This window comes from Halichoerus grypus, chromosome 7 (assembly GCF_964656455.1).
Source record: "Halichoerus grypus chromosome 7, mHalGry1.hap1.1, whole genome shotgun sequence".
Taxonomy (NCBI): domain Eukaryota; kingdom Metazoa; phylum Chordata; class Mammalia; order Carnivora; family Phocidae; genus Halichoerus; species Halichoerus grypus.
The window spans coordinates 113,234,271-113,357,997 of NC_135718.1; the positions used below are offsets into that span (position 1 = coordinate 113,234,271).

The 123,727-nt window shown below is 39.7% G+C and overlaps 1 protein-coding gene and 1 pseudogene across 1 annotated transcript; both read right to left on the reverse strand.

The window, feature by feature from the left end:
* Positions 1-34,862: 34,862 nt before the first annotated feature.
* LOC144382658 (phosphatidylinositol 4,5-bisphosphate 5-phosphatase A pseudogene) lies at positions 34,863-35,963 on the reverse strand (annotated as a pseudogene).
* A 15,707-nt stretch (positions 35,964-51,670) lies between these two features.
* RGSL1 (regulator of G protein signaling like 1) lies at positions 51,671-121,545 on the reverse strand. Its single transcript, XM_036078641.2, has 17 exons — positions 121,416-121,545; positions 119,576-119,680; positions 118,449-118,610; positions 116,398-117,377; positions 108,809-108,871; positions 108,169-108,391; positions 105,288-105,395; positions 80,742-80,847; positions 69,000-69,193; positions 67,589-67,706; positions 67,054-67,162; positions 64,723-64,852; positions 61,004-61,178; positions 57,532-57,670; positions 57,176-57,300; positions 53,855-53,964; positions 51,671-52,084 (listed from the first exon to the last, which is right to left on the reverse strand). The coding sequence occupies exons 1-17, from the start codon at positions 121,543-121,545 to the stop codon at positions 51,966-51,968; spliced, it is 3,096 nt and encodes a 1,031-aa protein (XP_035934534.2). The 3' UTR covers positions 51,671-51,965.
* Between the last annotated feature and the right edge of the window lie 2,182 nt (positions 121,546-123,727).

The window sequence follows — 123,727 nt, forward strand, 5'->3', positions numbered from 1 at the left end:
TAAACTCCAATAGCCTGTTCTGGAGTTAAGCAGACCCCTGACAAACAGAGGGGAATTATTCCTGACCATAAAGTCCTAACATAGAGAATGTCTGTTTCCAAGCAGGACTAAATGATGGAGGGTCAGCCCTCTGCATGAACTGAGGAAACCTCCAAAATTCCAGAAGTGGACTTTACAGAATTTCTGAGGGATGAACCTATTTAAGCTTGAGCAGTTGGGCAATGGAGACAACTCTGGTCCATGGCACTCAATGATGAATGGTTTTTAGATGAATCAGCTTCCAACACACCGTCTAGAGAAGGCTGGCACACTGTGGCCTTGAGGACTAATGATGGTCTTAACTTGACCGAATCAGGTTCTGGAGAACACAGTATGATGAACAAATAGCCATAAATTGGTGAGTGAATAATCTGTTAAGGGAAGTGAGTCAGGTATATCTTTTCTCAGACTCATGGACAGTAGCTAATGGAATAGGAATTTTGGACATGAACATGGTGGGAAAATTACTGTAAAATACCAAATAAGAACATAATGAGGTAAGGACATAGGGCAGAAAATAGCACTGACTGATATCTCCTTATTTATCACAGATGTCTCTACACCTCAGGAGAACTCTGAAGTAATGAAATTTAATAACCAGGTGGACAAACTCAGTAGGTAAAGAGGTGGAAATGTGTCAAATTTTAACTAACCCAATAATTTATGGTTAGTGAGGAAACCAATTCAAAGCATAACTGTATATAAGCAAGAAAGACAATGGGCTTACAACCTGAACACACAGCTATGCCAAATAACAGAATCATTCTATGGGCACATCAAATAGGTCATGCTGGCACACATTGCACTAGAATATGGTTAGAGGAAAAAGACATGGATGTACCATTAAATACCTCCAATTTCAAATTAAATATGAGAATTGCTAAAAGTTTAAAGCATGGAGGTCATTAATAAATACTTCAGATAAATCAAAGCAGACAGACCATTTAAAATTATACAAATGATTATATAGGACACCTGCCTATATTAGAGAATAAACTATATGCATGCATCATTGTAGACACATGGTGAGGAGGATTACCCTATTCTTTCAGAAAATTAATAAAAAATCTACAATCTGAGCATTAGAAATATGGATGCTTGCTCTGGTATCCCAGCCATCATAAAACCAGATCAGAGCACCACTTTATAAGAACGTGAATATAAGACTGGGCAAAGAAATAAGGCACAATGTGGAACTTCCACTTACCCTATAATCCTACTGCCTCTGGGTCAATTGAAAAGTATAATGATTTGTTCAAGCAAAAGCTTAGTTTGCTTCCTAACAATCTAGATGTGAAAGCTTGGACTAAAACAAAATGGGAGGTGACAAGATCTCTAAAGCATAGATACAGAAAGGATGGAAAAACTCCTATTGAATGTAAATACACACACACACACACACACACACACACACACACACACACAATTCCCTAGAACTTTATGCCTACAAAATAAAAGCCACTATGCATCTTCAACTCTAACAATATTATGAAGCGGATCAGTGCAGCATTCTGCTTGCTGGCCATACTATTTTACCTATTGCTTACTATTGGATATCATACTTACTATATGTATGGGTTTCTCTTCTAACAGTTTCAGCAATAGTAGTTATGCTATCATTCCAAAGTGGAAGGCACCTTCCGGTCCAGATACAACTCCACTGTCTGTGATATCCTCTACTTCCTTCGCAGATCACCATCCTGGGTCACCATATTTTAACTGAGGACTCGACAGCATCACTAGCAACATCTATACTACCAAGCCCAACCTCTCCATCTCACCTGTCAGTATCAGCACTATCTGCTCACTGAGAAACCTTTAATCAATGGAAAAACCAAAGACTCAGGGAATCTGATGAAGCAGTGGAAGTCTCCAAAGAATCTCTTAAATGATATCCCCTACTAGAGACTGACTTGAAGGATGAAGACTGGCCTAAATTACTAATTGGCCCTTGTTATAACCCAGCTTATATACCAAGACAATCAGATATTGACTCTTCTACGTTCCTTATCATATCTTACTGAATTGAGTAAGCAGACAAATGGCAGACGGAAAATAACCTCAATTTCATTTCTGAGATACTTTCTGTGCCAGTATTTTGTAAAAGAATAAGCAAAATGAGCAATTGTATCTTTAAATATTAATAGGCCAGAAATTGATCAGTTACTACACTCAATTAACTCAATCCATATTCATATATTAGAAAACAATCAATCAATCCATGGATACCATGTTCAGTCTTTACAAGAATAGGGACAACCTGTCAGGTGTATAGCAACATGTAGAAAACTTAGCATATAACACATATCATTATCCTTCATGGTGTACATCAGGCTTCTCTCTCACACCACAAGTTTCTACCCTCAAGAACATGGGAACTGAGGTTAGTAAAGCCTATCCTGGTCATATTGGAACGTACAATAGTAGGCTATGCTTTGATATTTAGTATGCAGAACTTTTTTTTTTTTTTTTTTAAAGATTTTATTTATTTATTTATTTAAGACAGAGAGAATGAGAGAGAGAGAGAGCACATGAGAGGGGGGAGGGTCAGAGGGTGAAGCAGGCTCCCTGCCGAGCAGGGAGCCCGATGCGGGACTCGATCCAGGGACTCCAGGATCATGACCTGAGCCGAAGGCAGTCGCTTAACCAACTGAGCCACCCAGGCGCCCTAGTATGCAGAACTTTTAAGCCAGATATAAATCCTGAAATTATGTTCAGTTTTATCCATATGCCCAATTTATAACCTATGCCAGAAACAAATTCACTAAAGGAAGGAAATTCTTGCAGTTCCGTGTTGGACTTGCAGGAGGTTTACCTGGAGGAACAATGGCAGTCACTTTTTTATTAACATACTTAATGGTGGAAAGCTGAATTCTTTTCTATTAAGATCAGGAATAAGACAAGGAGGTCCACTCTCTGTATTTTTACTCACATAGTGCTGGAAGTCCTGCTGCACCAATCAGACATGAAAAAGAAATAAAGGGCATACACACTGGTAAGGGAGAAGTAAAACTGTCACTATTTGCAAATGACATGATTCTATACATATAGAAAACCCTAAGGACTCCAACAAAAAATTACTAGAATAAATGAATTCTGTAAAGTTGCAAGATAAAAAAATAACATACAGAACCCTGTTATATTTCTATGCACCAATAGCAAAGTAGAAGAAATAGAAATTAAGAAAACAACTTCATTTACAATTATACCAAAAAAGGATAAAATACCTAGGAGTAAATATAACCAAGAAGGTAAAAGACCTATAGTCTAACACCATAAAACACTGACCAAAAAAACTGAAGACACAAATGGAAAGATATACCATGTTCACAGATTGGAAGAATATTGTTAAAATGTTTGTATTACCCAAAGCAAAATCTATAGATTCAATAGAGACCTATCAAAATACCAATTGCATTTTTTATAAATAATCCTAAAATTTGTATGGAACCACAAAATACCCAAATAACCAAAGCAATCTTGAGAAATAAAACTGAAGATATCACAATCCCAGATTTCAAGATACACTACAAAGCTACAGTAATCAAAACAGTGTGGTACTGGCACAAAAATAGACACATCTATGGAACAGAGGAGACCTGAGAAACCCATGCTTGTATGATTAATTACTCTATGAGAAAGAAGGCAAGAATATACAATGGGTAAATATAGTTTCTTTAATAAATGGTGTTGGGAACACTGGACAGCTACATGGAAAAAAATGAAACTGTTTTCTTACACTATACATAAAAATAAACTCAAAATGGATTAAAGACCTAACTGTGAGACGTGAAATCATAAAACTCCTAAAAGAAAACATAAGTAGTAATCTCTTGGACATCAGCCTTAGCACCATTTTTCTAGATATCTCCTCAGGCAATGGAAACAAAGCAAAAATAAACTATTGGGACTATAAAAAAATAAAATCTCTGCATAGCAAAGGAAAACATCAACAAAACTAAAGTCAACTTACTGAATGGAAGAAGATATTTGCAATGATATATCCAATAGGGGATTAAAAGCCAAAATAAATGAAGAACTTATGCAACTCAGTACCAAAAAAAAATTAATTAAAAAATCCTAAGACGACATACAGACGGCCAACAGACACATGAAAAGATGCTCAACATCACTAATCATTTAGAAAATGCAAATCAGGTGCACCTGGCTGCCTCAGCCCGTACAGCATGTGATTCTTGATCTGAGGGTCATGAGTTCAAGCCTCATGTTGGGCATAGAGCCAATTAAAAAAAAGAAAATGCAAATCAAAACCACAATGAGGTATCACCTTACACCTGTCAGAATGTCTAGTATCCAAAAGACGAGAAACAACAAGAATTAGGATATGGAAAAAAGGGAACACTTGTGCACTGTTGGTAGGATGTAAACTGGTGCAACCACTATGGAAAACAGTATGGAGTTTCCTAAAAAAATTGAAAATAGAAATACCAAATGGTCCAGTAATTTCACTACTGGGTATTTACCCTAAGAAAATAAAAACAATAATTTGAAAAGATATATGCACCCCTATGTTTATTGCAGCATTATTGATAATAACCAAGATATGGAAGTAACCTAAGGATCTGTTGATAGATGAATGTATAAAAAAGTTGGTATATGTACATAATGATGGAATACTACTCAGCTATAAACACTGAGATCTTGCCATTTGTGACAACATAGATGCACCTAGAGGGTATGATGCTAAGGGAAATAGAAAAAGTAATATACCATTTGATTTCACTTTTTATGTGGAATCAAAAAACAAAACAAATGAACAAACAAAACAGAAATAGAACCATAAATAGAGAATAAACTGGGGATGGGCAAAATAGGTGAAGGAGATTAATAGGTACAAACTTCCAGTTATTAAATAAGGCATAGAGATGGAAAGTACAGCATAGGGAATATAGTCAATAATATTGTAATAACATTGTATGACTGTGGTTAGCATAATGTATAGAACTGTTGAATCACTATGTTGTACACCTGAAACTAATAAAACATTGTACGTCAACTATAATAAAGACAGACATAAAATATGTTCCTCTAACTATAGATTGCCAGTTGTTACAATAAAGATATGTTGATGTGTGGAATACTCTTAGAACAGCTATAATCTTGGGGTAATACTGGTTGCCTGAGATAACAGCCCAACAAGAAGTAAAGTAGATACCACATACCCTAATGGCTATGATTCCTTGGGCAACTGAAAATTAAAATATTGGCACTTAAAGGCAAAAAAACCACGTGATATTGGGGTGCATACTTTTACAATATCAACAGGGAGAGTAGAGCCTACAGGCCACAGAAAGCTCCCTTATGGTAAAAGGAAAACATGTTCCTAAGTACATGTTGTTGGAATGGAACCATAGTACCTTTCTTACTGCTAGACTGTGGATATACCTATGGTGTAAGTACCTACGAATATGGCCTTGAAGCTTCCTCAACCAGTTATGTATAATATGGAAAACTGGACCAGGATAGTATGTTCTAAGCCAACCCTCACCCTAACCTATTGCAGTTCAAGGGAAAAATAAGGAACACAACATAATGGGATGTGTAAAACTCTAACAGGTAATGAATCCTACAATAGAAAGAAAAAGAGATTATTCCAGATCAGAAGATGAAGCAACTATTAAAATAACTGTAGAAATATTTCACATTAGACCTCCTCAAATCAATCTGATAAATGTAAATATATTAGGAAACTTAGGGTAAGTAAAGGCACATTTAGAAGAGGAGACTAATAAAGTCAAAATAACTTTGCAGGAATTGAAATGGGAACAAAGACATGCATCCCTAAAATGATGACAGGCTTGAATTCTGATGTTATGACAACTAAATACGTATTTAATAGTGCTATGCAAGCTTGTAACCCTGGAGCTTTATAAAAATGGTCTCCACTTGGGTACATATTTGTCAAGGAAGTTCAACCAAGTGGTTTAAGAAGGTTAAGTTTTTGTTCTTTGGTGTTTCAATACGGTACCATGCTAAAGAGTTCTTTATTATATTTATATTGATAGTATTAGGAATATGGTTGCTTAAACTGGTCATTAAACTATGGTGTAAAAGAATGTGCATCAAAGGAAAAATACTCCCCAAATATGATTAAGATTATGTAATATAGAATCACAGGGTGGATTAATATTTTTGTGAGCTTAGATTTGGAAATCACAGGGTGCAGTGTTGTATATATGATTTCCTATACACTTGTTTATGACAAAGACAAAAAATGCTTTTAGAAGCAAAGTTGTTTCAATATAAGGATAAAGTATGTTGTGTCAGGATGTCATCTCAACTGTTCTCACTGATAAGAACTCAATAATAGCTCAACTGTTGAGGGGGCCCAGTGTTTATAAAAACATATAAAGAGGGCGCCTGGGTGGCTCAGATGGTTAGGCGTCTGCCTTCGGCTCAGGTCATGATCTCGGGGTCCTGGGATCGAGTCCCGCATTGGGTTCCCTGCTCAGTGCAGAGCCTGCTTCTCCCTCTTCCTCTGCCACTCCCTCTGCTTGTGCTCTTCTGTCTATCTCTCTGTCAAATAAATAAAATCTTAAAAAAAAAAAAACATATAAAGAAGCAATTATGGCAAGGGGGCATTAAGACTATAAACACTAAGAGTTTGTGAGGATGATCTGAGAGTGCTTGGTCAGGGCAAGGTGACACTTTGCTGAACTGACAGCTCTTAAAGACCTTGGGGCAATTAGCTCCTGCTTGGTAAAAGCCACTCTTTCACAAGCAGTGGAGAAAGTTCTACAGAGGCCTCACAAAGATGATCACCTCACCTGTTAACACTAGAGTGGTCGTTCGCTAGCAGTCTGGTCTAGCAACACAGGAATCTTACTTTTGTACTGGCAGGTGGACTTCAGCTCTTGGTTGGCTTAGCTGTCTCTCCCAGATACCAACTCTGATAAAGATACACCTCAACTAAATTTCGACTTTACTACTTTCATCTCTCCTTGCCTAGAACCATAGTGTGATTCATCTAACATTGGTTTGGAGTATATTTCTTTATTGGCTATTTTTATTTTTACTTTTGAGAGCGCGCGCGCGAGAGAAGGAGAGCCCAAGCAGGTGGAGGGGCAGAGAGAGAAGCAGATTCCCCGCTGAGCAGGGAACCCGACGTAGGACTCAACCCCAGGACCCTGGGATCATGACCCGAGCTGAAGGCAGACGCCCAACCGACTGAGGCACCCCGATGCCCTCTTTATTGGCTTATTAAAAGACATTATTCTGTACACTATTGGCATCTGAAATTTGCAGGGAATCAGTGTTAAATACATTGTTGGCAAAGACAAAATCAGTCTTTGAGCATTATTTGCTTCCCTAAACAAAACAGCCTTCAGGGGGGATATGTGCATTTGTGTAGGTTCGGTCTTGAAATTAGGCAGGTGCCTGGTACCTGCCGTACCTACTTCTGTGCCACAGCCTCAACCAACATTGCCCTGTTCCTGGTCCCTGGCTACCCTAACCTGCCTCACCTGCCTCGCCTGCCATGCGCAGTCTACACCCTGTCAGCTGCCCAGAGCCAGCTGGGGCCCTCCAGGACTGTGGAGCTCAGATAGGTCCCCAACTACCTGCATTCCTTCAAGGGTGGAGAAAATCCATCTCCTGAAAATCACTGAGGTGGCCACTGAATGGGCAACAGTCAGTCCCCATGCGTACTTAACTCTTCACTGGGTCCCAGCCTTCTGCAGCAATCAAGGCTCCCAGCAGTCTAGCATTGGAAAGTATGTCAGCCAGCCTACCTAATCCAGCCCCAGCAAGGTGGTCCATATTCCTCTGCTCTGCTTTCAGGGGGAATACATACATTTGTATGGGTTAGGCTGGTATCCCCAATAGCCTTACCCTATGACCTGGCTTCCCTGTACGTTGCCCTGTTCCATATCCCTGTCTACCCTGACTTGTGCCTTCCATGCACGTACAGCCCACACCTTGTCAGTAGGCCTTTGGTTGCAGGAGCCCAGTAGGCCTGTGGAACTGAGACCATTCACAACTACCTACTTGCCCGCCACAGTAGAAAGAAGCCAACCCCCCCCCCCCCAATTTGAGGTAGCAGGTTTAAATTAGTGACTGTCAATCTCCATTTTGGACTGGTTTCCTGATAGGATCCAGGCTTCTCCAGAAATCAAGTTTCCTCAGAGTCTCTTATTGGGGGATACCTTGGCCAGCTGTCCAGTCCCCACCTGGCAAAGCAGTCCTCCTCCAACTCTGCTTTAGTGTGAATACACAGAGTTGTGCAGGTGAAAGCTTAGAAGTAGGAGGATGCCATGTATCCCCAATAGCATGCTCTGCGACCTGACCTCACCCAATGGTGCCCTGTTCAGGTCCCTAACTACCCCAGCCTGCATGCTGTGCGCATGTACAGTCATCCCCATGTCACCTGGTTCTGGGATTCAAGGGAAACTCCAGGCCTGTGGGGCTTTGGCTGAACTCCAAGCTCCTAAATGACCTCAGGGTGACCTCATAATCTTTCTGAGGCAGTAGCTTTAAGCTGGTGGCAATTAGTCCCCTTTTGTTCTGGCTGCCTGATGAGGTCCAGAACTTCTCCGGCAATCACGGCTTCAAGGTGTCTGTTATTGGCCCAGCCCTCCTGGCCTAATCCTGTCAAGGCTGTTGAGCCTCCTCCAGCTTTAACTTCAGAGGGAATATGTGTATTTGTGTAGGTTAGGCTTTGCAATTAGGCAGCTACCGTGGACTCCCAGCAGCCAGTTCCTGTTGCCCAGCCTCTCTAAACACTTGCCCTATTCCAGGTCTCTGCCTAGCCTGACCTGCATGGCCTGCTCTCGCGCAATATGCACCTGGTTAGCCAGGGCCTCTAGGCCTGTGGAACTTGGGCTTGTCCACAAATAACAGCATAGAGGTCAGGCTCAAAACAACTTCAGATCGAGGGCAGGCACTGGCAGTCTTTTTTTTTTTTTTTTTAAAGATTTTATTTATTTATTTGAGAGAGAGAGAATGAGAGACAGAGAGCACGAGCGGGAAGAGGGTCAGAGGGAGAAGCAGACCCCCCGCTGAGCAGGGAGCCCGATGCGGGACTCGATCCCGGGACTCCAGGATCATGACCTGAGCTGAAGGCAGTCACTTAACCAACTGAGCCACCCAGGCGCCCGGCACTGGCAGTCTTACAGATTTTCCTAGAGTTTCTATGTCTCTGGTGATCTTTTTGAGGCTCATAGAACAACAGGCATGAAGATTATCTATATATGAGCTATTGGGGTGACCTCCCTGAAGTTTTTATCAAGACATTCATATTCAGTTTGCAGGACTTCAGGAAAAAGGGCTGTTTTAGTTCTCAATGATTCCAAGTTGAAAGGATGGAGAAAACTGAAAATGTTATTTTTGAGAGTATAGCCTGACACAGGAGGAAAATAGAATTCAGAATCTAATCTGATTTACAGATGAAAAACAAAACCTCAAAGATGATTAACAGAAATAGAATCTAATATCCACAAAGGTATGTTACTGAAATATAAATTTTCTCTCTGAAGTGATCACAGTTTTAGAGTTAGCCAAATTAACTTTAGTTTGTAAAATAAATTTAGTTTTAATAAACCAGACCTGATCATTTACATAAGTACAAAATAACAATTGATGATATAGGCTCTTTTATATCTGCTTTGCTGGAACTTTTCATAGGAATCTGCAGATTGAACTTTTAACAACCTCTCAAGGGTAAAAAGCCAAATACTTGCCATCAGACTTGACTGTAATACACACAGATTTAGGTTACTTCCTCTCTTCTCAAGGTGCTTAAAATATCCAGAGGTTCTTACACCTGCTTGGAAGTCATCTTACTTACTTACCTAGTAAGAACCCTGTAAACAAAGTATCAGGCTGTTTTTCTAAGGAGCTTTATTGGCTCCCTAAAGTCAACCTTGGTTCCTTAAAACTGCCTGTTTATATCTGAGTCTGCATTTTTTTCCTCAAATATGATATTCTAGTCAAAGCCTTGGGGATTTAGACAATGCTTCCAATTATATCCTGTTATAAGGAGATCATATTCTTTTTTTTTTTTGGATCATATTCTTTTTAAACTTCTACAAATCAATATATGGCCCTACAAAGTGGTTCCTGCCCCACACCTGGCAGGCAGTCCTAGCCTGGACAGGTACCAGTCCAAAGTGACTCTTGCCCTGGGGTCAGAGGGGTGGTGGGAGGTAACCACACACACCAGCACACACAGTTTGTGTGGCCAGATCTCTTGGCTGGCTGCACAGGGAGCAAGCCCTCCCCTTTGGTGTAGCTGCAGCTGAGCCAGGCAGGCAAATTGCAAGACAGCTACGCTGACTGCTAGCCCCATCCACCAATAAGCTTAGAGTGGCCACAGCCAGGCCTCTGAATGGAACAGGGAGCAAACCCTGTCCTGTGTGCCCACGGAAGGCAGAGTGGGTTATTATAGCTGGCTGGACTGAAGGCAACTGAGGCTCATCCACAACAAGAAAACATACCCACCCCAGACAGGGGACACCCTGGAGTGCCTGGAGCTGGTGAGCTGGGGGGGGGGGGGGGGGTTGTGCTATAGGGCACCACAGGAGTTCTACACAAGACCACTATTTTCAAGACTAGAAGACATAGCAGATCTATCTAATACATAGAAACAAACAGAGAACTAGACAAATGAGACAGAGGAATATGTCCAAAATGAATGAACAAGGCAAAAATCACAGAAAAAGAACTACATGAAATGGAGATAAGCAAATGTCTGATAAAGAACTTGAAGTAATTGTCACAAAAATACTTGACTTGAGAAACAAGTGGATCACTCAGTAAGAACTTCAACAAAGAGATAGAAAAAAAAATTTAAAAGGACCAGTCAGGGCTGAAGAATTCAATTAACAGAAATGAAAAATCTATTAGAGAGAATCAATAGCAGATTAGGGGATGCAGAAGAACAGATCAGTGATCTGAAAGCCAGGGTAGTGGAAAGCAAACAAGCTGAAACAGCAAAAAGAAAACAATAATAAAAATGAGAATAGGTTAAGGGAACTTGGTGACATCATCAAGCATAATAACATTCACATTATAGGGATACTAGAAGTAGAAGAGAGAGAAGGGGACAGAAAACTTATTTAAAGAAGTAATGGCTGAAAACATTTCTAATCTGGGGAATGAAACAGACACCCATGTCCAGAAATCATAGAGAGTTTCTAACAAAATGAACCCAAGGAGGACCACACCAAGACACATAATAATTAAAATGGCAAAATGTAACGATAAAGAATTTTAAAGCATCAAGAGAAAAGAAAACAGTTACACACAATGGAAACCCCAGAAGGCTATTAGCTGACTTTTCAGCAGAGACTTTGCAGGCCAGAAAAAAGTGGCATGATATATTCAAAGTGCTAAAAAAAACAAAATACAACCAAGAGTACACTACCCAGAAAGATTATCCTTCAGAATGAAAGGAGAGAGAAAGTTTCCCAAACAAACAGAAGTTAAAAGTGTTCATCACTCCTAACCCAGCCTTTCAAGAAATATTAAAGGGAATTCTCAAATGGAAAGAAAAGGCCATAACTAGAAGGAAAAATTACAGTTAAAAGCATACATAGAGTAAAGATAGATTAATCACTTATAAAGTCAGTGTGGACTCATTTAAATTTACTCCCATCTTAGCCAGTATTGGCCAGACATAAATTTCCTTTTCAAAGATTCTTTTTCCATAAACCTTTATTTTAAAGATTTATTTGAGAGAGAAAGACAGACAATGGTGTAGGGCTCCATACCAGAACCCATGAGATCATGACCTGAGTGGAAACCAAGAGTTGGATGCTCAACAGACTGAGCCACCCAGGCGCCCCTCCGTAAACCTTTTACAACTTTCTTTTTTACACTCAGATTTTGTCTTATGCTGTCCCTCTTTTCCAGCCTTTGAACAAAATTACTCTTTTTCCTTTAACAAAAATGCATTTCCATTTCTCATACCTTCCTTTAACCAAAAGCATACATCCTGCTATTTTTTTTCATATGGAGATGTTTCCTTTATTTCTAGTAGCTTTAAGCACATATATTAATTAGAATTCTTAAACCTTAGAAATTAATGTCTAGTTAGATTTAAGTAGTAAGCAATTGTGAACTGTTACACCTGTTTTTTTTAGATTGACAAATTTGTGAATACATTTTATTCTGGACATATGTGTGTCCATTTGTTTAAATAAACACAAAACATGTATACTCACAAACCCAAATTTTATCGTTAGTTTAATTGGGAAGACAAAAGTAGATAAACCTATATTCAGTCATTAATGTTTCATTATTTTATCTTATTTGGAAATATAGATATTCAATGAATTTAAATTAACTCATCACCCAACTTAGCAAAATTGTAAAGTTTCAGGTTACCAAAAATTTTTGGAAGCTATTTTTAAGTATGCATACCATAAAATATAATTGTTGTTGCTAAAAGTTAATTTATAAATATTTTACTTACATCTATCTAAATCCTTTGCTCCCAAAAATTATGTTTAGATTACCCACTTCATGAGACATTAAAGTCAATTATTATTCTAAGATGTTTGCTCACAAATTTTATAACAGGGATAACATGAACTTACTTAATAAACCTGGACAGAAGTATATTTAATGCTGATAACTCTAAAGACATGTCTACTTTTTTTTCCAGTCGGCTCCACACCCAAAAGCAGGGCTTGAACTCAAGAGCCTGAGATCAAGACATGAGCTGAGCTCAAGAGTCAGAGCTTAACTGACTGAGCCACCCAGGCACCCCAACACATCCATTTTTTTTAAAAGACTTGTCTATTTTAATTAAACCAACCAACTTAAGTAGTTTTAATACCAAATATTTTCCCAGATCATATAACCTGAAATTCATTTGTAGTGTTTTATTTTTGAGAATTTTATGTGCTTAAATTTAAGCCAATTCAAGTTTCTTTACAAATTAATTTTGGCAATACCATCCACAGGTAGAAAAATACTATATAATGTACATACATACATATATGGAGATGACTTTTAAGATTTGTATTTGTCCCTGGAAGTAATCTTAAACTGTGCTAGCGTTTGGGCACAAGGGCCCTTTTAGCTGTCTGTATTTTAAAAAGGCCTCTTCCCTTTTTTTCTCCTTCAGTCTCACATGATTGTGGCCTGTGTTTACATTTCAAAGACATAAGATTTGTAACTTTAAGGAACAGAGAAAGAATGTAATTTTTCTTTTCCTAAGAGTTTCAGGGTAATTGTAATATATCTTTTTGAAGTACAGGACAATTTTGTTCTAATATCCTGGCCTTTATCTACAAGCACTTTGACAGAAATAGGCAAGCTTTGGAGGTTAGTAAGATAGGTAGGCTTTGACTTGTTTCTAGACTTGCATTTCTGGTTTTGTAGAGATATGCAAGATGAAGTTGTTTTTAATTCCCCCAAAAGAAATGGATTACAGCCTAAGTATTAAGGGACTGACCTACCTTTTCAATCAAACTTACTACTTTATGTCAGAAAGATTTTTAACTAAAATAGGTATCTGTATAAAGCATTTTAATAAAAGCCTTGTTTCTGAGTACATAATTCAACATTCGCTTCTATTAGTCCCTATACATTCCTTCTGCTGATCTTTAGTAGGAGGGCCCAGAAGAAATTTTGGTCACCTGTTTTATCTGTGAAGCGAATGTTGTGAATGGCCACTAATTTTTCTAATTCCTCTCTAACTTGGTAGGACCTTCTGAAAGTGAAGGTAAAAGGGTTTTATAATTTAAGAGATCTGCTGCTGTTCAGGGGACCTGAATTTCATTTTGGTGGGGTATCTAGGGTACATCTGCAAAGGACATTGCATAGGAATGCCTGAAGCTGGAAGAACCTGATTACAGAGCCCTGGAAAGTAGGAGCAAATCCAGCCTTACTACCAGTCTCTGGAACTTGTGTTAAATTCATTTACTAGCGTTCAGCATTTATACGAGTAACCTGTATATTTTGAATCTAGAGATTAGTCCAGAGTGCACTCTGTAGATCATGCAGGGAAAGGGAAGTTAAAACAGGAAGGTGGCACCAGATTGTGAGAAAGGAAATTTACACTAGATGTGGACATTACTTTTTGTGTTAAGTCTAATTTCTGTTCTTTCATCTTATCAAGGGAGTCCCTAAGGCTAGCTGTTAATACTAATAAGACAATTTTGAGAGCTCTGTAAGGATTTTTTTTTTCTTTTAAAGGATCCACTGGCTAGCCATTGGCAAGTAGGATCTTGTTAATCCTCAATAGCTACTCAAACCAATAAGCCTCTCTATGGAATGACCTGGAGGCAATTTTCCAGGCTTAGCTCATAGATGCAAGAGGCATCCCTGGAGAGGGCAAGATGATGTAGCCCAATGATCCAAAAGTTTACTCCCAAAAATAGTTTAAGAAAGCAAAAGCCTTTGCTGCACAGGCAGTAAGGGTGGTATAGAAAACATGGTAGCTCTGGTCCCAGGAAAATTTGAGACACCTCTAATCAAAGGCCTGCTAACTTGTGACACTGAGCACATGCTACTGAAATGAGACTTTTCCAGCACCAACAAGCAACAAAGATTAAGATGATAAAGTCCCTTAAGGGCTAGGACTTCCTGTGACAAACTCTTCTGAGAGCTGGTATGGCTGGCAAAGAGAGTACTGCTTGCAAATATGTGTCTTGAAAGCCCAGGCAATTTCACTGGCCACTAAGGTACATCCAAGTAAGTATACACTCCAGATGGTGGAGACCAGAGAGAATATTGTCACTGGTCAGAAATCCAGGCTCTTAGTACATAGAACACAGTGAAATGAAAAACCTCATCCAGTTTTTACATATAGGACCCACAGGAAAATTTGTCTAAACAGACGCCAGCCAGTTTTATGAGAATCATGAACTCTCTACTTTGTGAACCTGGCTCAAACAGCGGGCTGATAGATCCTATGCCTGCCTTTCTCTATGGCAATTCTTTTTTATGACAAATGACACAAATAGAAAAACTGTGACCATCTCTGGGAGAAAAGGGATCAATCAAACCAAGAGTATGCTACCAAATTTACCAGAATTGCTAAGCTCAAGAAACTAGTTCCACAAATATTTTCTACCACTGATCTAAATTTAGAAACAGGACTCTCCCCAAGGGCTGCTGTGATAAGAATTCCTTCTGCTGGCTTTTGTCAGATGTCCCAGGATCTCTCAGCTGCAGCAATGTCCAGCCAGAAGTTTATCCTGCTAACTATGCCAACTGTTGGGGAGGAAAAAGTTTCCTCTATTATTCAAAATTCTTGGCTGGCCTAAGAATTAAATGGACAGGAGCCCTATTAACAGGAGAAAAAACCGAAAACTTAACTGTGTACATAGGCCCAATATTAAAATTGAGACCCAAAGAAATGACCAAGGCAGGTAGCTTTCATACTTTTTAGACAAAGAAACAAACTTGTGAGGAATTGACAGTAAAAAGAAAAACTAATGTTTGAGGGCTTCAATTAGTAAGGAATTCTAAGTGGAATTTGGGCTGGGGGTAGTAAATTAGTAAAAGTAACAATATTTATTTAAATAGCCTTCTCTTCTCTGAATTCTCTATCTCTGGTGATAAGGATGTCTTTCTACCTCCTGTACAGAAAGGGTATCTTTCATATGAGAGATCTATTTCCTGCTTTCTCAAGACAAAGGGGGGGTCTGGGTATTCTTACATTGGCTATTTATTAAATAACTTCTAATTCAAAATAATCAATATGCTGAAGTGCCACATTTTGGGGCAGACTACCCTTGACCCCCACATGCACATTTGTGTAGGTTAGGCCTTGGAATGAGGCAGATGCCATGGACCCCTGAGAGACTGCTCTCAAGACCAGAATACTCCAGACACCTCCCAGTTCCAGGTCTTTGGCTTCTCAGACCTGTGCAGCACGCATGTGCACAGTATGCACTTTAACAGCCATCCTTTGGCAGCTGGGGCCCTCCAGTGTGGAGCTTGGGCCAGTCTACAACCACCTGCCTAGCCTCCAGGGCAGAAAAAGCCTACCTTCAAAATCTTTCTGAGGCATTAACATTAAACAGTCTACATCTGACTAGCTGCCTGATGAGGACCCAAGTTTTTCCAGCAATCACAGTACCCAGGTGTCTCTTACTGAGGGATACCCCTGATAGACTGCTCAGCTTCACCCTGGAAAGGCATCTAGTTTCCTCCAACCATAACTTCAGGGCAAATATGCACATTAACGATCGTTAGGGCTTGGACTTAGGCAGATGTTTTGAACCACAAAAGCTCGCACAGTAACGGGGCATCTTCCAGTACTTGGTCTGTCCCAGGTCTCTGGCTGTCCTGACCTGCATGGCTTACACTTATGTTATATGCCCGCCCCCCACCCCCAACCCGCTCCAACATCTAGCCACAGGCATCCAGGGCCCTCCAGGCATGTGGAGCTCAGGCTCATCTCCAACCACCTGCATAGCTTCCTGGGTAGAAGGATCCCTTACCCAAAAATCTTTCTGAGGAGGCAGCTTTAGACAGGCAAGTCACTCCACACTTGGACTGGCTGCCGGATGAGGTTCCAGGTTTCTCTAGCAATCTAAGGTAACAGGTGTCTCCTATTAGAGGATATCTGGCCATCTGCCAGACACCACCCTGGCAAGGCAGTACATCTTACTTCTCATCTGCCTTCATGGGAAATATGAACATCTGTTTAAGTTAGGGCTTGGAAACAGGCAGATGCCTCATACCCTAAACAGCCCCATCATATGACCAGGCTTCTGCTGACATTTTTCCTGTAGCAGATCCTGTCGAACCCAACATGTACAGTCTGCAAATGTGCAGTATGCACCCACATGCCAGCCTTGGGCAGCCGGGCATTGCAGGCCTCTGCAGCTCCAACTGGTCCTCATCCACCTGCATACCCACAGGGTACAGGGTGCAGAATCCCAAAAAATCTTTCTAAGGCATTAGCTTTAAGGTACGAAGAGCTCCATTTGGACCGGCAACCTAATGGGGACCTGGGCTTACCAATAACCAAGGCTCCCAGGTGTCTTTAATAAAGGTTTCCCAGTCAGGTCACCTGGCTCAGTCTTGGCAGTCCGGATTAATAGTTTTATCTGCAAGGAAAGTATGCAAAATTGTGTAGGTTAGGATTTGCAATTAGGCAGATGCCATGAACTTCCAAAAGCCCAATCATGTGAACTGGATCCTCCAACACTGCCCAGGTCCTGGTCCTTGGCTTCCCTGACCTGAGCATTCCATGTATGCTCAGTATGCCTTCTGTCATCTAGCCTTGGTTAGCCAGAACCATCCAGTCCTGTGGAGCTTTGGTCAGTGCCCCACCAGCTGGCATTCAGTGTGGTGAGAGCCCACCCCCCAAAAGTATTTCTGAGGCTCCATCCTAAACTGGCAATTGTCAGTCCCCCTTTGGGCTGGTTACCTGATGGGATCCTGAGCTTCTCCAACAATCAAGGCTCCCAAGTATATCTTTTCAGAGGGCACCCCAGAAATCCCACCTGATTCCTCCAGCTCTGCCTTCAGTGCCAATATGCACATTCGTGTAGCTTAATGCTTGGAATTAGATGCCAGGAACTCCCTGTAACCCACTCCTATGGCCCAGTGTCCCCAGACACTTGCCCTGTTTTAGATCCCTGGCAAGCCTGACCTGCATGTCCCACATATATGCAGTATGCATCCTGTCAGCTGCCCATGGGCAACCCAGGCCCTCCAGACCTGTGGAGCGCGGGCCCCTCTACAACTACTGCATAGCCTCAATGTTGGAGGGAGCCCATATCATGAAAATCACTGAGGTGGCTGCTAAAATGAGGGGTGGTCAGTTCCCATGTGGACTTAATGTCTGCTGGGATCCCAGGTTTTTGCACCAACAAGGCTCCTAGGTATCTCTTATTGGAGAGAATCCTATAGCACCCCACTTGGTTCTATTCTGGCAAGGCAGGCTAGATTCTTCATCTTGGTCTTCAGTGGGAATATGTACATTTGTATAGGTTCGGGTTTAGAATTAGGCAGATGCCAGGTACCCCAACAGCATGCTCTTGTGACCTGCTCTCTCCCAAATCTTGCCCTATTTCAGGTTCTTGGCTGCCATCATCTACATGGTCCACACATGCACAGTATATGCCCTGAAAATAACCTTTGGGTAGTCAGGGCCCTCCAGGCCTGTGGAACTAAAATTCATTTCCTAACATTGCATTTCAAAGATTGGTGGAGGCCTCCCTTCCTGAAAATTGCTCTGAGGTGGCTGCTAAAATGGGCAATAGTTCAGTCCCCATTTAGCCTTACTGTCTGAGGTCCCAGACTTCTATAGCAATCAAGCCTCTCAGAGGTGTCTTATTGGAGGATACCCCACCCAGCTAGCCTTATCCAGCCATGCCAAGGTAATCCAGATTACTCTAGCCTTGCCTTCACTGCACTTGTGTGGGTTCGGGCTGGTAATTAGGCAGATGCCATGTAACCCAAGAGTCTGAACTCATGAGCTGCCCTCCCTGGATGCTTACCCTATCCCAAATACCTGGCTACCCTGACTTGGAGATGCACACATGCACAGTTGTACCCTGTAAGCCAGCCTTGAGCAGACCGGACTCTCCAAGCTTGTGAAACTCTGGCCAGTCCCAACCACCTATAGAGCTTCCAGTGTGGAGGGATCCCACCTTTCGAAAACCACTTTAATTAGAAAGCTGCAGGGCGCCTGGGTGGCTCAGTTGGTTGAGCGACTGCCTTTGGCTCAGGTCATGGTCCCAGGGTCCTGGAATCAAGTCCTGCATCGGGCTCCCCGTGCCCTGTGGGGAGCCTGCTTCTCCCTCCCCTGCTTGTGCGTGCACTGTCAAATAAATAAATAAAATCTTAAAAAAAAAAATTAGAAAGCTGCAGTGGGTGACAGTTCCCACATAGACTTGCTGCTTGTTGGATTCAGGGATTCTCTAGGAACCAGGACTCCCAGGTGCCTCCCAGAGGAAGATACCCTATCCTGCCAGCATGGCTGCTCCATGGCAAGGCAGTTGGAAAACTGCCCTGAAGGCAGGGGGAGTATTCCAGAATGGGTAGGTTGTCATTGCACATTAGGCCCATGCCTTGTAACCCCAAAAATGCCTCCTCTGGTGACCCAGCTTCTCCTGACACTGCCCAGTTCAGGTAGCTGGCTACCTTGACCTGTGAACTTCATACCCTGTCAGTGAACTTTGGGCTGTAAAGGGCTCTCCAGGCCTAGGGAACTCTGGCTGGAATGCAACCACCTGAATGGCCTCAGGATGGAAGGAGCCTTGAAAATCTGTCTGAGATGGTAGCTTTAACCTGGGGATGGTCTGTCCCCATGTGGACTTGCTGCCTGATGTGGTCCAGGCTTCTCTAGGAAGCAGGACTCCCAGCTGGCTCCCAGTGGAGGATAACTTTCCTGCAGGCATGGCCCTTCCCCAGCAAGGCAGTTGGAAAACCTCCAGCTCTGCCTTCAGGGGAACTATGAAACAATGGGTGGGTAGGCCTTGTACCCCCAAAGCACCCCTCCTATGACCCAACCTTGCCAGTTTTTGCCCAGTTCCAGGTCCCTGGCTATTTTAGTTTGTGGGGCTCGTACCAGGGCACTTCATACCTTGTCACCTGGCCTTGGGATGCAGGAAGCACTCCAGGCCTGTGGAGCTTTGGCCATGACTCAACCCCCTGAATGGCTTCAGTGTGGTTTAGATTGTGTGACAGTCTGTCCCTATTTGGACTGGCTGCCTGATGAGGTCCCAGGCTTCTCCAGCAATCAAGACTCCCAGCCATCCCAACCAGCCATGCCCTGGCAAGGCAGTCCAGATTTTTCCAGCTGTAACTTCAGGACAACTATGTACATTTGTGTCAGTTGAGCTTTGGGATAAGGTGGAATCCAGGTACCTCCCCCCCCATTCAGCTCAGGTGACCCTGACACTTGCCCAGTTACCGGTCCCTGTCTGGAGGGTTTGCACATGTGCAATAAACCCAGAATGTCCCCTCTGTGCAACCAGGGCTCTCCAGGCCTGTGGAGCTAGGAGCCATCCCTCACCACCTGCATTGCTCAAGGGTGAAGGGGGCCTACCACTTCAAAATCACTCCGAGGCGATTGCTAAAATGGGTGCCAGACCCCATATACACTTAATGTCTGCTGCTATCCTGGGCTTTTGCACGAACCAGTCCTCCTAGGTGTCTCTCATGGAAGGATACCCCAGCCAGCACCCCTGCCCCCCATCCAACCCTGGCACAACATTCAAGATTCCTCCAGCTCTGCCTTCAGGGGAATTACTTGCATTTGTGGAAGTTAAGGCTTGGAATTAGGCAGAATCCAGCTACCCCTATGAAACCGAGTAAAGGAAACCCTATTAAAAATTGAATGGGGGAAGCCCTGAAAAGGGAGCCGTCATACTCCTACCACTCCTCGCAGCCTGCATATCCGGCAAGGGGAAGGAAGAGAATTCTTACCTTGATAAGGGAGGACACTTTTCATATAGGAATTTACCTCCTGCTTTTAAGGAAGGAAGAGCTCTCCTTGTCCCAGCAACAGTGCACTGACCACCTCTTACAGCCAATGAGAAACCACCACAACCTCGCACTTTTCTCCAATGAACTTTTGTTCAAAAACCCTCCCCACTGGGCGCCTGGGTGGCTCAGTCGTTAAGTGTCTGCCTTCCGCTCGGGTCATGATCCCAGGGTCCTGGGATCGAGCCCCACATCGGGGTCCCTGCTCGGCGGGAGGCCTGCTTCTCCCTCTGCCCTTCCTTGTGCGTGCTGTTTCAAAAAATAAATAAAATCTTAAAAAAAAAAATAAAAACCCTCCCCACTTTCCTCCTAAAAACCTAATAAAAGCAGACCTTCCCTTTCTTCCAGCTTGCCTATGATTTGCCATAGTTTGTTTGTCCCAAATCACAATTCCTCTGCTATTCCCCACCCCCAAAACTCGCTTTACTAGTAAAAATAACTGGCAATTTTATTTTGAGGTTGACACCCCCAACAGCCCTCTCCCATAACCCTGCTGTGTTGGATATTGCCCTGTTCCAGGTGCTGGGCTACTCTGGCCTGTTGGCCCGTGCACGTGCCGTCCCCACCCTGCCACCCGTCTTAGACTGCAGAGGGCACTCCAGGCCTGTGGAGTTCTGGCCTGATCAAAACCACCTGAATGGCCTCAGGGTGCAGGAGCCCAACACCTCCCACCCCTCCCCACCTCCCACCCCCCATCTCCCCCACCCCCAGCCAATTTTCCTGAGGCAACAGCTTTATCTATCAACAGTCTGCCCCAGTTGGACTGTCTGCATGAGGGGGTCCGGGGATTCCCCAGCAATCAAGGCTGCATGCTGTCCCCTGACCTTGAACTACACGGGGTGGGGGGTGGGGGGCACTCCAGGCCTACAGAGTGGAGGCTAACCCCCAAATGCTTGAATGGCCTCAGGGTAAAGGGAACCCACCCCGAAATTCTTTCGGAGGCAGCAGCTGTAGTCTGGCCACAGTCAGTTCCCAGCTGGACTGGCTGCCCACGTGCTCTGGTGTGTCCTACAGGAGGCTAGGCGGCCAGGCCTCCGGGTCCCGCCCTAGCAGGGCATTCAGCATTCCTCCAGCTCTGCTTCCAGGGAGAATATACGCATTCTTGTAGGTTCAGCGGTGGAATTAGGCAGATGCCAGGTCCCCGCAGTAAGCCCTACCCGTGACTCGGTCTCACTGACATTGCCCTGTTCCAGGTCCCTAGCCACCATAACCTGCTCACCCTGCAGTGCGTTCTGCACGTCAGTCCTCTGTTTGCTTTCAGGGTCCTCCAGGCTTGTGGAGCTCATGCCAGTGAACAAAAACTTGCGAGACTTCAAGGGGGGAAAGAGCCCCACACCTTCCCTGCTCTGGAAATATGAGGTTAAACTGGTAACTCAGTTCCTGTTTGAACGGGCTGCTGCTCAATGGGTTCTCAGGCTCCTCCAGCCACCAAGGCTCCCAGGTGTCTCTTATTGGGAACAGTACCCCAGCCATTCTGTCCTTAGGGCCCTCCAGGGCTGTGGGACTAGGACCCATCCTCAACCACCTGCATAGTCTTAAGTGTGGAGGAGGCCGACCCCTGCCCCCAAATTGCTCTGAGGTAGGTGCTAAAATGGGTGACAGTCCCCAGTATGCTTACCATCTGCTATTGTCCCAGGCTTTAGCAGCCATGAAGGCCTCCAGTTGTTGCTTATTGGCCATCCCACCTGACCCAGCCCTGTCAAGGCAGTCCAGATCACTCCAGCTCTCCCCTCCAGAGAAATATGCACATCTGTGGAGGTTAACTCTTGGAATGTGGGAGATGCCAGTTTCTCCAATAACCCCTCCTGGGACCTGGCCTAGACCTGGCCCTGTTCTAGGTCCCTGGCTAGCCTGACCCGCACAGCCCACATGTGCAGAGTACCCACCCTGTCAGGCTGCCTTGGTGCCGGGGTCTTCCAGGTCTGTGGAGCTCATGCTGGTATAAAACCCCCTGCTAACTTCCAGCGTGGGGAGACCCCACAACTGAACATTTTTCAGAGACTCTTGCTTAGGCTGGCAATTGTCTGTCTGCATTTGAACCAGCTAGCTAATGGGGTCTGGGGCTTCTCCCCTGACCAAAGCTCCTAAGTATCTCTTATTGAATGGTACTCAGGCCAATCTGCCCAAGCCCACCCTGCCAAGGTAGTCCAGATTCCTCCCGCTCTGCCCTCAGGGGAAAATGAGCCTTTATTCAGGTTAAGCCTTGATATTAGACAGATGCCAGGTACCCACATCATCCCCCTCCTGTGACAGGGCCTTTACACGTGCTTTCCCAGTTCCAAGTACTGGCTACCCTGACGTGGGAGGCCCACACGTGTGCAGGACCCACCTAAGCCAGCTTTAGGCAGCCGGGCCCTCTGAAATGGGTGAGTCAAACTCCATGTAGACTTACTACCAGCTTGGGTGCTGGGCTTCTGCAGCAATCTAAGCTCCCAGGGGTCTGCTACTGAAGCTATCCCAGCCAGCCCACTGATCCAAACCTGGCAAGGCAGTCCAGATTACTGAAGGTCTACCGCTAGTGGGAAATGTGGATTTGGGTAGGTAAAGTCTTGGAATCAGTCAGATGCCAGGTACCTTCAAAAGCCCCTGCGGGTGTCCAGGACTTGCCCAACTTTGCCCTGTTCCATGTCTCTGGCCGTCCTGACTTGTGTGGCCTGCACATGTCCTACACCCCCTGAAACCAGCCTCGAGCAGACCCAGCCCTCCAAGCTTATGGGAGTCTGGCCAGGCCCTAAACACCTGCATAGCCTTCAGCCTGGAGGGAGCCCATCTCCCAAAAATTGCTCTGAGCTGAAAGCTGCTGATGGGTGAAAATCTAGTCCCTATATGGATTTGCTGCCTGAGGGGTCCTGGGCTTCTCTAGGGACCAGGACTTCTAGGTGCCTCCAAATGGAGGATAAGCTGTCTTGCCAGCAGGTCCCCTCCCTGGAGAAGCAGTTGAAAAATATCCAGTTCTACCTTCGGAGGAAAAAATTCCACAATGCATAGGTAGGCCCTGTGCATTAGGTCAATGCCTTGTAGCCTCGATACCCCCTCCTGGGACCTGGTCGTACCTGATATTGCCCTGTTCCACGATCCTGGCAATCCTCGGGACCTGCAATGCACATTCTGCACCCTGTCTGCCAGCTTTTGGCTGGTGGAGTCCTTCAGGCCTGTGAAGCTCAAACCAGTTGCCTATCACCTGCTAGGCAAAATCTTTCTGAGGCTCCAGGTTAAACTGGGAACTGTCAGCCCCCATTTGAACTCGCTGTCTGATGGGGTCCCAACCCCTGAGCAATTAAGGATTCCAGGTGTATCGTATAAGGGGGCATCCCACCTGGTCCTAGTAAGGCAGTCCAGATTTCTCCAGCTCTGCTCGATGGGGAATATACGCATTTGGGTAGGTTAAGCCTTAGAATTAGGCAGATGCCTGGTACTTCCAATAGCCTGCTCTTGTGACCTGGCCTCACACGACACTCATCTTTTCTCAGGTCCACGGCTATGTTAACCTGTATGGCGTTTGCCAGGAGTATGTGCCCCATTAGCTATCCTTTTGGCAGCTGAGGCCACCAGGCCTTTGGAGGTAGGACTCATCCCCAGCCACCTGCACAACCTCAAGGGTGTAGGGACCCAACCCCCTGAAAATCGCTCTGAAACAACCAATGGGAGCCGTTCAGAGCCCAAAGAGACTTACCGTCAGCTGGGGTCCGGGACTTTTACAGCAATCAAGGTTCCTAGGTGTCCTTATTGGAGGATACCCCAGCCAGCTCGCTGATCTAACTCTGGCAAGGCCCTCGCTCCATATTACTCCAGGTCTGCCTTCAGTGGGAATGTTTATTTGCGTAGGTGAAGGTTTGGGATTAGGCAGATGTCGGGTACCTCCAAAAGCCTCCTCAGGTAACTGGGCCTTGCCCAGCATGTCCTGTTCTGTGTTCTGGCTTTACCTGTGTAGCCTGCACATGCGCAGTATGCACTCGGAAGCTGGACTTGGGCAGACCCCGCCCTTTAAACTAGTCGACCTCCCACCAGGCCCCAATCACCTGCGTAGCCTCCAGCATGGGGGGGGGGGGGGGGGAGCCAATCTTCTGAAAAATCACTCTGAGCCGAAAGCTGCGCCTTCCCTGGCAAAGCAGACGGAAAACCCTCAGCTTTGCCTTGTGGGGAAAACTCCACAATGGGTAGGTAGGCCTTGCAGATGTAGGTTGTTGACCTGTACTGCTAATAGCCCCGTCCTGTGACCTGCCCTCCCTCAACATTGCTTTGTTCCAGGCCTCTAGCTATCCTGACCTGCGCAGTGGGCACATGCAGTCCAGGCCTTGTCAGCCGGACTAGGGCTGCGGGGGACACCCCGGCCTGTGAAATTCTGATCAGAACCCAGTCACCTGAGTTGCCTCCAGCTGTAGGGAACCCACCACATGAAAATCTTTGTTGGGAGGGTGGGGGGCGGGGCAGCTTTAAATTGGTGACAGGTTGTCCTCATTTGGATTGGCTGCCCGTTGGGGGTCCTGGGCTTCTCCAGCAATGGAGCCTCCCAGGTGTCTCTTATCCAAGAATACAATGGACAGCCCTCCCCGCCCCCGAGGGCCAGGCAGTCCACATTCCTCCAGCTCTGCCTATGTTGTCTATTGGTTTGGTAGGATTTCAAGTCCACTTGTTTATGACAAAGACAAACTGTTTTTAGAGGTGAAGTTGTTTCGGTGTAACAATGAAGTAAGTTGTTTCAGGACCTCGTCATCTCATCTGTTCTCGCCCATCAGAACTCAGCAGCTGGCGGGACCTGGCTGCGGGCTTACCGGTGAGAACATACAGCGGAACCGGCAAGGAGACGTTAGAATACTTAAAACAGAGCTGTGCGGGCTACTGCAGAATGCTTGCTCTGAGCGATCAAAAACTTTGCTGATTTAGAATAGCTCTCAAAGACCTCAGGACAGTTAGCTTCTGCCCCAGTAAAGGCAAGTCTCTTTTAAGCAGGGGCACAGCCAGGTAGTGTCCCTGTGAACATCATCTTGCCAAACAACGTCCGTGCCCTTGTTGCCTAGCAACACAGGACTTTTTTTTTTGCGCTGGCTGCTGGATGTTAGCTCCTACTTGGCTAAGCCTCTCTTGATTTCAACTCCTCTAAAGTGTTTAAAAAGAGAAATCCAGGGTGCCTGGGCGGCACCCTCAGTTAAGTGTCCGAGCCTTGTTTCAGCGCAGGCGGTGATCTCAGGGTGGTGAGATCGATCCCGGGCGGGGGAGCTTTGCACTCAGCATGGAGTCCGCTTGAGATTCTCTTCTGCTCCTTCTGCCCCTCCTGCTTCTGCACACGCTTTCTCTCTCTCTCTCAAATTATAAATAAATAAATAAATAAATAAATAAATTTTAAAGAGATCCAAAATGGAGTCCTTTGCTCTAACTCACGATCCTGAGATCAAGAGTTGCACACTCTTTTTTTTTTACTTTTGTATTATGTTAATCACCATACATTACATCATTAGTTTCTGATGTAGTGTTCCATGATTCATTGTTTGTGCATAACACCCAGTGCTCCATGCAGAATGTGCCCTCTTTAATACCCATCACCAGGCTAACCCATCCCCCCACCCCTCTCCCCTCTAGAACCCTCAGTTTGTTTTTCAGAGTCCATCATCTTTCATGGTTCATCTCCCCCTCCGATTCCCCCCCTTCATTCTTCCCCTCCTGCTATCTTCTTCTTCTTTTTTTTTTCCTTAACATATATTGCATTATTTGTTTCAGAGGTACAGATCTGTGATTCAACAGTCTTGCACAATTCACAGCACTCACCATAGCACATACCCTCCCCAATGTCTATCACCCAGCCACCCCATCCCTCCCACCCCACCCCCCCACTCCAGCAACCCTCATTTTGTTTCCTGAGATTAAGAATTCCTCATATCAGTGAGGTCATATGATACATGTCTTTCTCTGATTGACTTATTTCGCTCAGCATAACACCCTCCAGTTCCATCCACATCATTGCAAATGAAAAGTTGCACACTCTTCTAACCAAGATTGCCAGGCACCCAGCAATGTGACCTTTTATTTCTTTTTTATTTTTTAAAAGATTATTTTTATTTATTTGACAGAGCACGGACAAGCAGGGGGAGTGGCAGGCAGAGGTAGAGGGAGAAGCAGGGTCCCCGCTGAGCAGGGAGCCCAATGCGGGGCGTGACCCCAGGACCCTGGGATCATGACCTGAGCCGAAGGCAGATGCTTAACCTGAGCTATGCAGGAGCCCCACAATGGGACCTTTTAAAAGTCAGTCTGAAATTTCCTCATCAGCTTCCCTGAGGTTATCTGCATGATAACAAACCCTGCTGGTTCCTCTCCCCTTAAAAGAAGATGCCCAGGCCTGAAATAATCCTTTCTTTTCTTTTGCTAATAACTTCCTTGCCCCACCCTCCTTCCTATAAAAACTGTCAATTCTGTACAACTCCTCAGAGCATCTCTCTACTTGCTATATGTGATGCTGCTGGATTCATAAATTGCTTAATAAAATCAATTAGATATTCTAATTTACTCAGCTATATTTTAAAAAAATTTTTTTATTTTTAACAAAAGTGCACCTCAACTAAATCTGGACTTTATTTCATCTCCCCTTGCCTGGAACAATAGTGTGACTCATCTATCATTGGTTTGGACTATGGTATTTCTTAACTGGCTTACTAAAACACATTATTCTGTGTGCAGTAGGCTTGTAAAATTTCACAGTGAACCTACTGATGTAGGGAAGATGTTAGGATTCGAAGCCAATGGCCAAGAAAGTATTCTTGAGAGGTCTTTGGTGCAAAAAGGTGATTTTATTAAAGCACAGGGGACAGAACCCATGGGCAGAAAGAGCTCACTGGGGTCATGAGGGGTGGTTGATTATATATTTTCAAGCTGGGAGGAAGTTAGAGATAGCGTGTCTCTAAGGAATTTTGGAAGCAAGGTTTCCAGGACCTTGAGGGGGCTAGCTATTGTTGGGAAAAGGTCATTTATTACCGTCTAATAAAACCTTAGTTATAAGACCCTTCAGATGTATATCGGTGGGTCATATGCTTGGGGATGATTGCCAACATGTATCTTGGGGGGTTTAGAGATAAAGGAAGTTTCCACAGGAATTTTTATATGTTAAAGTAGACTCACAGGATCTTGGAGGTTGGGCTAAGATTGCCTTTTGCTGTTAGCAAAATATCAACATCAAATCAGTTGAGTCCCTAGAGGAATGTCACTCTTCCTGTTTCAAGGACTTGTCAGTGGGCTGTAAGTAGTAAGGAAATTTAATAATTTTTCTTCTGCCTTTGCTTCCCACATCACCTATGTTGAGTAAATTTTTGGCAAAGACAAACTCAGTATCTGAGCTTTAATTCACCTCCTCAAACAAAACAAATGGTATAGTCTGCAATAGCCTGCAACCTGAACCAAAGTAATAATAATTAACATTGATCATTGCTATGAAATATATGTCATATTCCATGTAAATTAAAAACAGGTGATAAATTGTAATAAATTTATAATTAACCAAAATCTGATAAAGCCCATTAATGGCTTGACAAATTTTAAACTTAATATATTGTTTACTATCTATGGCATCCTACTGAGATTATAACCAGGCTTTGAATAGATAAAATTGATAGAGCTACTATAATTTGGATGTTAATGGTGGCCACAACAATGGTCTTATTCTGCTTTACCATATTATAAATGATTTGGAATCCTATTAGGCATCTCTACGATAAAACATACATTGAACACAGTTGTTAAAGGCAGCAAAACAATAGCAAATATACACTTCACTTACTGACCTTACCAAAACTATTCAAGAGGTAGTTTAGGTGTAGAATGGGTTATTTATTAAGGTCTGAGGATCCATAGAGACCTACTGAAGACTTTAGGAAAAACTTAAAACCTCCAGATATTGGCCTGATCACCCAACCCAGTCAGTTATATCATGTATTAAAAAGAGCAACTAAGAAAGATAATCCAGTGCTCTTATTAGAAGCATTAGTTAACACAGATGCCAACAGGCAGAAAGGAAAAGTGCTAGCACAAAAAGTTATCTCCAGGGTAGGAAGAAATCCAGAGCCTTTTGCCTCTAAGGCACCAATCTACATCCTGAGAATAATAACTATTTCAACGCTTTTGACCCTGGTAATAATGAAGGATAGCTGGAAAAAAGGCAGGCAGGGAAAAGGGCCCCTGCCATCCCCCCCCACTCCCTCCCCTTCCTAAGAGGAAACAACTCTTAAACAGAAAAAGACCCCATCCTGTTATTCTAGGCTTTACTCAGTGCCCCAGCTTTAAGTCTTCCTACTGGGAAGACTTACAACTTGTCAGAAAGGAAGAGAATGGCCTTGTGTGTCCTCACTCAAGGCCTGGGGGCCAGCTCAACAGCCAATGAAATATTTAAACAAAGAGCTTGATCTGGTGGCCTGCACTGGCTGCCATGCCTTAGGGCCACCTCAGGGATCAAGAGGCTAGGAAACAACACCCTGGAAGGAGTACTCCACCCTCTCCCACTTTCCCACATGAACAACTAACTGCCTGATAGGTAGATGAGCTTGTGGACAAAAACTTGATGGGGTGACGGGTGCAAGGAGGTTTAATCAGATTAAAACAGCCCACACTAAAGAGCCCATAAAAACCCTTAGATTTAAATGCCAAATTGGCAACCCTTTCTGGTCACCTCCCTCTTCAGGAGCATGGTCCTATCGTTCAATAAATTTACTATTGCTCAATGAACTTTGCTTTGCTGCCCACCACTCTTCCTCTGATCTACCTCTTCATTCTTCAAAGAGGCGTGACCAAGAGCTGTGGGCACCGAAGAAAAAGAAGTCCTGCAACAGTATTATTTAGAAGCTAAAAGCCCATGATAATAGACAAAACTACAACAAATGATTAATATGGAACCAATCAGAGTCACTGAAGAGAATGCTAATACCAGACAAGAAATGACAAAAATTAGAATGGAATTCCAACAACCTGATTTGGCCATAGAAGGTCCAAAGAGGACAAAACCTGATCCCCCCCAGAGTAGAGATCATGCACTTCAAACCCATTACCACTAATGCAAAAATGAATCAATACCCTAGAGCATCTGGAGAAAATAATACTAACTTGCAAAGATCTTTGTTTAGGTAGCAGCAAACTGGAGGTTAAGATGACCAACACCTAATATATTATCCCTTAAAACATCTCCATGGAAAACTACAGTGGAAGCTACTAATATATTTAATTTCATTATTATATTTCATTATTTTGAAATTAGGACTATTAACTCTGACTTGTGATAGAGGACATACATCCTCACTGATACATGTGGAAGCAACAGAACAAATTAAAAGGTCAGCTTAAAACCTGTATCCTACAATATAGAACAGCATTATTTACAGTATTTGCATGAGCCAGAAAAACAGAACTGATTGACCTGATAAGAACAGCTGAGGAATTAAGATAACGGCTATAGCTTTAAACCTCATGTATATAGACAAAACAGGCTTACACCTATTGAAAATAAACCAAATCGAAACAGACCTAAGTCTATAAGGCCTTTTTGGCTCCCTCAATCATTTAGATCACCACCCTTGAACACAAATTATAAAAATGGAAACTCAAGAACGCAAGAAAGTATGTACAGTGGCAGAGAAATGGAAACAGCCAAGCTTTTATGGTAGATAGACCTATAGAAAATAAACCCGCATATACCCATTACCCCATTTACTATAAATACTAACTGCTTTATAAAACCTAATCCCAGGGTGCCTGGGTGGCTCAGTCGTTAAGCGTCTGCCTTCAGCTCAGGTCGTGATCCCAGGGTCCTGGGATTGAGCCCCTCATCGGGCTCCCTGCTCCATGGGAGGCCTGCTTCTCCCTCTCCCACTCCCCCTGCTTGTGTTCCCTCTCTCGCTGTGTCTCTGTCAAATAAATAAATAAAATCTTAAAAATAAATAAATAAAAAATAAAACCTAATCCCATTAATAGACAAGACACTGATAGTCGAAGGAAAGCAGACCCCATGAGCCACCCCCCCCCCCCCGAGACTCTGTGGTCACTGTCTCTTGGCCCAAGCCAGATATATTACACAGGCCATATCAATAGAAACCTGTTTTGCAAGCAGAAATACTCCATATACCACTATGTTGTTAGATACAGGGTCCCAAGTAACAATGATACAGGGATATCCTACTCATTTAGAAAATTTTAAAGATTTTATTTATTTGAGAGAGAGAGAGGGTTAGCACCTGCACCAGGGGAGGAGCAAAGGGGGAAGGAGAGGGGCAAAGAGGGAGGGAGATGGAGAGAGAAGCCCTATGCAGGACTCAGTCCCAGGACCCTGAAATCATGACCTGATCTGAAACCAAGAATCAGCCACTCAACTGACTGAGCTACCCAGGTGTCCCCATTTAGAAAACTTTAACCAAAAACTGGACTAATTCAATGATTAGGAGGAAAATTAACACCAGGGACACATGGGTATATAGATTATAAATCCCAATCTAGAAAACATTCTTGGAATGGAGGTAATAGTACAAAATTTGAGGGAAACATTCAGGAACTCCTAAAGAAACAAATTATTATGCCTACTGTTTCACATTATAATAATCCAATCCAGCCTATTAAAAAGCTGGATGAGTGTTATAGATTTACAGTAGATTATAGGAATTTAAACAAACAACCTCCCCAAATTGGTGGGGGGAACCCAGATGTAAGTGCTATCATAAACAATATCACCACTGGATCTAGAACTGATTACATGGGGATAGACTTATCTGACATGCTCTTTGCTATTCCAGTTGCTAAGGAGAGCCAACCCATGACTGCATTCACGTGATATCAAGTATACTAGGTTATAAACAAGATACCTTAACAACCCCAGTAATAGCTCATAACCTTCTAACACAAGACATCCAGGTCTTACAGCATTTCTTGTATTGATGACATCCTTATTTATGGAGATAACTTGGAACAACAGACTAGAGTCACAATATAGTTAATAGAATACCTTACACTCAGAGATGGACAAATGACTCAAATAATGTCCAAGGACCCCACACTACAGTAAGATTTCTAGGTATAATTTGGTCCTCTGAAGGCAGAAAAATAACTGACCCAGTTATAAAGAAGATAGCATACAAACTCCTATCACAAAAGCAGCAGGTCACAAACTGATAGACTGTTTCAATATTGGGAAGAGCACATACCACATAAGAAGATCATATTAAAACACATTTATAAAATAGGAAAAGTAGGGAATTCAGATGGACAGAGACTCAAGAGGCAGCCTTAACTTATTTCAGAAATGCTGTCAGAAATTTTAGTACATTGGTACCAGCTAATGAGGACTCTAAATATAAATGAAAGTACCTATATTCACAGAGGATTGCAAATGGTGTCTGAGGATAAAAACACTGCAGGACCCCAAATTTTACCTGATAGAATTTTGAGCTAAGTACCCATGCTCCAAGAACAGATACCAATCATTTGAAAGTCTCCCCCGGGCACTTGATAAGGCCCTACAAAATACAGAGCCACTAACAGAAAATAAGCCAATTACACTTAAATCCAACAGCCTATTCTGGAGTAAGTAAAGGAGACCCCTGACAGAGGGGAACGACTTCTGACCATAAAGTCCTAACATGGAAATTGTATATTTCTGAATGGGATAAATAGAGGGAGTGTTGGCTAAAACTGGTCATTTACTATCCTCCCAATTTACACTGTTTAATCTGTATTCACCTATGAGAAAATCAACAATAGATCCATGGATATCATGTCCAGATTTTAAAAGAACAGGAACACCTTGCAAGGTGTGTAAAAGACATAGAAAACTTAGCATATAACACACATCACTGTCCTTCATGGAATACATGAGGCTTCTATCTTACACCACATGTTTCTACCCCAAGAATATGGGAACCTACGTTAATAAAACCTGTCCTGGTCATATTGGAACTTACAATAATAGGCTACGTTCTGAAATTTAATATGCAGGATTTTCAAGCCAGATATAGATACCCAAATTGTGGTCCATTTTATCCATTTTTGTTTATGCTGAATGCACAACTTACACCAGAACCAGATTCATTACAAGGAAGGAGACCCTTTTAGTTTATTGTTGGACTGGTAGGAGGTTTAATTGGAAGAATAATGGCAACTGCCTTTTCTCAATTTGAAGTAGATCAAATCACATTAAACTTAAAAAATTTTGAAAGCCAAACAATCTGAATTTAACACAATGCAATGGCATTGTTGGGTATACATAGATAAAATTAGCAATGTATTATACAAAGCAAATTTCAAGTGAAAGTAAATAGAACAATGGAAATCTAACACAAAAGTTGGAGAGAATGGTAGAAATAATGACATACTAAAAAAGGACATAAAACATGTTTCTTTATAGATTGTTCCATTTCAGGTTGGTTGATACGCGGAAAACTCTTAGAACAGCTATAATCTCGGGGCAATACTGGTCACCTTAGATAACAGACAGCCCAACCAGAAGTAGATACCACATAGCGTAATGGCTGTGATTCCTTGGGCAACTATGAAATTAGAATATTGGCACTTAAAAGAAAAAAACACGATAATGAGTTTCCACACTTTTGTGGCCCCCCAATACCAACAGGGAAAGTGGAAGACTACAGGCCTCAGAAAGCACCCTTATAATTGAAGGAAAACATGTTCCTAAGGATATGTTGTTGGAATGGAACCAAACTAACTTTAGCACTGCTAGCCTGTGGCTATAAGTACCTGTGACTATGGGCTTGATGACTCCTCCACAAATTCTGTACAACATGGGAAACTGGACCAGGATAATGTGCACTAAGCCAAACTCCACCCTAACCTATCGGAGTCAAAGGAAAAATAAGGAACGTAGGATGTGTAAAACCATAACAGGTAATGAATCCCACTATAGAAAGAACAAGATGTTATTCCAGATAATAGGAGATACAGGAACTATTAAAACACCTGGAGAAATATTTCACCTTGGACCTCTTCAAATTAATCTAATAAGTGTAAATCATACATTAGAAAACTTAGGACAAGTAAAGGCACATTTGGAAGATGAGACCAATAAAGTCAAAATAACTTTGCAGGGATTGAAAAAGAACAAAAACATGCATTCCTTAAAATAGCAGCAGAGTTGAGTCTGATACTGTGGCATTCAAAGATGTGCAAGCTTGTACCCCCAGGAGTTTTATACAAATGATATTTACTTAGAAATAGATGTACAAAGGCCTGACATAGAAAGTGGTGAGCCTGGAAATGCTAACAAGACATCTCATTTAGTCAGGCATGTGCAAGGCTTGTCCTGTATATGGTCACAAATGTAAAGATTCATTTTGTAGAAATCTCAGCTAAAATTGAGCAAAACATGACCTCAGAATGTCCAAAGGAAATGCCTTTTGTGTGTGTGTGTGTGTATGTGTGTGAGAGTGACTTAGGACCTTGTTAAAAACTTAATTTTTGGGGCGCCTGGGTGGCTTATTCGTTAAGCGTCTGCCTTCGGGTTGTGTCATGATCCCAGGGTCCTGGGATCGAGCCCCGCATTGGGGTCCCTGCTTGGTGGGAAGCCTGCTTCTCCCTCTCCCACTCCCTCTGCTTGTGTTCCCTCTTTCGCTGTGTCTCTCTCTGTCAAATAAATAAAATCTTAAAAAAAAAACCAAAAAATAAAAAAACCTTAATTTTCCCTCCAATATATTCCAAGACATGGCTGAGTGACATGCTTTATCATGTGATAAATGGACTTGTGAAAATAAGTAGACAATGCACAAGAATGGTGGTGGTGGTGGTGGTGGGCTGGGATTCATATTTATTCAACATGTGTCCAGTATTTTATTAGGCTGTTACATATTTTTTACATTGACACAATGCTTTCCAGCCTACAGAATACTTGCATTCTTTCACTGAATCATCCTTGACATAATGTCAAGCTGGCTCCCTCCTTTAGTTCTTATAAAATTTTGTTTATTGACTTTAATTAAGTGACCCCACTTAGAAGTATACAGGTATTTATTAGAAAGTTTGAATTAGTCTATGAAGAAGATAGCAATTCCACAGGGGGATCTGGCATCACCATCCTGGCCACTTGAAGATGGTGGCTGGACCCCAGGGTTCTGAAGTCACTGATATATGGAATATATTGTTTCACAGTATTACACTTCATTTTTTTTTTTTTTTATGCTGGAGAATTTAATTTCTAATTGATGACCTCCAGGATTGCAACCCCCTCCCCCCCATCTCAGATGGGGGCGGATAGGGCTTTGCTAATTGTCACAGTTGAGGTGCCAGGACTGAGTTTGGGGGACCCCACTTGGCCACCCCCGGCCAGGACAGAGTGGCAGGTGCGGATGAAGCCGGAGCAGCAGCAAGAGGAACACAGGTGGGTTTGCGGGAGATCGGGGCACAGTGGCGGCCAGCTGGGCCCATCCGCCCACCCACCCTCAGGGCCCCAGACCCCCTTCCTCCGGCCCCTGCCGGCCCTGGCTACCGGGGGCTGGGGCCTCCTGATTAGGTCCGCAGGAACCCCCACCACCAGGGTCGACGGTCTCCAGCGCAGGGCAGGCAGCAAGCCGAGGCTTCGAGGCACAGACGGTGGGAAGGCCCAGGGACCGGGCAGCCCAGAGGGCCCCTCCTCATTACTGCCCTGGCTGCCACCGTCATTGCTGCTGTCGGGGGCCACCCGGGGCAGGCGGCGGCTCTGGGGTGAGGGGCTGTGGCTGGCAGCACGGCGTCACGGGATGAGGGCCGCAGGACAAGGCCAGGGAAGCGGGCCAGGCCGGGGCTGCCGCTACGGTGTCTCTTGGACTTGCCAGGGCTCGGGCTACGGGACTTGGGTGCGAGCCGCTCCAGGGTACTGTCATCCTCATCCTCTGAACTGGCGCTTGAGCTGTCTGTGCTGCTGCTGGCCGGCTCCGAGGTGGGCAGCGAGATCTGGAAGGGCTCAGTGACACCGATGAGGACGCTGTGCGTGTGGCTTTAATAGCCCAGGATGAACTCTCCACGGCCCTCGGGCAGTGACTCCTCACTGACAGTCACCTGGTAGATGCTCCCATCCACATCCTCGTGTGTGGCTCACACATAAGCCACGTAGTCCTTGCAGTGGTGGAAACCCACCTGGGGTGAGAGGATTCAGGATGGTGTCTCCTCTGTTTCACCGTATTACACTTCTCTTCACTTCTGCTCTAGACTGGAAGCCACCCCCCCAAGACCTCCTCTCTGTATGTACATCCTTATCCCCCCATGGCTGATTCAGGCAGCCCTTGTAGGCAGGTCAGTGGCCTTAAAAGCAGCTTCTTTCCCCACCCCAGAATTACAGACTGACTGGCGTTTCTCCTATGCCATTTAGAACAACATGAAAAACTAGTGAGTGGGAAATAGGGCAAAGAGTCCTCCCCCCAAAAAACACTGGTCTTACATACTGCTGTGCCAATATCCGTGGCAGCAAAGAGTCTCCAGAGGGCAGAGTTTATTTGCCATTGTCCTTGAACTGTGTCTTCAGTTTGCTTCTCCAGTTTGGTGACCCAAGGTAAGGAAGAAATCATGGTCCTCCATGGTGAAGTTCTACTAGCCCCGAGGTGTGAATAGCAACCAACCTGCCTCTTTCCCAAGTTAGGTGGTGTCACGCCCATTCAGTGGATGCAACACAGATTCAGATATGTTCAATGATTTGCCCAATGACACAGCCAGGGCCAAGGCAGGTCAAGGCCGGGGTCCTTCCAGATTTCAGTCCAGATTCCAGTCCAGATTCTTGTATGTTCTTGGATGGGAAGTGAATTAAAAGCAAAACAAGACTTGTTGGGTGTTGGGTTTCTTTTTTTTTAAATAAGTAAGGTGAGTCAAAAATAACCAGAACAGAAATAAACTTGAGTTTTAAGATACAAATTAATTTTTAAAAAGAGTAATCAAATTTATTATAAGATGAATTGTATCTTATAAATCTAATTTGTATTATAATTCATATTATTTGATAAATAATACCATGAGAGCATCAGAAATTAAAAAAAAACACCCACACACTCATTATGATAACAAAGTACTTTAATATTCCATATTCCACCTCACTTTATTTACATGCATGGAAGAGTTTTGCATAATTGACATTCTATTGTATTGCTCCATTGTGATGCTGCTTTTTATTTTTTTATTTTTTATTAACATATAATGTATTATTTGTTTCAGGGGTACAGGTCTATGATTCATCAGTCTTACACAATTCACAGCGCTCACCATAGCACATACCCACCCCAATGTCCATCACCCAGCCACCCCATCCCTCCCACCCCCCTCTACTTCAGCAACCCTCAGTTTGTTTCCTGAGATTAAGAGTCTCTTATGGTTTGTCTCCCTCTCTGGTTTTGTCTTGTTTCATTTTTTCCTCTCTTCCCCTATGATCCTCTGCCTTGTTTCTCAATTTCCACATATCAGTGAGATCATATGATAATTGTCTTTCTCTGATTGACTTATTTCGCTTAGCATAATACCCTCTAGTTCCATCCATGTCATTGAAAATGACAAGATTTCATTTTTTGATGGCTGCGTAATATTCCATTGTATATATATGTACCACATCTTCTTTATCCATTCGTCTGTAGATGGACATCTAGGCTCTTTCCATAGTTTGGTTATTGTAGACATTGCTGCTATAAACATTGGGGTGCATGTGCCCCTTCAGATGTGATGCTGCTTTTTAAAAAACTTAATATATACAAGCATAGAGTCCCCCCCCAAAAAATTGGTCTTATATACTGGTGTATATTGATTTATAGTATTTAAAATGACTGAATAATATTCTATCAATTATGTTATCAAAGATTGTTTAAACATCTTTTGACTTATTTTTATTTGCTTCCTTTTATTAATATGAATAACATTCAAAGAAGCTACTCTAAGCACATAACTTCATCCTTTTGCAAATAAAAAATTATAGTTGTTGCTTGAAATATGTGAAATATGTGTCTAAATGTGTGTGTGTATGTTTAATTTTAGTTCATTGAAGGAAAGTTAATTTAACTTAATTTTTTTGAAGATTTTATTTGTCAGAGAGAGAGAATAATCAGGGTGAGCGGCAGGCAGAGGGAGAAGCAGGCTCTCCACTGAGCAAGGAGCCCAATGCACGACTCAATCCCAGGACCCAGGGATCATGACCTGAGCTGAAGGCAGATGTTTAATGGACTGAGCCAACTCGGGGTTCCAGGAAAGTTAATTTTAGAAAAGAAGAAAGGAGACAATAGATACCACCTTGTAATCCCAACACTTAGAATAATTACTGTTAAACTTCTGGTATTATAAAGATGCATATTCTTTTGTTTTGTTTTTATTTATTTGACAGAGAGAGAGAGAGACAGCGAGAGAGGGAACACAAGCAGGGGGAGTAGGAGAGGGAGAAGCAGGCTTCCTGCGGAGCAGGGAGCCCGATGTGGGGCTCGATCCCAGGACCCTGGGATCATGACCTGAGCCAAAAGCAGACACTTAAACGACTGAGCCATCCAGACACCCGAAAGATGCATATTCTTTATGTAGTTATCAAGTAATATTTGGGACTCATATATATATATATTATTAATAATAGCTTGAGTCATAGCATAATACTGCTTCTGCATCCACTTCCATTCGTGAATATTTTCTCATTTTATTAAATATTTGTTTGTAGCCTGCACCATGATTTATTTAATTGCATCCTTCTTGTTGGACACTTAGTGTTTTTTTTTTTAATTCTCTATAGTAATGACACTACAATTATTTTGAAATTAGTCTTTGTAAATACCTATTATTAGTTCTTTAGAGTTAAATTTCTAGAATTGGAATAACTGATTTAAGGGTCTTCATATTTTTGTTTTATATTACAATATTGCTTTCCAGAAGAGTTGTACCACATAAACTTCTCCTTTTTCTATATGAGGGTGTCTTTTTTCCCTCAGGCTGGCAAGAGGAAGTTTCTTTATTTTAAAAAAAGAAGAAGAAAAAACCCCCCAAATATCTCTGTCAATTTGGTAGGTAAAAAATAGACTCTCCTGTATAATTTTGGATTTCTGTGACTACTCTGAAACCAAAAATTTATATCCTCCATTTGTGAATAATATTTTCATGTACATGTTCATGTTATTTCTCCATTTAAAAAAATTTGAGCTGCTCACTTTTTGTCATTTTTAAAGAGTTCTTATATAGACTAATGATATTAATTCCTTTATCAAATATGTTCTATGCATTGCTCCATTTAAATTATATTTGAATTTTGTTTATGTAAAATTTTGATGAATAAAAACTTTAGATCTTTATGTATAACAATATATCAGCAGCAGAACACTCCTTATGCTCAAGTTCACATGGAACATTTAGCAATATAGACCACATTTTGGGTCATAAAACACACCTTAACAAATTTAACAGAATAGAAATCATACAATGTGTACTTTCAGGCCACAGTGCGTTTAAACTAGAAATCAGTAACAGAACGGTAACTGGAACATCCCCAAATACTTGGAGATAAAATAACATACTTCTAACAACACACAGGTCAAAGAAGAAAAATCAGAGAATATTTTAAAATATTTTTAACTAAATAAAAATCAAAATACAACTTATCAAAATCTATGAGATACTGCAAAAGCACCACTTAGATAAAAGATTATATCATTGAATGCATATGTTAAAAAATAAGAAAGACCTAAAATTAATAACCTAAGTTTCCACATTAGGAAACTGGAAAAAGAAAAGCAAACTAAATCTAAAGTAGGCATGAAAAAAATAAATAAGAACCAGAGCAGAAATCAATGAAACTGAAAACCAGAGATTAATAGAGAAAATCAATAAAATCAAAAGCTGATTCTTTGAAAAGATCAATAATATCAATAAACCTCTAGCCAGGCTACTAAGAAAAACAGAGAGGACAAAAATCATGAATATCATAAATGAAATAGAGGACATCATTACAGATCCCATGGACATTAAATGGATAATAAAGGAATACTATGAACAGCTCTAGATGACAACCTAGATGAAATGAACCAATTCCTTAAAATACACGATTTGCCAATAATCACCTAAGAGGAAATAGACAATCTAAATAGGCCTATATCTACTAAAGAAATTGGATCAATAATTAGTACACTTCCAAAAGAAAAATCACCAGGCCCAGATGGGTTCATTGGTAAATTCTATCAAATATTAAAGAAAGAAATTATACTAATTCTCTACAGTCTCTTTCAGAGAATAGAAACAGAGGGAATACTAACTCATTCTATGGGGTCGGCATTATCCTAATACCAAAATCAGACAAATGTATTACAAGAAAAAACACATAATCAATATCTCTCTTGAACACAGATGCAAAAATCCTCAACAAAGTAATAGCAAATCTAATCCAGTAATATATACAAAGTGTTATATACCACAACCAAGTTGGATTTATCTCAGGTATACAAGGCTTGTTTAATATTCAAAAATCAGTTAATGTAATCAATTACATCAACTGACTAAAAAAGAAGAAAAAACTACGTGATTATATCAATAGAAGCAGAAAAAGTATTTGCAAAGTCCAATACCAATTCATGATAAAAATCCTCAGTAAACTAGGAATAGAGAACTTTTTCAACTTCATAAAGAACATCCACAAAAATGCTACAGCTAACATCTTACTTAGTAGTGAAAAACTTAAGCTTTCTCACTAGGATTAGAAACAAAGCATGGATGTCCCCTCTCACCAGTCCTTTTCAACATCATACTATAAGTTCTAGCTAATGCAATAAGAGAAGAACAGGAAATAAAAAGTATACATTTTGGGAAGGAAGAAATAAAGCTGTTTTGTTTGCAGATGACATAATTATCTATGTAGAAGACCCAAAGAATCAACAAAAAATCTGCTGGAATTGATAAGTAGTTAAAGCAAAGTTGCAGGGTACAAAGTTAATATACAAGCACCAATCATTTTCCTATATACCAGCAATGAACAAGTGGAATTTGAAATTAAAAGCACAATACCAATTACATTAGCACCCTCCAAAATGAAATTCTTAGATATAAATCTAACAAAATATGTGCAAGATCTATATTAGGAAAACTACAAAAATCTGTTGAATTAAATCAAAGAAAAAAGTAAATGGAGAGATATTCTATGTTTGTGTATAGGAAGACTCAATATTATCAAGATGTCAATTCTCAACTTGATCTATATGTTAAATGTAAAGTCAATAAAAATTCCAGCAAGTTATTTTGTGGATATCAACAAAATTATTCTAAAGTTTATATGGAGAGCAAAAGACCCAGAATTGGCAATATAATATTTAAGGAGAAGAACAAAGTCAGAGGACTTAACTTCAAGACTTATAATAAAGCAACAATAATCAAGACAATGTGGTATTGGCAAAAGAACAGACAAATAGATCAGCAGAACAGACAAATTTATCAATAGATAAAACTGACAAATAGATCAATTTTCAGAATAGAGAGTCCAGAAATAGACCCATATAAAGGACAAAGGAGCAAAGGCAATACAATAGGGCTAAGGTAGTCTTTTCAACAAATGGTGCTGGGACAACTGGAATCCATATGTAAAAAAATCAATGTAAGCCCAGACCTTACACCCTTCACAAAAATTTACTCAGAATATACTACAGATCTAAATTTAAAGTTAAAAATGATAAAATTCCTAGAAGAAAAACACAGGGGAAAACCTAGATGACCTTGGGTATGGCTATGACTTTTTAGATACAAAACCAAAGGTATCAACCATGAAAGAAAAACTGATAAGCTGGTCCTCATTCAAATTAAACACTTCTGCTTTGTGAAAGACAGTATCATGAGAATGAGAAGAGAAGCCACAGACCAGGAACAAATATTTGGAAAAGACATATCTGATGAAGGATGTTCTCTAAAATTGTACAAAGAACTCTTAATTCAAAAATAAGGTAATGAATAATTTAATTAAAAAATAGGCAAAAACTTTAATGGGAACCTCATCAAAGAAGATATACAGATAGACAAAAAGCATATGAATAGATGTTCCATATTATATGTCATAAGGGAAATACAAATTAAAACAAGAACAAGACACTGCTACACACCTACTAGAATGGCCAAAATCTAGATCACTGACAACACTGAATGGTGGTGAGGATGTGGACCAACAGGAATTCTCATTCATTGTGGATGGGAATGCAAACTGGTACAGCCATTTTGGATGACAAAACTAAACATATTCTTACCATATGATCCAGCAGTCATGCCACTTGGTATTTGCCCAAAGGAACTGAAAACATGTCTACCCAAAAACCTGTACATGGATATTTACATCAGCTTTATTCATAATTACTAAAACTTGGAAACAACTAAGATGTCCTTCAGTAGGTGAATGGATAAACAGACTGGGACATCCAGGCAATTAACTATGATTCAATGCTAGAATGAAATGATCTGTCAAGTCATGAAAAGACATGGAGGATCCTTAAATGCATTTTACTAAGTGAAAGAAGCCAATATAAAGAGGCTACATATTGTATGATTTCAATTATATGACATTCTGGAAAAGGCAAAACTATGGAGACAGTAAAAAGATCAGTGGTTGCCAGCAGCTATCAGGGGAGAAGAGATAAATAGGCAGAGCACAGAGGCTTTTTAGGGCAGTAAGAATACTCTGTATGATACAGTAATGATGGCATGTCATTATACATTAGTCCAGACCCTTTAGATGTACAACACCGAGAGTGAACTCTAATGTAAACTCTGGACTTTGGGTAATTATGATGTGTTAACGTAGTTTCATCAGTTGTAACAAATGTACCACTCTGGTGGTGGTGGTGGGGGTGCTGATAATGGGGGAGTTATGCATGTGTGTAGGGTAGGAGTATATGAGAAATCTTTGTACCTTTCCCCAATTTTGCCCTTAACTTAAACCTGCTCTAAAAATAGTCTTGATTAAGAAAATAATTTGATATAAGGATGGATTTTTATTCAACTATTACCAAATTCAGCTGCTGTAGAAAGCAAGACATACCTATAATGCTGATTTTTGTTTTAAGATTATATAAGTCTCAGTGTTATTATGCTAAATGGAAAGATGCTTCATGTTCATGGATTGGATGACTTAATATTAAGATGGCAGTACTCCCCAAGTTGAACTGCAGATCACAAAAAATGTTCTAAAATTGTTTGTATTGATGACTGTACAACACTGTGAATATATTTTAAAAGATGTAAAATGTCATGTAGCTATTTCCTTTGATGATACCAAAAAACTGGATCTAGCCCAGAGAAGGCTGACTAGAATGACCAAGAAGACAAAGCCCTCTGTACTCATTCTCATTGCCTATTTTCTCTCCTTCAGCAGTAAAATGTATGTGGCACCTGTCAGTAGTTCTCAACCCTGGCTCTATGTTAGAATCACTCGGGCTCCATCCCAGACCAATTAAGTCAGAACCTTTGCGCGCCCAGGTTCAATCTTTTAAAAAATCTCCCAGGACTTCAGGTTTCTGATCCAGCATATAAGGAGCTTAGAAGTCATCACCCCATTCTATCAATAAGTAAAAAAACTGAACAAACTAAAAAATCAACAAGCCTTCTTAGATCAAAGGAGGAAGATCACAGGGCAAACTGAAACAGACAGGTGAGTACAGAGAATCTCAACTTACCAGAGCAGAAACCCACCTCAGTGAGAACCAAAAATGGGGGAAGAAATTCAAGCTGTAACTGATAAATTGCTAGAGGTTCTGTAAGGACAAGTTGGGGATATAAAACAAAACAAAACAAAACAAAACAAAACAAAACAAAACAAAATCCAGGAAGACTCAATCACAGGGGCAGGACTCACAGTTTTGTGCATTTTACCTCCAGGAGCTCTACCAGGTTCTCACAGTAAAGATCAGAGAAAAATCCCTTTGGGCTTCCAGGAGAAGGAGGCAAAAAGTAACCATTTCGAACACACCAGAGAATTCTGAGAAAGGCATGCCCACAAGAGAAACTATTTTACCAGATCTAACATATTGGGGTTTTATCAGAGTCTAACCAACCCAGGTGAAAGAAAAATAGCCAACTCCAGCTACTCTAGACTTCCATATGGGAGAAGGCAAATACACAAATCCAGCCCCCTCTGGCCATCCTGGACCACCTAAATGGGTAAAGATTAAAAAAAAAAAAAAAGGAAAAAACTGCTAAGCATTTGCAAAATTGACAGCCCAGCAGCACAGGCTCACTAAAAGCCTACAATCTAATCATAAGACTATGCAAGCATACCTTGGATATATTGTAGATTCAATGCCAAACCATAACAATAATATGAATAAAGTGAGTCAAGTGAATTTTTTTGTTCCCACTGCATATAAAATTTATGTTTGCACTATACTGTAAACTATTAAGTATGCAATAGCATTTTGTCTAAGAAACCAATGTCCATACCTTAATTAAAAAAATACATTATTGCTAAAAATGCTAACCATGATTGAAGCCTTCAGAGATTCATAAGCTTTTTGCTGGTAGAGGGTCTTGCCTCCATGTTGATGACTGCTGACTGATCAGGGTGGTGGCTGCTGAAGGCTGGGGTGGCTGCAACAATTTCTTAAAATATGACAACAGTAAAGTTTGTCACATCGATTGACTGTTTCACAAATGATTTCTCTGTAGCATGCAATACTGTTTGATAGCATTTTACCTACAGGAGAACTTCTTTCAAAATTGGAGTTGATTCTCTCAAAGCCTGCCATTGCTTTTTCAACTAAGTTTACACAATATTCTAAATCCTTGGTTGACATTTCAACAACCTTCACAGCATCTTCACTGGGAGTAGATTCCATCTCAAGAAACCACTTTCTTTGCTCATCCATAAGAAGCAGCTCCTCATCCATTCAAGTTTTACCATGAGATTGAAGCAATTCAGTCACATCTTCTGGCTCCACTTCCAATTCTAGTTCTCTTGCTATTTCTACCACATCTACCATTATTTCCTCTACTGAAGTCTTGAACTTCAAAGTCATCCATGACAGTTGAAATCAACTTCTTCCAAACTCCTGATAATGTTGATATTTGGACCTCTTCCCATTAATCACAAATGTTCTTAATGTTCATTTGTGAATAGTTTCCTGAAGGTTTTCAATTTACTTTGCCCAGATCCATCAGGGGAATCATAGCAGCTATAGCCTTAAGAAATGTAGTTCTTAAATAATAAGACTTGAAAGTCAAAATTACTCCTTAATCTATGGGCTGCAGAATAGATGTTGTGTTAGCAGGCATGAAAACAACATTAATGTCATTGTACATCTCCATCAGGATTCTTGGGTGGCCAGGTGTATTGTCAATGAGCAGTAATCTTTTAAAAGGAATAATTTTTTTTTCTGAGCAATAGGTCTCAGTGGGCTTAAAATATTCAGTAAACTATGTTATAAAAAGATATGTTATCATCCAGGCTTTGTTGTTCCATTTATGGAGCGTAGGCAGAGTAGACTTAGCAAAATTCTTGAAGGCCCTAGAATTTTTGGAGTGGAAATGAGTATTGATTTCAACTTAAATTCACCAGGTACATTAGCCCCTAACAAATGAGCTTTGAAGCTAGGGTTTGACTTCTCTCTAGCTATGAAAGTTCTAGATGGCATCTTTCAATATAAGGCTATTTTATCTACAATCAAAATCTGTTGTTTAGTGTGGCTACCTTCATTGATTATCATAGCTAGTTTTTCTGGATAACTTCCTGCAGCTTCTACATCAGCACTTGCTGCTTCACCTTGCACTGTTATGTTATGGAGATGGCTTCTTTCCTTAAGCCTCATGAACCAAACTCTGCTAGCTTCATACTTTTCTTCTGCAGCTTCCTCACCCTTCTCAGCCTTCATAAAATTGAAGACAGTCAGGGCCGTGCTATGATTAGGCTTTGGCTTAACGGAATGTTGTGGCTGGTTTGATCTTCTATCCAGACTACTGAAACTTTCCCCGTATCAGCAATAAGGCCATTTTACTTTTTTACCATTTGTGTGTTCATTGGGATAGCACTTTTCATTTCCTTTAAGAACTTTTCCTTTGTGTTCACAACTTGGCTAACTCTTTGCTACAAGAGGCCTAGCTTTCAGACTGTCTCAGCTTTTGACATGCCTTGCTCACTAAGCTTAATCATTTCTAGTGGGAAGACATGTGACTCTTCCTCCCACTTGAATATATAGAGGCCATTGTAGAGTTATTAATTGGCCTAATTTCAATATTGTTGTGTCTCAGGGAACAGGGAGACCTGAGGGGAGAGAGGCAGGGGGATAGCCACTTGGTAGAGCTGTTCTATCAAAATACACATGATACTTATGATTAAGTTTGCTGTCATATATGGGCAGTTTGTGGCTCCCCAAAACAATTATAATAATAACAACAACATCAAAGATCACTTGATCACAGAGAACCATAACAAATATAGTAGTAATGAAAGAATTTGAAATACTGTAAGAATTTCAGGAATTCCAAAATATGACAGAGACCCGAAGTGAACAAATGTTGTTAGAAAAATGGTGCCAATAGACTTGCTCAACATAAGGTTGCCACAAACCTCAATTTTTTAAAAAATGCAATGTCTGCAAAGTGCAGTAAAGTGCAATAAAACAAGATGTGTCTGTAGGATGTTCTTTCTTCTTTCACACCATACCACTACATTATAAAAGGCCTGTTTACCACAGTCTTTTTTTTTTTTTTTTTTTTTTACTAAGTACATCATGTGTGGCTTTCAACAAAAAATTACAAGGCATACTAAAAGGCAAACAACTCAGTCTGCAGACAGGGCAAGCATCAGAAACAGACCAAGATATGGCAGGGATGTTGGAATCATCAGACCACAAATTTAAAACCACTATGCTAAGGGATCTAATGCAAAAAGTGGCCAAAAGACAAGAACAGATGGGTAATGTAAGCAGAGAGATGAATATTCTAAGAAAAAATAAAAAATAAATGCTAGAGATAAAAAAAAACTGAACAGAAATGAAGAATGCCTTTGATGGGCACATTAGTAGATCGCACATGGCTGAGAAAAAATCTGAGCTCGAGGTTTTGTCAATTGAAACCTCCAAAACTGAAAGGTAAAAAGAGAAAAAACTGGAAAAAGGGAAGAGAACATCCAATAACTGTGGGACAATTACAAAAGGTATAACATTCATGTAATGGGAAAACCAGAAAAAGAAGAAAGGAAAAATATAAATATTTGAAGCAATAATGATTGAGAATTTCCCCAAATTAATGCTAGAAGCCAAGCCACAGATCCAGGAAGTTTAAAGAACACCAAGAATAACTGCCAAAAAACCCTACACTTAAGCACATCATATCCAAACTACAGAATATCAAAGATAAAGGAAAAAATCTTGAAAGAAGCCAGAGGAATAAAACACTCTAGGAGCAAAGATAAGAGTTACATCTTACTTCTCAGTAACCATGCAAGCAAGAGGCAAAAAGAGACTTCTCTACAGACCTCCATTAGTTCACCTGTAAAATAAATCTTGTGATTTCCATCCCAGCTCTCACATAGTAAATGGTCCATGAAGGGTCTTGGATATTTTAAAGTATCTGTTAGGGGCTCAGGAGGAAAAAAGATTTTTTTTACCTCCTATTAATAGTAGATTCATAGGACATAAAGAAATCCTCCAAGTGACTATGTAGAAATTACACAGAAATTCATGGGTTTGTGGATGTCCTGGCTACTCAATGCTCATGAACCACATGAAGAAAAGCATTCAGATTTTTTTCAGGATTTAACTCTTCAACTATGTCACTCCTGGTCAATCATTTCCTTCATGTTCCAGGAAATTTAGGGAAAAGGTAGAAAGAGGGGGAGCAACCAATGTCCTCTCTGCCAGCTCTGTGCCTGGCCCCATGCAGTGCACTTGGCCTACATTGTTCCAAGTTCGTTTTCAAACAAACCTTGGAGGTAGACATTAACATCTTTATTTTACACTTGTTGGGACTCAACAAGGTTAAGTAATTTGCTGATGATTGCAAAGGTACTAAGCAGTGGAGATGGGATTTAAAACCAGCCTGCCTCATGGAAAAGCATGAGCTCATAGGAATGGCAGCCGGGCCTCCTGGCCTGGACTCTTGTTCAGGGGAGGGCCCATGTGTCAGAGCTTCTGGATGGGCCTGGCTGGTCCATGGTCTTAATCCAGAATGGGAAGTAATATTTCCATGAATTTCTTGAATTGAAAATGACCTTAAGAGCCTCTGGGGAGCAACATATTGTTTTCCTGTGCCCTTTCCTTTAAGAAGAGTTTTGGGAGGCCCACCAATTGCGAATATGGACATCTTTTATTCTGGTTAATGATCTGCAGCTCTGGTTGAAGTATAGGGGTGAGGACTGGCACCCCGAGGTACTACACACAAGCTGCCCCTTCCTCTGCAGCAACACTTTGGACCAGTTGGAGGCTTTCAAAATGAAGGACAGACATCTTTTCACACTTTTGTAAAAAGAGGGAAGATTTTTATGTCATTTCCTGACACATGCAGCTGGAAGGCTTCTGAAGATGGAAGGTGGAAGGTGGAAGGTGGAAGGTGGATCTCTGTCTCTCTTGCTGTTTTCCCCTGCCTCTTTCTGTTACTGTTTAGTTTGAATGGGTTGTATGAACTTCCTCAAAAAAATAGAGAGTTCTTAAAGTATCAAGAGTTATTGGAACATAAAAAAAAATTCATAAGGACAATTTGATATTTCTTCTTTAACGGGCTAGTCACAATTAGATTTGATTACAGATTTGATTTTTCTGGTAAACATCACGGTCTACACTAATTGTGAAGTCAGCATAATTAATTGGAAGGTCAGGGCAGGCATAAAGTGCACATTCTCTTTTTTCCTCTATATTCTCAAACCTAGCACTGTTCATTTACTCATACAATCAGCATGTATTTATGGGGCAACTATTATCTGCATGTCACTATGCTAGGTATTGGAGGCATAAAGAAAAACAGAACATGGTCTCTGTCCTACAAAGGTTTATAGTTTAGTAGGTGAGGGATCTATATAAACAAGGATCTCCAAAGAGGGAGAAAAAGTGTTGCAGAAGCAGAGGAAATGGTGGGAAGAGAGAGGAGACAACCAGGAGGTGTCACTGTTGCGATGTCTCTTATCACCAGGTGGAGTGGGAGAGGGAAGGACGTTTTACACTATGTTGCTGGGGAATGGAATGCATGAGGAAGAGAGGCAAGAGATAAATCTGGAAATCCAGATTGGGGTCAAATTGTCAGTGGTCTTATATAATATGTCATTAAGGAGTTGAGGCTTTTTCAGTCAGGCAAAGAAAGGTTGACAGCCAGCAAGGAAACAAAACCTCAGTGCTACAACTACAAGGACTGAATTCTGCCAACCACCTGAATGAGCAAGGGGATGGATTCACCCCCAGAGCCTCCAGAGAGGAATGCAGTTCTGCACACCTGACATTAACCTGATGAGTCCCAGGTCAGACTTCTGACCTACAGCACCATAAGATAGTAATTTTGTGTTGTTTATTGGTAATTTGTTATGTTAGCTAGAACACTAATACTAGAGGAGGCCAGCATCCTTCCCTGGCCTTTTCCTTTGATGCCAGTGACCCTCATGGGCCTATTGTTTGGACTTCTCTTCCTCCCTTCTAATATTTTCTAAGATAGACCCAGGACCCAAATATAATTACAAGGGGAAAGAAAAAGTTTAAAGCAAAGATTGCATTTGTTGGTCTGTGGGCCAATGTTGCCCACAGCCAAGTTTTGTTTGACTTGCATAGTATTATAAAAACTTTAAATTTCATGTTCTTTTTCTCTTTTCCTTTTTGCCTTTTCTCTCTCTCCTCCTCTCTCTCCCTCCCTTTCTTCTTTTTCTTTCTTTCCTTATATTTGTCTTAAGTTAGGAAGCTCTGGCCACACTGAGGGTGACCATGGGATGAGAACTAGCCAAAGATTCAGAAGTGGTGTGTTCTAGTCCAGACTCTGCCACTTACTACTTGGTGATCTGGGGAAAGCCACTTACCTTCTGTGTGTGTCAGTTTCTTTATCTGTTTAAAAATAAGTAATTTTTAACTTGGTTACTCACAGGGTTGTGAGGATTTCCTAAGAATGGATGTGAGTCATTGTCCAAATGGGAGATCCTAGCATTAAGATCCCATCTGTTTACTGTTGATAAAAACAGCACCTTGTTTACTAGAGTGTTTAATGCCATCTACATACATTTGTCATGGGATTCTTTGACAACCATGAGTCAGAGATTTGCTCAAGGACATGCATCTCCAGAGTGAATTAAGAACTCAGGTCTTTTGACTCCAAGAGTTAGGTGATCTGGTACATGCCCATTGTGGAAAGACCATCTCTGACAGGACCCCCAGGATCAAGGAGGGTAGAGGTGCTTCTGTTCATGCTCTCTGCTCACATCTTATCCACTGAAGTCCCATCCTACCATGTCTGGGCTGACATCCCATTGATCATTCCAGGGCAGATGAGACCAGGGCATTTCATTTCTGACCAGAAAGTTTCTGTCAGTGTTAGGAGGCTTCTGAAAGATGATGTGCCTCTGTTGGGAGCCTGACTTGACTACTTTTTCTCCTTTTTGGTGCCAGGTAATTTTGGTCTGAAGGAAGAGAGAAGAGTGGCCAGTTATTAGAATGGCAATGAGGTAACTGGCATACTCTGCTGGTTTGTTGCTGTCATTCCCTTTAGGAATGGCAGTGGTCCAAACCAAAACCCTTTGACCTCAGGATAGAGCTCCTTGCATTCTTATTCTCACCTTCCTCTCTAAGAACTGTTAACCCCTGAAGCTATGCATTGTCTTTCTGTACAAAGAACTCCAAAGTTCTTTCCTTTCAGGCACCAGCACAGGCAAGTGATACTGGGGCAGCTCTAAATTCCTGTTGGCCTTGTAGAAGGTCTGAGAAGGTGGGACGGCTGGTGAGGAAACCAGGCCTTCCAGTCATGGAGCCTGCTATCTATAACCTTAACTTTCAAGCAGCTCTTTGGCCCAGTTGTGTTTTCCATGACCTCCTGGGGATTTTCTCAGAGCCTTAACTTAGCATTAATTCCACTTTGGTGTTTGTACAGAAGTGAGTTAGGCTGAATCAGATTTTGACAGGCTCAAGTCCTTTTTGCTTTTATTGCCAATATCCTGCCCAGTAGAACAATTCTTCTTCCCATTTTATGCACCTTACCTTGAAGGCTGGAGTATTAGGGAGGCTGGTAATAAAACATCATCTAGGATACTCTTCCCACAGCAATAATGTTCTCCTGGAAGGTGGGTCAGGGGATCCAACTTCCTAAAAGTGCCTGTCTTAGTTGGGATACCCACAGAGAAACACTTCCCTAACTATCTTGACTATAGGACTCTCTGGAAGAAGCAAGCTCAACTTCTTGGTTTCCATATGCTAAGGAGTGTCAGGATGTGGAGCTAGGTCTCTGGGAAGTTTCTCCCCCATCTCCCATTGTACACTTGGACAAAGCAGCTCTGAACTGAGGAAGAGGACTTCTGACTCATGTCTACCCTAGGACAGGACACAGCTGCACGGTGGAGAGCACATGTCTTGATGGGGTAAGGTTGCTAGATGAAGCTAAAGATAAATATAGAGAAGCACCGCTTCAGAACTCAGGGCACAGGCACTCACTGGAGGGCCTCCAGCCCAGGAAGGCCATCCCAGAACAGCTTCCAGGGAAACACCTTCAGGGAAGGAGTTGGGAAATGGAAGGTGAAGCAGTGATGCTCCAGGGACATTAAGGAGACCTGGTTTGAATGCTGCAAAACTTTTGGTCTTAGGAGACATTTTATCTGGATGCAAAGGTCATGATGCCAACCCCATAGACCCAGGGAAGTAACATAAGGAGATTAAGCCAGATGAACACTAGAATCACAGAACTTTAGGGCTGTTTGGACCCTATGGATCATGGGCAATATTCCATAGTGTCCTTCCCCATTAAGCAATGAGGGGACATATGCAAATGGGCAGAAGAGGCAAGCTGGCATTTTATGTCTATAAGCAGTAGAGAGAAGCAGTATCTCCAACCTGGAAATAGAAGTGAACAATTGGTATAGAAAAAAAAAAAAAGCTTGTCAGGAGAGACCATGTGGAAACCAAGGCGACTTTAATACTTGGAAGTGGGATTAACTCCTTGAGGCTGAAGATGGGGGAGAAAAAGGATATAACATGGCTCAAATATGGGAGGCTAGGACAAGAGTGTTTATTACAGGGATAAGACGATCAGTAGCAGGCACTTCCAGGAAGCAGGAGGTATGGGGTAGAGGTCCTGTTCAAGCCAGCAGGTGCTCTCAGAGGGAGGGGAAAATAACAATTGGGACGTTATGATTGTGTCCTCACAAAGATCACACACCACACGCAGAGAAGCCAGCAGAGATACAGAGAAACTTAAGGCACCTGCCTTCAAGGGGCTATAAAAGAATTAGGAAGATACAATTATTCAGATGAGAGCTGTGCACAGAGCCCCAGAAAGACAGTCAGGAGACCTGCTTCTCATCCCATCTCTGCCACTCACATGCTGTGTGGTTTGGAGCAAATCGCTTCACATTCTGGGGACCTCAGTCTCCTTGTGGTCAATAAGGAGATTGGCCAAACTGGATTAGAGTCACCATCTAAGTAGTTAGATCAGTGGGATTCCAACTCCAACTCACAATTTTGGACTGGACTTGTTACTACTTCTCGCTGTTGAGGCCGAAACCACTCAACACCTCTGAGTAAGGTGAATCTTAAGATGGCATGGTCTCCTGGAGAAGAAGGAGAGGGAGTATTAAAATCCCTTATAACACCCAACAAAATAAATGTTTATATGTAAGCAAGGAAGTTCTTGATAATATTCCCTGGAGTATAGGTTGTTAATGATAGACATTATCTAAATCCAGACCTCTGTATTTGAGGTCAGGGTTCTGGGGTGGAAAGAGGAGAAGCAAGATGCTCAAGGTCCCTCAGCTCATACACAGTGACTCTTCAGGCCAGGGACCCAAGTGCCCTGACCCCTTAATTTAGGGCATCCCGTTACCCTCTTCCAATTTCAGACACCAGAAAAGATTTGGGGATTTACTTCCCTGGAGCTCAGCAATAGGAAATGAGCCAAAGGTGGAAGCTCTTTGGTTGCCACTAAGGGACATGTTCTTGCTCTTCTGAGTATCATTTGCCCACCCTGCCTGCTCACCCCCCTTTCCTTTCCCTCTTATTATGCCCCACCTCCACCCCTCCACCCTCACCCCAAATAAGCCCTTTGTACCCCCAGGGACACTTTTCCCCACATACTGCAAAGACTGCTGATTTCTGTCTACTGATATGACATTTTACAAGGCAGAGACAAGGATAATGAGCAACATTCATTGACCATTGGGCCGCTGTAGCCAGGGAGGTAGAGGATTTATTTCCTACTTAAGTGAGGAACCTCTCAGAGGGGCAGGAACTTAGCTCTACAACCAGCCAGAGCTGCTTCTCCCACTGTTCATGCAAGCTAGGGATGGGTTAAGTTTCAAAGGCCTCATTTGTATTCCCCAAAGGGGGTGGGATACTTGTTTGTGAGGAGGCTGGAAGGGGGGCAGGGTTAAGTATCTGTAAAAATGGACATGAGAACTGCATAGGTTTGAGCTAAAACCATGGAATATTCAGTTCTCACAGGACAATTCTCTGGTGTCTTTAAGACTCCTGTCTTATCTCCAAATTTTGTTCTGATGCTGGTACTGTTTTCAGACTCACAGACCTGTTCTCTTTGGTTCTCAGAACGTTCCACTGCAGTGACATCCAGCCTTGCCCTCTCAAGGCATTGCTCTGTGCACCCTCCTCCCTCTCTTTAAAATTTCCTTTTGCTTAAGTATTGATTTCAGTGCAGATATTAAGAAAGGGATTGAGTTCAACTGCTCTGCTAAGAAAACATATGTCTGTATATGTTTTCAAACATATCTATTTGCTTATTTATAAATATATTAATAATATACAACATATGAATAACATATTAAGAATATATTAATAATAAATATGTAAATCTCTCATAATCACAGCATACAGAGATAATCCTATTAATTTATTTCTGAAATTTTCCCATGCTCTCATAAAAATTATATAATGCATAAAGATATATATATAATGACCACATAAAAATCATACCCTACATCCACTTTTTAATTTTCTCACAACACTATAAAACAGATGCTTTTCAAATGGTAGGATTTCTGGAGATAGTTGGAACAGGGGGCTTCTTAAATAGCAGTAAAGCAAGTCACCACCTCCATTTACCCACCACATGGACCATGACCTACATCCTGAGGCTACTGACAGGTACTGCTGGGGAGTGTGGTACATGGGTGGGGTACCCTTTTGCTGGTACTGATATTAACAGATAAAACACACTTTAATGCTTCTCTGAGAGTGAAGTTAATGAGATGCCCACCCCTCCAGGAAATATCCTCTATGAAGTCTTAAGTTGGTCCTTTGGACCCTTGCTTTCCCTTCATGAGTCTCATTTGCTAGAGAATAGGGCTATAGGTCATGGTAGAGCTTACCTCCACTCCAAGGAGAATACTTGTGCACGGGCTTAGGAGAAGTTTGTTTATCCTTGTATGTCTTCCCCCTGTACTGGAAGTAAGAGCGGGTTGCCTTCCAGGAACAAAACCTGTGAGAAGATTGGCTTCTGGTCACATGGAGAAAGCTACCAGCTGAGGAGGCTGGAACACTGAGCATAGGGCAACTGGGTCAAGACCACTCCTCACAGAGAGTGGAGTGTCCAGTAGAGAAGAGGAAAGATTTGGCCTTGGAGTTCTGCCTGTCAGGGGCCCTTCTTCTGAGCCCTCTCTGTGTCTAGGCCTAGCTCCACTGAGGACCTGGTATGGACAGTATGTTGGGATTCCCTTCTGGAACCAGTGACTGGAGTCTGTAAAGAATCTGCTATATCCAGGTCTGAGGAGGAGTCAATCTCTCTGATGCTTGCTTGAGCATCAGACTATGAGCTCCCCACTTAACTTCACCTGGTGCAGCCAGAGCGTCTGACTGGTTTCCTCCCAGGTCCCAATCCCTGGTTTTATCCTGTCCCTTACTGAAGGTCGTGACCCTGTCATCACATTCCCAGCAGCCCTTTCCCTGGAGTAGACCCCTGCTCCTCACATGAACTTGCATTGATATACCCACTGCAACCTGAGAACTGTTGCTCCCTGGAATCGCTCACAACACTCTTCATCTCTTCCTCCCTGGCCCCTAACGCCTTGCTGTCCCTGAGCCTACCCTTGCATTGGACCCCTTGGAGGTTGGTCTTGGCTAAGATTGGATTTATTTTCTATCCTGCCTTTGCTCTGATGGTCTTAACGGGGTGCCCTCTTTCCCTTCTCCAAGGGGCATTCTATTTGATCACAGTTGGTTTCTCTCATTCCACTTGCTATAATGGGTCTCCCTCCCATCATGGAGCTCCCAGTGTGCCACAATGCATTCTTTATGGTGTTTAAGAAAATAAGAGACCTGGTTTCTAATCCTGGTTTTACCACTTCCAAGTGATCCTAGGTGTCTCTTACCCCTTTTGAACCTCAATTCACTCATCTATAAAATAGGGATAATAACACTTTGCCTCACCCACCTCATAGGGCTGTTGAGAGGTTCATCTGGGATAACATATGTAGACACAGTTTGTGCAATATAACACTCTTTATATAGGAGTATATAGGAAAGTAAGTGAAGAACCAGTTGTATAAAGATTAGGGATTCAAAGCCTCCCTGAAGCACTCCTATACTTCCTAAATAGGTATGAGGCAGTGCTGAGCACTGATTCAAGCCAGAAGCAGCATGCATTTCTCAGGGGTTTCTGATCCTCTAGAAAGTTTCAGGACAAATTTCTATTTAATCCTGATTGGTAGAACTAGAATCAAGTCTAGACTTGGTGCTAGATAACAATTGGTGTTCAAAGGATAAACCGGTTATCTTGAACCTTGATTTTTAATTCTTTCAATCCTGTATTAAATAATTTATTATCGTAGAGATTTTATTTTTTTTAAATGGAACTGAGTTATATTTATTTATTTATTTTCTTCCAAATTTTTATTTAAATTCTAATTAGCTAACTTATAGTGTAATATTGGTTTCAGGAGTAGAATTTAGTAATTCATCACTTACATATAATACCCAGTGCTCATCATAACAAGTGCTCTCCTTAATATCAATCACTTATTTAGCCCATCCCCCACCCACTTCCTTCCATCAACCCTCAGTTTGTTCCCTATCATTAAGAGTCTCTTATGGTTTGCCTCCCCTCTCTCCTTCTCTCTTTTTTTCCCCTTCCCAAACATTCATCTGTTTTATTTCCTAAATTCCACATATGAGTGAAATCACATGGTATTTGTCTTTCTCCGACTTATTTTGCTTAGCATAATACACTCTAGCTCCATCCACGTTGTTGCAAATGACATGATTTCATTCTTTTTGATGGCTTAGTAGTGTTCCATTGCATATATATACCACATCTTCTTTATCCATTCATTAATTGATGGACACTTGGGCTCTTTCCTAGTTTGGCTGTTGTTGATCATGCTGCTATAAACATTGGGGTGCATGTATCCCTTTACATCTGTATTTTTGTATCCTTTGGGTAAATACCTAGTAGTTCAATTGCTGGGTTGTAGGGTAGTTCTAGTTATCATAGAGATTTTAAAATAAAGGTTGGAGATTGGTAAGCAACCTTTATCCTTCTCTTCTAATAAAGTAACATTTATGCATGTATGTGTATGTGGGGGGGAGGGCGTCCCCTAAGAGCTGGAATCACATCATAATCTAAATATCCTAATTAGCCCTGTCTTGGAACATTTCAGCCGGTTGTCCTCTGGTCACTGTCATACAGGGCACTGTCATTCACTATGGGGAAGGTGTAAGCTGGTGCTACAGTGCACTATAAGAGTAAATAACCATCTGGGAGAACCTGGGCCAGTGTCTCAATCCAAACCTTGACAGGCTAGGTTAGAAACCAGTGAGCCACAGGTTGCATTTGTCCTGCAGATATTTTGTTTGTTTCATTTTTGCTCTTTGGCCTTCATAATTTCCTCACCATGTTTTAGTTTTGAGTTAGTTGCCACATTTGCCACTTTAACATTGGGAGATATGACATAAAAACCTAAATTTCTGGGGCACCTGGGTGGCTCAGTTGGTTGAGTGATGGACTCTTGGTTTTGGCTCAGGTCATGATCTCATGGGTCATGAGATGGATCCCGGTGTCTGGCTCTGTGCCCAGCGGGGAGTCTGCTTGAAGATTCTCTCCCTCTCCACCTCCCTGCACTCGCTCTCTCTCTCTCAAATAAATAAGTCTTTAACAACAAAAGAAACTCCTAAATTTCTAAGCTCCTCTTGAAAATGGAAGTATCTAGCAACTGTGCCTCTAATGGTAATTATGGGATTTGGACATAACAGAGTAAAACTCTTCTGTCTTACTGTCTGAGTGAAGCTCCTTAAGCACAAGTACAGTTGTGTTAACCTTGACAGAATTTCTTCCCAGGTAGCTATGGTCCATACTCATTCTTACGTGAGGAACCTATGCCTAAGAAAACTAACATCTTAAAAAAAAAAAAGGAAAAAAAGAAAAAGAAAATTAACATCCTTTTTCCAAACAAGCACAGGGGAGGTGGGGGTCTGGCACTCTGATCCTCAGTCTTAATTGGCCTTCCATCCTCTGATTCAGTTTCAGTGTGGGAGTGTGAGGGATGGAGTGTATCAAGTAGGATAAGAATACACCATTGTAGTTCCCAACAGACTGGGAACTGTGAAGCAGAGGGCTAGAAGAAGACAGAAGACTCTCTAGAAAGTCAAATGTGTTTTCCTGCCCTCATGGTCCTTGGGCAAGGGGAAATAGTTACCTTTTCCAGAAGTACATAATGACAGGGAAGAGAGACATGATAGTCCCGTGGAAGATGTTCCGATCTAGGTGGCCCTCTGTAATGGCAGCAAGGATGGCATCCTTCTGGGATTCAGAGATGTTCACCTACCCATAGAGTGGGAGCCTGTTACTGGCAGATGCTCCAGGGAAGGCAGAAAACCTCTCTTGACCCCCAGGACTTATAAGACCACCCCCTCCCCAGAAGGCAGCAGCTTTTCATGCAACTGCTAGATAAAGGACATCTGGTTGACCCAAGACTTAGGAGGTGCTTTCAGAGTTCTTGTGGGAGAAATGCTTCTTGGCAAAAGCCCAGAGAGGAGTGGGAATCCCCTTTACCCTCAGCCTTGGAGGGATTTCAGAATGCAGGTAGAGCTTTAGGATGATGTTAATTTTGGACCTCATTAGGACCACGTCATTCTCGTTGTATGCCCGGTTGGCTTGCAGCACCTGAGCTGAACTCACCAAATCATTAAATCTAAAAAGAAGCAGTAAGTAGGAAATCAGCAAGGAGAAGATAAAAGCAGCAGCTAAATAGGGCAGCCAGCCCAGACCCATTTCTGACCTAAAAATGACAGGGCCAATCCTGGGTCAGGTTGCAACTTAATTCATTCAATCATAATGCCTCCATAGGCAAATACAAATTGAGCACCTACCACATGTCAGGTAATATGCTAAGTACTTCTTCAAGTGTATTTCTTTACCATAAACTCCCTTATGCATCTCATCCTGCCTCCATCCTGACCTCTGTACCAGTTTTGCCTCTGAAGACTTTAAGGGCTAAGGGTTATCTTGCTCTTTCTTTCCTCTCCTGTGCTGATGCTCTCACAATTACAACCACTCTTTGAAGCTGCATATTACTTAATTTTTTTATTACAGTAAAATATATGCAATATAAAATTTACCAGTTTAACCATTTTTAAATGTACAGTCAGTGGCATTAAGTACATTGACTTTGTTGTGCAACCATCAACACAATCCATCTCCAGAACTTTTTTCATCTTCCCCAGCTGAAACTCTATGCCATTAAACAATAACTCTCTATTCTTCCCATATCCCAGCCTCTGGCAATTACCTTCTGTCTCCTAGCAACATATTCTTTTACTAACCATCAGATACCTGTCAGTTATACCTTATCTTGATTTAAGTACACAGTTTATTTCTCTCAGGCCTCTTTAAATCTTAACCATTTAAACTTTTCCTAAGAGTAGAATACCAAGATTTTCCCATTATAAGCTTGTTTTGCATATCCACTTATTTATTCCATCAGTGGACATTTAAAAGGGTTTACTCTGTGCCAGGTGCAGTTCCAGAGCAGGGATTCAGCAGTGAACATGGTAAACAAAGTCTTGCTTTTGTTTTTAGTTGTCTAAATGCACTTCTTGCATCTATCATCCTACTTCTTAACTCTCATTTGTGTTTTGTCTGCCATCCAGATTGGTTTGCAGGATCTTAGAGAATAGAGAGCATGTCTTTTGTATCTCCAATGTCAAATCCAGTGCCCAAGCAATCAGTAAGCATTTGTGAAACTGAGCTAAATGCTTCACTGGGGTGCAGTGGAGACCTCTTAACCAAATTCCCCTAACTAGTGTGCTGAATGACCAGGTGCTCTTCTGAAAACACACTGACTGATGCCTACGACATGCTCACTATATACACACTGGTTGTTCCTTCCGTAATATACTCTCACATGTTCCCAGTGAGTTGAGGCAGATATATACTGAGAATTAGTCATGTTTCTTCTCAAATATTTTTGTCTGTTGTACTTGTTACTGTAATTTGTAATTTATGAAAATTGATAAAATATGAACATAAAAGGAAAAGGTATTTGTTGTTTCTGTGAAAATAAATTTGAATGTATTGGAATGTTCCAGTAAAGGCAAGTTGCTTTTTAAAAAGTTGCTATTGAGTTAGGTATGACACAGCAATTTAAAACTTTGAAAAAACAAATATAAAAATCCAGAAGGATTAAATTGCCTTTAAATTCTCACTCCACTTTAAAAAGAGAAATTTTAGAATTAGCAGATAGCATTTTGGATATAGTTTATGCAAGAAAAATATGTGGATCTCCAGTTAGAGGAATGGCTTTGACTTTACATCAAAAGTTTGTCAGGTGAGTGAAAGTACATCAGTATGATTTAACATAATAATATCTCTTTAAGTATGAATGTTCCTCACAAAATTAAAAATAGATTTACCATATAATCCCACTGCTGGGTATTACCCAAAGAATATGAAAACACTAATTCAAAGAGATACATGCACCCCTATGTTTATTGTAGCATTATTTATAATGGCTAAATTATGGAAGCAGTTCATGTGTCCATTGACAGATTAATGAATAAAGAAAATGTGGTATATTTATACAATAGAATATTAGTCATAAAAAGAATGAAATCTTGCCATTTTCAACCACATGGATGGAGATAGAGGATATAATGCTAAGTGAAATGTCAGTCAGAGAAAGACAAATACCATATGATTTCACTCATATTTGGAATTTAAGAAACAAAACAAAGAAAAAAAAGAGACAAACCAAGAAACAGATTCTTAACTATAGAGAACAAACTGATGGTTACCAGAGGGGAGGTGGGTGGGGGGGATAGGTGAAATAGGTCATAAGAATATACTTATCATGATGAATACTGAATAATGTATAGAATTGTTTAATCAATATATTCTACACATGAAACTAATATAACACTGTATGTCAACTATACTGGAATTAAAATTTTAAAAAGCTAATCAACCAAAGGCAAGCAAAAACAGTAATAATAATGATACACAATGAGTGAAGTAATATAGAGGATTGAATAACCTGTATGTATGTACAGGAGACTTCCAAATTATATCAACTTAAATATCATTTATGCATCTCTATCTTTATTTTTAAATTAGTTTAGAACTTTTAACAGTTCTCAAAAAAAAAAAAAAAAGAAAGAAAGAAAGCCCACCACATTCTAAAACATAGACTCATAAGCCATTCTACTTTAGTACATAAGATACCTAACATAGTACATCATTTCTATGGGGGAAATGTATTCCAAATTTCAAGTCAGTATTTCAGGAACATGCCCTTCCTGATAATGGCAAAGATGTTCCCACTGATGAGGACAGAGAAAGAAGTAGAGACTCATTTCTCTTAGAGTCACTTGTTTCTATCTGCAAATGTTCAAGAAAATTTTAAGTCAATTCTCTCTTTCAGATGTGCTAGACTCGTGTTCCCAACTGTGCTGCACATCAGAATCACACGAGCAGCTTATTAAAGTACCAGTTCCCAGGCTCTACACTGGAACAGTGAAATCCAAATCTCTGGGACCTTGGCGTTGGCAGTATTCACAAGCCCCCAGTGACCCTGATGTGTACCAGTGTTGAGAACCATTGACTAACTCCTATACCCCAGTATGACTGTTTTGCAAGTTCAGGCCCTGGGCTCACAAATCAGAGAGCTTTACACATGAGACACACGTGATTAAGAATATTTCTGAGTAGAGAGGTGCCTGGGTGGTTCAGTCACTTAAGCACCTGACTCTTGATTTTGGCTCAGTCATGATCTCAGGGTCGTGAGACTGAGCCCCGTGTTGGGCTCTATGCTGGGCATGGAGCCTGCTCAGGCTTCTCTCTCTCTCTCTCCTTCTGTCCGCCCCCCCCCCGCCCCGCCCAAAGAAATATTTCTAAGTAGAAACCGCACTAAACAACAGGTAAGAATAATCTGACCCAGACCAGAAAGATGTTTTGCTCTATATATTTCACCAAAGCTGTAATGGTACTAATCAGGGAAAGCCATGATAGGGAGAGTTGGGAAACTTACTTCTCCATTTCAGAAAAAAAATACAAATCATTGATTGCAAAGTTGACAATGATAATTCTGTGGCCAAATATACGGCGCTTCATAAGTGTTATATCACCATTCTCAAGGTCTGCATTCCGGACGTTTGTGGCATATGCGGTTGGGCGTCCTGATACATTTGGTGATGTGGAGAAATCTGAGAGAGAAAGAGGAAGGAATTAAAATCTAGTTTGATGAAGTCACTCTTAAACTTGAAGCCTTTGACTTGGGCATAACTAAAATGAAGAAAGGAAACTGTGGACCCATCTTTGGGCCTATCCAAATCATGATTTCCTACCCTTGGGCTCAACGTTTTACTTTGACTTGAAGGACTGCTGAAAAAGCCATCTGCTCAGATGGTATGACCACACACACACACACACACACGCACACACACACACACACACACACACCCCCACAAATCAACCGAGTACCGAAAGGTGTTTTCCTGGTGCATGTCTCATAGAAATATAATTGCACTGTAGGTATGCTAATCCCTAACATTTCTGCAGAAACTGAATATGCAGATGTGACCTTCAAAATGGAGTCTGTGGTTCTGATGATGCTTAATCTAGGTTTATCAGGGAAGTAATTTAGAAGGAAACTGGGAAAGCAGCACAACAAAAAAGTCAAAACATCAAGAGTAAAGAAGTTTATTGAAACAGAGAGTAGGGCGGTAGAGTAGAAAACAGACAAATGAGTAAAGAAGAAGATAGAAGATTCAAGAAGGTTTGGATTGTGTTTCAGAAAAACAAGACACTTATTTTAGAAAGTTTCTTGACTAGGATATATACAAAGAAATCCATTTATAGGAATTTAGGGCTGCAAAGACAACAGTTTTAGGCTGTATCTGGCAAGTAAACCCTGGTTAATTGCCTGGCTGGGTTTAAGAAAATTGTCTAATCCAGCTCTAGAATTTACTATTCTTCCTATAAAAACCATTATTCTGGATATCTGTTCAGGAATCATTGATGTGCGTATGGTGCTTCCTATTGGTGTAAGTGGGATTCCTTTTGGAGAAGTGTTATATATAAAATGGGAGGGTACTACAACATTGAATAAATAGCTAGCACCTCTTATGTTCCAGACCCTGTGCTAGGTCCTAGGGTTACAGCATCAAATAAAGCAAAGTCTCCTCCTTCTTATCTTACAATCTCTCTTTATCTCTTAGACTTGAGTTCGAAGGGGAAAAAAAAAGTTTGAATAGTAGTGGAAGTTGGTATGATGATCAGGGATTTTAGGAAAAAAAGTGTGCTAAATCCACTCAAGAAATCTGGGAGCAGTGATATACTTGCAAACCAGCTCTGGTAGGGGTGGGGGAGACCTGATTGTGGTATTTGCTGATTTCTATAATAAATACTTCCACCATAGTTGATTTCAGCTATTGATGGTTCACAAAATGTCCTGAATATTTAACAGTGGACTCTCAACTGGGTTAAGATTGTCAGCTTGTTTTATTTTTTTAAAAGCAAGACCCAATTCTATGCTAGCTATAAGAACACTTTAAATGAAGGGCAGAAATAGGTTATAAGTAGAGGAACTGAAAAAGATAATACATGCGTGTTAACACTAATAAAAAGAAAGCTGGAGTGATTATCTTAATCTACAAGGTAGATTTCAGAGAAAAAAATATTACCAACGATAAAGTATTTTTTTGTAATGATAAATGGGTCAATTGATTGAAGGACATAACAATCCCAGAAAAGTCTAAATGATAGTGAAAGAAAACAGACCACTGGCAGGTAGATCTCCCACTGAGCTACAGAAGCACTCTTCTTGGGCTGTCTCATACAAAGCTAAGGATGTGGGAAGTTGAAGTAGGGTGAAATTAGACTTTCTACCATTCTGGGGCATAAGGGTTTGAACTAATTTTATTTAAAAGAAGAAACAAAAGAGCTAGAACTATTCAAAAATCCTAAATGTTTGTGAAGCAGTTCCTAAAACATATATACAAAAACTTTTGCAAATTAGAAAATATCATAATATTAAAATTAAAATTTCAAAAGAAAAATAGACAAAGGACATAAATAATTCAGAAAGGAATACGAATGACCAACAAATAAAGGTACTCAATTACTAAAGAAATATACATAAGAATGGCACATTAGTTTTCATTTACCAGACTGTCAGTTTTTAAGAAGTGCTTAATACCCCAGGTTGGTGACAATGTGGCACTTACTTATACTGTTGGTAAGAGTTTAATTAGTGTAATGTTTTTAAAGCGCTGAATTTTAACTATTTTTTTTAAGATTTTGTTTATTTATTTGACAGAGAGAGAGACAGCTAGAGAGGGAACACAAGCAGGGGGAGTGGGAGAGGGAGAAGCAGGCTTCCTGCCGAGCAGAGAGCCCAATACGGGGCTCGATCCCAGGACCCTGAGATCATGACCTGAGCCAAAGGCAGATGCTTAACAACTGAGCCACCCAGGTGCCCCTGAATTTTAACTATTTTTAACCATTTACCCATTTCTCCCATTTTAGGGAATTAATCTCATAGAAATACACGATTGCAAAATATGTATGTTTTGCAGCATTATTTGTTATACTGATAATTGAAACAACTCAAAAGTCATCAAGAGAGATGAAGGTGATGGGCATTGAGGAGGGCACTTGACATTATGAGCACTGGGTGTTATATGCAACTGATGAATCACTAAACTCTACCTCTGAAACTAATAATACACTATGTTAATTAATTGAATTTAAATTAAAAAAACTCAAAAAAATAAGAGATGAGATTTGTCATTATCAATTCCCCTAGTATTATCTCAGGCACTTTTGTCATTTCATTAATCTTACTTAATTAATCATAATCATTAATCTCCAGTCCAACTGGCCTGATTGCCATTCCTGCAATGTGCCATGCTCTTTCTTATTTTAGGATTCTATGCAGACCTAGAAATTGCTCCCCACCTATTTTGCCTGTCTAACTTGCTCATTCCAGAGGACAAATTTGTCATTTTCTAGAAGTCTTCCCTGATCCTCCTCCTTGACTAACTAGGGTCTCCCTACGATTATCATTGGGATTACTCACCACATAATAATAGCAATAACACTGGCTAACCCTTTTATAGTAATGGGTAAAGATACTTTGTATGTATTAACTCACTCAATCCTCACAACAATCTATGGGATAAGCACCATTATTATTACCACTCTGCAGATGAAAAAACTGAGGCACAGAATCACTTTCACAAGGTCCTTCAGTTAAAAAATGGCATATTCAAACCCAGGATATTTGGCTCCGAAATCTGTGGCTCTTACTTTCTGTCTTGCCCTCAAAATGTAAGTGCCATGAAGACCTATCCTATACTGCATGTTTACTACTGCATCCCCAGCACCTGGCAAAGTTCCTGCCATGTTGTGGATTCTCAAAAAGTGTGTTGAATGAATGAATGAACTAACAAATGAAGTAGTTGAATAAATCTATACTATGGACAACAGTTTAGTGAAATGTAAGATCTTGCTGCACTTTAGACTAATCATTTTTCACCCTTGCTGACTCTGTCAGCAGAAGCCCCTGGACTCACATTCTCTCTAAGCAGGCCTGAGCTTGGCTTTGCACCCAGGACCTAGAGCTCTTGCTAGACCCCAGGTTAACACAGGCATGACGCAAAGCAACAGCTCTGCAGCTTCTTACCTGGGCTAACCCCAGTGTCTGAAATGTCAACAGGGAAGACAGTAAATAGAGAAGTAACTTACTTTCCTTGTTATTTTGTAGTTCTAGGTGAAGATATTCTTCAAATTCCTGGCGCTTCCTGGGATCAGACACAAATCTGCGGTACTTGCAAAAGCTCTTAATAAAGCTAATCATTTTCATCCAGCCTCTTCCCTGGGAAAAGAGAGACGGGTATGCCACATTCATTAGTATAGCTGCTGTTCCCTGGAAGTCTACTATGTGCCAGAAACTTGACATTCATTATATTTAATCCTCACAACACCTCCTTTATGAGGAATAATCTTTAGCTCCAATTTAAAGGTGAGGAAAAACAGAGAATTGCAAACCTTCTCCAAATTAAGTGCCTAGTGGGCAGAAGATTCTGGCTTTACCCAGGCACGGGGCCATTGGCAATGCTCCTTCGACTACAGTCTTTCAGCAGTAAGATTTGAGATGCCATGATTAGGAGAGAGAGGGTGAGTGCTAAAAATAGGAAGAAACAGGGGTCGGAGATAAGCATAACTCACAAGAAGGGAATAATGGCTCAGGCAAATTTGAAATGTTGAAGAAATAAGGAAATGAATAAAATCATTTCTAATCATTAAAAAGAGAAAGTATAATTACATGCACATACACACCACACACACACAAATGCGTTTTATAAGTTCCTTGTCTGTTTCTTAATACCCAGTGACCATTCTGTAATTCATTTACCCCTTGGACAAATCGATATTCGGAGTCAGAAAGAATCTTATTGATCAACTAGTTGTTTCATTCTACAAAGAGGGATCTTCAATGTAAGCATGGCTTTAGAGGGCCAGTAGTGAAATACAAAAATCACTGGATTTGGGATAAGAAACTTGGGAGTCTGGAGTCTAGATTTTCTCTAATTGTGTAATTTGGGCCAATGTACTTAATCTGTGTCTCAGTGTCTCCATGCGTAAGAGAGAAACAATAGCCTTCAGGGTTGCGTGAGGATTAGCGATTATATATGTAAACTCCAATGTAGTGCTCGGTACAAAGTAGGCACAAGTACGTGACAGTTTATTTTTATCTTTTCTTATCTAAGAGCAACTGGAAGACGTGAAATTAAAACGAAGTCGTTCTGGGTGCAATATTCTTCTTAATGTCCTACATCAGCATTCACGGTACCCTGACATAGAGCTGACTCATGCATGGAGGGAAAAAAGAAGAGAAAGCAAGGAGTAGACATTTTCATATGGGCATAGTCCATTTCTGTTTTCAGAAACATCTTAGCATGATTTTTGGAGTCAGAGCTGGGCTCAAATTTTTCTGATACTAACCAACTCTACAACACATCGGGCAAGTGATTATTTAAAAGGAACATGTATTTTTTTTTCTCAAATCATATGAAGAGACTTTCCTGAGTAACATTCCTGTCTGGGGGGAGCATGTGTCTTACTGGACAGGCGTCTGAAGTGCACTGGAATTTACTGATGAAACTTCTTTGTAAAGACGATATTTAATTATTGCCATTTTCTTACAAAACTATATTTTGGAAAATTGTATACTGTCATTTAAAATGCTTTTGTGTAAACTGGAAAAAAATCCTGTCTCTTCCCCCCCTCCTTTTTTTTTTTTTTTTTACTGCTGGCATGGAGAAAGAATGAGCTAAATAACTGATGAGTTTGGAAGAAGAAAATGGACATGTTCTGCTCTCAACCCTCTGCATTCTCTGTTTGCAGGATTCCTGTGCTTAGGCCTGCCCTTTGTCATTCAATAAGGGGTTCACCCAGGAGGCCTAAGTTGTTCCGTTACACCAGCGGCTGCACATGTGACTGAGTTTAATTTGGCTGCAGAGAGGATTATTAAACCCATCTGGCTTTAAGGCCAACCCATGTGCTTCAAACTAGTTTTTTTTTAAAGATTTTATTTATTTATTTGAGAGGGAGAGAATGAGAGAGAGCACATGAGACGGGGGAGGGTCAGAGGGAGAAGCAGACTCCCTGCCGAGCAGGGAGCCCGATGTGGGATTCGATCCAGGGACTCCAGGATCATGACCTGAGCCGAAGGCAGTCGCTTAACCAACTGAGCCACCCAGGCGCCCTTCAAACTAGTTTTTAACGGTAAAAAAACCTGACATTTCGATCTCCATGTATCTGACCGCTGTGTCTATCACACAATTGGTTCTAGTAACAGAGTGAAGGCAAGGATTTTTCCTTAAATTCCCACTGTAACAATTTCGCTGAGCCTCAGGGTCCTCCTTTGTAAAACATGAATTAAGAAACATAACCAAAGAGTAGTTGTTTGGGTGAATAAATAAACTAACAGGGAAACTCTTTGCATGGTTGACAATGCCCAAGCAGTGCTTTCCTTGTCCCCAGTGTCTTGTCTTCACTGTCTTCCTCACTGACCTGGGATTCCTGTAGGTGAGCTGCGGTTTTTGAGGGCTTCTTAGCAGTTTGTACTTCAATATGCCCTTCCTGAGGATAAGGTGGGAACAGCTCTTGGTAATCTTTAAACCTGCCAGAAGGAGACCAAGAACATCAAGAAGGCAAACACCTGGTACATAAAAGGTAACAAGGCAAACCTATCTCAGCTTTTGGAGGAAGGCCAAGTGGGAACTGGGGAATGGTAAGACGCTCACAAATACTCTTCTTACCATTTCAATCCTTTGCTAATGTCAGCCTATCAATACTGTATTGTTCCACTGTTCAGGTAAATGAACTGAAGTGTGTATGTGCATGCACGCACGCACACACACATGCATGCACACACATGTGCACAGGTAGGTAGGTAGAGGATTCAAGATAAATTTGATTTTTCTCTTGTAGGGAAGCTCTGGAAGTGAACTATAAGAATAAATTTGAGACTCCTTGAGTACTATGGCTTTCAGAAGCCAATGAGCAGCTCCAGAAAGAATTATCGCCTTCACTGAGCAATACTTACCACTTTTCTTCCAGAGATTTCATGACAAAGCTCTGTAGCATTAACAGTGTGGTTGTGCTGACATGACGCATTTGAGAGATTTCTTTGATAATAGGGGCATCACACTGCAGTATCTCTTCTAAAAAATGCAAGAGAAAGAAAAAAGTCATCATCTCCTTGTCTACTTTTTCTGAGGTAGCAGGTGTGTTTTTCATCTTGGAGACTCAGTCCCTTATCCTTAATCTGGTTAGACTCTGAGCTCTCCAAAATTTGTTTGAAAATCTCAAAAGCATAATTGTAGAGCAAATACAGTCCTGGTTTACTTCCATTCAAATTTCAAAAATGAGTGCTTAAGGGGAAGGAAATATTTAAAAGACTCATTTCTGCAGCTAGCTTAAAGTGTTTGGTTTAGGAAGAGAGCAGAAGAGTAAAGGATTAAAGTTAAACTGCTGGGGCAGATGGGGAGGGAATCCAAGATTACAAATAAGTATCATGAGGGCAATATGCTCCAGGTGTTCAGAGACTATTGTGTTCATTAATAAGACTTGAAAACTTATCAAGGACAAGATCTGCAAACTCTTCTTTGTCTTATTCCTGAGAATCAACAAGTAAATATTTCTTACAAGTAAACATTTGCCAGTTTTACCTCTTTTTTTACTTTCATAAAATTTATAGCCTTATCTTGGTTATCACAAGTAAATACACACACACACCCACACCCATTTGTTCATTTGTGCCAAAATAAAAGACTTTATCTTCATTGCTTCGCTATAGATTTGTTTACTTCGAGGATGGGATTATGCTCACCTCCCTTTTTTCCCTCTAGAATAAGAGGTCAACACTTTACTTGCAACTTCTGTTTCTGGCCAAGATGAATTTACGTGGGTCAGATTGCCCTCCCTCCACAGGCAAGTAAACAAAATTTATTAAACAAAGATTTTCAGGGAGACAGTTCTTCCCAGGACAACTCTCTCTATAACCCATAATAGGTGAATACTCCAACTTTATATACAGCTAACTCTTGCTTTTGTATCTAAATTACTGTCTAGTTGATTTAAGGGTCAAATAACTTGAGTTTGAATTCAAGATTTCTGTGTTTCATCGTCCTCATTAGTAAAATGGAGGTATTCATTCCTATCTTATAGAGATGAAATAAAATCCTATTTTCAGTGCTGAATAGAGTTAAATGAGAGGATATATTTCACATTTAAGTACAAGTGTCTTGTGCTTGACTTATCATAGTAGTATTTACTTTAGATTTATTATTGTTGCTCTCTCCTTTTATTGTCCCTCTTAATCTTTGTCTCAGTACTGCCCATGTGGCCACTGCTCTGTTCTGCTCTTTCAGGGGGCTCACATGAGGCAGGTTCTCTGCCAAACTCTTCTCCTAAGATACTAAAGGGAGAAGGGAGCAGGGGAAGAGGATGCATACCAGCAGAGGCTTTGCCATGGAAGAAAGTCTTGATTATATTTTCAAAGAGAGACTTGTACATTTTTTCGTTTGTCTCAATACTGATCTTATGTATGGCTACCAGGAATTGCAAGGGGCTTTCAGCCTTCCGTTCTTTGAGGAACTCTCTGAAGAACTCCAAGTGGTGTGTATTTAGGAGGACTTCTGTTAAGTTTCTGGAAAACAAGAAAGCATCATTGGTGAAGAGAAAAGGATGGTGACCCCAGACTTTAGCCATGTGTGAAAAGTGGAGTGAATAAATTGGTTACTATGCCTATTTCCTTGGAGATAAATGTAAACTTTTATATATCTACCCTAAGCGTGGTCCAATCATTTGACAACCCCAAAACAAGAGGAGGAGATAATGTCTTTTTTTTCCCAAGGAAACCCTCTTTTTACATTGTCAATTCAAAGCAACCTCTAACTGGCACTCATTTCAGTGAGGCAGAGCATGAGTGATCAGTTGTTATTGATCAATATTTCTAAATTTCTTTTGCTGACTTATTCTTTCACATTTTCTTAAATATAGGTGCTCCTAATGTTTTATCCTCAATCTTCTTTACTTTTGCTTTATGATTTTTTTTCCCCTGGGTAATGTCTGCATCCTCTGGGGTTTCAGTTTTCACTGATATGAGGAAATGGTTTCATTTCATTTTGATTTTCATTGATAGCCTATCTCTAGTTCTCACGACCTCCATTTCAAAATTTCAACTGTCCATTCAACTTCATCTTTGTCATAGTTATTATTTAAACCTCTATACACACATCCACATGTTGTCCAACTTATTCTTCCTCCTTTATATACTTATTTCATTAAGTATGATGTTAGCTGTAAGTTTTTTTAATAGATGACCTCTATTTGAATAAGATGGTATACTTCCATTTTAATTTTATTGAGAATTTTTATCATGAATGGGTGATGGATTTTGTAAAATGCTTTTCATTCACCAATTGGGATAATCATGTGGAGTTTTCTGCCTTATTTTATTAATATGGCATATTGTATTAATTGACTTTTGGATGTTAGAGCAACTGTGCATTCCTGGGATAAATCCCATTTGGTTATTCTGTATAATATTTTCTATATCTTTCTGGATTTGGTTTGCTAATATTTTGTTGAGGATTTTTATATCTAGATTTGAGAGGGAAATTGGTCTGTAACTTTCATTTCTTATGATATCTTTGTTTGACTTTGGGATCAGGATAATACTTTTTTGACCTCATAGAATAATTTAGCAAGTGTTCCTTTTCCTCTCTTTTCTCAAAGAGTTCATGGACTATTATTGGTATTATTTGTCCTTTAACTATTGCATAGATTTCTCCAATGAAGCCATCTGTATCTAGACTTTCCTCTGTGAGACTATTTTAAGTTACTAATTTAATTTCTTCTTTTGTTACAGATTTATTCACATTTTCTGCTTCTTGAGTCAGTTTCAGAAATTTGGTTATTTCTAGAAACTTACTAATTTCATCTAAGTTGTCTAATTTGTTCCTTGCATTTCTTCAAAAATCTAATTAATTTCTGTAGAGTCAGTGATTATGTTCTCTTTCAGTTCAGATTTTGGTGATCTGTGTCATCTCATTTTTCCCCCTTGACCAGTATAGCTAATGGTTCATCTTTTTTTTTTTTTTTATCTTTACAAAAAACCTACTTGTGCCTTGATTTTTTCTATTTTTTTTTTTTTTTTGGTCTAGATTTTGTTGACTTCCACTATATTTATTATTTACTTCCTTCTACTTTCATTGAGTTTAGTTTGAATATATCATTCCAACTTTGGTCTCCATTATTTCTGATGTGAAGTAAACTTTAATCTTTTTGTAGTTCCCTTGAATATAAGTCAATTTTCTCTTGTAGCATTTAAGATTTTTCTCTTTGTCTTTCAACATTTTGACTATGATGTGTCTAGATGTGGATCCTTTGAGTTTTTCCTACTTGGGGTTCATGAAGCTTTTTGTATGTCTTAATTAGGGCTTTAATAAAATTTGGAAAATATTCAACCTTTATATATTCAAAAAATTTTCTGCCCCTCTCTTTCCTCTCTTTCTGGGATTTCCATTATTTGCATGTTGGTGTGCTTACTGGAGTCTCTCAAGTCTCTGAGGTTCTGTTTATGTTTCTTTATTCTTTTTTTTTCTTCAGACTGGATAATGTTTATTGAGCTATTTTCAAGTTCACTGCTTCTTCTGCCAAATCTGCTGTTGATTCTCTCTAGTGAGTTTTTCATTTCAGTTATTGTACTTCTCAACTCCACATTTTTATTTGGTTCTATTTTACAATTTCTATCTTATTAATATTTTCTATTTGATGAGTCATTGTCCTAAGACTTTCCTTTAATTTTTTAAACATGGTTTCCTTTGTTTCATGAAGCAATTTGCCTAGAAGACTTTGGTAAGTCCGATATCTAAATCACCTCAGAGACAGCTTCTGTTGACTGCTTTTTTCCTTCTGTGTATGAACGATACTTTTCTGTATGTTTTTTCTTGGGAGGTGGGGGGTATGTCTCATAATTTTTTGTTGTTGTTCTTTAAAACTGATGTTTTAGATAAAATAATTTACAGAGTTCTGAATTTTTTTTTGAAAAGTTTGTCCAGTTTTATTACTGCTTTAATGGGGAGACAATTTGTGACGTTCTTACTTCACCATTCCAGAAGTCTGATTCTTCCTCTTCAGTCATTTTAAAATCTGTATCTTCTCTTCCATTTCTACTCCTACTGTTTAATTAAAACTTTTAATATCACTTGTCTAAACAGCTGCAGTGACCTTCTGACTATTATTTCTGTCTTCAGTCTCTGATTCTCAGACTCCTTATATATCATTACTATTTCTGCCAGGGTAATGTTTTTAAAATCCATATAACAGTTATTTCTGGTACTCTTGTTGCAACAAATGCCAAGGAATTCTCATTTCCAGTTAAGCAATACAAATTCCTTAATAATTCATTTAAAATCTTCTTTCTATTATTTGGTCTCAATCTGGCTTTCTAATCTTATGCTTTATGTCCCTTCACCTCATGCATTCTATGCTTTAACACCACTGGACTATTTTTAAGTTTTTAAGTATTTTTATATTTGTGAGTTTATATGTTGGTGTCATTTCTTTAGCTTGGAAGGTTTAGCCCTACCCCCAAAATACTCTCATTTCTTTGCACATGCACATGAATTTGTAAATGTAGTTTGGGGCCTCTTCTGACTCTAACTTTTCCTAGTCCTCACTCAGAATTTCCTTCTCTTTCCTATACTCTTATAGTAATTAGCCAATATTTTATTATAACATTATAAAGTCAGCCTTGTATTTTATTTAGTTCTGTATTAGATTAAAGGCAAGGACTATATTTCATTTTTTGTAACATTAGTGTCTGGGACACAGTATATGATCAATGACTGTTTATTATATTGAATGAGGGCTAGGGACAAAATTTAAGAGAATTGCAACTGTGGTATCCCTGAGCCATTCTCTTTTGGTCTTAACTGAAGATATGAAACTGAACTATATGACTTCTGTGATATTTATACTCAACTAAATTGGAAAATAAGTATTTCTGTAGACATAATGGAGAGTGGTGAGTGGTACAAATTGGAACAGCAAAAGGAATAAATGATTGATGCTCAGAGAATAATTTCAGTTCCCCGAAGGGAAGGGAGGTCTATCTAGTGTATTTAGAAGAGACAGAGGACTTACCACTCTCAATGAATGTTATCAGTAACTGAAAGCATACTTCAGAAAGCTTTCTCTGTGCAAAATATTCTCCCAGTGACTTTGACTACCAAATTTGTATGTGTTACTATATCTTTATCTTCTTTAAGGACTTTTCATATACCTAGTAATTAATAGGTAATTACTGAATAAAAAAATGAATTATTGAATGGATGACATGGCCTACAAGAAAATCATAGTCAAGTTGAGAAGATGCAAAACATACTTAAAAAATAAAGAGCAGTAAAAAGTAGTACATGTTAAGTGTTTGTGTTGTATTTCAGACATTTAGCATTCAGAGAAGAGGAAATCATAGCATACATATAATTGAAAAAGTTTTAATGTAGAGGTGGCACTTATGCTAAGGTAAGTAGAAAGAAAGGTGAGTGGACACCTCTGAAAGAAATGGCCACAGAGTTTTTTCCTGGCAGTAAAACCTTAATGAGATTGACTCTAGGACTGATTATAAGGGGGAGAGACATGAAGTAAGGAACCATTTAGGAGGCTACTACAGTAGTACACAATCCAGAAAAACAAATAGCAGGGATATATGTATAAAGATGTTTATTGTGGTACTGTTTATGGCCATGAAAAATTAAAAATAATGTAACGTCCATTAAAAAGTCCGTAAAAGGGCACCTGGGTGACTCAGTCAGTTAAGTGTCTGACTCTTGATTTCAGCTCAAGTCATGATCTCAGGGTCATGGGATCCACCCCTGTGTCAGGCTCCTTGCTCAGTGGGGAGTCTGCTGGAGATTCTCTCTCTTCCTCTCCCTCTGCCCCTCCCCCCACTCCGTGCTCATCTTTTCTCTCTCTTAAAGAAATAAATAAATCTTTTTTGTTAAAGTCCATAAAAATGTCCATAAAAAAACTTGCTAGGGATGCCTGGGTGGCTCAGTCGGTTAAGCATTTGCTTTTGGCTCAGGTCATGATCCCAGGGTCCTAGGATTGAGTCCCACATCAGGCTTCTTGCTAAGCAGGGAGCCTGCTTCTCCCTCTGCCTGCTACTCCCTCTGCTTGTGCTCTCTCTCTTTCTCTGACAAATAAATAAATAAAATCTTAAAAAAAAAAAAAAACACAAACATGCTACATCTATACCATGAAAGGAGGTAGAACTCTACATACTGATATGAAACGATGTCCATGATAGTTTTTTTAGGTTAAAAAATGTTATTGTATAATATCTATTGCATGGTGTCAATTTTAGAAACAAATAATGGGTTTAAAATACAAAGTGTGTGTGGGGAGGAGTTAAGATGGCAGAGTAGTAGGGGGACCCTAAGCTTTTCTTGTCCCTTGAACACAGCTAGATAGTTATCAAATCATTGTGAACACCCAAGAAATCAATTGGAGGTTTGAGAGAACAAAAACTGCAAGTCTACAAGTAGAAAAGCAGCCTTATTTGGAAGGTAGGAGGTGAAGAGAGTTGACTTGTGGGAGATACAGCTGTGGATACATCGGCAGGGAGGGAGCCTGCTTATGGAGTCTACCACAAAGTATTATAAGGAGCAGAGTGCAAAATCTGAACTTTTAGAAGTCTGCTACTGTGAGGGATGTGCCTGGCTTAAAGGTACTCAGGTGGCAAAGTGGGGCAGAATCTGAGGAGTCACAGCATGGTCTCAGGATCCCCTGGGTTGCAAGAAGAATGGGTGGCACTAACCTGCTGACTGTTCCCAGGCATAGTAGGGGGTAAAGCCTGCTGAGAGCTGTGGGTCTTGGTGCTGGCTTTTGCTCTGTTTTGCCATAAACTTCAAACTACTACACAGTCCTGCTATGCACGGTCATGTTACTGCTTTCCTGGGACTCCCTGGCAAAGGGCAAAAGTGCAGCGAGACCCTCCCCCAGAGGAGCAGCATGGATCTGTGTTGCAGGAGTCCCTAAAATTTGGAGTTTTGAAACTCAGCCATGTGACTGAGATAAAAAAGCTTGGACACAGACAGGGTGAATTCAGGGTTCAGATGGAAACTGGGGATACAAGTGAGGTGACTGATTGCTCTTCTGTGAGGGCTCACTGAAGAGTGGGGGCCATGAACTTTCAACTCCAGGGCTAGAGAGCAGGGTGCTGCCATATTCATCCCATCCATAAGTGCTGAAAGCTTTCAGGGAGCAAAACAGCACCATCTAGTGGAAGCTGGAGCTGCTTACAGCAAACCCCGCCCCCTGTGCCCTGGAGGTGCATTTCCACTGAAACAAGTCAGCCAGAGAATCAGGGCCCAGACCCTTTACCCAGAAGACCAGCACAAACAACTGCTTGCACCAAGTCTACTGATCATAGAGTGCTTTTTCATTTTTCTTATTTTTTTCAATTCCTCTTGTTAATTTTTTATTATTTTTTAAAAAATTTTATTTATACATATTACATATATATTTTTTTCTTTTTTTGGTTTATTTTCAGGGTTTTTTCCCTTTGTTTTTGAAAAATTTTCTTTTTTTTAATTTTGGGATCTACATTCTTTTAACAGGCTGACCAAAACACACCAAGGATCTAGGGGTTTTGTTTGTTTGTTTTTGGGGTTTTTTTTCATTGTTTTTGTTTGTTTGTTTTTATTTTTTCTTTCTTCTTTTCTTTCCTGAACAAAATGACAAGATGGAGAAATTTACCCCAAAAGAAAGATCAGGAAGTAGAACTCACAGCCAGGGATTTAATCAATACACATATAAATAAGATATCTGAACTAGAATTTAAAACAACAATTACAAGGATACTAGCTGGACTTGAAAAAAGCATAGAAGACACTAGAGAATCCCAGAGATAAAAGAACTAAAATCTAGTCAGGCTGAAATTAAAAATACTATAACCAAGATGTAATCCCAAATGGAGGCCATAAAAATGAGGATGGATGAAGCAGAGAAGCAATTCAGTGATACAGAAGATAAAATTATGGAAAATAATGAAGCTGAAAAGAAGAGGGAAAGAAAGGTAATGGACCAACGAAGGTAGACTTAGGGAACTCAGCAACTTGTTAAAACATAATAACATTCATATCATAGGAGTCCCAGAAGATGAAGAGAGAGAAAAAGGGGCAGAAGGTTTATTCAAACAAATTATAGCTGAAAAATTCCCTAATCTGGGGAAGGACACAGACCCCAAAATGCCCATTAAATTCAACAAAAGCCGACCATTGTCAAGGCATATTATAGTCAAATTCACAAAATACACAGACAAGAAAAGAATCCTGAAAGCAGGATGGGGGGAGAAAGGTCCTAAACCTGTAAGGGAGACAGATCAGGTTTGCAGATATCTGTCCACAAGAATGTAGCAGGCCAGAAGAGAGTGGCAGGAAATATTTAACTTGCTGAATGGGAAAAATATGCAGTCAAGAATTTTTTATCCAGAAAGGCTGTCATTCAGAATAGATGGAGAGATAAAGAGTTTCCCAAACAAAAACTAAAGGAGTTTGTGACCACTAAACCAGCCCTGCAAGGAATTTTAAGGGGGACTCTTTAGGGGAGACAAAAAGAGCAAAAGCAATAAAGACTAGTAAGGACCAGAGAATATCACTAGAAACACCAGATCTACAGGTAACACAGTGGCAATAAAGTCATATCTCTCAATAATCACTCTGAATGTAAATGTATTAGCTGCACCAATAAAAAGACATAGGATATCAGAATGGATAAAAACCAAGATCCCTCTTTATGATGCCTACAAGAGACTAATTTTAGGCCTAAAAACACCTGCAGATTGAAAGTGAGGGGATAGAGAGCCAACTATGATGCTAATGGATGACAAAAGAAAGCCAGAATAGCCATACTTATATCAGACAAACTAGATTTTAAAACAAAGACTGTAACAAGAGATGAAGAAGGGCATTATATCATAATTAAGGGATCTATCCATCAAGAAGATCCATCAAGGGCGCCTGGGTGGCTCAGTTGGTTAAGCGACTGCCTTCGGCTCAGGTCATGATCCTGGAGTCCCTGGATCGAGTCCCGCATCGGGCTCCCTGCTTGGCAGGGAGCCTGCTTCTCCCTCTGACCCTCCCCCCTCTCATGTGCTCTCTCTCTCTCTCATTCTCTCTGTCTCAAATAAATAAATAAAATCTTTAATAAAAAAAAAAAAAAAAAGAAGATCCATCAAGAAGATCCCAAATTGGGAGCACACAAATATATAAATCAATTAATAATAAACATAAAGAAACCCATTGATAATAATACAATAATAGTAGGGGACTTTAACACCCCACTTACAACAATAGACAGGTCATCTATGCAGAAAATCAACAAGGAAACAATGGCTTTGAATGACACACTGGATCAGATGGACTTAACAAATATATTCAGAACATTTCATCCTAAAGCAGCAGGATACACATTCTTTTTGAGCGCACATGGAACACTCTCCAGAATAGATCACATACTGGGTCACAAATCAACCCTCAACAAGAACAAAAAGACTGAGATCATACCATGCATATTTTCAGACGACAATGCTGTGAAACTTGAAGTCAACCACAAGAAAAAATTTGGAAAGACCTCAAATACATGGAGGTTAAAGAACATCCTACTAAAGAATGAATGGGTTAACCAAGACATTAAAGGAGAAATAAAAAAAAAATACATGGAAGCAAATGAAAATGAAAACACAACAGTCCAAAACCTTTGGGATGCAGCAAAGGCAGTCCTAAGAGGGAAGTATATTGCAATACGGGCCTATGTCAAGAAGGAAGAAGTCTCAAATGCACATCCTAACCTTACACCTAAAGGAGTTAGAAAAGGGACAACAAATAAAGCCTAAAACCCAGAACAAGGGAAATAATGATTAGAACAGAAATAAACAATATAGAAACAAACAAACAAAAACCTAGTAGAATGGATTAACAAAACTAAGACCTGGCTCTTCAAAAGAATTAGTAAAATTGATAAACTCCTAGCCAGACCTGTAAAAAAAAAAAAAAAAAGAGAGAGAGAGAGAAAGGACCCAAATAGAGATCACAACCAACGCCACAGAAATATAAAAAATTATAAGAGAATACTATGAAAAATTATATGCCAACAAACTGGGCAACTTGGAAGAAATGGACAAATTCTTAGAAATCGACAAACTACCAAAACGGAAACAGGAAGAAATAGAAAATTTGAACAGATCTATAACCAGCAAAGAAATTGAATCAGTAATCAAAAATCTCCTAATAAACAAAAGTCCTGGGACAGATGGATTCCCAGGGGAATTTATTTGTTTGTTTGTTTGTTTATTTTGGGGAATTAATTTAAAGAAGAGTTAATACCTATTCTTCTCAAACTGTCCCAAAAAAACAAAAATGTAAGAAAAACTTCCAAACTCATTCTATGAAGCCAGCATTACCTTGATTCCAGAACCAGACAAGGACCCCACTAAAAAGGAGAATTACAGGCCAATATCCCTGATGAACATGGATGTAAAAATATCACCAAAAATAGCAGCAAATCTAACTCAACAGTATGTTAAAATAATTATTCACCCTGATCAAATGGGATTTATCCCTGGGCTGCAGGGGTGGTTCAATATTCACAAATCAATGAATGTGATACACCACATTAATAAAAGAAAGGATAAGAACCATATGATACTGTCAATAGATTCAGAAAAAGCATTTGACAAAATACAGCATCCATTTAAAGCCCTCAAGAAAGTAGGAATGGGGGAACATAATGCAACATCATAAGGCCATATGTGAAAGAACCATAGCTAATATAATTCTCTATGGGGAAAAACTGAGAGACTTTCGTCTATGGTCAGGAACAAGACAAGGATGTCCACTCTCACCATTACTATTTAACAGTACTGGAAGTCTTAGTCTCAGCAATCAGACAACAAGAAGAAATAAAAGGCATCCAAATTGGTAAGGAAGAAGTAAAACTGTCACTATTTATAGATGACATCATACTCTATGTAGAAAACCCAAAAGACTCCACCAAAAAAATTGCTAGAACTAATACATGAATTCAGCAAAGTTGCAGGATATAAAATCAATGTGCAGAAATCTGTTGCATTTCTGTACATCAGTAATGAAGCAGCAAAAAAAGAAATCAAGGAATTGATACCATTTGCAATTGCACCAAGAACAATAAGATACCTAGGAATAAACCTAACTAAAGAGGTAAAAGACCTATACTCTGAAAACTATAGATCGCTTATGAAAGAAATTGAAGAGGACACAAAGAAATGGAAAAGCATTCCATGCTCATGGATTGGAAGAACAAACATTGTTAAAATGTCTTTACTACCCAAAGCAATCTATACATTTAATGCAATCCTTATCAAAATACCACCAACATTTTTCACAGAGTTAGAACAAGCAATCCTAAAATTTGTATGGAACCACAAAAGACCCCAAATAGCAAAAGCAATTCTGAAAAAGAAAAACAAAACTAGGGGCATCATGATTCCAGATTTCAAGCTATATTATAAAGCTGTAGTCATCAAGACAGTATGGTACTGGCACAAAAACAGACACATAGATCAATGGAACAGAATAGAGAGCCCAGAAATGGACCCTCGACTCTATGGTTAACTAATATTCAACAAAGCAGGAAAGAATATCCAATGGGGAAAAAAGACAGTCTCTTCAATAATGGTGTTGGGAAAACTGGACAGCAACATGCAGAAGAATGAAACTGGACCACTTCCTTATACCATACACAAAGATAAATTTAAAATGGATGAAAGATCTAAATGTGAAACAGGAATCCATCAAAATCCTAGAGAACACAGGCAGTAACCTTTTTGATCTCAGCCATAGCAACTTCTTAGTAGACATGTTGCCAGAAGCAAGGGAAACAAAACCAAAAATGAACTATTGGGACTTTGTCAATATAAAAAACTGGACAGCAAAGGAAACAATCAACAAAACTAAAAGTCAGCCTATGGAATGGGAGAAGATATTTGCAAATGTCATATCTGATAAAGGGTTAGTATCCAAAATCTATAAAGAACTTACCAAACTCAACACCCACCCCCCCAAAAAATAATCTAGTTAAGAAATGGGCAGAAGACATGAATAGACACTTTTCCAAAGAAGACATCCAACGGCTAACAGACAAATGAAAAGATGCTCAACATCACTCATCATCAGGGAAATACAAATCCAAACCATGATGAGATACCACCTCACACCTGTCAGAATGGCTAAAATTAACAACACAAGAAACAACAGGTGTTGGTGAGGATGCAGAGAAAGGGGAACCCTCTTGCACCGTTGGTGGGAATGCAAACTGGTGCAGCCACTCTGGAGAACAGTATGGAGGTTCCTCAAAAACTTAAAAATAGAACTACCCTATGATCCAGCAATTGTAGTACTAGGTATTTACACAAAGGATAGAAAAATACAGATTCAAACCGGTACATGCACCCTGATATTTATAGCAGCATTATCAGCAATAGCTAAACTATGGAGAGAGCCCAAATGTCCATCAACTGATGAATGGATAAAGATGTGGTGCATATATACATATACAGTGGATTATTACTCAGCCATCAAAAAAAAAAAAAAAAGAAGAAGAAATTTTGCCATTTGCAATGACATGGACGGAGCTAGAATGTATTATGCTAAGTGAAATAAGTCAGTCAGAGAAAGTCAAATACCATATGATCTCACTCATATATGGAATTTAAAAAGAAAACATGAACATAGGGGAAGGTGGAAAAGAAAAAAGGAGAAAAGGAAACAAACCATAAGAGACTCTTAATGATAGAGAAAAAACTGAGGGTTGATGGAGGGAGGTGGGTGGGGGATGGGCCAGATGGATGATGGGTATTAAAGAGGGCACTTATGATGAGCACTGGGTGTTGTATGTAAGTGATGAATCACTGAATTCTGCTCCAGAAACCAATATTGCCCTGTATGTTTACTAACTAAAATAAAAAATTTTAAAAATAAATACATAAATAAATAAATAATAAATTACAAAGTGTGTCTTGCATATGTGTATGATATATGGAAAGAAGTAAAAAATCCATATACAAGAAGATAAATTCAGAATTAAACATGTTGAGATTAAAGAGAGCTTGTGTCTGAAAAATATTGCTTTAACTAGATCCTATGTCTTACCTGGGTCTTAATGAGGGCTTCCTTGCACCAGTCTTTCTTAGGAAGGACATTTTCCTATGTGAGGGTGAAAACACCTTTGGTTCTCTGACAATTTCCACTGCAAAATCTAATGAAAAATCACAAATTTAGGTAACACCGTATTATAAAGAACATTTTAGAGAACAAGAAGGGACAAATTAAAAAGGATATTTATCAGACATTGAGTACATGTGGAAAAACCACAGTCCCCACAACTGCCAGCATCTCAGGACATTACTGCTGAAAAGAGACTTGGGGATGATCTTTACCCCTGACTTCAGTCCAGATTGTTTTCTAGGTCTGTTGGCCATTAGGCCAAGAACCCACCTTCCTCAGAAGACTCCTAAGACCAAGTCCATTGTATTTATTTTCATTTTAACACCAAATGTTATCTATCCTTCCCCTAATCAGCCATTTTGACTAGACCATACTCCACAAGACATTCAGTCTGCCTTGACACCTCTGTTATCCCATCCTATGCCCTTTCACTTGCTTTCTGGAACTCCTGCTCTGTAATCAGCAAACTGTCACAGAATCTTGAGCTCTTTGTTAAGTGTTTCCTCTATCTTCTTGCTTTAACTGAAATCATTCTCTTTCCTGAGAACACTGTTTCCACTGCAAGCTTCTTAAAAGGTATTCTATCACACCATACACAATTTAGAGTGGGTGTCTGGTTCCCTATTGCCATATAAAAACCATTATTTCAAAAAGTATATTAAAACATTACTACTGAAGAATAATAGATTCCAAGGATCTCAGTATCTTAGGAAAGCCCTTTGAGGTGAGTATTGTAGAAGAAAATATAGACTATCAACTCATTAAGGGCAAGGATGATATATTACTTATTTCACCCCCACAAATTAGAACATGTCCTAGTTATGTAGTCAATGCTTTAAAATGTTTATTAAATAGAATATATTCCCACAGAAAATTTTTGTATGGTTTGGTAATACTAGCAGTGATAGCATAGAAAAAAGATAGAAAGCAATAGAAGTATATACTGGTTCTAAATAAATGCAATTGAATAGGTGAAAAAAATAAAATCCAGACTATGGAAGACTAGATATAAAAAAAATCCACACAAAAGAAACCTGAAAACCTCCTGATACAAATACTTATAAATGCTGGATAAAAAAATAACACATTTTTAAACTCATATATAAGCTTGTAGAAAATTACAACAAAACAAAATAAAAACAGAAATTAGAAACAAAAGAGGATGTTAGAAACCAGAAAGTTAAGCTGACACCCTAGAGGTATTTGCAGTATTAAAACCACAATAGGTCAGAAGACAAAACCATTGGCCTTTAGAAAATGAACAAAAAAAAAACCCTGGCACTGCTTTTCTTCTCAAGACATTTATCAATTATGACAGGTGCTACTGAAAAATTTAACAAGGCTTTTGACAGAGTCTCAGGGTAGAAGAAGGCAAAATTGCAAACCAGCAAAGGAAAAGGGGCTCTGATAAGTATCCCAGTCTTTCAGTTGTGATCCCAAGAAGTAAGGGAAACCAGAAATAGCTCATCCATCAAAAGGAATAAAAGCCAGCTTTGAACCAACTCAGTCCCTAAATGGATTAAGGTTATTTGGATGCTACTAGTTTAGTGTATGTCAGATGTTAGATAAAATCCTCTCTAGAGGAAAATAACATTACCCAGAGACTCAAGTTATCTCTAGAAAATTTTTTTAGCCAAATATGTTCACAAATAAAGCAGGAATAACAAGGTATTTAAAAAGACCTGACCAAAAACCAAGGGGAAAAAAATTGATAGTTGAAATCAATATAGAAAATCCAAATATGGATTTTAAAATTACTATTATTAATATAGTTCAAGGAATTAAAAGGAGTAAAATATCAACATAGACTAAGTATTATACAAAGAAAAAATTCTGAAAATAAAATTTTAATGACTGAAATTAAGAAAATTAATAATTAGTAAATTGGCTTAGTGACAAATTATACACAACAAAGTGAGAATTACTGAACTAGGAGTTAGATCAAAAGAAAATATGCAGATTGAAACATATGGAGAAAAATATGGAAAATAAAGAAAAAAATCATATAAGACATAAGCAATATAATGTCAAAAATATGTGTAGTAAGATTATCAGAAAGAGGGAAGAAATAAAATGGAGCAGGACACATATTTGAAGAGATAATAACTGAAAATTTTCTAAAACTGACAAATGACATCAAATCAGAAATGCAAGAAGTCCTGAAACCACAAGTAGTATAAATACTTAGATATATCTTAGCAAAATTGCATGAAAGTAAAAACAAAGAGAAAATGGGTGGGGGGTGGACAGTGAATAAAATAAATATTTCCTTCTACTAAACAATGCCAGTGAAGACTTCAGGCTGACTCCTCAAAATGAACTAAGGAAGACAAGAGATAGTAAAATGATATCTTCAAAGTGTTAAAAGAAAATAATTCCAACAAGAATTCTACAGCCAAAGACTGTATTCTTAGCAAATAAAACCAAAATAAAGATAATTTTAAAATTCACACTAAAGGAAATGCCAAAAGGTGTTCTTAGAGGCAATTTAGAGGAGTAGGAAATGATGAAAAAGAAAGAAAAAGTGAATATGTGAGTAAGCCTAACTGAATATTGATTTATAAAACAGTAATATATATGCAATAAAAGTAGTAACTTACATTAAACTTTAATATGTCAAGGATGCATTTTGAAATCTATACGGTAACCAGTAAGAGAAGAAAACATGTAAAAACAACACATTAACAGAAAGAATATATAGAATTATTAACCAAAAAAAAAAAAAAAAATTGTAATCTTAAAGAAAGCCAAAAGGAGAGAAAAGAGAACATAGAACAGAAGGGACAAATAGAAAACAGTAAGGTAACATTTAAAACCTAATACATGAGAAGTTACACTGAATCTGATCAGACTAAATAATTAGAAGGCAATTCTCAAATTGGATTTAACAAAAATGCAAATACCAAAAAAAAGAGAGATTCTGCTTAGAAGAGGCTCACCTTAGATACAAAAGAAAGAGATATTAAAAAATAAAAGTATGGAAAAGGATGTAACAAGCAAACACTAGCCAGACAGAAAGGTGATGAGTATTAGATATAATTAGATATCTAATTAGATTAGATAATATTAGACAAAGTAAACAATAAAGAAGCATTATTAGAAATAATGAATTGCTCTACCAGAAAGCTATAATGATTCCAACTTTGCTTGTATCTAGAGGTGTAGCCTCAAATAATATAAAGGAAAAACTGCAAGTTGTTTTTTTTTAAAAGAATTATTTATTTATTTTAGGGAGAGAGAAAGAGAGAGAGTGAGTGTGGGGAGGGGCAGAGGGAAAGAGAATCCCAAGCAGACTCCTCGCTGAATGTGGAGCCCAGTGGGGCTCAATCTCATGACCTTGAGATCATGACCTGAGCTGAAATGAAGAGTTGGATGCTTAACTGACTGGGCTACCCAGGGGCCCCAAAACTGCAAGTCTTAAAAAAAGAAGGAAAAATCCAGAGTGGAGATTTAAAAATTTCTCTTTCAATAATGGATACAAATGTAAACTAAAACTAGCATCAGAAATATAGAAAATCTGGGGCCTGGGTGGCTCAGTTGGTTAAGCATCTGCCTTTGGCTCAGGTCATGATCCCAGGGTCCTGAGATTGAGCCCTGCATTGGGCTCCCTGCTCAGCAGGGAGCCTGCTTCTCCCTCTCCTTCTGCCCCTCCCCTCCACTCATGATCTCTCCCTCTCAAATAAATAAATAAATAGAATCTTAAAAAAAAAGATATAGAAAATCTGAACATACTTAGTCAAATACATCTACTTGCATATACAGAACACTATCCAACATTATATGCCTTATAGATAATTAATTGTAATAAAAGGGTATCATAAACAACAAAATATTTGAAATTTCAAATGAAATCAACAAATTTGTAGAAAATACAAAATATTAAAATGACACAAGAAGAAATAGAAAGTCTGAAAAGTCCCATATATTTTAAAGAAATTAAGTTTGTAATTAAACCTCTCCCTGAGATTGAGACAAGTGTGCTTGCCAACACCATTTCTATCTAAAAGGGTAATGGAGGACCTAGTAAGACCAATGAGGTAATGAAAAGAAGTCAAAGGTACAAATATTTTAGCACAATAAATAAAACTCTTTATTGGCAGATGGCACAATTGTGTGTATAAAAATCAAACAAATTTATAGACAAATTTTTAGAATTTATAATTCAATAAAGCAGTAGAACACAAGACCAATATGTGAAAATCAACATATTTCTATATGCCAGACACAATTTAAAAATGAAACTTTAAAAATTATACCATTTACAAGTGTATCAGAAAACATCAAAGACCTAAAAACAAATGTAATGGAAGCTATAAAATATTACATGGAAAAACATAAAACATTATTTTTTTAATTTTAAATATTTTATTTATTTATTTGTCAGAGAGAGAGAGAACAAGCAGGGAGAGCAGCAGGCAGAGCAGGCAGAGGGAGAAACAGGCTCCCTGCAAAGAGCCTGATGTGGAACTCGATCCCAGGACCTGGGATCATGACCTGAGCTGAAGGCAGATGCTTAACCCACTGAGCCACCCAGGTATCCCCATAAAACATTATTGAAAGAAATTAAAGAAAACGTAAATAAGTGGAGAAATACACTAAATTCGTGGATTAAAAAGTACAACAGGGAATGACATCACAGAAAATGATAAGTAGGGAGCTCTAGGGACCCATCTTCCATAAAAGCAACTAGAGATGTGGCAAAATGGTCATAATCAGGGTTTTACAGAACTCTGGACCTGGTCAAGAACTTATAAGAACCAGGGGAAGGCTTAGTGAAGAAAGAAGAGGCTGAAGTCTGCTAAGAAAGTGTTGTGGCATTTTAAGCTGTCCACCTACCATTCCCCCATCCCATATCAGTGGTGGCCATATGACAGCAGCCTACATTTCAATGCAGGTTGCTATTGCCAGAGATAGCAATATGGATCTAATTTTCAAATAATGTGTTTGTCTTTTTTGAAATAAAGTTGTCTCTTGGCTCCCTGAAGGACTGGCATAAGGACTAGCCTTTGTTTTTCCCTATTTAGAGTATTTTCAGGGCTGAGAGGCATCTCATGTGACATTTGTTGAAAGCATTTATAGGCACAAGTACGGGCTACAGTAGTCTGGGCCTACAGTTGGGACATCAGACAACACAAAGTTGGGGAAAGGTGAGGTTGTAAAAGTAGATACATGGAAGCTCCCACATCTACTGGGGAGTCAAGAAAGCTATTCACATGCCCAAAACTGGATGTGTGCTCAGAAAAGTCAGGAGAAGATCCAAAACTTTCACCTCTGGCTGAACTTCAGGGTCCAGGCAAATGGAAAATGAAGGCTAAGGCAGAGTTGTAAATAGCTTGATTGAGCATTGAAAGAGTATTCCAACACATAGCCAATCTGCAAAGACCAGTAGAGTAATTTTTCCTTTTGTTTTATTTGTTTCCTTTTCTTTTTTCTTTCTTTCTCACATTTAAGGAAACTCTCAAAACACTGGTTGGCCACAAGCTAGCAGAACATGAACTTCAGTGGTCACACATAACAAAGAATACAGACTTTACAAAAATAGTCGAGAAATTTCACCAAAGAAAAAAACAACACCCACAAAAGCAGCTGTAGCAAACTTGAAGGAGAGGGGAGAATCTGATTTTCATAGTTGCCACATTATAATGTCCAAAATGTCCAGTCTTCAACAGAAAAACTATAAGGCATATAAAAAAAACATGTATGGCCCATTCACAGAAAAAAAGAAATCAATAGAAAGTGTCCATGAGAAGTCCAGTCATTGTACTTACTAGATAAAAACTTTAAATCAACTGTCTTAAATATGCTCAAAGAGCTAAAGGAAGTCAAGAGAATGGTGTCTCACCAAATAGAGTATCAATAAAAAGATAGAAATGGCAAAAAGAAATAAAATAGCAATTCTGTAGCTGAAAAGTACAATTTTGAGCTAAATGAAATAAAAAACATCACATGCCAAAACGTATGGGATGTAGCAAAGCATTGCTCAAAGAGAAATTTATTCTTGTAAATGCAGATATTGAAGAAAAAAGATACCAAATCAGTAAATGAAACTTAACATCTCTAGTAACTAGATCAAGAATAGCAAGCGAAACCCAAAGTTAGCAGAAAAACAGAATAATGAAGATCAGAATGGAAGTAAGCAAAATAGGGAATAGAAAACCAATAAAGAAAGTCAACAAAACCAACAGCTTTTTCTTTGAAAAGATAAAAAAAAACTGATAAATATTTAGTTAGACCGAACAAGAAATAAAAGACTCAAACTACTAAAATCAGAAATGAAAGTAGAGACATTACTACCAACCTTACAGAAATAAAAAGAGAATATTATAAACAACTGTATGCCAATAAATTAGATAATCTAGATAAATGGAAAAATTCTAAGAAATGTACAACTATCAAACAGACTTAAGAAGAAATAAAAAACGTGAACATACTATAACAAGAGACTGAATCAGTAATGACAAACCTCTCAACAAAGCAAAAACAAGGACCACATGGCTTCACTGGTGAATTCTGTAGTATAACATTTAAAGAGTTAAGACTGTAGATCTTAACATTAAAGGCAATGCAAAGAAGCTTATGGTTAAAAACATGAGTATCTCTATGGAGTAAAGCTACTTGGAGTAAAGAAACAATTGGATTTAACTGGATTATAATTAAGAGATTCTGTTTGTTAGAGATACCATTGAAAGAGAGAATATTATCCTTATAAGACATGTGACTGATAGGTGACTCATGTATAAGATATATAAATAACCCATACAAATCAATAAAAAAAAGATAGAAACCAAATAGAAAAGTAGGCAAGAGACTCAAATAAGAATGTGACGGACACACACACACACACACATACACACACCATATCCAACTAAATATTAAACAAATATAAAGCATTCAGTATTATTACCCAATAGGGAAATAGATGTCAAAACAACAAATGAGACATCACCACATATGCACAAGAATAGCTAAGAATAAAAATTTGGTACATCATATATTGGTGAAGTTGTGGAGCAACTGGAATTCTCATACCTTGTTGATAAGACCATAAACATGTACAAACACTTTGCAAAAGTATTGGGAACTATTTACCAAAGTTGAATATATGTATATCTTATGACCCAGAAATTCTAGGTACATATTCAACAGAAATGTGTTCATATGTGCGTCAAATAATATGCACAAAGATGTTCATAAGAGCATTAAAAACTGAAAACTCAAATATTCATCACTTTTGAATGAATTAAAAATGGTATATTCATATATTAGAACACTCTATAGCATGCATTCTCAAAGGACAATATTGTTTCCAATAGATGAAAATTAGTTTTTTAGGGTCAGAAAAGTCTTACTCTTTTATATACCACAGATATATAGTATATCTGTGGCATTAAAATTCATGTCTAAAGAGGCTCCTTGGGGGGGAAATAATGAAAAAAAATTGAAGTGAGGGTTATGCAACTGCTCTGCATTACTAAAAATAAGTCAACAATGGCTGCATTCAACATGATTGAACTCACAAACATAATGCTGAATTAAAGAAGCCAGTCATAGGAGTACATACTGCATGACTTAATTTCTATAAATATTTTAAAAATTATGTAAATTTAAAAAACCAGATAAAACTAAATTACCATTACCTTTGGGAAATAGGAAGGGATTAAAAATTGGGAGGTAACATAAAGGTGACCTTTGTTCAAAAGGGCAGTTGATGATCAAACATATTCTTCCTTTTCCTATTCTTCACAATTATTAGTAATTATTAGGAAAGAGGCAAATAAGGGCTAAGAAGAGAGAAAAGAACAGAGGCTGGGTAATTTGAAGTAGAAATTTTTTAATACCATATTGGGAAAAATTAAAAAAAGCCATGATGCTTTGGCTCTTGATTCCCTTCTGTCAGGGAGAACAGAACTGAGATATTGGAGTGGGAGCATGCTAAATGCATCAGGTCACAAGATCATATTAAGAGATTATTAAGCTATGCACAGAATAAAGTTATATAAACTATGTACATAGGAGCAGAGCCTGGAGAAACAATCAGAGTAGACAGAAGTTCTCCCTGTGACTATACTGATTTAACCATGCTCGTTAATATATCCTAAGCTTCTTCTGGGTCAAGAATACAGCAGTAGATGCTGTAGTATGCAGCTCAGATCCCACCCCATCCCATCTGAGTTGAAGCATTCCTTCTCCTAACCTGCTCTAAATTTTGCCTGGTGATGGTGCACAGTTGAGGCCCTCAGCTGAAAGAGGAGCTGCTCAACCCAGGGAAGTGAGCCTTTCATAGGAGCAGTGAACCTAGCCAACATGTATTGGCAGAAGCTAGGAGACAATGTATGGAAATACTGCTGAGGGTGCTGGCTCAAAGGGGACAGAATATAAACTTGGTTAAGGGAGAGTTGATTAATATGGGATCGTTCTCCTAGGATATAGGATTTAAGAGCCTAGTAGGGATCCTGGGAAGCAGTGCAACACTGCTAGGCTGACTCTTAGAAGTTTGGAGAAAGCAATGGCTCATAATAAGTAGAAATTCTAGTGGCCAAAACAAAGAGGTGAGGAAGACATCAAATGGCTCATAGAACTGAGACTGCTACAGAAGATAAATTACATAAGACTAAAAAACCCACCAGCCAACAATGTGCCACAGAAGGCTCAATCCTTTCACTAAAGCCAAAGAGTGGGGGGCAGGAGGAAGGAGGGGGAAGCATTGATGAGAGCAGCATTAGCCATCCACTGAGGAGCTTCTTGGTGACTTTCTGTGATGACAAAACATCCATTTTGAGTAGCTGCTTAGGCATTTTTCAGTGTGACAATTCTGCTCACACCCAGAGTATGGACATTTAGATAAGGACCCAAGCTTAGGATTTTCACCCCAAGTTCCCACTTTGCTTTTCCTGGGGTATCTTTAAAAATGGCCATTCAGAGTTGGGTCCATGAAAAATTAGTGACAGCTGCTCCAACCTCCTTATAAGTAATAGGTGTTTGCTACCCTGCTTGTGCTCTCTCTCTTGCTCACTGGTGACCTGGGATGTAGGAATGCTTTTCCTTTCTCTCATTGCACCCCATTTTGGGACTTGAAAGTAATAAATTTTGTGACTTTACTTTTTCTGTGTGAGTGTATTGAAACTGTATTTTCAATCAAAATGGCCCTAGGGTTTTCTCTTCCCTACAGTGGGAGCTCAGATGCCAAGGGAATTACCTGCCAACCCTGTGGGGGTGGCTTGTGCTTTCTCACTCAGCAAGTCATAGTCTGCATATTCTTAACGCACCAACTCTGGGTTTTCCAACAACACACTTTTCTCTGTAGGTCAGGGCTAACTATTACTAAATTGAGGTCTCTGATAGTAATGGAAATCAAATCCCAAAATCATAGAGGTGAGGTGGAGGCACTTTACTGCCAGAAGTAAGGAAGATGCTACTATCATAATGAACAATCAATTGGCAATAGAACAACAGGGTGGTAGCTAGGACCACCTGACCCTCAGAAAGCTGTGGGTATGGTTAATAGAACATGGTGTTCCTAGAGGTTAAATAGATAGGCAGCCAAAAAAAATTACTGCTTAATATCTACAACCAAAAGACACCAAGGATAAATAACTGAGAGCACTTGCACCAAGGAAAGTCAACAATCCCTTGCTCAGTTTCTAAACCTGAGTCAATTTTCAGACCTTGAATGCACTGACTGAAGAAAGGTCTCCATGAAGGAAGACCCTACAACATTATGGAAAGCAAATTCTAATGATACTCATAGTCCCTCTTCAATGGGACCTTTGGGCATTTATTCCAGTAACTGGAAGGAAAATATCCAGTCATTTTAAGGACTATTGAACACAGGGTCCTAGTTAACACTATCTGGATCCCCAGAATGTCATTATCGACTCCACTAGAGAAGGCACTTATGAATATTAGGTAATAAATGGAGTCCTGGCCCAGGTACAGCTCACAGTGGGCACAGTGGGTCCACTGGGCCCACAAATCCATTCAGCAGTCATTTCTCCAATCCCTAAATGTATACTGGAATGGAATTACTTGGTAGTTGCAGGATCCCCACATTATTTCCTTGGTCTAAGGAGTAAGAGCTATTATGGTGAGAAAGATCGAGTGGAAGTCTCTTAAACTCTTTTCATGCCTCTACTCAAGATGATAAAAATAATATCACATTCTGGGGATAATGGCAGAGACTAATGCCACCCTTAAAAAACTGAAGAGATGGCTTTATACCCTAAATAATTAAGTTATAAAATCATTACTAAGGGCAGAACAAGATAGGTGTCAGCACAAAAAGGGAGAAAGAGCCACAGATTCCAGGTACGGTAAGGGGGGCTTTCCCCACAGAAGTACTGCCTTACACTGGGTGCTGAAAGCCAAGCTGGGTGAGAAGAGTATCCACATGAAGGGCAACTTGGATTGGAGAATTCAGAATTCAAGAAGGATGAGGAGGGCATTTACACAAAGGGAGGCCCAACATATGAAGTTCAACTGAGGTGAGAAGGGCACCCACATTGGGACACAAAGGAGAAGACCAGCATGAAGTGTGGAAACTTGAATAGAATGAGAAAGATAAGGGCACCTGGGTGGCTCAGTTGGTTGTGTTTGACTCTTGATTTTGGCTCAGGTTCTGATCTTGGGGTCATGGGATCAAGCCAGGTGTCTGCTCCATGCTCAGTGGGAAGCCTGCTTCTCTCCTCTCTCTCTCTCTGCCCCTCCCTGGCTCTCGATGTCTCTCTCCCAAATAAATAAATAAATAAATAAATCTTAAACAAAAAAGAATGAGGAAGATATCTCATTAGGTGTGGCCTAGCATAGGGTATCAGAACTTGAGCAGGTTGAGGACGTCCATGTTAAGGGGTCACCTGGTGCCTGGTGACAGAGTTCAAGCAAGATGAGGAGAGAGTCTACACAGGAAATGGGTGCAGCCTGGTATGGAGCATCAGTTCCTGAGAAAAATAAGGAAGACCTCTCCATGGGAGAGGGATGGCCAGGTGTGGGAAGTCAGAGCCCCAGTGGCAAGAAAGAATGGCTACATGTAGCAGCATCCTGGCAGAGGTCATCAGAACAGAGTGAGGAGTGTTTCCCCAAGAAGAAGCATCCTATAAATGGTGTTGAAATTCAAGCAAGGTGAGGAGGGTACCATGCATGGAAAGGGCCTGGTGTAAGGTGTTGGAGCCCAGGTAAGGGGAGGAGGGCATCAGCAAGAGGAAGGTGGTGGCAGTGTAGACAAGGTGTTAGTTACATAGAAAGAATTAATCAAATAAGTAAATACATTTAGGGCAATAGGAGTCAATTTTCTCATTGTCAGAGAAGAGATGTAAAAATATGGAAAAGTAGAAAACTAGAATGAACTCAATTGTGTTGGATTAAGTTGGAGATATTGGTGGGATCTCATGGTTTTCTTTATATAGATATGGAAAAATATAACTATAAATGTGTCTGTGTATGCATATGCACATACATACAAACATATATGTTCTCTAGTTCTGTCCATTGAGAAGATCTGATTGCAGTGATCTCAATAGCAATGAACTAACCTAATTCCTGGATCTTGACTTCTAAATATCATTCTCTAAGAGAAGGAATCACACTCTTTAGAGAAATGGCTGATTCTAGGGCTAGATTAGGGAGAATGCAAGATGAGCTTGGAACAGATATCTCATACAAGAAAGCAAGACAATGCTCAAGAGACATGTCAAGAGGAGACAGAAGCCAGATTTGAATGGAGTGACACTGACCAAGTAGGAGACAATTTGAACAACAAAATAAGTAATCACAGTAATAGATTAAAACCCATCAAATAATATCAGTAAATACTGAATCTCTGTATCTATTTATCTATCATCTATCTATCTATCATCTATCTATCTATAATCTATCTATCATCTGTCATTTATATATCTAAATGAATAAGTTATAAGTGTGGTAAAGAATGGGATATTTACATAATTTCAAAGTACCCTCTCTCTTCCACACACATAATATTTATTAATTACAAAAGGGAAAAATTAATTTACAGTAGAAAATCCTAGAAGGCACCATATAACTAAGTGATCAAAGAAAATATTACCAGTAATGGAACAAAGCAAAACTGTGCACCACCTACTGCATTGAAAAGGACTGCAATGATAGTTCTGAATAACCTGAATGTATAATCCAAGTTTAAACATGAGAAAACATCAGACAATACATTAAGAGACATCTATAAAAATAACCTTGCAATTTTCAAAAGTGTCAAGGATATAAAAGTCAGAATATTGAGGAACTGTTCCAGATAAAAAAGAGACATTTGGTAAAACTTGAGCATAGCCTGAAAATTAAATGGTAGTAATGTATCAGTGTTAATTTCCTGGCTCTTTTTAAGTTCACAGTCCAGAGGCATAGGCTTACTAAAAGACTGAGACCTAGAACTATAGAATGCTTGCCCTCCCCCCAACACCTCACCACCACATTACTAAAGATCAATTTACAGCAGTTCCTTTTACCTGGTACATCATGTCCTACTATTAGGAAAAAAAAAATATGAGGCACACCAAAAGGAAAAAGCCCCATAATCTAAAGAGAAGAGCAAACATAAGAACCAAACATGGCAGGGATTTGGGGATTATCAGACTAGGAATTTAAAACAACTATGACATTTTTCAAAGTGCTGGAACAAGCAATCCTAAAATTTGTATGGAATCAGAAAAGACCCCCAATCGCCAAGGAAATGTTGAAAAAGAAAAACAAAGCTGGGGGCATCACATTGCCCGATTTCAAGCTATATTACAAAGCTGTGATCACCAAGACAGCATGGTACTGGCACAAAAACAGACATACAGACCAATGGAACAGAATAGAGAACCCAGATATGGACCCTCAACTCTATGGTCAAATAATCTTTGACAAAGCAGGAAAAAACATGCAATGGAAAAAAGACAGTCTCTTCAATAAATGGTGCTGGGAAAATTGGACAGCCACATGCAGAAGAATGAAACTCGACCATTCTCTAACACCATTCACAAAGATAAACTCAAAGTGGATGAAAGACCTCAATGTGAGACAGGAACCCATCAAAATCCTAGAGGAAAACACAGGCAGCAGCCTCTTTGACATCGCCCACAGCAACTTCTTTCAAGATACATCTCCAAAAGCTAGTGAAATAAAAGCAAAAATGAACTTTTGGGACTTCATCAAGATAAAAAGCTTCTGCACAGCAAAGGAAACAGTCAACAAAACAAAGAGGCAACCCACAGAATGGGAGAAGATATTTGCAAATGACACTACAGATAAAGGGCTGGTATCCAAGATCTATAAAGAACTTCTCAAACTCAACACCTAAAAAACAAATAATCAAGTCAAAAAGTGGGCAGAAGATATGAAAAGACACTTCTCTGAAGAAGACATACAAATGGCTAACAGACACATGAAAAAGTGTTCATCATCATTAGCCATCAGGAAAATTCAAATCAAAACCACGTTGAGATACCACCTTACACCAGTTAGAATGGCAAAAATGGACAGGGAAAGAAACAACAAATGTTGGAGAGGTTGTGGAGAAAAGGGAACCCTCTTACACTGTTGGTGGGAATGCAAGTTGGTACAGCCACTTTGGAAAACAGTGTGGAGGTGCCTCCAAAATTTAAAAATAGAGCTACCCTATGACCCAGCAACTGTACTACTGAGTATTTACCCCAAAGACACAGATGTAGTGAAAAGAAGGGCCATATGCACCCCAATGTTCATAGCAGCAATGTCTGCAATAGCCAAACTGTGGAAAGAGCCGAAATGCCCTTCAATAGATGAATGGATAAAGAAGATGTGGTCCATATATACAATGGAATATTACTCAGCTATCAGAAAGGATGAATACCCAACTTTTACATCAACATGGATGGGACTGGAGGGGATTATGCTAAGTGAAATAAATCAAACAGAGAAAGTCAATTATCATATGGTTTCACTTATTTGTGGAACATAAGGAATAACATGGAGGACATTAGGAGAAGGAAGGGAAAAATGGGGGGGGGAATTGGAGGGAGAGATGAACCATGAGAGACTATGGACTCTGAGAAACAAACAGGGTTTTAGAGGGGAGGGGGGAGGGGGGATTGGTTAGCCTGGTGATGGGTATTAAGGAGGGCACGTACTGCATGGAGCACTGGGTGTTATATGAAAACGATGGATCGTGGATCACCACATCAAAAACTAATGATGTATTGTATGGTGACTAACATAACATAATAAATTAAAAAAAATAAAACAAATAAAACAACTATGACTAATATGCTAGGCACTCAATTAGATTAAGTAGGCAACATGCCTGAACAAATGGGCAAAGTTAGCAGAGAGGTGGAAATTCCAAGAAAGAACCAAGAAGAAATGTTAGAGATCAAAACCACTGACAGAAATTAAGAATGCCTATGATGGCCTCATTAATAGATTAGAAATAGCTGAGTAAAGATCTCTGTACTTGAAGATATCGCAATAGAAACCTTTAAAACTTAAAAGCAAAGAACACAAAGAGACTGATAAAAACCAAAACTAAAACCAAACAAAACATCTAAGAACTGTGTAAGAACTACTCAGAAAGTGTAACATATGTATAATGTGGATACTAGAATGAAAATAGATAAACAGAAGAAATATTTGAAACAACGACTGATGATTTCCCCCAAAGTAATGTTGAATACACTCAGAGAACACCAAGCAGAAAAAAAATGCCAAAAAACCCCCAAACAAACAAAAAAACCAACCCCATCTACGCAAATCATTTTAAAACCATAAAAAATCAAAGATAACAAAAAAATCCTGAAAGAAGCTGGGCGGGGCGGGGGGGGAACATCTCACTAGAGAGGAACAGACGTAAGAATTACATCTGACTTCTCACAAGCTATACAAGCAAGAAGAGAATGGAGCAAAATATTTGGTGTTGACAGAAAAAATCCCTCACCAACCTAGAATTCTCTATCTTGCAAAATTATTCTTTAAAAGTGAAGGAGAAATAAATGCTTTCTGAGACAAAAAAAGGGGGGGGGGAATGAGGGAATTTCTTGTCAGTAGACCAGCTTTGTAAAAGATGTTAAAAGAAATTTGCTAGAGAGAAGGAAAATAATATAGGTCAGAAGCTTGGACATACATAAAGAAAAGGAGAGCATCAAAAAGGAATGAGTAAGGACAGTTAAAAACTTATTTTTCTTCTTCTTAGTTGATCTAATGGGTAACAGTTTGTTCAAAATAAAAATAGTAACAATGTATTCAAATAATAATAACAATGTATTCAAATGATAGTGACAATGAATTCAATGATATAATGGATGAGAGAAAGGAATTAAATTATTTTGTCATTATAAAGTATGCAAAATACCTGTGAGTGTTATATACTTATTTGAAAGTGTACTTGGATTAGTTGTGAATGTATATTGCAAACTCCAGGGCAACTACTAAAAAAAGTTTAAAAAAAGAAATAACCAATATGCTAAGAAAGAAGAGAAAATGGAATATAAAATGCTCAAATTATAATCATAAAAGGTAGACAGAATGGAAGGCATAAATAAGAACAAAGAACAAGGGCAACAAATAGAAAACAGTAACAAATATGGTACATATTAAACCAACTATATCAATAATCACTTTAAGTGTTAATGGTCTAAATGTATCAAGTGAAAAACAGATTGTCAGAGTGGATCAAAAAACAAGGCCCAACTCTATGTTATCTATAAGAAACCCACTTAAAATATAAAAACACATATAGATTGTAAGTAAAAGGATAGAAAAAATATGCCATGCTAATATTAATCAAAAGAAAGTAGTAGTAGCTATATTAATTTCAGACAGAGCAGACTTAAAGAAAAGAATGTTATCAGGGATAAAGAAGGCCATTACATAATGATAAAGGAGTCAATTCTCTAAGAAGACATAACAATCCTTAATGTGTAGGCGCCTAACAATAGAGCATCAAACTACATGAGCAAAACTGGTAGAACTGCAAGGAGAAATATATAAATCCACAGTCATATGTAGAGACTTCAACATCCCTCTATCAGAAATAGATCCAGAAGGCAGAAAATCAGTAAGGACATGTTGAACTCAACAACACCATCAATCAACTGGATATAATTAACATCTATAGACCAAATCCAACAGCAGCAGAATACACATTCTGCTCAAGCTCACATGGAACATTCACCAAAATAGATGATTTTCTGGGCCATAAGACACATCTTAACAAATTTAATAGAAATTATACCATATCTACTTTCAGACCATAATGCAATTAAACTAGAAACCAGTAACAGAAAGATAATTGGAAAATCTCAAAATACATGGAGATTAACCAATATACTTTTAATAACACATAGGTCAAAGAAGAAATCTCAAGAAAAATTAAAAAGTATTTTAAACTAAATGAAAATAAAAACAACATCAAAATTTGTGGGAATGCTGGGAAAGCAGTGCTTAGAGGGAACTTTATAGCATTGAATGCATATATTAGAAAAGAAGAAAGATCTAAATCATCTAAGTTTGCAATGTAGGCAACTAGAAAAAGAAGAGCAGATAAAATCCAAAGTTGGTAGAAGAAAAGAAATAATAAGAATCAGAGTAGAAATCAATGAAATTGAAAGCAGGAAATCAATAATCTATGAAATCAAAATCCAACACCCATTCATGATAAAAACTCTCAGTAAACTAAAAATACAGACACATTTCTTCAGTGTAATATAAATATACAAAAAAACCTTACAGCTAACACCATAATTAATGGTGAGAAACAAAGCTTTTTGACTAACATCATGTACAAGGATGTCCTTTTACCACTCCCTTTCAACATTGTGCTGAAAGTTCTAGCAAATGCAATAAGATAAGAAAAGGAAGTAAAAGTTACACAGAGTGGAAAAGAAGAATTAAAACTTTTCTTGTTTGTATATGTATGACTATCTATGTAGAAAATCCAAAAGAATTGACAAGAAATCTTCTGGAGTTAATAAGCAATTATAGTAAGGTTGCAGAATACAAGGTTAATATGCAAGTGTCAATTACTTTCGTGTATACTAGAAAAGAACAAATGGAATTTGAAATTAAAAACACAATGCCATTTATGTTAGCACAACCACAGTGAAATACTTGTTTCATTTAGGCATATATATAACAAAATATGTACAAAACCTATATGAAGAATTACAAACCTCTACTGAACTAATTCGAAGAAGAACAAAATAAATGGGTAGGTTTTCCCTGTTCATGGATAGGAAGACTCAGTATCGTCAAGATGTCAGTTACTCCCAACTTGATTCATGCAGTTACAATCAAAATTCCAGCTACTTATTTGTGGATACAGGCATACCTTAGAGATATTTTGGATGCAGTTCTAGACTGCCACAATAAAGTGTGTATCACAATAAAGTGAATGACGTGATTTTTTTGGTTTCCTAATGCATATAAGAGTTATGTTTACACTATTTTGTAGTCTGTTTGGTTTATTAAGAAACACTTTATTGCTAAAAAATGCTAACCATCATCAAAGTTTTCAGTGCATTGTAACCCTGGTAGAGGGTCTTGCCTTGATGTTAATGGCTGCTGCCTGATGCAGGTGGTGGTTGCTGAAGGTTAGGGTGATTGTGGAAATTTCTTAAAATAAGACAACAATGAAGTTTGCACATCAATTGACTCTTCCTTTCACAAACAATTTCTCTGTAGCATGCGATGCTGTTTGATAGCATTTTGCCCACAGAACTTCTTTCAAAATTGGAGTCAATCCTCTCAAACCCTGCCACTGCTTTATCAACTAAATTTATGTAATATTCTAAATCCTTTGTTGTCATTTCAACAATCTTCATGGCATCTTTGCCAGAAGTAGTTTCCATCTCAAGAAATACTTTCTTTGCTCATTCATAAGAAGAAGCTGTTCATCCACTCAAGTTTTATCGTGAAATTGCAGCAATTCAGTCACATCTTCAGGTGCCCTTTCTAGCTCTAGTTTTCTTGATATTTCTACCACATATGCAGTTATTTCCTCCACTGAAGACTTGAACACTTCAAAGTCATCTATGGAAATTGGAGCCAACTTCTACTAAACTCTTGTTAATGTTGATATTTGGATCTCTTCCCATGAACCATGAATGTTTTTTTTTTCCTTAAGATTTTTAAAATTTATTCACTTAAGAGAGAGTGAGTGAGTGGGAGAGGCAAAGGAGAGGGAGAAGCAGACTCCCTGCTGAGCAGGGAGCCCAGCTCGGGGCTCCATCCCAGGACCTGGAGATCCTGACCTGAGCCAAAGCCAGACGCTTAACCATCTGAGCCACCCAGGTACCCCAAATCATGAATGTTCTTAATGACATCCAGAATGGTGAATCCTTTCCTGAAGGTTGTCAACTTCTTTTGCCTGAATCTACTAGAGGAATCACTATGTATGGCAGCTGTAGCCTTAAGAAATGTATTTCTTAAATAATAAGACTATAAAGTCAAAATTACTCCTTGATCCATGGGCTGTAGAATGAATGTTGTATTAGTAGGCATAAAAATAGCATTAATCTTGTACATCTCCATCTGAACAATTGGGTGACCAGGTGCATTGTCAATGAGCAGTAATATTTTTTTTTTTTAAAGATTTTATTTATTTATTTATCAGAGAGAGAGAGAGAGAGCACAAACAGGGGGGAGCGGCAGGCAGAGGGAGAAGCAGGCTCCCTCCTGAGCAGGGAGCCCGATGCGGGACTTGATCCCAGGACCCTGAGATCATGACCTGAGCCGAAGGCAGAGGCTTAACCAACTGAGCCACCCAGGCGTCCCGAGCAGTAATATTTTGAAAGGAATCTTTTTCTGAGCAGTAGGTCTCAACAGTGGGCTTAAAGTATTCAGTAAACCATGTTATAAACAGATGTGCTATCATCCAGGCTTTGTTGTTCCATTTATGGAGCATAGGCAAGTAGACTTAGCATAATTCTTAAGGGACCTACACTTAAAAGTAAGAAAGGTAAATGAGCATTGGCTTCAACTTAAAGTCACCAGCTGCATTATACCCTAACAAGAGAGTTAGCCTGTTTGTTGAAGCTTTGAAGGCGGGCCTTGACTTCTCTCCAACTATGAAAAATCCTAAATGGCATCTTTTTCCAATATAAGACTATTTTGTCTACACTGAAAATCTGTTGTTTAGTGTAGCCACCTTCATGAATTATCTAAGCTACACCTGGATAACTTGCTGAAGTTTCTACATCAGCACTAGCTGCTTCACCTTGAACTTTTATGTTATGGAGATGGCTTCTTTCCTTAAACCCCATGAACCAACCTCTGCTAGTTTCAAACTTTTCTTTGCAGCTTCTTCACCTCTCTCAGCCTTCATAGAATTGAAGAGACTTAGGACCTTGCTCTGTATTAGGCTTTGGCTTAAGGAAAGGCTATGTCTGGTTTGATCGTCTATCCAGACCATTAAAACTTTCCATATCAGCAATAAAGCTGTTTTACCTTCTTATCATTCATGTATTCACTGGGGTGTTGCTTTCAATTTCCGTCAAGAACTTTTCCTTTGCATTCACAACTTGGGTAGCTGGTGCAAGAGGCCTAGCTTTCATCCTATCTCAGTTTTTGACATGTCTTCCTCATTAAGCTTAATCATTTCCAACTTCTGATTTAAAGTGAGAGATGTGTAACACTTCCTTTCAGTCAAACACCTAGAGACCACTGTAAGGTTATTAATGGCCCAATTTCAATATTGTTGGGTCTCAGGAAAGAGGGAGGCCCAAGGAGAGGGAATGGCCAGTCATTGGAGTAGTCAGAATACACACAAATTTCATCAATTAAGTTTGTTATTTTATATGGGTGAGGTTTGTGGCACCCCAAAAACACATTAGTAACATCAAAGGTCACTGATTACAGATCACCATAAGAAATAAAATAATAAAAATGTTTGAAATATTTTAAGAATTACCAAAATCTGCCACAGATACACAAAGTGAGCAAATGTTAATGGAAAAATGGCACCAATAGTCTTGCTCAACATAGGGTTGCCATAAACTTCCAATATGTAAAAATGCAACATCTGCAAAGCATAATAAAATGAAGTGCAATAAAATGAGTTGCACCTGTGTGTAACTCTAAAGTTTCTGTGCGTAGGCAAAAGACCCAGAATCACCAACACAATATTGAAGGAAAGCAGTTAGAAGACTAACACTGACTTCAGGACTTACTATAAAAAAACAAAAAACAACTTACTGTAAAGCAACAATGATCAAGACAATGTGGTATTGGTGAAAGAAAAGACAAATAGAACAATGGAACAGAATAGAGAGCCCAGAAATAGGCCCACATGAATACAGACAGCTGATATATGACAAAAGAGCAAAGGCAATAGAATGCAGCAAAGATAGTCTTTTCTTTTCTTTTCTTTTTCTTTTTATTTATTTATTTGAGAGAGAGAGCACAGAGGGAGAGGGAGAAGAAGACTCCCCACTGAACAGAGAGCCTGACATGGGGCTGGATCCCAGGACCCTGGGATCATGATGTGAGCTGAAGGCAGATGCTTAACTGACTGAGTCACCAGTGCCCCAAAGATAGTCTCTTCAACAAATGGTGCAGAAACTACTTGACATCCACATGTCAAAAAAAAAAAAAAAAAAAAATCAGTGTGGACAGAGACCTTATACCCTTCACAAAAAATTACTCAAAATGGATCATAGACCCAAAAGTAAAATGCAAAACAATTAGACTCCTAGAAGATAACATAGGAAAAATTTAGATAATTTTGGATTTGGCAATGACTTTTTAGATACAATAGCAAAGGCACAATCCATGAAAAAAAAGAATTGATAAGTTGTACTTCATTCAAAATAAATACTCTGCTCTGTGAAAGACAATTAGAAGACTAGAAGAAGGGAGAAAATAGTTGCAAAAGACATATCTGATAAAGAACTGTTTTCCCCAAAATATACAAAGAACTCTTAAGGCTCAACAATAAGAAAACAAATAAGCTGACTAAAAAGTCAAAACCTTAACAGATACTTCAACAAAGGAGTATACAGATAGAAAATAGCATTTTTAAGAATACTTATTTATTTGAAAGAGAGAAAGTGCACAAGTGGGAGGGGCAATGGGAGAGAGAATCTGAAGCACATTCTGCACTGAGCACAGAGCCCAACCTAGGGTTTGACCCCATGAGCCAGAGATCACAACCTGAGTCGAAACCAAGAGTTGGATGTCTAACCAACGGCACCACGCAGGTGCCCCGAAAATAGCATTTAAAAAGAAGCTTCACATTGTATATCATCAGGAAAAAGCAAATAAAACAACAACGAGATACTACTACACACCTATTAGAATGGCTCAAATCTGCAAAATTGACAACACCAAATGATGTGGATGTAAAGCAACAGAAATTCTCTTTCATTACTGGTGGGAAAGCAAAATTGTACAACCACTTTGGAAGACAATTTGGCACTTTCTTATAAAACTGAATATGCTATTGTCGTGAGATCCAGCAATTGTGTTTCTTGGTATTTACCCAAAGGAGTTAAAAACTTATGACCACACAGAAACCTGCACATGGTTGTTTATAGCAGCTTTATTCATAATTGTCCAAACTTGGAAGCAATCAAGATGTCCTTCAGTAGGTGAATGAATAAACAAACTCTGGTACATTAAACCAATGAAATACTATTTAGTGCAAAAAAGAAATAAGCTATCAAGACAAAATTTGACATGGGGAAGCTTAAATGTCTATTACAAAGTATAGGAAGACAATCTGGAGAGTTTATATATTATATGATTTCAACTTATATGATATTCTGGAAAAGGCAAAACTATGGAGATAGTGAAAAGATCAGTGGTTGCCAGGGGCTGGCAGTATGTGGAGGGATAAATAGGTGGAGCTTATTAGGACTTTTAGGGCACAGAGGATTTTTAGGGCCATGAAAATACTTTGTATGATATGATAATGATGGATACATGTCATTTGTCCGAACTCATAGAAAGTACACTACCAAGAGTAAACCCTAAGGTAAACTATGAATTAGGGTGATTATAATGTGTTAATATAGGTTCATCAGTTGTAACAAATGTAGCACTCTGATGGGGGATGTTGATGATGGGGGAGGTTGTGCAAGTGTTGGAGCAAGGGCTATCTAGGAAATCTCTGTACCTTCCTCTTAATATTTTTGTGAACCTAAAACTACTCTAAACAAAGTCTTTTTAAAAAAGAATACTGGGAGTAAGGAAGACACATGTGGATGAATCTTTGAGAGTAAGCATGAAGAACAAAAATGTTTGTGTTGTATCTTAAAGCTCACTAATAAACAACCACTGTGAAAGAATCACTAAATAACCAAGTAGACAAAATGACTTGGATGGTTGATGTCAGCAAATCTGTGTCATAATCCACCTCAGTGCTGGCATGATGAACTCATGAACAGAGTAGCTAGATGGCAGGGATGGAAATTGTATATGCACCCAATGGCATGGGCCCCATACTCACCAAGGCTGATTTAGTTACCATTGCTGCCAAATGTTCAACTTGTCAGTGACAGGGACAAATGCCGAGGCCACATATTTCAATAACTCTCATAGAAAACCGATCACCCACTTGGTAACAAATTGATGACACTGGATCACTTCTACTCTGGAAAGAGCATCAATTCATCTTGCCTGTAACTGACAAGGATTCCTGCCTGCAAGGCATCAGTGAGCATTGCTATCAGGGGGCTTACAAGATCCCTGAATGAGATCCCATGTAAGGCTTCCTCTGACCAAGGGATACACTTACAGCCCAGGAGGTTGACAATGGACATATGATGATGGGATCCACTAGTTCTATCAACAATGAGGGCTGCTGGTCTGGTAGAACAATGGAGCCATTTCTTGAAGGTGCAACTGTGAAACCAGCTTGATTATGATCTTGGGAAATAGGACATCATCCTCCAGGATAAACTGAAGACCATTATAAGGTATTGTGTCCCCAATAAGTAGAATACAAGGGGCATGGGGACAAGGGATAAAAGTAGGAGTGATCCATTTAACATCAGTATCAATGATTTACTTAGGGAAATTTCTAATCCTTACAACGTTAGGTTCCGTGGGTCTAGACCAGTGCTGTCCAATAGAAATATAACATGAATCACATATATAATTTTAAATTTTCTAGTAGTCACATTAAAAAAGATAAAACAAAAAGGATGAAGTTAATTTTAATAATATGTATTTTGTGTAACCTCTTTGTATCAGATACATTTTAAGTGCTCGATGGCCACATGATACTAGTGCTCCTGTACCGGACAGTGCTGGTCTAGAGATCCTGGTTCCCAGAGGGGGAATGCTTCTACTCGGGACAGAGTAGGCACTCAGTTGCTTTAAGCTCCTTAGGTTAAGAGGCTAGCAGGCAAGAAAAGGAGTTACTGTATTGAGAGGGTAATTGACTCTTAGCATCAGGGTCACCAGTAATACAGCAGGGGCAGTGGAAAATTCATTTGGCACTCTTGGTATTCTGCTGCCCAATTTTGATGATAAATTGTCAAGCGTAGTAACTATAGTCTGAGAAATCATGACGACCAGGGAGCTCAGGCCTCTTAGGGATGACAGTCTACGTCATCCTCCCAGGTAAGTCCCCCAAGACCAGCAGAGACACTAGCTGGAAATAAAGGGACGCTAGGATGGGTAGCAAAGGAGGGTGAAGAGGAGTATTCGTTGTGGTCTCCAGATAAGCTATAGGAGTGTGAGTCAGCCCTTCTAGTCTAAGTTCCCTAGGAAAAGGAACCAACCAGAATCCTGGGGTAGCTATTCCAAGATGGAGTGAAATTTCCATACAAAGAAAGTCAACAGGGTGCTGTGGTGCACAGCTGATGCACAGCTTAAATCCTCCTTTTAGGACCAAAGCATTCATTCCCAGCTGCCTGGGGTGTTGGCTACAGACAGCTCATAGTTGAGGTCCCCTCTGGGCATTGCCTCAGCCAAAGGGTGCTGCCTGACCCTAGGTTATATCCTCCCCCCAGGCAGCAAATCCCTTATGAGTCAATGTGAATGTAAAAAAAAAAAAAAAAAAATCCTTTGTCTCAGTGAGGGACAACTCTGAAAGGCCATCCTAGTTTTAGAGCTTCTTCTGTGGATCTGCTGAGGTCTATTGTAACTGACTTGCAGTTCAGCATCTACCTTTCCAATTCTGCTTTCCTTATTTCTTTAAAGGGGTTATTACTAAGAACACACGCCAACGAACCTCCTTCCACACATCTCCAACTCTAAGAAACTTGGTAGAAGACAAATCTGCATTATAAAACCCCAGGATGATAACTAGGTGAGAAGGTAGGAATTAACAATTTTCATCACCACCCTCATTCATTTATAATTGCCTGTCAGTTTCATGATGCACTTCTGTGGCTGTGTAGGAGAAAAAAAGATGTGGCAATTCTCCCCTGACCATCCCTCATTTCAAAAGAAGCATGGTTCCTCTCTTGGCTTATGCCTCTTGCGGTTGGAGACTCTCTTACCGGATTGTCTCAACTCTCTCTCTGAGTTGTCAACACTTACCTATTTTAGGTGCTTTTTCACAATATATTTTGTAGTCATCACTGATCTTCTGTATGGCCACCTTTGGAAACTTATAGCAGAGTTCCTCAAAGGACATTTTCTCTATGTCTATCAAGTAGGGGAAAAAAGGGATAGAGCCTGGTTGTCAACTCTGGTTCAAAGATTCATACACTTTTATTGAAGATATTACCTTTAAAATGTTATTTAAGTAAGATAATAATGTTTTAATAAAACATTTACACAAGGAATATAAGCTCCTCAGGCCAAATTAGAAGCAAGGAAATAAAGCCTTCCCTCCTCTCCAGAATAGGGGGATTCTGCCCTTCTTGGGGACACCTGACCCATGGAGATTTTCTGCCTGAGGGAGACTAGGGTAACTGAGATATGATTTTGAAAGAGGTACTAATTGTTAACACATATACAAGAAGTAATTTATCCAAATGAATACTGACCCCTTCAAAGTAGCCATCTGTTGTGGGAAAGAATTGCAAATGTATTTCAAACATTCTGCTATTGCTTCAAAGAATCTGATACACTTAGGGATAATATATGGGAAATAACATGCTAGGAACTTTCTCTCTTGCTTGGCTCTGTCTTTGGGAATTACTTTCACAATTGACAGCTCATGTATGTGAATATCATTAATAGTTGCAAATCATTGTCCTTCGAGAGCAAATTATTTTTTCTAGAAATAGCATACATTATTTATAGCTATACATAGTTAATTGAGAGGGAATATCTTTTTGCATCCAAAATAAGATGAGGCAGGAAGGCTGAGACATCAAGGGAAGTTTTAGTCATGTACTGGACAATAGATGCAGATTAGCAGCACCTTGCCTCCTACCAAGGTGAAAACACTCAATCATGTTGTGAGTTCTGGGGTTTAAAGTAAGTCTAATTGCACACAGTTCTTCAGAAACTCTCCCAAGGCAGTCCAGTACTTTCTGAAGATTATACTGTTGGGAGTCTAGAAGGAATGCTGGGGTACAGACCCACAAATGTTAGTCGTCCTTATGTCGGCATTGTCACTGTTATCATTATCATCTCTCAGCCAGGGGAATCTGGCTGTAAGTTGTAAGAGCAGTAGATCATTCCTACAATAGATCCAGGTTTCTAGTCCTGGACCAATCCCTCCCTTGCTAAGCAAACTTGGCCAAGTCTTTCCACTTCTCAGAGACTCATTTTCTCCATATAAAAGCTGAGAGTATTCTAGCTCTGATGCACTGTGAGTTTATGGTGTACCCTGAGTGGAGGCATCAGCCCACCTGGGAGTCAGGGCCCTGGGTTAGGCAAATATACAGGAGGACTTTTATCAGGCCAGACTTGCATTTCAAAAAAAGCAGTGGTGGAGGAAATAATGATGTGTGCTGGGGGAGGGAAGAAGCATCTTCATGGAGAGTGATTCTCACTCTTCCTGGCCATCCCTGACACTCCAAGGCCACCAAAGCAATGCCTATTGCCAAGTATGTGTGCGTAAATGAAATTTACCAGCCATCCTTTCTTCCACTTTTCTCTTGATTTCTGGGACAGGTTCTGGCATGTTCAGGATTTAGAGAGAAGGTGAAACTCTGATATGAAACAGAGGGTTTGTTCATGCTAGATTTAATAACTCATGCCCAAGCATGGCTCTGAGAGGCAAGCATTCAAGGCATCTTGTTTTGTATATGGAGTGCACATCAAAGTTTTAAAAAAGTTGAATTTTTTTAGTATAATCTAACAAGTACTTATTGAGCACCTGTTTGCTGTGTAAATGCATTGCCTCCAATCCCCTCAACAATCCTACCAAGTAGGGGCCATTATCCCCACTCTATAGTTGAGAAAATAAGGCTCAAAGAGATGAAGTAACTCTCCCAGGCTCACTGAGCAAGGAAGCAGTGGAATTGAATTTTCAAAGCTTTGGCTTATTCCTCTTCTGTGTTTTCAAAAGTGCAGGTCATGACTCAATAATATGTTGAAAAATTGTCATTGCCAGCTTTTACAAAATGAAATAGAATAAAATAGTATAGAGAATATTGGAGGAAATCATCTTATATAATAAGGGTAAGTATTGCTTTGTGAAAATGTTTTCCACATATATGCACACATATATATACAAGTATATGTTCCCTGACGTCAAATGTGTTTATTGTGGATTGAAGTTTGAGAAATACTGCAGTACTCTGACTGCCTCAGCATAGATAATTAAAGCACTTTGTTCAATTTGGATATTAATAGCTGACATTATTGGACTTTTCACTATTGCCAAGCATTGTGGTAATAGCTTTCATAGGTGACCTTGGAGCTTCTTCACAACAAACAGCAAACTTATTATGATTAGCCCCATTTTAAAGATGAGAAAACTGGGGCTTACAAAGAGGTTAAATACATTGCCCAAGTTTACAGTCACTAGCAGACCTAGGATATAACCCAGTCCTTTGGGACAGCAGAGCCTTGTGTTCCTACCCACTCCTCTCTACTGCCTGAGTGAGCTGCTTTTGTTATGTTGGGAAAGAGGAGTAGCTATTAAAAATATATTCACAGAAATGCTTTGGATCTTACTCTGGAGGAGGTGTGGTAAGGTGGAATATGCTTATCAGATGTACAAAAATGAATTATTCTGTAGCTAAGGTGATGCTTTGATAGGCATGAGTCTGGCCAAACTTAAGTGGCCAGTCAGTGAGATCCTGGCTCTGCCACTTACTGTGTGACCTTGGGAAGGTCACTTAACCTCTCTGTGCCGCTGTTACTCAGTACTTACCTCATAGGTTATTTTGAAGATCAAATGAGGCAATCTTTGCATTGCACAGTGCTGATGTGCAGTAAATAATCACTAAATGTTAAATATTAATATTTCCCAGTTGCCTATATGTTAGGGTCAAAAAATTATGGTGACTGCCCTTACCTGCTTGGAACACTGGAGACTTTAGTTCTACCTGGAGAGACCCGCCTTGTCTCAAGTCCTCAGTAGCTATCTTTTGCCACTGCATAGAATCCATTTCCTCCATGTTAGCCAAACCCTGGCTTAGCTCCAGGGATTCCTCACACCTCTTATAAAGAAGAATGTTCTCTTCTTTACTTATAGATCCTTTTTTATGCCATTTGCTGCTGATGAACTTGGCCTGAGTCTAAGAGAAAGGGATGGGGGCAAAGAGCATTTGCTGTAGGAACTACACCAGCAGCAAGATTTTTGTAAACAGCCCAGTCCTACTGTGCCTCCTTGTCACATGAACTTATGCTGATTGCTTTCATTTTGTTAAGAACCGTTGCTCCTTTACACACCAACCCCCACCCTCTTCTAATCAAACCCATTTCTATAAGGGAGAAATTCTATATGAATGTGACTTCTTCACAATCAGCTATTGCACTTGAGTCTTTTTCCTTGAGGTTTATGTTTAGAATATCGGGGACCATGTCAATGCCCAGTGGCCTCTAGGAAAAATAAAGATTTCATTTACTTTGACAAATAAGGCTTCTAAGAGAGCAGTTACTCTTTTTTCTTCCCACAACCTCATGATTCTTCCCCAACTCAAAGTCCCTCCTACTGTAAAAATGAGAAACCAGTAGTCCTCTTCATCCAGAAATTCATCATACCAGGAGCTGAGCATCTGAAATCCAAACAGGACATAAGCGTTATGAGGTGATGCTCAGTTCGCTGCATCTCTTGTGCTAGTGATCACGTGGGAGAAGAGCAGGCTGCAGATTCTGGATTCTCTAATTTGGAGATACAGTGGAACAGCAAACATTAGCCATGATCAACCAGGAGGCAACCTATGTCTCCCCGAATATGGCAGCTTGTGCAGTCTCTCTCTGAATCTCAGAGAATTGTAATTGATATTTGCCTAAGAAAAGAATAACAAATACTGAAAGACAATTACTTGGTATCTTCATACTTCCTTGTTCTTTTCTAAATAAAGTACCATCTCATTTGATTCTCAAAATGGTCCTGAAAACCAAAGATCTTTTTTGAAGTGTCTTCTCTCAATATCTCCCACTTGAAGACCTTACCCACTTGTGAAGAATATTTCATTACATTAAACAAACAAAAAACAACAACAACAAAAACACCTAAGAGCTAGTGCTCAGCTAGGTTTATTTGTCTGTACTCTCACCTTTATTCATTCATCTATTTGAAAAATAGTTTCTGAGGGCCTCCTTTCTGCCAGGCACTATGCAAATGGCTGGGAATACAGATCAATATGCTACAAACCTTGTTCTCAAGGAGCTCACCTTCTAGCATGATGAACAGCTCAGGATAGCACATGCTACAGTATAAGGGTGAACAAAGTTCTCCGGGAGCAGAGTCCAGGAAATCCAGAAAGAATTCATAAAGGCAAGGAAATTTTAAACAGAATTTGCATATTGCAGGATAAGTAGGAGCTCACCATGTGGAAGTTGAGTAAAGGGCATTCCAGGCAGTAGGAAACACTTAAGCAAAGGCACAGAGATGGGAAAGGACATGTTTGAGAAGGATGAGTACTCACTCCAGCATAGGTGGGCTATAGCATCCTGCAAAGAGCACAGGGGTGGCATAGTGGCAAGGAATGAGGCAGTGAAGTTTCGTTGGGACTATTCAGGAGGGACTCGAATACCTTGCTAAGTAGTCTAGGCATTATTTTGCAGGGAATGAGTCAACAACAGTAATTTTTAAGAAATATAAGATTGTTTCCACAAACCGCCCCAGTCATGCTGCCAAAAGATGAGTTGAAGAGTACGAGTTATATTAACTTCATCAGATCTCCTGGGCTCCTGGGGAACTGGAGTGAAATATATTCCTGAGAAAATTCAGCTCAGTGATTTAATATCAGCAATATATAATGTAATATGATGTGACTGACCAGTGGATAATCTCTAAATATATATATATTAAATATGAATAATAAATAAACATGTGTGAAATGAGTACCCTGTTAATGTTCCTTCTAGCTTAAAAGATTTATGACTAATAACTAGTGAATAAGTGATCTAATTGGTATCTTAACAAACAGTGCTTAATAAGCATTTTCCATTAGAAGAAATAGATTTGCAGCAAAATAATAGTAATAAATAATAGATATAATAAAACAATATCTAAACCTATAATTACTTTTTAAAATTTGACCTATGAAAAATGTCAACAGTATTTTGATAGGGATTTCATTGAATGTGTAGATTGCTCTGGGTAGAATAGATATTTTAACAATACTTATTCTTCCAATTCATGAGCATGGAATGTTCTTCCATTTCTTTGTGTCTTCCTCAATTTCTTTCATAAGTGTTCTGTAGTTTTTAAAGTACAGATCCTTTACCTCTTTGGTCAGGTTTATTCCTAGGTATCTTATGGTTTTTGGTGCAATTGTAAATGGGATCGATTCCTTAATTTTTCTTCTGTCTCATCATTAGTGTATAGAAATGCAACTGAGCTGGAACAAATAATCCTAAAATTTGTATGGAACCAGAAAAGACCCCAAATAGCCAGAGGAATGTTGAAAAAGAAAACCAAAGCTTGTGGCATCACAATGCTGGACTTCAAGCTATATTACAAAGCTGTAATAATCAAGACAGTATGGTACTGGCACAAAAACAGACATATAGATCAATGGAACAGAATAGAGAATCCAGAAATGGACACTCAACTCTATGGTTAACTAATCTTTGACAAAGCAGGAGAAAATATCCAATGGAGAAAGTACAGTCTCTTCAATAAATGGTGCTGGGAAAGTTGGACAGCTACCTGTGGAAGAATGAAACTAGACCATTTTCTTACACCATACACAAAGATAAACTCAAAATGGATGAAAGATCCAAATGTGAGATAGGAATCCATCAAAATCATACAAGAGAACACAGGCAGCAACCTCTTCGACCTTGACTGCAACAACTTCTTGCTAGACACATCTCCAAAGGCAAGGGAAAGAAAAGCAAAAATGAACTACTGGGACTTCATCAAGATAAAAAGCTTTTGCACAGCAAAGGAAACAGTCAACAAAACTAAAAGGGGAGAAGATATTTGCAAATGACATATCAGATAAAGGGCTAGTATCCAAGATCTATAAAGAACTTATCAAACTCAACACCCAAAGAACAAATAATCCAATCAAGAAATGGGCAGAAGACATGAACAGACATTTCTCCAAAGAAGACATACAAATGGCCAACAGACATATGAAAAAAATGCTCCACACCACTTGGCATCACGGAAATACAAATCAAAACCACAATGAGATACCACCTCACACCAGTCAGAATGGCTAAAATTAATGACAGGAAACAACAAATATTGGTGAGGATGCAGAGAAAGGGGAACCTTCTTACACTCTTGGTGGGAATGCAAGCTGGGAGAGCCACTCTGGAAAACAGTATGGAGGTTCTTCAAGAAATTAAAAATAGAGGTGTTATTTGCAACTAATGAATCATTGAACACTACATCAAAAACTAATGATGTACTATATGTTAGCTAATTGAACATAATAATAATAAAAAAAATCTTAAAAAAAATAGAGCTACCCTATGACCCAGCAATTGCACTACTAGGTATTTACCCAAAGGATACAAATGTAGTGATCCGAAGGGACACCTGCACCCCAATGTTTATAGCAGCAATGTATACAATAGCCAAACTGTGGAAAGAGCTGAGATGTCCATCAACAGATGAATGGTTAAAGATGTGGTGTATATATACAATGGAATATTACTCAGCCGTCAGAAAGGATGAATACTTAACATTTACATTGACATGGATGGGACTAGAGGGTATTCGGTTAAGCGAAATAAGTCAATCAGAGAAAGACAATTATATGATTTCACTCATATGTTGAATATAAGAAACAGTGCAGAGGATCATAGGGGAAGGGAGAGAAAACTGAATAGGAAGTCATTAGAGAGGGAGAAAAACCATGAGAGACTCTTTAACTATAGGAAACAAACTAAGGGTTGCTGGAGGGGAGGAGGGGGGGATGGGGTAATTGGGTGATGGGCATTAAGGAGGGCACGTGATGTGATGAGTACTGGGTGTTATATGCAACTGATGAATTATTGAACACTACATCTGAAACTAATGATGTACTATACGTTGGCTAATTGAATCCAAGTAAAAAATAAATAAAATTTGACCTACTATTTTTTTAAAGATTTTATTTATTTGACAGAGAGAGACACAGCCAGAGAGGGAACACAAGTGAGGGAGAGGGAGAAGCAGGCTTCCTGCTGAGCAGGGAGGCCAATGTAGGGCTTGATCCCAGGACCTTGGGATCATGACCTGAGCCGAAGGCAGATGCTTAACGACTGAGCCACCCAGGCACCCCGACCTACTATTTTTAATATATATGTATTTTTTCTATAATTGTTTTTTTATTATGTTATGTTAGTCACCATACAGTACATCATTAGTTTTTGATGTAGTGTTCCATGATTCATTATTTGCGTATAACACCCAGCGCTCATTACAACACGTGCCCTCCTTAATACCCATCACTGAGCTACCACATCCCCCCACCCCCCTCCCATCTGAAACCCTCAGATTGTTTCCTGGAGTCCATAGTCTCTCATGGTTCGTCTCCCTGTCTGATTTCCCCCACTTCAGTTTTCCCTTCCTTCCTCCAATGTCCTCCGTGCTATTCTTTATGTTGAGAAAGGGGAACCCTCTTACACTGCTGATGGGAATGCAAGTTGGTATAGCCACTTTGGAAAACAGTATGGGGGTTCATCAAAAAGTTAAAAATAGAGTTACCCTATGACCCAGCAATTGCTCTACTGGGTATTTACCCCAAAGATACAGGAGTAGTGAAAAGAAGGGGCACATGAACCCCAATGTTCATAGCAGCAATGTCCACAATAGCCAAACTGTGGAAGGAGCCAAGGTGCCCTTCAACAGATGAATGGATAAAGAAGATGTGGTTCATATATACAATGGAATATTACTCAGCCATTAGAAAGGATGAATACCCACCATTTGCATCGACATGGAACTGGAGGTAATTATGCTAAGTGAAATAAGTAAAGCAGAGAAAGACAACTATCATATGGTTTCACTCTATAATTGTTTTCCATTAGAATGTATTAGGGTTTCCTTCAGAATTCAGTTTGTCCATCACTTGGTAAACTCTCCTGTCCCATCCTGAGAGCAGTGCATAAAAGGCCAGATAGTAAATAGTTTCCAGTGTCTGTGGAACTCCTTACTCCTGCCATCTTCAGTACCTTCTCTCAATCCTCCCCTCTTTGGTTAGAACCCAAGGCAATTTTTAAGCTGATGCTCTGTCTTCCAGGTTCACATCTACTTCTCTCTACCCATTTCCTTTTACAGTACGGTATTCTCAGTGTATCCATAAACTTATTAAATCCACAAATACAATGACAAAATATGATTTTGTCCCAATTCTCATTTTATATATGAGGCAAAGAGACCTAGGGAAATTCAAGAATTTAGACTTTGGGTTTGTTCAAGACCACATAGCCCAACAGTGACACAGCCAGAACTTTAAAAACTTTTTCCCCTACTGCTCATAGACTGTTTTCACATTGGTGAGTTGGAAGTTAGGAAATGGACATATCAGTGGGCATGCTATAGGCAATTCACAAAGGTTGATTGGATAATTGGAGGATGATTGAAGAGATGGATGAAAATCAGAGTTCTCACAGAATCTAGTTGTCTCCAAACAGAAAAGATAGCCCTGGGCAAGGCCAAAAGAGGGACCACTGCTAACTGGGATTGATTAGTTCAATAGATATCTATTGAGCATGAATGTCTATCAGCACTATCAAGCACTGAATACTATACCCTAAGGTAGTGTTCTAAATGCTGGGGAGACAGTACTGACAAAACAGATGAAAACCCCAGCCCTCATAGGGAGAAATAAGCAAAATAAGTTAAACATATATACATATTATGCATCTATCTGAAAAATAATACAAGTATATGTGTATATAATAGATGTATATTGTATGCACATACACATACATGTACATTGTAAGGATTATACATGTATTATACACACACTCACACAGAGTGTACGTATGTATGTACATATGTATGTAAGAATGGATGGTTGGATCTGAATAATGATAAATGCTAAGTAGAAAAATAAAGTGGGGATGGGATGAAATTTTATATGAAGTGGCTAAGGAAGGCCTCACTGAGATGACTTGAGCAAACAGCTGAAGGAGTGGGGGGCACAGCTGTGTGAGCATCTGCACTTTATACACAGTTGGAGCACTGCCACTGAGTAGACAGTATGCCTAGCATGGCTGGAGTGATGTGCCCAGAGGCAGTGGAAGATGAAGCCAAAGAGGGGAGGTAGAGGAGAAATTATGTAGGCCTTGTCAGTTTTGGCAAGGACTTTGTATTTTACTGAAGACAGAAGGTCATCTGTTTTCAAGGTCCCCACTCACTTCCTTTTACTTATTTTCAGTTAAATTACGCAATTTATGTTTTTGCAGAATCACCATGGCCAGTGTGGAAATGAGCCTGCTTGTCATCTCCAAGGACAAATCCACAGGCATCATTTAGGAGGCCACTGCAGTAATCCAGGTGGCACTGAATGGGTCTTGGACAAGAGTGGTTGTAATAGGGAAGGGGAGGCATGCCAGATTCTGGATATATTTTTAAGGTCGAGCCAACAGGATTCACCAATAGACTATACATGGGTGTGAGACAGAAAGGCAAGTCATGGATGATATCAAGATTTTTAACCTGAGAAACTGTGATAGGCTAGTCTTACCTATATACAAATACCATCAATATCTTTGCTGAAGACCAAGGTCCAGGCAGGGGGCTTTGCTGCGTGTATCTGCTGATCCAAAAAGCACAGCCCCAGTCTAAGCCTCTAGCTCCAAATATCTCCACAAAGAAAAGCGGGGCCTCTGGCCTTCCACTAAAGAACTGTGCAAAGGAGAGCTATGGCTGTGCATCCACTGGACTGATCTATTCAATGTGTAACTGTTGATAACTAAGATGTACTGGAGATTGTACTGTTATTAGAGCCAAGACCTCCTGGGTTCTGATTCTGGTTTCTCCATTAGCCTGCTGTGTGCCTTTGGGGCTAATCCACTTACCCTCTAGGAGTCTCATTCACCTCAATTGTACAACAGTGGCAATAGTACTACCCTGTCCGTCTCTGAGGTACTAAGAAGCCTAAAAGAGGTAATATGTTTACACATGCTTTATAAGGCAAATACATCTTAATGCACTAAATAAGTTGTTTATATCCACCTGCCCTTCCAGATCTACTCTCTATCCTTCTTCACTCTGCTTGTGCCTTGGGAAATTAACCTGTATGGACCACATCAACAGGCTCCCTTGACCTCACGTTGTATTGATCTAGTTAGGAGTCCTAGCAGGAGATGGGAAAGCAGGAGGAGAGTGAGCTTGGGATTAGCTATTCCCCTTGATCCCTTCTGGCCAGATCACAGAGGACTGGCTATACACTTCTACTGACAGTTACCTGCCAAGTGTCCCACCCTATGCACCTCTTTCTCTCCTGATTCTGGTAATTACTCCCTCTCCTCAATTCTTCAGGCCTCGGAGGGAGAGAAGTGACCCACCCTTACTGGCCCTGAGGTATTGCACTATCTCCTGTGGTTTCCCTACCCTCATGCCCTTTCCTTTGTAAGCAGTCCCTTGTATCAGGCTTTCATCTGCTACCCAACTCGATTCTGCCATTTGTTTTCTGCCAAGATCTTGACCCTACAATATTCAGGCTATGGACCTCATCTCCTGTGAGTCTTCAGGACAGTTGCATAGTTTTTATCTAATGTTTTGGGATAAGAATAAACTCCTACCAATTGGCCATTTCCTTAATGGTTAGTCTAGTTTACCCTGCATTTCAATACATAATGTTTGGAATGGAATTCTTAGAACTTCCCTCAGTAGAACACTCTGAGGTTCCTGGTTTTGGGAGATTCCATATAAGGGGAAATTAAAGAAGGAATAAAATTGGATGTTGACCACTCGCCCACTTCCATTCTACTTTGGATTTTGGCTGTTTCTTGGAAATTTGTATAGCTTTTTCCTAAGAGATCAACCAAGTCTTCAATATGTGAAGAATTATGTAGGTAATTATATCATTAACTTAACCAGTCTAGATGACCATATAAGATTTTTGGTCAGTCTTGACCTAATCTTCCAGGTACTAACCCACTTCTGTGAGGCATGGCCTACCTTGCAGATCTCCCTCTGGGCTCTGGGAATCCAGGGGTTTATATCCCCAGAAGGCAGCATCTCCTTCAGGCCTTCAATGGTTTGCAATTTAAGCGGTAGGCATGGACCAATCTGTTCATTCAGGTAGAGCTCACAAATTCGGTTGCCCAGCATGTGCCGAAAGGTGGCATTCCCAGTCTTCCTGTTACTCATCAGGACACTGAGAAAATGGTGCAGGTCCTGCCAGAGGTCCAAGAGTTGGATCTCCACTTTCAAATTCTGCTTTTTCAGGTGGTCCCGGAAGGGACTCCCTGCACAGGCATCAGCACACAAGGCCCAGTGGGTGTATCCTAAGGAGATGCTTTGCTTGATGGCCTTCTTGACTGTCATCTGGCCGGAGTGATTGATGATGGGGGTGACAGTCCTCAGGTGTGTAGAGAACGTTGTCTCAAAGAGGCCCTCCATGTGGAGGTGGCTCTTGGCTTTCTTCTTCATGTTGGACTTCCTGGCACAGAAAATATCCTTTTCCAGGGAACTGATTATTCTCTCTTTTGAAGAAGTCACTTTTGGGGAAGACATTTGCATATATTTGTATTTGTATGTGTCCTTCTCTGGAGAACACAACTCCTGGCAGGGCGTAATGTTGGTGTCTGGCTTGGTATCCACTTCCAGAGTAGAGCCATGGTCTATCAATTGCCACATCCTCCTCTTGGTCTTCCTGCTCGAGTACTGCTTCTGGGGGTGGTGGCACTTCTTGATGCTCATGTTTAGAGGGAGTCCTCCTATGTGAGTACAGCAAATGGTGCACAGGCGAGTCTCATATTCCTGCATCAGACCTTGGCATGATTCCTCCTTGGCCATAACTGTCTTGGCATGGGTGTAAAAGTTGGGGAGCCAATAGCTCTGAATTTTGAACAGAGCCACTTTCTGCATGTGGCTCAGGATCTCCCTCCTGGTGGTTGACTGGTTGGGATGCCAGATGGAGAGGTTCAGGAGGGACTCTGGAAAGAAAAGAGACATGAAAGATGAAAATGATGTAGTGATGATGATGATAATGATGTTGGGAGTGTTTTTTTGAATTTTTCCAAATGTCATTGTGTATAGCATTTCATTTGTTCTTCCTGCAACCCTGGGGTGTGGACAGGACAAATATATAATAAACACATTTTTACGGTTTTCTCAGGGAACGGTGACCCCTTTCTCTGATTACCTTCCTTCTTCCCCATAGAAATAAGCCAGTTTATGGGATTCCTTGAATTATTTTTTTAGACAACTGGATGTTATTGTAGAGAAAAGCAAAAGGCACAAGGAAATATGTTTAAGAATGGGATTTCTGAGTCAGATCTGCCTGTAGGAAGGGGTTTAGATTGGATAATTTGAAGGAGTCATTACTAGCCCTGATTTTAATGTCATAAATTCTCAATCATCTCTATGAATAGAGGAATGTGACTAATCCCAAACAGCAAATATTCTGGAAGACATTTATATTTGGGTTAGGAATGTCTCTTTACTTAATTAATAAATAAATAACTAAACAAACAAACAAATAAGAAATAAATAAATTTAGATGAATCTGATATTCTAGAGAAGAGGCTGGCAAACCTGTAAAAAGCCAAATAGTGAATATATTAGCCCTTGAGAGCCATATGCAGGCTCTGCTGCACAGTCGTCTTCCTTAACCCTTGAAAAATATAAATACTTGCTTAGCTCATAGGCTACATGAACTGTGTTTGGCCTGTGAGCTGTAGTTTGCTCTAGGGAATCTCAGTTTAAAAAAAGACAAGCCATGCAATCTCAGAAGATGCAGGAGCTGTTTAGTTACCCTGTCCCAATTCCTCCTCACTCCTTTCAGCCAACCTTTACTGGTGAGTAATATCTCAGGAAGAAGTTTAAGGATAACTGGTCTCTTGCAACACTTCCCTGTTAAGGGTTCCCAGTGGCATCCCTGATACATAGAAAATGGAGAGGGTAGCAGTCTGCAAAATGAGAGACTGAGTGTTATCAGACGCTGAATTGATTTCTTTGTTACATCCCCCAGTAATTTCAGTTCAGATATGCTTTATAATTCTTACTGATGTTCATGTTGCAGAGAGTTACCACTCTTGAGCCCTCCTGTAGATGGGTAGCCTTCAGCACAAGGAGGAGGGACAGATAGTGGTCTCTCATTTCCAGGTCCATCTCATCTATGCTCAAGATCTTCTCAGCAAGGATCCAGAAATCCACCAGCTCTTCACCTACAGATTAGAAAGGGTAAGCACAGAGCTACCTTGCCCTTTCAGTGGTTGCATCTGGGTGTAGCAGCTGATACCACTCCCCACCATCAGCCTGCTCTGTTGCATCCAATATCACCATTAGTCACTTCTTTAGGTTAAGCCATCGTCTCTAGTAATGCCATTATGTAGGGGCAGATGGAGGCATGCGGAAAAGGGACTTAACGGATAGGGATCTTTGTGACTTCTGTTGTTGTGAGAAAAACTGTCACTTTAGGGAAAACTGCTAGACTCTGAGGATGGATCATGAGACATTTGAGTTTTATCCAAAAAAATGAAGATGAGAAGAAAAAAGAACTTTTGCTATATCACGGACTAGGAACAGCCAGAAGAAGAATAATGGAGCCCAAAGGTGCAAAAGACTACATTCCCTGTTTCACAACTTTGCCAGGGCTGCAGTCTGAGTGACAAACTAAAAGAGAGTCTGTCTAGCTCTTCCCTGTCTGCTCCCTGGAAATACAGGATTTTACCCTTAAACTAGAGCTTGTGCTTAGATGAAACTTAACGCTGCTGAACTGGAGTGTCAGCTAGTGCTGGCTGCTGACCTCCCACACTCATCAACCACTGGACCCAACAGAACAGAAAGCAGTGCATCCCAACACTTGTGCTGTAGGGATTTGTTTATTTACTTGTTCCTTGTCTGTTTCCCCACCGTTGTGGCAGCTTTATTAAGTGGGGATTTATGGCTCTTGTTCAGTGCTCAACAAACACTGTTAAATGAATGGATGGATGGATGAATAAAAGAAAGGCACTCTGATTGCTTTTGCCCTAATCTACACTGTGGACCCATTTTCAAAGACTTTTACCCAAACAAAAATATAAAACATTATATTTCCCATATACATACATTACTGTCAATAAGTGCTCTGGGGCATCCTGGAAGCTGTTAAGAACTTGCAAAGGCTCCAGAAACAACTCCAAGAACCTACCTGTACTGCTGTTGAGGTAGGTACAGAACCGCCACATCCCTCTGACCCCACCAATGCACTTATGGAGTAGCCACTGGTCTGCTTTTCTCCATCTCATCATCTTGGCTGCCAGGAAAAGTCCATGCAGGGAGGGAGAGAGAGAGAGAGAGAGAGAGAGAGAGAATGAGCTCTTTCCCCAGCACCTCTCTCAGCCTTTCATAGCTAGACCCCCATTCAGTCAGAGTTAGTGAGGAAAAATAGTGGCCAGTTAGATGAGCCGGTTATGAGTATGTGGTACTTTTGAAGGTAGAAAACAGACCCTCTTGGGCACCTGGGTGGTTCAGTCGTTAAGCGTCTGCCTTCGGCTCAGGTCATGGTCCCAGGGTCCTGGGATCGAGCCCCACATCGGGCTCTCTGCTCCACGGGAGGCCTGCTTCTCCCTCCCCCCACTCCCCCTGCTTGTGTTCCCTCTCTCTTGCTGTGTCTCTCTCTGTCAAATAAATAAATAAAATCTTAAAAAAAAAAAAAAGAAAACAGACCCTCTAGTAACATGCATAATACGAGGGACCCACAAACACAGTACAACCCACAGATTAAAAACACCCTTTGACCAAGACCTCTTGCCTTCTGTAATCCCCACCTGACAGTGATTTTGCCAATCCAATATATATATTGAAGGAAGGAGATGAGTATATTGGGTGTTTTATTACATTTTACTCAATGGTATCTCCTGAATCTTGACTTTCCCCAGGGTGGAGCTGAGAGTCAAATGATCAATTCAGCCCTAGATGGAAATGTTATTAATTCATTCTTTCAACAAATATTTATTACATGTCTACTACTTAGTACCATTCTAGGTGTTTGGGATACATCAGCAAACAGAAAATCCCTGCCCTCAAGGAACTTACATTCTGGTGAAAGAGACAGATAATAAACAATAAGCATAATAAATACATTATCTGGTAAGGTTGAACGTTATAAGCACTACAGGAAAAAATGAAAAAGTAAGAGAGGGTAAAGGGGGGTGAGAGTGCTAGGGCAAGAGTTGGATGAGTGGACATTAGGGTCATCAGGGTAGCCTCCACCGAGGAAGTGAGATTTGCACAGAGATCTGAAGAGGTGAGAGAGGGAGCCAATGTGGATATATGAAGAAAGAGCATTCCAGGCAGAGTGAACAGTCAGTACAAAGCCTTGAAGTGAGAATGTGTACAGCATGTTTGAGGAACTGCAAGCAGGTCAAGTATAACTGAAATGGAGTAAGCAAGGTGGGGGGAGTAGGAGCAGATGAGGTCTTAAAAGTAATGGAACCACATCTCTAGGACCGTGAAGGCCATTGTAGGGGCATTGGATTTTACACTGAGACAGGAGCCATTGGTGGGGGTATGGAGCAGTGAGCAGAGGAGTGACATGATCTGAATTAAGTTTTAAAAGGCTCTCTCTGGCTGCTGTGAGCAGAAGAACAAGAGAAGAAGCAAGGAGATTAATTAAGAGATGATTTCAGTTGCTAGGTGAGAAACGATGGTGGCTTAGACCAGGTTGGAGCAATGATGGTGGTGAGCTATGTTGATTCTGGATATATTTTAGGCAATTTTGCCATTTTGTGTATCCACCAGTAATTCTCTCATTTCTGGCTGCAGTGAGACAACTAATACACATAACCTATCTGATTCCTGCTTATTGCTCTAGGTACCAATTTTTCAGCCTAAGATTTCACTTACTGCTGTAGTACAAGCTGAGACACCCTCACATCTAAGGCTACAAAGGTGGCCAGTATTTGTACCTTACTATAGAACTAACAGGGACAGGATTATTATGAAGCCTAGTTTCCCACATTTCTCCACACACACACTCTCATGCTTACCTCCTTCTGGGGAGTTAATGAAACTGATGAGCTCCTGACAGAGAATGTAATGGAAACACAAGTTGGTTTTACAGAAGAAAGGTAACCGGTATTTTTCCAACCAGGTCAATAATCCTTTGTACTTTGCCATCTAGAGTCCAAACAAAATGGGAACAGAAAAGAGAAATGGAACTGAACTGCTAAGAAATGCAGCTTAGCAAGGGGCAATAAATAACTTCATACTTGCAGTATCTGGCCCACAGCAGAGGTATGTTGATTAAAAATAGTATCTAAGGGGAGTGAAGACTTGAGCTGAGGCTCTCAAAGGAGTGAATGAATTGGTAGGAAAGAAAAGCCTTGGTCTTTTATCCAAAAATTTTCCTTATTCCTGAGTGAAGTTGTTTAAGAAAAGATCTAAGTCTTGCTGTGTAGAAGAGAAGCAGAAGAGATTTTGATCTGTGGCGTCAAGTCGTAACTCTATTCAACTTGCTTCTTTGTAAGCACACTTAAAATTTCTCACAAGTTCCTAACCCATATCAAATGCATAACGTACAAAAAGACACAAAGACTCACACTTAACATCATTTAGAGTACAGGTTGGATCCCTGAGGGATTGAGCCACCAGAGAAGGAAGAAGAATATAATTTTTCTTTTTGCTTGTACCTCTCACTTCTCTTCATCCATTTTTTTCATCCCCCCATCCACTTCCTAACTGGCAACCACCAGTTTGTTCTCTGTATTACAGGTCTGTTTCTGCTTTTATTTGTTCATTTGTTTTGTTTTTTTAGATTCCACATATAAGTGAAATCATACAGTATTTGCTTTTCTTTTATTTATTTCATTTAGCATGATACCCACTTAGTCCCATCCATGTTGTCACAAATGGCAAGATCTCATTCTTTTTTATGGCCGAGTAATATTCTATTGAATATATATCCCAAATCTTCTTTATCTATTCATCTATCGATGGACACTTAGGGTGCTTTCATATTTTGGATATTGTAAATAATGTATAAACATGGGTGTGCATACATATTTTCAAATTAGTATTTTCATTTTCTTTGGGTAAATACCCAGTAGTGGAATTATTGGATTTTATGGCAGTTCTATTTTTAATTTTTTGATGAATCTCCATACTGTTTTCCACAGTGGTTGCACCAACTTACATTCTCACCAACAGTGAATGAGGGCTCCCTTTTTTCCACATCCTCACCAACACTTGTTATTTCTTGTCATTCTGACAGGTATAAGGTGGTATCTCATTGTGGTTTTGATTTACATTTTCTTGATGATTCATGATATTGAACATCTTTTCATGTGTACGTTGGTGATCTGTACATCTTTTTTTGTAAGATTGTATTTATTTATTTATTTATTTTAATGAGTGAGAGAGAGCACAAGATGGGGGAGGGGCAGAGGGAGAGAGACAGGCAGACAATCTCAAGCAGACTCTACACTGAGTGCAGAGCCTTACACGGGGCTTGATCTCATGATCCTGAGATCATGACTTGCGCCGAAATCATAAGTCCAATGCTTAACTGACTAAACCACCCAGGCATCCCCATCTGTACATCATTTTTGGAAAAAATGTCTACACAGGTCTTTTGCCCATTTTTAACTGGATTTATTTTTGGTGTTGAGTTGTATAGTTCTTTATATTTTTTGGATATTAACCCTTTCTTATATATATCACTTGCAAATATCTTCTTTTTTCACTAGGTTGCCTTTTTGTTTTCCTGATGGTTTCCTTTGCTGTGCAAAAGGTGTTTATTTTGGTGTAGTCTCAATAGTTTATTTTTGCTTTTGTTTCTCTTGCCTGAGGAGACATATCCACAAATACTTTGCTAAGGCTGATGTCAAAGAGATTACTGCCTATACTTTCTTTCAGGATTTTTATGGTTTCAGGTCTCACATTTAGGTCTTTAATCCATTTGGAGTTGATTTTTGTGTATGGTATAAGAAAGTGGTTTCATTCATTTGCATGTAGCTGTCCAGTTTTTTCAGCATTATTTATTGAAGAGACTATCTTCCCCCCCATTATATTTTCTTCCCTCCTTTGTCATAGGTTAATTGACCAGATAAGTGTGGGTATATTTCTGGGCTCTATGTCCTATGGATAGACCTATGGATAGATTTATCCATAGATCTACTCACATTGATCTATGTGTCTATTTTTGTGTCAGTGCAATACTGTTTTGATTTTTATAGCTTTGTAGTATATTTTAAAATCTAGGATTCTGATACCTTCAGCTTTGTTCTTCTTTTGCAAGATGGCTTATGTTTTCTGGAGTCTTTTGTGGTTCTATACAAATTTTAGGATTATTTGTTCTAGT

Excerpts from the sequence above, each read along its gene's own strand:
- RGSL1 (XM_036078641.2), bottom strand. The coding sequence starts at position 121,545 with ATGGCAAAGTACAAAGGATTATTGACCTGGTTGGAAAAATACCGGTTA. Across the intron at positions 108,392-108,808 it reads ACTGGTTTCTCATTTTTACA|ACTCAGGCCAAGTTCATCAG; the intron begins GTAGGAGGGACT and ends CCTTTCTCTTAG. Across the intron at positions 64,853-67,053 it reads CTCACCTACAGGAATCCCAG|GGAAGAGGCTGGATGAAAAT; the intron begins GTCAGTGAGGAA and ends CTCTTTTCCCAG.